The sequence below is a fragment of the Hemicordylus capensis genome, chromosome 7, assembly GCF_027244095.1.
Source record: "Hemicordylus capensis ecotype Gifberg chromosome 7, rHemCap1.1.pri, whole genome shotgun sequence".
In the NCBI taxonomy this organism is placed as follows: Eukaryota; Metazoa; Chordata; class Lepidosauria; order Squamata; family Cordylidae; genus Hemicordylus; species Hemicordylus capensis.
In genome coordinates this window covers 28,637,018-28,746,123 of record NC_069663.1, presented here as the reverse complement: position 1 = coordinate 28,746,123, position 109,106 = coordinate 28,637,018, and the positions used below count along the sequence as shown (strand labels likewise).

Below are 109,106 nucleotides of genomic sequence, written 5' to 3'. Positions count from 1 at the left end.
TCCTGGAAAGGATGTTTAAGACTGCAGGCCAAATATGCAGATAGAGATCCCGAGAGATCGACGACAAGGCAGCTGGATCCTGCCTTGAGTCTTTCAATAGCTCTCCGGTCTCGTTTCTCTGGGCTGCAGGCTTCAAGCCGCTAGCCGTGCAGCCAGAGGGATCCCAGCGCCTCCCCTCGGGGTTGTAGGGAGGAAGCAGAGAGATGACCCTGCGCAGGCAGCGGGGTACGGGAAGCGTGGGGATGCACTCCCAGGCAGGGTGGGAAGTGGCGGTGGTCTCCATGCATTGGCTGCCCCAGGAACTGCCCCTGCGCATGGAAGCTCTACTGCGGGGAAGGGGATAGCCCACCTGAAACTCCCCAGCTGTGCTCGAAGAGCGTCTCCCGTCCTCCTCAGCTGCAATCTGGAGTGTTGGGGGTGATGTTCTCCGACAGCAGCAGCTGGGGAGCTTCGGGCTGGCCGCCGGCTCGACCGGCTTGTGGGGGTGGTATCGGCTCCTGCCCTCCGCCTGCTTTCTTAGCAGCCATCACTATGTGGTGGCAAGGAATCAGGCTGGCCTTGCAGGACCCGACCAGAGGCTCCGGGGCTCCTGCCTGAAGCTCCTTCCTGCTGTTTGCTCCGCTACACCGGGGTACACTGCCCCTGACCATGGCGGCTCCATTGGGTCCCCTACCTTGACGCATCTCGACGGTTGCCTTCCAATGATCCTGCCCCGCAAGACGCGGCTCCTCCTCCTCCTCCAGCCTGGCTTGTGCCTCACCAGTGACTCATCCTCGCGGGCCAGGACAGGAGGGGAGTTCCCGCGTCACTTGTGAGGACGCCCCGAGGGAGGGGGCTGCTGCGGAAAGCCGCGCGTGTCCTCGGGCGGGTTCACGAAGCGTGGGAAACCAGGGGAGGGAGCGCGCCGCGATGTCCGCCAGGAGGAGACTGGGGCAGGCCGGGGAGGGGAGCCGCGGCCCGGCCTGCCTGCCGCTCCTCGGGCGAGCAGAGCGCAGCGGCTATGAATAGCGCGGTTGACGCGCAGCGCGCAAGGGGGACTTGCGCACCGGCCCCCGCGCTATTTTTAGCGTCGGCCGGGCTAAAAATAGCTGCCGGAGCCAGAGGCCTGACCGAGGATGACGCGGGCGTGAGGCGCAGGGGCTGAATCAGCGGCCGGAGGGGCTTGCGCGGGGGGGAGGGGAGCCGGGGGCCCTGCGGAAAATTCCTGACGCGTCCAGCCCTCCGGGGCAGCGGAGGCGCGGCCGCTACCCGGCTCTGCCTGTCGGCATGGTGCTGCTACCGCGGGGGGAGGAGTCGGATCTTCCTGGGTTCTTGCCCGACGTGCCAGGGGGGCTTGCTTGGGTTCCCCACTTGGCGATGGCGAGTCTCTGCGCGCGGGGTTGCCTGCTAGTGCCTCCCCAGCTCTTGAAGGCGAGGGCGGCAGGGAGTGGTGGGGCCCTGCGGTCACAGGGGGGTGCGGGCGGCCCTGACGCTGCCTACTGCTTGCCACAGGTCAGGGGCTGGGAATCACCCCCCCCCCAATCCCACACACACACGTGCCATTCCGCTCGCCTGCTTTGCAAGCAGAAGGTTCAGTCCCAGACGTCTCCAGTGAAGCAACTGGGACAGGAGGTGATGGAGGGCAGGGCCTCGGCAGGAGAACTGCTGCCATCAGAACAGCCCTGCCGGATCAGGCCCAAGAAGGGCCACCCTCCTGTTCCCCACAGTGGCCCACCAGATGCCTCCAAGAAGCCCACAGGCAGAGGTATGTGCATGCCCTCTCTCTTGCTCCCCTGCAGCTGGCATCTTGCCACTGAGGCTGGAGGTGGCCTATATAGCCACCAGACTAGTAGCCGCGGATAGATCTGCCCTCCATGAATTTGTCTATAAGGACATACGCTGACTGTAAGCCCGTCGGAGTAGACCGTGATCGGCACGACAGTCTGACCCTGGGTTCACTTTCAGGGGGGACTGGATTGTAGAAGCCGTGTGGTCAGCTTTAGACAGGGGAACCCGGGTTCGAATCCCCGCCCATCTACGAAACCTGGCCCACCTCACAGGGTTGATGTGAGGATAACGTGAAAACCCCTACTTGCACGCGCTTGTTGCTGCAAGTAATTCCGGCCAAATAGACTCTTGATCTTTTGGGAGACATGAAAGAGGAGAGGCGCAACGTGACCCGGGGCTAGGAAGCAGGGGCCGGTCTGCCGATGGCAGAAAACCTCCCCACAAGAAGCCAGGTCTGGGCATCAGCGGGAATAAGCAGCCTCTGCTCCGTCCAGCTTCATAAGAAGAGGTGCTGCCGTAGTTTCTCCCACCCACGCCAGTGTGGGGCTGAGCGCCCAAGGCTTCTGTCACCCCCAGGGGCGGTGCGTGGCTGGGAACTCAAACTTATGCATGGGTTCCCAACCGGCGGTACTTCAGATGCTGCTGAACAACTCCCATCCTCACCAGCCACAAAAAAGTGTAGCTGGGGGTGACGGGAGTTGTAGTTCAGCAACATCTGGAGGGCCGCCGTTTGGGGCCCCCTCTGTTCTTATGCATTCCAGTGGAACGGTCGCAGGCTGGAGCTGGTCATTTGGCCCCGCCACGGCTGATTCTCCTGCCCCCGCCACGCTTCCTCGGCACCTATAGCGAGAAAAGCCTGCGTCTAACAGCCGGCTGCTGCAGCACTCCACGAAGGCTTTGGCTCTCGTAGCTTTGTTAGCCCTTCCAGTCGCCACCACCGACTCCTGGTTGCTCTCTCGCCCGGTTGCCTCGGACCGGACGCTTCAGTTTCCCCCAGAATTCCGAGCAGCCGCCAGAGGGCGAGAGAGAGCCGCCTGCGCCGTCAGTCCGGGCTCGCTCGCCCGCCCGCCGCCGCTGCCTTTTCTCCATCCAGCAGCAGCAGCCGCCGCCGGGTGACCCCGGGTCAGGCCACTGGCAGCCGGGCGGGCGTGATGAGTGGGGCGGAGGCATCACGCCTGGAGGGTATTGCGCGTCACGGCGTGGGGGGGGGCAGTCACCGGGGCCCCAGTTCGGGGCGCAGCAGAGCGGGACAACCCGCCGTTCCTCCTGCTGCAGAGGTCTAGGGTGGGATGGGGCTCCCTGGGGCTTGTGAGCCGGGCGGTGCGGTGGCCTGCCGCAGCTTGCGGAGCGCCGGGCCGGGGACCGCTCCGGAGGACCCGGTTTGGAGTAGCCCAGGGCAGATTTGGGGGGGGGGGGGGCTGCTCGCCGCTCTCTCCTCCTGGCTGCACCTGCCCCGCACCTCCGGATTAAGGGTCCAAGAGCCACCCTTGCTGGGGGGGTCCAGCCGGAGGGTCCCCCCCGCCCCCGGGCCACCATCCCTCCATCCCCGGGGCCCAGTGGGCTCCTTCCTCGCTCGCCGCCGCATCGTCGGGGGTCCCTGCTCCGGTCCAGCCGCCCCTCCCTCTTCCCAGCGCTGCTGCTCAGCTGAGGCCCGGCTATTTTTACCCGCCGGATGCTATAAATAGCTCCCCCTCACTCGCTTCGCGCTGGAGCCCAAAATAACCGGGCGCCTCTATATGGAGCCGTGTGTCGCGGGCTTCCGGCGGCCACCGCTGCCTGCCTGCCTGCCTGCCTGCCGTGCGCTCCGCTGCGGGGACCGGGGCGGGCGGCGCAATACGCCAAGCCCCCCCACCCGCTTACAAATTCTCCCCCAGACCTCAGTTGCGCTCTGACCTCAGTTGCGATCGTCAGAGGCGGCAGTCAGGAGGTGGGCGGGGGTCCCGCGTAAGGCAGCTGCTTTCAGGGCAGTGATCAGCCAGTTTTTCTATGGGGGAGGAGGGCAGAACTCGTGCTCCATCTGGGGGGTCCCCCCACCCTGGGTTTGTGAACAAGCTGTCCCGAGACAAGAAACCGACAAGAAACCCACAAGACCCACTCCCGGCTGTCTTAGAAACATAGTGACAAAAAGTGAGACTCACTTTTGGACTTGCCTGGATGTTAGCAAACATGGATTGCAAGTATGCATAAAGCAAAACAAAGAAAGAAAGAAACACAAAAACCCAGGTCCTCAAAATGAGCAAGGCAGCTGGGAAGGCTGGCCCCACTCATATCCTGTGGGGACAGTGCCCCCCCCCATCTGCATACCCCTCAGAGACCTGATTAATTTCCTCCTGTGTAAGAGACGGCATTTTGTTACAGGCCTATTGGCATACGCAGAGAGTCACTGTTAATGAAGGAAACAATTTTGAAATGTATTTCGACAGGCGGTTCCAGGTTAGAGTTTTGAAGCAGACAAATAAAGGTCTAAGGGCTCTAACTGGGCTGGACCAAGTCCTATCCCTCACCAAAAAAACCCTGGCCCAGATTCCCGTTCTCCACCCCAACACCACTTTCTAGCCACCTCGGGGACACAACCCTCAAAATAAAAGGGACTTTTACAAAATCATTTGTAAAGGATCCCCAAGCTCAGCCTCAGACCACTCCCACAGCGCCCACCTGCCCAGCCTTCCAAGTGACCAGCTCTCCAGGGCCCACCTGCCCTCGCCCGCCCCGTCTGTACCTTTTTTCTTCAGCTCTTCTTCCCCCAGAGCTCCCCGGCCCACAATCCCTGCGACTCTGTATACTCCACTCCTTGGAATGTGGCCCAGCCAATCCTAGCTCAACTGTCACCTTTGAAAGGGATTCGAAGCCTCCACCTGCAGAGTTCTTTCTGCTGCTTTAATGTCATTGGACAAGACCAGTACCTGTGGGACCTCCTCATTGGGTAGCTTCCGATGCCATCAAAACCCCCTAAGCTTGGACCAAGCTCTTGCCTGAGAACAGCGAAGGAAGAACCAGCCAGCCAAGTCAATATAGCCTCCATGGGTTACCAGGGAACTACCTCTGTGGACCAAGAGGTCATACCTGATTGTAACCAAACACCAACATTATTGCTGAAAACACGTTACCACAGAAGGAGTATTCAGTGCCTTATTAGACAGGTATGATGGGACCTGAGACGCCAATAAACGGTGCTCCCAGTAGTGGCTTGTCCTAACGATCCAGGGAGTCGTCAAAGTAAGTGCAGGGGCCTCTGGTTGCCAGAAGCTCCGGTTGCTCCTCTCTCTTCCACCCCAAATCCCACCTCCGCTGTGACCTCACTGGGTGGCCTTGGAGGGGCTGCTGCCCCTTGGCCTCAGCCCTTCCGTCTGTAACATGGGAATAAATATTGCCTGCCTTGCAAAGCCGTTGTAGGGATGGAAAGAATAAAGCCTGAAAAGCACTGAAGGAGCTTCATGGGAAGTCAGGGTGATAGCAAGACAAGTTCCCCATAAACCTCCGATCTGCACTCGAGAGAGTCATCCCCAGGCAAGAGGAGAGTGGACCGGAAAGGGGTGTGAATGAATTCCTATTTAGAGTTTAGATGAGTTAATCTGGATTAACTGCTGCCCGCTGCTTCTGTACTGAAAGGCACGAGCATAGATCAAAATCTGTTCCACCTCCATTAATTAATTAATTTAATGTAATGTAATTTAATTTAATTTTAATTAATTGGTTCTGGCCCAGTTGCTCTGTCGATCATTTGTGGCCTAGGAGAAATTCTTAAGGGCTGCTGGGTGCTTCCTGAGGGGTCCCCTCTTGACTTGCAGGGCCAAAAACAGTCAAGCAACACTGGAGGAACAAGCGCATGCTGGGACAGGAATCCCCAGTCCTGGGGGCCCAGATGTTGTTGTGGGACTACAACTGCCATCATCCCCAGCCACAATGGCAGGAGTTGTAGCCCAAGAGCCACGGTCTTGGGAAACTCCCTGTCCTAGGCTATCCAGTTAAAGGCGGGGGTGCTTTGAGACCTGGGGGAGGAAGCCCCTGATTCCTGTGCTCGGAGCTCCTTCCTTTCTGAGCCTCTTTGGTTCCCTGCCAGCTGCAGTGCCCACGGTCTCCCCACACACCCCGCTGCGGCAGCTCACTTCCTCCTCGCTCTGTACCCATTCCCAGGACTTCTCAGCCCCTCGTCCCAGACGGGAGGCCCCAGTTTAGCAGGAGCAAAACATCAGTCTCTTAGCAACAAGTTTCAGCTTCCAATTCTGGCTGTTGTTATTTACACAGGCCACAGGCCAAATTCCCCTGGATTGGGGCCAGAACCCACAGCTGAGAAGGGATAGGCTGTGCTGCTGATGCTGGTATGCATTGCGGAGACCGTTCAGCTCAGCTGCAGTCACCTTTCACACACAAACCTTCCCTGGGCTTCAACTCGCTGACACGCCCGCCCAGATAACGGAACCCCATTTTTTGTGAAATGCAGGCACGCACACGCTCACACAGCACCAGATGAGCCAGTGCCTCCCCCCACTTGTGCATTCACAAAACCCCCGAAACCCTGCACATCCAGCTGTGTGCTTACAACCTAGCACAGGGGTTCTCAAACTTGACTCCTCCGATGCTGCTGGACTACAACTCCCATAATCCCCTGCCACAATAGGCAAAGGCGATGGGAGTTGAAGTCCAGTAACATTGGAGGACGCAAGAGGAGAGCTGGTCTGGTAGGAACAAGCATGACTTGCCCCCTAGCTAAGCAGGGTCCACCCTGGTTGCATTTGAATGGGAGACCACATGTGAGCACTGTGAGATCTTCCCCTCAGGTGACGGAGCTGCTCTGAGAAGAGCATCTAGGTTTCAAGATCCCTCCTTGGCATCTCCAAGATAGGGCTGAGAGATTCCTGCCTGCAGCCTTGGAGAAGCCGCTGCCAGTCGACAATACTGAGCTAGATAGACCAAGGGTCTGACTCAGCATACGGCATCTTCATATGTCCCTAGAAGCTCAGCCCTACCGGCTGCATCTATGCTTCTCTACACACACGCACAGACAGATTTACTCACACAACTGCTGACATACTCTTGCACACACTTGCTCACTCACAATAATGAGACACTTGGCCACATCTGTGTGCGCACAGAGCAATTGCGTCTGGAATGAAACACAGGCATACAATGACACCTAAGCCTATGTGCACGATCACACACAAATAGTGACCACTGTGCACGCCGGACACAAATCCTTCGCTAACAAAAGACCTGCAGCCAAATCTTTCACTCAAGTAGAAGCAACTTGGCCCCAATCCAGCCCCCCCCCCGCCCCAGTGCACTCTGCATACATATCATTGCCAGCCACAAGGCAAGGAGAGCCCAGAGGACATGCCCAGAGGGCCCACTTTGCAAGTGGCTGGGAGGGCCTGGCCCGCGACCTCCACCTCTGCTACTCACACGTGGTCATCCAGTCACACTAGACACGGACCTGGGACTTCGCATGCTGTGTTGAAGCTGCGTGACATGGAATTTGGCCTCCTCTCCCACCAGGCTATCCCTGGGCCTTGAACAAGACCCCCCCCCCAACCTTCCTAGTAGCAACAGCAGCACCACTTTCCACATTTCTACAACGGAGTCCTCTAAACTTTCTCGCACTGCAGCCAATGGATGAAATTAAAATCACGTAAGGATGGGGTCGAACTTTATTGATGACATTCATACTCTGCCCTTCCTTCAAGGAGATCAGGGCAGGGTTCTTTAACCTGCCTTTTATTCTCACAACAACCCTGCGAGGTAGATTAGGCCAAGGGAGAGAACAGCCAGTCCAAGGTCCTCCCTGCCACCGTGAGCTTCATGGCTGAACAGGGATTTGAACCCGGGACTCTTGGTCCTAGCCCTAGCCCAACACTCTAACCACAGCACCACACTCCCTCTCATCACTCTTTTTCAAATGAGAAGCGAAGCCTTTGCCATAACCCCTCCGTCCTTTATTGTGTCTCCTGCAACACAAAGGCAAAATTATGCAAAGTTACTCAGTAAAGCAACTTACATATCGGACAGTGTATTAATCATGTTGGGGCTATAGAGAACCTCCATTGTCAGAGGCAGTATACCTCCCAACACCTTTTGCCAGTCACTGTGGGCGATGGCGCTGCTGTGGGCTTCCCAGAAGGCAGCTTCTGTCTGCAAACTCCTTCATTCAGGAGTTCTCAATCTCAGGTACCCGGATGTTGTTGACAACCACACCCATCACCCCCAGCCACAACAGCCTGGGGACTATGGGAGTTGTAGTCCAGCAACATCTGGGGACCCAGGAGTGGAAACCCCACTGAACACTGCAACAGCAGAGGGGTCAAAACAGCTATCTGGAGCTATCTTGCCGCTAGCCACCTTTAGAGGGCTGCATTCGAAGGATGAGGTCCAAATGTTTTAAATACACAAAAATGTCAGAATGTCATTGTGGTAGCCAGCACAACTTGTCCCCTTAGCTAAGCAGGGTGCACCCTGGTTGCATATGAATGGGAGACTAGGTGTGAGCACTGTAAGATATTCCTCCCTGAGGGGATAATGGGGCCGCTCAGGGAAGAGCAGAAGGATGCAGACCAAGCCGGGGGGGGGGGGCTCTTTTCTTGCCGAGCGTCTCCCCGCCCCCTGCCCCGCCAGCGCTTCTCCCCGCTCCAGCCACGAACACCGCGCTCCACCGACCTCTCCTTCCAGAAAACTCTCCCAGTGGCCCCAGACTTAGAGACCCCCCCACTGCGCGCGTGCTCTGACCCCCCCCCCCCGCAGCGCAAGGGCGAGCCCGAGCGAGCGCGCGCCACCCACCCCGGGGCGGCCGCCGCGCGCCGACGGCCAACCGAGCCCACCTCTCCGCCGCCGCAAGGACCGCCTGCGGGAAGCTCCGCCCTCTGCCTCCTCCCTCGCCGTCGTCAGGGCAGCAGCGCCGTTGCCGGGCAACGTCAACAAACCGAACGGCGGCGTGATGACGCGAGCGGGGAATGGAACGCCGTTTCCCAGGCGACGGGCGGGTTGTTTGTTCTCGGCCAGACTGTCAGCCACGTGGTCCGCGGAGCGGCAGAGGAGCCCGGGCAGGAGGCTGCGGGACAGCCCGAGACTGGACCAGAAGGGAAGGACGGCAAAGGAAGCGTGGCCTGCAGCCTGCGGGGAGCTCACCGGGGCGGGGGCGGCGACTTGATTGTCTGCGGTGTCCCAGCCTGGGCTTTCTTCTGCCTGGAGAACCACCCCGAATCACCCATCCTCCCACGCCCTGTCTGTCCTGCGCTCCGTCCCCTTCCAATGCGCCCAGGGCTCTTTCCTCCTCACCTCCTGTCTGTTTGCCTGTTTTGCAGGGTTTCAGGCAGCCCAGGTTTCATAGCCACATGCCACTGAATGCCACTGCCATAGACCAAGGGCAATGCTGTGGTTGGGGATGATGGGGGCTGTAGTCCATCTCAGGGCCCACGTTTGAGAACCCCTGGACCAGGTGGGCCCACCTTCCCTGATCCAGCAGGGCTGGTTCTGATGCTTTCACATGGTGTGGCCTGTCTGTCTGTCCTGGGCTGCCTTTCGAGGTTGGCTCCCTTTGCCCAGTTCTCTTGCACGATGATGAATAAAGCCTATGGCCTCTCCCCCGCCCACAAAAGCCCCCCCCCCACCAGTCCCCTGTCAGTCTCCCTCTGCTGCATCAGCCAGGCTCTCCTCATGAAGCTACAAGTGGACCTCGTGGGTCTCTCATTGATACGGGTGTGATTCTTTCCAGATGGTGAGCCAAGCATTCTCCTTCTCCTTCTCCCACTGCCACCACCACTACCCCCCACTTCCCTCTCTGGGCTGGGACCAGCTGTTTCCTTCCAGCCCATGCGGCAGACCAAAGCCAAAAGGAACATGTGTATGTGTGTGTGTGTATGTCAGCACGGAAGGAAGGGACTCTCTGAGACACAGTGTGCCGCCAACAGACCTGGAGGACAGAGCCTGCACATCGCTCACAAGAGAACCTCCAGCCCAGCCTGGGCCTGCAGGGCAGCAGTGCGTGTGTGAAAGAGAGAAAGATCTGGGCAAGCAGTGCTGGTGGGTTCAGTTGGAGAGGGCACCTGGCAAGGGTTGCATTTCTAAAATGAGAGATGCCAGGGCCTTCCCTCGTTCCAGATGTTTGGAGGCTGGCTGTCATTCCTTCTGAGTTCAAATCAAAGAACGCCATAAAGCTGAGGATCTGCAAAAAAACAAAAACAAAACAACAACAACCCCAACCCCCCCCCCCCACTGCTCTTCATGGTGCATTAAAAGTGCATCTGTGTGTGTGTATTTTAAATGGCCTTCGCTTGGACTGCTTTTGATATAGCTGTTTATATTGTGAGCTTCTAGAAGCCTGTTTTGTTTTTTGTAGCAAAAATCTCTACTTGAACTGGTAACTTTAAATGCTTATAAACATGCTTATAAAAGATGTTGGTGTGTGTATTAAAATAGCTATATGTTGCACTTCAGTGAGCAAACACTCAGAAAGGTTTGCAGAATAAAAAATGGGGGAAATGTGCAGAATGCTACTTTAAAAAAAATCAGAATAACACCATCAAGGCTGGGCAAATAAAAATGTCTAGATTATAAAGAAAATATGTTTAAGACAAACACAGGAACATATGCAGTGCTCTCAGTCGTGGATGAAGTGGGATGTATATGTGTGCCCCTAAGGTGAAAGAAAGCCACTCTGTCAATGCTCAGAGGTACTCTTCAATTGTTCTTGGACTATAGCTACATTCCAATCTATATTTACCCAAGTGAAAGCCCCTTTAAGTGTTGTGGGTTTTGCATAAGGTCCGTAGCACATTTCTCAGCTAACCATTAGACCCTCCTGCTTCCAGAGGATCACTCACTCTCTGAAGAATACACCCCAAGTCCACTTTTTGTCTCTTACCCAGTGAAAGGAAAGAAACCAGGTCTGGCATCTTGTCCATTAAAGCCCAGACATTTCAACACCCCACACCTCTACACCCTGTGAAGGGACAGAGAGAGACTCCCCCCCACCGCAAAAAACAAATCTTGGTTCTTATTTTCCCCTGTAGTGATGTAGCCTCAATGAATGAATAGGCGCATGTGTCAGCAAGCAGCATAACTCCCCAAGCAGGCTCAGCCCCCAAAGTATGACTCAGCACCCTGGAATGTCAGCAGCGTTCTTGGCCAGTGACATCAAAGTGCTCTGTCAGACACGTCGGGGGTTCCACCTCCATCCTGCCCGCCCGCCCTCCCTCCTAGCCAGCCAGCCAGCCAAAAATGTCTCCAGCCGATCCATCTTCAGACCCTGCATCTGAATCACTGACCACTTCAGGAGTCCCAGGACTGGTCTGAACACTTGAGGATTCTCCCACAGTCCAGTTCTAAAGAGGCACACGGCTGCCTGTGCAAAGAACACACACACATGTTCGTTTGTTCTTTCTTTCTCTTGGGTGCATCATCATCAAAGTGAATCAGCATCAAGCGTGGACAGAAATAGGTCGGGCCGATGCAATAGCCCTCCATGCCTCTGCGCCAATTATGAGTGAGCAGGTGGGGAGAGTAAGCATGTCGGCTAAGAGAGGACAAATATTTGTGACTAAGCAAAATATATCCAGGAGGGGGGCAGGCTGGAGGACAAGATGCCTGGGTTCTTCAGGAGCAGACTAAATGCAAATGGGGTGGGGTGGGGGAAGTGCAGGAGCCCAGCAGGCAGGAATTGTGGAGTGTGTTCCAAATGCACACACACCTCTACACATATCACAATGTGCAGAAAGGAAACTTGGGGAAAACCCCAAACAGCAGACACAGAATTAAAAAATCATTTGTAATGCATGAAGCAAGAGACAACCTTGATGACCTTTTGCCTTCACAATAACCCTGCAGTGTAGGTCCCAGTAGGCCTGGCCCATGACACTTTGCTGCCTGAAGCATAGCACCCAATGGTGTCTTTGCACTTCCCTTCCCTTTCTTTTTTCCTGTTACAATCCTCTCCAATTCCTTCCTTCTTTCAACTCTTCCCTTCTCGTGATTCAGCTAGGAAGAACAACATAGCTTCATTCATGGTGGAGGCAGTCCGACTCACCCGGCTTTCTCGTAGGGCCACCCTGGGTCCCACCAGAGGTGAGGAACAGAGGCCAAGAAGCTACTTGTGGGTTGCACAATTAATCCAGGGCAGAAGATTTCAAATTCAGCATTCTCAGTCCTCCCCTTGGACAAGAAAGTTTGGCTCTTCAGACAGTCCTTTTTCACCAAGACACTGAACATTCAAAGGCCTGTCCCCGCTTTCTGTGTGAATCTCTCCAGTCTCCGAGGCCAGTTGTGACCTGGAGGTCTGCAGGGAACAGAGAGCAGTTGCCCCCTGGATTCATGGCCAGATTAGGTTTCTATTTACATATTTCATGGATAGATTTGCATGTTTACAGTAGCGGCTCTTCCTAAGGAGCCAGGGGGATGCCAAATGAGGCGCAGTTGCCTCCGATTCCTGGCAGCTCTGGTTGTTCTTCTCTCTCCCATCCTGCCCTGCCCAATGGGAGCCATGCTGTCTGCAGGCTGGCCATTCATCAGGTGGAGCCGCACAGCCAGGGGTGTGTGTGTGTGTGATTCATTTCTAAAAGCAGGTGCAAAGGTTCAAGCCTGCCCAGAATCCAGATCCTCTCAAATTCACACCCAATCCTGGAGTCTGTGTACCTGACAATTAAATCTAATCAGAGACTGCACCAGAATATCTGTTCCTAGAGTTTACTGACATTTAAAGTTCTCAAATGGATCAGTTTTCTTGCTTGTGGGGAAATGCACCTGTTTTGAAGGGGAAACTGCAAAAATTCCTTGGCCGGATATGCCACCAGGGACCCACAGAAGTAGCTTTGCTGTTTGGCATCACTCTGGTTATGGATTAATTGCAAACCAGAGACACCTCCAGATCCAGTGACCCCAGACATGTCTAGTCACAGCCCTCCTTTGGGCCTCCTGGGGGGCGGAGGGGGCTTAGCTGGAAAGAGAGGACAGCCATTCTGTCTGGCCCACGCCCCTCGGCAGGGGGCAATCTCCTTTCAGCCAGCCATGAGGTGGCAGCAGCAACGGGCAGACAGGGGGCGGCCCAAATGGTGGTGCTGGTGGGGAAACCAGAGACCTAGAATAGCCCAGCCTGGCAGAGTCCTGTCTGATGGCTGGTGGGGCAGGCTGGCGGGGGCTAAATTTGGTGCCCGGTCACACTACCAGCAGGGCAGGCCCCACCTTGTCATTATTCCTGTCTCGCCTGCTGGTCAGTGTCCCCTGGAAGAGGAGCCTCCTGCAGCAGCTGCCAAAAACCCTTCTGCCTTTTGTGGTTATGAGCCGTTCCTTGAGGAATGCAAAAATGGTCAACCAAGATAGAGGGTTGCTTGCCTCTGGGAACAAATGCCACTCATTCCCCAGATCCAGGCAGACCATGGAGCCAGAACACCCTCTCCAACAGGGCCCCCGCTGGTGCTTAGTTTCTAAAACATTGCGGGGGAGGGGGGAGAAGTTGAGAAAAAATGTACTCTGTACATGCTCAGCAAGTGCTGAGTCCTAACTTGCTTGCAACATACCCAAGGAGATCCTGTCTGCAAATCTTAGCAGCAAGGGAATGGCACTCTGCACATGCTCAGAGGCACCTTTTGCTCTTTGTTATGTGCCTTGATACTGAGGCTGCACCACCTGCAAGGCATAAAATGGGCCCAAGTTATCCCTGTCAGGAGGCAAAATGAGAGCAGTCTGCCTTTCCAAGCCTGTGCCAAGCTACTCAGAAGTAGACCCACTGAGTTCAACAGAAATTATTCCACTGATGTGGACTTCCTGTAAATATTAATATTCTGAAAACATTTCTAGTGCCCTAGATCCAGGGGATCTGATTTTGTATGTTTATTTGGCTTCGAGTTAACAAACAAAACTGCAAAAGGTACCACATCAAGCTTAATATGTGCTGCATAAATATCTCAAAGTGTTTTCTTCCAAGAGTAAAAAAAATATGCACTGAAGCACGTGATTAGGAAAACAAAACATATGAATGTGGTTTAAATTTTCTGTTCAAACAAATTCAATGCTTTACTTGGAAATCATTTTTACTGGAATACTTGTAAATATTTTAAGATGTTGGCAATTCAATTGCATTCACTTCCTTTTTATTATTTAAATTTTAAGCAGGGAAGAAGACCCTAACAAATGTTAACATGTATTCTAACATACTCAAAGAACTGTTCATGTTATAGATTTCCTAGATATAATCTTCTGGAAAAAATTCATTACAGCTATTGAAACTGCCCAGTTGGACTGGCATTGCATCAATTCACTATGTTACTAATTAATTAGTAATATAAGCACTAATTGAGTAATTACTGGAGGGGGTTGGGAGCGGGAAGCACTGCTTTGCAGTGGTTCTGCTCCTACCTTTCGAGCAGATTCCAGATGGTGTCGCTTGGAGACTGTTGCTGTCCAAAAGGTGAACTTTTAAATAGTGTCCCACGTGGCTCCGAACAGTCTCCAATGGTCTTTAACATCTACATGAGACCATTGGGAAAGATCATCAGGAGATTTGGTGCAGGGTGTTGATGACACCCAGATCTGTTTCTCCATGTCAGCATCATCAGGAGAAGGCATAACCTCCCTAAACACCTGCCTGGATGAGGGATAACAAACTGGGAATCCATATACAACGGAGGTAATTATTGTGCACAGTTGGAGCCCAGGAGACAATTCTGATCCGCCGGTCCAGATCAAAATTCAGAGAGGGGTCCCACTTCCCCAGAAGGATCAGGGGTGCTTCTGGAATGCAGTATGGGGTGCTTTTCGATCCAATCCTCTCCCTGCTGTCTCAAGTTGAGGAAGTAGCCAGAGATGCTTTCTTTAAATGACCTCAGAACAGTAGTACATATGTTGGTACCCTCCAGACTTGACTACTGCAATGTGCTCTATGTGGGGCTGCCTTTGTCTGTAGTCTGGAAACTGCAGTTGGTACAGAATGCGGCACCCAGGTTGATCAAGTCATCTCACCATATTACTCCTATATTAAAAGAACTACACTGGCTACCAATAAGTTTCCAGGCAAAATACAAGGTGCTGGTTATCTTTCTCTCTCTCTCTCTCTCTCTCTCTCTAAGGCGTTCCCGTTGCTAATCCCATGTGTGGCAGCTCTCGCAAGAGTTTGCGAACGAGTTGCCAACAGTGGGAGAGGAAAGCAGTGCTGCGAGCAAACAGGCTTGCGGGCAAGGTGAAAAAGATGGCAGAGGGGGAAGAAAATGGTGGCGGGGAGGGCAAGGGAAGAAAGTGATGGGAGAACTAAAGACGCAGATGCTCTGTGCCTGGCCCAGCTAGTGACCTATAAAGCCCTAAACAGCACAGGCTCTGGTTATTTAAGAGAATGTATTTTTCACTATGAGTCCCATTGAGATCATCCAGAGAAGTTCGTCTGCAATAGCCACCGGCTCGTCTGGTGGCCACTCAGGGATGGGCCTTCTCTGTTGCTGCCCTGAGACTCTGGAATGTGCTCCTTGCTGAAATAAGAGCCTCCCCATCTCTGACAATTTTTACAAAGTCTCTAAAGATACATTTATTCACCCAAGCTTTTTAACCAGACTGTGGTTTTAAATTTGTTTTAAGGTCTTTATTTCTGCTTTGTTTTATGTTGTTGTAAACCACCTAGAGACAGAAATTTGAGACAGTGTACAAATATAACAAACACATACACACACACACACAGCCAGGGATTCCCAGCCTTGGGTCTCCATATGTTGTTGTTGGATTACAACTCCCACCATCCCAAGCCCCAATGGCTGAAGCGGGGTCATAGGAGGTGTCCCACAACATCCAGAGAAAACCCACGTTTTCAAGAGAGTTCCTCCTCCAGAGAAAAATCAGGGAGAACATCAAGAAATTCTCAAAGTGGTTTATGAACACACAAAAGGATAAGAAGATGGTTCACTGCCTCAAATGGCTCACAGTCTAACAAGAAAGAAACCAGCAACAGTCACTGAGACGGACTCTGTGCTGCTCCAAGGTTGCCAGAACCTAAGGGGTATACTCATGGGTCAAATGGGCCATAAGCCAGAATTTGGCTTTTTAAAAGCCAAATCTGGCCACCTAGTACAGGGGCAGTTGCTCCCCCTTTGCCAAAGAAGAGAAGACAGTCGTCACTTTAAAAGCTGCCTCTTTCTTTAGCTCGCGCTGCGACTTCATTTATGCACATGCAGAGGTCGGAATAAAGTGCAAAATCAGAAACAGAAGAATGGTGAACTATTAACACATCCCTGTTGCTCCAGGGATCAGACTAGGTCATCTGGAATCCTGGAGTCTAGGAGGAAACTTGGGTGGAGAAATCTGTAAATGCCCCTCACCTATTCCAAGTCACATTAAAGGCATACACAGGGGGCATGTGTGGGGAAGCCTCTACTGATGCTTTCCTCAGCAGACTTGCTGGCAGATATATATATATTTTTAAAAAGAAAGACGGCAGCTCCCAACCAGAAACTGAAAGGGTCTTCTTACACACAGGCAAGTAAACCACAGGCAGTAAATGGCAGGGAAGGTTCCCAAGCCCCAGATGCTGGAGTACATCTGGAGTTGATCAGACAGCTTTAGATGTGCAAAAACAAAAAAAGAGCTGGCAAGGCACTGTACAAGGATGACAGAGAGACAGACTGGCACGCAAACACGTCCTTCCCCCTATACCTGCAGGTTACATAAATTTCTCCTTTGGCTGCTGTGTCAGCTGCTTGCTGGGTGGAGAAAAACTGCAAACCCATTAATGTGGGAGTGGCTAGATAAGCCTTACCTGAAACACCTGCTAAATCCTTCCCACAAGCCAGGGAGGGGCTCTGCAAAGGCCTCAGATCAAAAGCAAGCTGTTCCTATGATAGCATCGCTTTCTCCTTTCTAAGGTTCTCCTGGCCGGAATTCATGCTTTCCGCTTTTCTGAGCCTGAGCAAGAGACATTGGATTCCTTTCCTGGGTGGTGGCAGAGCGAGTCCAGTATGTACTATGTTAGTTGTTGAATTTTAAAGAGAAGCAACACCAGTGCTAAATCCTTTCTGGAAGTGAAGCCCAGTAAGACCCCCCCCCGGGGGCCCAGGAACAAAATCTTTGTAGGGCCCCCGCATTGCACGCCCCAAGCCACGGCCCCTGTGTGTGATGTCAGATGGAAGGAGCGGAGAAACAGACATGGGGGGGAAATACAGCCAAGATCTTATTTGGTTCCAACTTTCCTTCTGCAAACTGTAATATGAGCAAGAGGAGTGAGGAGGAGGCCCATTATATTATGTAGCACTGTCCCTTTCAAATGCTTTATTCTAGTGATTGCCAAGTACCCTGGGAACTCTCTGCCTCTAGAATGTGGGTGTTAACCATCACAACTGGAATGCAACCAGAAGCCTTGGGAAGGGTTAGTGTGAACTTTTCACTTTTACATAAGCTGTAGGAAAGGTCAGATAAGGCAGGAAGGGGAAAGGCAGGATCTGGGTTTAACAACACAGAATGTTTTGGCTTTTTCACCTTGGCTCTCCAGGGATCATTGAACGATAACTCCTGTCATCAAATTCTAGAATCCGGGGGTGCCTGAATGCACCTTTCTATTTAGGAATTAAATAGAGAGTACTCAACCCCCTACATAGGGGGTACACTTCTCAATTTAGGAACATAGGAAGCTGCCATATACCAAGTCAGACCATTGGTCTATCTAGCTGAGTACACAGACTGGCAGTGACTTCCCAAGGTTGCAGGCAGGAATATCTCTCAGCCCAATCTTGGAGATGCTGCCAGTGAGGGAGCTTGGAACCTCAGATGCTCTTCCCAGAGTGGCTTGATCCCCTGAGGAGAAGATCTGCCATCTCTGAAATGGGGGTGGGGGGCGCTGCCATCCCTGAAATGGGGGTGGGGGGCGCTGCCATCCCTGAAATGGGGGTGGGGGGCGCTGCCATCCCTGAAATGGGGGTGGGGGGCGCTGCCATCCCTGAAATGGGGGTGGGGGGCGCTGCCATCCCTGAAATGGGGGTGGGGGGCGCTGCCATCCCTGAAATGGGGGTGGGGGGCGCTGCCATCCCTGAAATGGGGGTGGGGGGCGCTGCCATCCCTGAAATGGGGGTGGGGGGGCGCTGCCATCCCTGAAATGGGGGTGGGGGGGCGCTGCCATCCCTGAAATGGGGGTGGGGGGGCGCTGTCTTCCTCGCCCCCCTCCTCCTTGGCCCGCTGCAGGCCTGTCTGAGCTTTCAAGCCATTTCTAGAATGATAGTAAAAGTTTCTATTAATACCAACAAAAGCGGCAGGAGCAGCCGCAGCAGCAGCAGCCAGGGCTGTGAGAAAGGGATTCCCTCTGACGTAATTGCTAGGATACCAATAAACAAGCAAAGACAAGGCCATATATGGGCTAGCTAGCTGCGTCACAGGAAAGCGGGACGGAGCAAGGGATCCCCTGCCTTTCGCCTTGAAAAAGACCCCCTTCCCCGGGCTCGAGCGGGACCATTTTCGGCAGCAGAGGCCCTCGGAGACGGAGGGAGCCGCTGGCCGAGTTGGGGGCCTGGCGACGGCCGGGAAGCCGACTTCCAGGGGGCCGTTTGAGGCTCCTTTTGGTGACGTCAGGAGGGGGACCGACCTCTTTTGTATAAATACGCTTGGCTGCGAGCGTGGTTCATTCATAAGATTGGGGTCCGGGAAGAACGAACGGCAGGGACGGCACAACAGCGGGCTGCGGAGCGCGGGACTTCGGGGCAGCCCCAACTTCTCCTCTCGGCCAATTTAGAATTGCGGCTACACCACTCGCCAAGAACCGGAGTCGCTTCGGATTGCTACTTGGATTTGCTGGGCGCTTTCTTTGCACACTTTTGATTTGGGGGGCTGGTGGCCTGACCGGGGGAACTTCGGCCTGGCGTTTTCCCCTCCCCCCGCCCCCTTGGCAATATGCGGCTACAACTTTGAACGGAAGCGGAGAAGAGGCGGAGGCAGGGGGGCTCCGGACCTCTGGGCGCCTCTCCCCCCAAGCGCAGGCAGCTGAAGGGGGGAAAGGGAAAGAGAGAGAAGCCACCGCCGTTGCCTCGCTTGCATCGGAGTCACCCAGCCGGACAGCCAGCCGCCGGGCGAGGAGAGGGGTGTCTCGGCTTGTCCGCTCTGCCGCTCGCCCCTCATCTTGGCTTCCAGGCGTCCCCCGCGCGGCCGCGGCCTTCCCCCTGCACCCCCGAGGGAGATGTATCAGGGCTTCCCCGGAGACTACGACTCCACCTCGCGGTGCAGCTCGTCCCCTTCGGCCGAGTCCCAGTACCTCTCCTCGGTGGATTCTTTCGGGAGCCCCACGGCCGCCGCTGCCGCCTCCTCGCAGGTAAGGATCCGGGACTGAGGACTTCCTCGCCTGTCCCGCCGAGTCTTGCACGGGATCGGGGCGGGTCGGGGCAGGTGCGGTGGGGTCCGGAAGCGGCTCCCTTCCTCCTCCTCCTCCTCGGTCGGGGGCTGCTCCTCGCCCTGTGGGCGTCCAGCGGTGCTCCCTCCGCTTTGCATGCAGTCAATTATTACCTTTATTTGGTGCACGAGTTAAATGCCGGGACCGGCTGGCTGCAGCGTCTACGTGGAGGAGGAGAAAGTTGGGGTGGCGGCAGCTGTTCCTGGGGGTGGGGGCGCAAGTCTCCGCGCTAGCGGCGCTCAGCCTTCCTAAACTCTTCCCGTATCCCGCCTGTCCGCGGGTATAGAGACGCGCATGCGCACAGGGGAGGCGGTGGCGGGGGAGCGCGGAGGGAAGGGGGGCGGGGTTGTGCGTAACGCATGACGTACTGGAACCCTCCGTACTGACGTGAGGCACGTACGGCGCGTTTTCCTCCCTCCCGCCCCAGGCGCGCGCGGGTTATTTTGGAACGCTGGTCCGCCCCCGTTGCTAAGGGGAGGGGCAGGCGGAGGGGTCGCGTTGATTGGTCGAGCCTGGGAGGAGAGACCCCGCCCCCTCAGCCGCTTCTGCAGCTCTGCTGTTACTTTCTTTGTAGAAAAGGAAATGCTAAAAATAAGTCGCTGATGTGGGGCGGAGTTCGAAATGCACCACACCATATGGATTGCATAAGATTGCACTCTGCTTAGGGTGAGGCTGGAAGGGCCTGCTGCATCCCAGAATAGTTCATCTTGTTGGAGAATGGGGTCCCTTGCAGCAGCCCTCAGATGCACCAGCACTCCCTTTCCTTGCAAGGAGGGATCAGAGCCCCGCAAGAGCTGGGGGTCTCGGGGGTCAGAGGCAGCAGGCATGCTCCCCGCCATGCGCGTGCAAGAGTGCCGAGGGCTCTGTAGTCAAAGAAGCCTCCAGGGAGAGGGAGGGTGGCTGCGAGTACAGCACGCACCCAGTGGCAGCACCCTGCATAGGAAAGAGGCAGAAATGCGGCTCCCTCCAGGTCTTTGCCAGTGGACGGCCCCAAGGCCCCACGGGGAGTAGGGTCAGAAGGTGTGTGACCCCCAAGCAGGCTTGTCTCCCCCCACACACACACACCCCCAATTGAAAGTGCTCTCAGTTCCAGCCCCACGGCGGGAACCACTTTCCTTGCTTTTGTGTGCGAAGGTGCCAATCAGTGAACGAGACTTGTTTGGCGACCTGCCCTCTTCACATGCACACAGGGCTTCTCCACCCACCAGAAGCAACAAGCCGGCGACTTGGCAGTTGTGCCCTGAGCTACCTGGAGCTCTCTGTCAGGGACCCCAGTGAGCGTTTTCTTGCTGGGTTGCCCCCCCCCCCCGGGCCTCTTCTGCTCCTCCAGAGCTTCGGGCAGAGCAACTGTCCTCCTGTTCCATCTTCCACTGGCTTGTGGGCTTTGAGGCTGGGACCTGAGCAAGGACGTAAGCAAACACACAACCCCCTGGTTCCACAGAGGGTCCCTCCTTCCTCGATAATGGGCAGCTGGGTTGTCCCTGGGGGTAGCAGCCATTGGTCGCTCCCCCCTTTCTCTTCAGCAGAGCCCTTCCCAACAGCCCATGCTGCTTGGCATCCAAGCCGTAAGGCCTTGGAAAGGGCTCCTTGAGGCATCTGAGGTTAGCCTCTGGTTCCGACCTGGGCAGGAAATGCATTCCAGACTGAACTAACGCATTGCTAGGCTGACTTCAGCTTGCCTACTTCTTAAGAGGTTCACTACACTTGGGGTCCTTGGATGTCCTGAGAGTACAGCTCTCCCCTCATCCCCAGCCACAGTGGTCAGAGTTGTGTTCGCAACACCCGGAGACTCAAAGGTGGGGAGGAAAAGATGCTCCCCGTTACATTGCAGCGCTTGTCTTCTTGCTTTGAAAGCAATCCAGTTTGGAGAGTCCACGGACCACCTCCTGTCTCCTGCCCCTGGGCTCTGATTGTGGGTGGTGAAGGGATAAGATCCCTTCCAGAGACATCCTAGGGCAGCAGCTCTAGGAATGGAGGAGAGTGGCACCAGCTGTTGCTGAACCCAGTCTTGGAATAGATGGGCTCGCTAGTCATTGCAAACATGCACACGCAGTTGAGTCTTGGGGTGCTGGGGGCCAAAATGGAGGAGAGTTAATTGTTTAGCAGCTTGTCAGAGCAGGCCAATAGCAATCTTCTGCGGGCAGCTCTTGATAGGCAATTGCTGAGAGCTTCTTTGAGCTTTCTAAAAGGAAGTGTGGGATATTTTATTTGTTTGTTCGATTTCTATACCGCCCTTCCAGAAATGGCTCAGGGCGGTTTACACAGAGAAATAATAAGTAAATAAGGTGGCTCCCTGTCCCCAAAGGGCTCACAATCTAAAAGAAACATATGATAGACACCAGCAACAGTCACTGTGCTGGGGGTAGATAGGGCCAGTTACTCTCCCCCTGCTAAATAAAGAGAATCACCACAGTAAAAGGTGCCTCTTTGCCAAGTTAGCAGGGATAGGAGTATAATGGAGCAAATATAGCTTTTTGTCCTCTCAGAGAGTTTAAGGGCTCCCTCTCCCCGAGAGTGGAGTGTCTCAGCCTGCTATGTCTGAATGCCCATGAACAGCCTACGCACAACCTTCTGCCCTCTCCAGCCCCAGCTCCAGCTGCCAAACAGAATTATGCCCACCTTCTCGGTGTGTAGCCCTCTCGCCAAGTACAAGAGGATGAGTCTCTGCCCTGAGGCGATTGCACTCTAGAATGAAACACTGGGAGGGGAGGGGAGGGAAGAAGCGGAAGGAGGTGCATCTATTTCCTGTGCTTGGCTTAAAGTGGGTGTCCCAAAGGCTACCTGGAGGAGCTGGGTATTTTTGAGGAGAGATGTGCACGAAGTCGGAGAAGTGGCGTCATGGAGGCTGCCAGGGAAGCAGTTGGCTGCCTGGGCCCTGGCTGCCCAGCAGAGTGGAGGGGAGTCTGTGTGCGTCCTCCTCGGCCCCTCTCTGAGCTTGCCCTTTCCTTGTGTCTCTCCAGGAGTGCAGTGGCCTTGGGGAAATGCCTGGATCCTTTGTGCCAACAGTGACAGCAATATCCACTAGCCAAGACCTCCAGTGGCTGGTGCAGCCTACCCTGATCTCTTCCATGGCGCAGTCTCAGCAGCCTCCGGGCCAGCAAATGCCGCCACAGCAGCAGCAGCAGCAGCAGCCGCCTCCCGTGGACCCTTATGACCTGCCTGGCACCAGCTACTCCACCCCAGGAATGAGTGCCTACCCTGCCGGCCCCTCCGCAGCCCCCATGGCGGCCACGCCACCCCGCTCCACCAGGGCCCGGGCCCGAAGGACACGCGAGGAAACGGTGAGTGGGCAGGGTGGCAGCAGGGCCCTCCTTCTTCCGTGGCATCCCCAACAAGGTCTCCAACTCAAACTGCTTTGCGCCCCAAATCCCAGCCTGAAACCTGCCCGCCCCCCAGCCCAGCCCATCGGAAACCTCAACCCCACCATTGCTAAACCCGGCAGGCTTGCTGCGTTGAGGGTTAGGGATCCAGGCAGACGGGGCCTGCTTTGCCTTGCTCTTCCACCGAAGATGGTTTGGGCAGGGTTGGTGGGCATAGAAGGGAAAGCATGGGCGGCAGAGTGCCCACAACCACAGGGAGGCCTTTGCCAGTCCTGCCTGGCAGGGGCTTGGTGGGTCCACTTGATGCTCTGAACATGGACTGTTCAGTTGCAGGGTGGGACTGCCCCTCACTAGACAGCCGGCAAGATAGCAATGATCGGGCGTTACAGCTTGTTGTGAGGGATGCTGCATCGAGATAATCCCCGTGAAGCACTCTGCGCAATCGAAAGGTGCCCTGCAAATGCCGCTGCTTCACTCTGCAACACCTGGTCCCTGCTAAAGTGACGGGCAGGTGCTCTAGTCTTCTGCTCCTCTGGCTGGAGGCTGCAGCAAATGGGGTGGGTCAAAGGCTGGCACTTCGCATAAGGCTGTGGGGAACTGGGCATACGGAGAGCCAGAGGTCGAGAGCCATCTTCTGGTCCTTGCACGGCAGTCAGGTTGGAGCAGCCTCTCCCAGCCCAGTTAGGGATGGGTGCAGCTGGGTTGCCTGTTGTGGTTGTCAGACCAGAAAGCCCCTTCCCAGCTAGGGCAGGCATCGTCCCAGGGGAAGCTCCGGGGTCTCCATCCCTTGCCTGACTTCCTGCCTCTTGTCTTTGCAGCTGACACCAGAGGAGGAGGAAAAACGCCGTGTCCGTCGGGAGCGGAACAAGCTCGCAGCGGCAAAATGTCGGAATCGCCGCCGGGAGCTGACTGATCGGCTGCAAGCGGTGAGTGTGTGTGTGTGTGTGTGGGAGCTGTGACTCCCTGGCGAGCAGAAGATTTAAGCTGGGGGTGGAATGACACTGCCCTTGGGACCTCCCCTCAGGTTTCAGAGGGGTGAAGGAGGCCCAGATCTGACTCCCTGGCTAGCCCTGCCACTGTGCAGGGCGAGGGCGCTGTGGAAGGACAGGGACTGGATCCCTCCCCACCAAGGGAGCACCTTCTCCAAGGCCAGCCCCAGGCACCACCCAGCAGTGGTCTGTCTCTGTTCTGGCCGAGTGCCTCCCTAAGCCCATATTCTCGATCTTGGAGATGTGAATGAAACTTCCCTTCTTTCTGCAAGCTTTGGAATAAGGCATCTTATATAGTTCTGGTTTGCTGGTTTAGCGAAGGAAGGGCACAGAAACTTGGATTTGATTTTTGTGCGCAATGGCTTCTCTTCTTGTGACTCATTAAGTCATGTTTAGGTTCCCATGTTTGGGAAAGTAACCACTTTTCTCTATACAAAATATGCAGGCTGGGGAGAGCTCCCTCCCTACTCTCTTAAGTGGGGTTCCATGGCGAGACATTTTTTTGCCAGTTGGATGAAGCTGCTGTCCTTCGACAAAGCTACCATTTTCCCTCCCCCTTTTCCAGACTTCCTGTTGAGAGCCTGTCCTCTCCTCCCACCCTAGTTCAGGTTTATTTCCTCCCACCCTAGCTTGTCCATGCTTTCCCTTTGATCCTCTGCAAGGTGGTTGCCACTCTAGCCTGCCCATCTGGCGGTGAAGTAAGCCACTGAGTCGCTCCTTCCTGGCTGTGTGGCTCTGCTGGGTTTTGCAGCTCCTGTCCTGGAAGAGAGAGAAATGGCTGGCTAGAGTGGGGCAGAAAAGATCCCTAGTTCTCTTTCCCTTGCAGGCCCAAACATTAGGTAGGAGGTCTGTGGGCACACCCCACTGTGGAAGGTTAGTGCCTGCTTGGCTGCTTCCTTCGTTGATCTGGCGCTGGACTGGAGAGAGAAAGTCCAGGTGGAACAAGGCGTGCTAGAGCCCCATGGGGCTGTCGGCTTCCCCCCCAAGCAATGTAGAGATCCTTTGGGAAGAGAGGTGAAGTTGGGCCTGGCCCGGTAGCGGGTTGGAGGGGTGCAGGGAGCCGGCAAGAGAGCCAAGAGGGGAGCCTTGCTTCCCCCTCTCCCCGAAGGAGGCCTGCCCCTCGCCCTGCCCCTGCTCAGCCCGCCAAGTCGCACTGCACCCGGCTTGCATGCCCCTCTGCTGCGCTGCTCCCCATACTGACTCTGGTGCTCCCCCTCCTCCCCAGGAGACAGACCAACTGGAGGAAGAGAAGGCCGAGCTGGAGTCTGAGATAGCTGAACTGCAGAAGGAGAGAGAGCGGCTGGAGTTTGTTCTGGTGGCTCACAAGCCGAGCTGCAAAATCCCCTTCGAGGACGTGCCAGAGCTGAGCGGGCAGCCCAGCACCTCGACTGAGGTGAGCGCTCTAGCCATGCCGGTCAAAGAGGACCCCTTTGGGCCGACGGCGGCCTACTCATCGCTGCCCCTCCACTACCAGCAGACCCTTGGCGGAGTCCAAGCCGTGGGCCCGGCGGAGGTAGCGTTTTGTAGTTCTTACTTTACACATGGTGAACAGGTGACCGCCCCGTACCCGGCTAACCCTTCATATACATCTTCGTTTGTGTTCACCTACCCAGAGGGCGCCACCTGCGGAGCCACCCACCAGCGGAACAGCAGCAGCGACCAGTCCTCGGACTCCCTGAACTCTCCCTCGCTCCTTGCTTTGTGAAACTCAAAACCCAAACTTAGTTGCGCGCTCTCTAACCTCTAAGCCCACCTGTGCAAACCTCTCTGTGAATAAGCGGGGCGAAGAGATGGAAACGCACCCCCTGCCCCAAGCCACCTTGGAGCATCCCATGTACATGATGCCAAAAGACAGACTGAGAAACCTTGGCCAGCAGCGCCACTGCCACCTCTCTAGCCACGTGCCATGTTTAAACTTCGGGAGGGCACAGCCCCGTTCGCAGGCGGATCGTTGCTGATGGTGCCCAGCTTTTAAATTTCTGCCTTGGGGTGGTTTTTTTGCAATGTTCAACTCTGGAGGAACACGGAGGATGCTATTTGGACTGCCATCGTTGGATCCAGCACTTGGAGGGAGGCTGAGCCTAGCTTGCTCTCTGGAATCGCCAGGGGCAGAGGGGGTGCCTCCTCTTTCCATGGAAAAGGGACTCCTGGTTGAGCACGGACTGTCCTGTTTCTCTACTCTGTTGTAAGAAGCTGAGCAAAGGAGATGGCTTGTCAGTGGGGAAAATGAGGATGAATGGGGTTCCCCTCCCTGGCCCAAATCTCTTCCCACCTACTGTGTAGTGTGTTGCATCTTGTGCTGCAGGCCTTCAGTTCTTTGCCTGTTGTCAGCCAACCATCCTTGCACAACCTATACTTTGGGGTCCCCTTAGAAGAAGCTGGAATTTGCCAGTTCTCTCCAGCCTGGGCTACGAAGGGCCACCCTGCTGTAGAAGTGGCGAGTGGCTTCCTCTGGTCCGTTGCCTGGTACTGAGCAGATACCTGCCCAATGCTGTGCCTCAGAAACACAGTTCAGCCTCCCATGATGCAGGCAGGGTGCTTAAAACCCTTTGACTGCTGTGGAGCTTAAGCAGCTGACAGTGCAATCGTAAGCATGTTTACTCAGAAGTAAGTCCCAGTGAGTTCAATGAGATGTTCTAAGTGGGCTCTGGATTTCAGAGAGTATGTACTACTGAGTTTGGTAGGACATACTATTTAGTAAGTGTGCATAGATTGTGACTTTAATCCGTTGTAGAGCTAAAATGTGTTTCTGGGAGAGAACCTTTTAAAAGACACTTTAACTGGCTTTTCCCCCACCCCGCCCCTGCATCTTCTAATCTAATCTATGACTATTTTTAGATGGAGGGTGTTTAGGGACAAAATTCTGTCAGACATTGAATCTGGCTATCTGAATACTTACCAGAGCTGACTTATTGGCAAATGTCCCTCAAACAAAATTCTGAACACATATTCGAGAACATCAGTCCAAAAACCTCAGCTAGAAATACTGAAATTCCGCTGGCTTCTGGGTTTGTGCAAAAATTAGGGGCCTTCCATTCCCACCCCCCAGAAAGCCTTGCTGTCCTCTTCACTGAGAGGTCAAGACATGCCATGTTTGGCTGGTAGTGGGAGGGGGAAAATGTGTGGCTTTTCGCGGTGGCGGATTACCGTCTAGGCAGCCGCCTATGGTGGCAAATCTTGGGGAGCAGCATCTTGGATGGAAACCTTATCTTTCCCCCTCTTAAAAACCTTTATCGATGCTGCTGTGTAGCGGCAGAGGTGCCACCTGCCTCCTAAACCATCCCAGGAGGTGAGGTTGGGCACTGGAGGACAGCGGCAAAAGGGCTCCTCCCTCAAGCCTGGCTCACTCGCAGATGAGACAGAGCGGGCAATTTCGGGCCTCTGCGCACTTGCGTCCAGAAATGTGCGTCCAGAAATGTCTGTGCGCAGAGGCTGGAAATCGCCCGCTCTGTCTCATCTGCGAGAAAGCCAGGCTTGAGGGAGGAGCCCTTTTGCTGCCGTCTGCCCATCCTCCAGTGCCCAACCTCACCTCCTGGGATGGCTTAGGAGGCGGGCAGAGCCTCGGCCGTTACACAGCAGCATCGATAAAGGTAAAAGGCAGAAATGTTTCCCGCCCCAAGCCCCCTTGCTCTTGTCCCTGGGGCGGCAAACCTTTGGCTGGCTATGGGCAGCCCAAAGATTAATCCGCCCCTGGCTTTTTGCTGTGGCACAGTGGACTGACTGGGACCCCACTTCAGTGCCCCCAAGGGGCTGTACTCCCCACCCCCACCCCACCCCACACTGCTTTTAATTGGCTGGTCCTCCCAGTTCCCCCTTCTTATCCCCAGAATGAGTCCTCTTCTCACTGGGGCTTCTTCCTTGCTCAGTTTCCTCTGTGGGTGAGGAGGTAATTTGGAGAGGTTTGCCTGGACTGTATTTGGGGGTGCACCAGCCTTGCTGATATACTGTGAATGGACCTTGCTCTCTCTCTCTCTCTCTCGTATCAACTTGGCATTGTGAGCCTCTGTGTGCATTTTTGCCCTTTGCTAGCTGTGTTGGTTGGTGATTCGAACCCAGCTCCTGCCCCCTACTTTCTCATTCTCTGGTCTTAACCTAGGCCTTGTGGCTGTTTTTGCTCACAGCAGTCTAGGTGTCACCCAAGCCCAGAATGTGGCTTCCCCCCCCCCCGCCCCACTCCCACTCGGCCTTTGGTACTTAGCTGCCCCTCTCCCTCGGGCTCCCTCCTTGACCCTCCATCTCTCCCCCACCTCTGCTCTCCTGCTGCCTTCTGGACAGTGCTTCGGTGCCTCTGAAGCTTCGATCCTGAGCTGCTAAGTATTTGCTTTGTGAAAAGTGCCAAGGTCTACTCCGAGCATAGAGATGCCACCTCTATGACTTCTGGGTGGCTACACACACACACACGTCCACTCTTCCACAAGGTCTCTCCGCTTTGGTTCTCAGCTGCAGCTACAGTGTAGTGTGTGTGTGTGTGTGTGTGCGTGTGTGTGTGTGTGCGCGCACGTGTGCTTCTGCAACAGTGCTGCCTGCTTCGGACACCACACTGCCTCTTAGTAACTCACCACACAAGTGTGTTCATGGACTGGGAAAGCCGTTGTGTTGCTTTTTGGATCTCTAGAGCACGAATGCCACGTTGCTATACAGAATGTTTCCAAGTCCCCCCGCCCCCATGACCAAGCTTTTGATGTATGTTTTTTCTTTTTTTCTTTTCTTTTTTAAAAACAACCTTAAATCTGTGGAGTTTTGTTTTAACTCACATTATTATTATTTTTTTAAGATTGCTTATTATATACCTGCTGGGGGATGGGGAAGTATTTTTAATTTTTTAATTATTATTATAATTATTATTATTATATTATTATTATTAACCCCCCATGCTGTAATTTCTGTGGTATGTGTTGCTGAGCAACGGGGGGGCCAGCCGCGGGAACCGGGGGAGAAACCTTCGATCCTGCCTTGGCCCTCTTGTCCTGCACTTAACTGGTTAGCAAAATGGCAAATAAAGATGTTAAGCTTTGGAAAAAATGCACTTTTTTATTATGGAGATAAGATCTATTTTTTCAAACTCATGTAAAAAAAACAACCCAACCCCATTAAGGTGCAATAAAAGATCTCGATGCCGTAGATCTGTTTGGCTTTCTCTGCACCAAGACCCGATCGCCTCTTTGCGTTCAGGGCAGGGCTGGGGGTGGAAGCGGGGGCGGGGGGGGGGGAAGGTGGGCTTCCGTGCTGCGGAAGGAGTTTCAGCGGGAGGGAGGCTGGCTGGCTTCTGAACTCTGGTCCTGGAGTGCCCTCTGCTGCTGGGCTGGAGGAGCTGGCTGGGGCGAGGCAGCATCAGTCCAAGAACCGGTCGCCAGATTAGGTCCTTTAAATAAAGGTCTGAGGTCTGGGCCCACAGCCCCCACCCTTGATCATTAAACTCAATCAGACCGCCGCCCCCCACCCAGGAATAATTATGGCTTTTTAAAGTATTGTATTACAGCACCTAGAAAAGCTTGATCACAAGCGCTCCACTGTGGTGGTCTTTGATTAAAGAAAGCACACAACTAACTTTAAAAAACATGCACTTAAATTCTGGAATTTGGATGGGAATTGCCCCTTGGCCTGTGAAGCAGCAGCAGCAGCAGCAGCAGCCGGGCTTCTCCACCGGGGTCTCCAGATGTTGGACTACAACTCCCATCATCCTAGAGTGAGCCAAGTGGCCCTGAGCAAACATCCTTCTGAGCCCTTTTAAGCCTGCATCTTGTTGCTGTCTCGGGGCTCAGAGGAGGGCAGAGCGAAAAGGAACCAGGTGCGGGGTCCATTCCGTCCCCAGCTTGAGCAGGGCCTCCCACCCCCTCTCTGGACCTTCTTGGGCTTCTTAGCAGCTCTTGTGTCTTCTGCCTCAGAAGGGGGAGTCGTCTTGGGCTCTTGCTGGGAATGATGTCTGGAAGGCTTTGCTGGCTGTGTGGTACATAGGAAAACGGGGAGCTGCCGTATACTGAGTCAGGCCATTAGTCCATCTAGCTCAGTACTGTCTACACAGACTGGCAGCAGCTTCTCCAAGGCTGCAGGCCGGAGTCTCTCTTGGAGATGCTGCCAGGGAGGGATCTTGGAACCTCCTGCATGCAAGCAGTTAGGTGCTCTTCCCAGAGTGGTCCCTTCCTTGGAAGTGGTCTCTCTCCCATTCAAATGCAAACCGGGGTGGGCCCTGCTTAACAAAGGGGGCAATTCAGGCTTGCTACCACGAGACCAACTGTCCACCCTTTATGTGGTGGTGCTCAAAGTGTGCTGTAGGCTGGAGCAGTGCAAGGAAAGGAGCAAGAACCCTTCCCAGGTGATGCTGCGATAGACATGCCTGTGGTGAGCAGCTCTTCCTGGGCACGTCCTCCTTGTGATATGGCAACTTGGCTTGTCTGGTGCTGAAGGATGCTGCTACTCCAACGTGCCTTCCTAAAGCACTTTCAAGAGGCATGCAGTTTTCTTCCTCTCTTTTGCCGCCACCCCCCCCCCCCATGTTTAGCATCAGAATCAGCATGGCTTCTCCCGGGCTGGTGTTCTTGTATAATGGGATGGGTTAGGGTGTGGTGTCTGGTTAGAACCTCTGGCTGGGAGCAAGAAGACCTGAGTTCACCTCCCTGTGTGGCTGGGAAGCCCATCTGTCTCCTTATCCAGCCTCTTGAAGTGAAATTATTCTTGACTGCTGAATGATGAGCGAGGCTGGGTCCAGGCAGACCTCTCTGGAGGCCATCCCCCCCCCCCAAGATTTTTATACTAGGAGGTATATACATTCAATCAGGATCTCCCTCGTCCACCCGCCACCACCCATGACAAGCCGAACCCCCAAGCAGTCCACAGGTGACTGTGGAAGAGGCAGGAAGGCACAGTTTTGTTTTTCACAACCGTTTTTATTAAAGTGTAAATCCGGGCAAAGTTCAAGAACTGGACGCACAACCCCTGCTGGCTCGGCTGGCCATCGTAGGCAGGCCTGTGAAGGAAGGTGGCAGCGGCGGCGGCGGCTGGGACAGCCCACGGAAAGGTGTGTGCCGGGCATGTTGGGGGTGGGGGGGTGGGGAGGCTCCCAGCCAACCCTGAAACGCTGCCGCTAGGAGAGAAGCGGGGCTCTTGGAGAAGCAGGAGGTGCTTCGAGGTTGGCGGGTGGAGATGGGACGAAGGGGAGCGTGGTGCAATGGTGACAGCTGGAGGCCAGCAAACCCCAGACAGTCCTGGTGGGCTCTTGAGCGGAGTCCTTGAGGATGGGCCTGACAGAGGCGGGGCTGCTCAGGAGGCGGTCCATCCGCCACCCGAGCAGGCCAAGCCACCCGCAAAGGGCTGCATGAACAGCTTGCTGGCAGGGGGAGAGAGAGACCGGCTGCCCGTCTCTGCTTTGGCCAGAGAGACCAACCCCCGCCAGGCCGCAGAGGCTGCTCAGAGCATGCAGGGACAGCTGGCATCTCGGTGTGCGGTTAGCAGAGGGACCATGCGCTGGAGATGCCCAAGAGGGGGCTGCTTTGGGCCCTCCTGGCCAAAAGGGGCAGCTGGGCCTGTGGGGCCCTTTCCAGCCGGGGGAGAGGGGAGCGAAGGCCCTGTTCCTGGGCAGGAGAAGCCAAAAAGAGGGATGGTGTGGGAGCGAGTGGAAAGGGGCAGGGGCGAGGGGCCTGTCTGTCTGGAGGGGGAGGGGGAGAGGGGGGTGTCATTCATTCCGCTTTCGCTTTGGCTGTGGGCAACTTGGCCAGCATCCTAGGAAAAAGGCAGAGAACAGGACAAGAATTACGCAGGCAGTGGCAGGAATGGCTCTTCGGGGCAGGGGTTCCATACTGCTTCCTGGCGGTCATGGCCACCCGCAGTCGGGCTGGTTCTCCGGACCAAAATCAGGTCAAGGGAGTGTCCAGCCGGGCTCCAGGCGGGGAAGTGAGGACGTTGGCGGCCAACCCAGTCGGTGTACCCAGCACTGTGTTGAGGAGGGAGGGAGAGCGCACCCCATGCCGCCTTGCCCCGATCAAGGGGAGCAGCTGGCCACTTCCCCCCCCCCTGCCTCCATTTCTGCCGACCCAGAACTGTTCCTTGGCAGCACGTCCAGGGCTTGGAGCCTGGCTGGGTGATCTGCCGTCCGCACCCTCTGCTGTGGACCTGACCACACGTGCCAAACCCTCTCGGGAGGCGAGGCTGCTACACACAGGCGAACAAGGTGCAGGGCAGAGGCCTGCTGGGGGGGGGGGCGTTCTGCCCAGGCTGCAGGTTTCTTGCTGCCAGAGAGAAGCGGGGGCCCTTTGGTCCCAGCTGGGACAGAGACACACAGAGCGGCCCTTTGTAAGAAGTGTGGGCCGCGCTGTTTGCACATCCATCGGACAGCAACCCCAAAGCAGGATGACGGCACCGGAGGAGGCGGGGACTTTAAGGCCGGCAAGCCTGCTGCACATCCCAGCGTGTGATGCCAACTAGCCACTAACCCTGCATGTCCGCACAGCACTCCTTTCTTGGAGCAGCCTTGCCACACGCACAAGAAACGGGAGCCCTTACTCGGCTGCGAAGGTTAACGTGTGAAGACGCCGAGGAGGCGGGAGACGGCCTTTAAAACTCTGCCGTAATGCAGAGAGGTGGTGCGGAGAACATGCCCCGGCAGAAGCCATATGCCTCCGCATGGTGCTAGAGGGCAGTGCGCTGCTGGAGTGCATGCGCTAAGCGGGGGTGTGTGTGTGTGTGTGTGTGTGTGTGCTCTCGGTTTACATTCCACATGTGACAGGAGACAGCCAGCAGCAGCAGCAGATGCTGCCAAAAACACAGCAGAGTGGTGAGGTTTTTGACCCACCAGCTTTCCTGCCGACCGACCGTCACAAATGTAGCATGTAAGCACGGCAGGGTTTCTATCCAGGTGCTTTCTCCACCCCCGTCAGTGAAGAAGCCAGGCGATAGAGGCGGGCCAAGGGAGGGAGTGTGGGGGAGAGGAGGAAGGGGGCCCTGGCCACTTACTTGGCTCGGAGGTTACTCAGCTGATTCCTCACCAGACCCACGTACTGGTCAATCTGTGCCTGCAGAGAGGAGGAGGAGGAGGAGTGTTCATTGAGGGGTAGACCAGCACGAGGAAATCCAGCCAGTATCTGCGATGGCCCACAAGGCCCTTTTTCCTGCCTATGTGTTCCAAAGCTGGGCTGGACTGCATTTTGATCCTGTCCTTCCTTCATGTTGCTGGTGGCAGCTCCTTTCGTTTGACCCTCAAAACAACCCTGCGAAGAGAGGGCAGCTGGCCCCACAGGCTTCCTGGCTGCGTGGGGCTTTGAACCCAGCTCCATTCTAGCCACTGCAGCACCTCACTGCTCTCTGCACCATGGGCAAAGGGATAGGTAGATGGGGATCTACTAGTCGATCTCTGGGTGATCTGCAGTAGCTCAGCAAGGGTTGTGGACTCCCAATAGTTGAACAGTAAGTAGCAAGTAAAAATGAAAAGTGAAAGAAGAAAGATCTGCAGGGCTAGCCTTGGGATAATTGCTTCTCTCTCAGCCTCCGTTTCCCCCTATAAGACAGGAGTATTAACTGATGACCTTTGAACAGGCCTTTGTGCAGATCTTCTGGCCACTTTTTATTTTAGAGTTTTGTGCTTGAGACCCTGATCCTTTCGTAACTCAGATTTAGGTTTTTGCTTGCAGAGTATCCCAGTAAATGACTCATGGAGTGCAGGAGGTCATTGGCTCCTCCCTGAGTCACCATTTGCATTGAGTTCTGTGTTAAATATATCCTTTTTACAGCATTGCACAGACCACCATGCATTTATCCATTCATTTGGTTGCTGCCTTGATTTTTTAAAAAAGTGTAAAACTCTTCTGGGAATTGGGAGAGAAGTGGCTTAGGGACATAGGCACAAACTGACTAGGCACCTAGGATGAGGAGGGCTTCTGTCTGCAGGACTGCCTTGAGCTGTGGCATCATTCCTTTATTCAGAACGAAAGCACTACTGCCTTGAGGAAAGTCTAGACATTCCGGCTGCACCCTCCCCACATTCAAAATCCTCACCTGATGTTGCTTGTACAGCAGAGGGAAGGTAAATGCACTTATCGCACCTGGAGAAGGAGAAAGAGAGAGAGGTGAGCATAAGGCCAGTTCAGGCCCTCCTCTGGCTTCACTTTCCCAGCACTTACTGGGAACAGTCCCATAAGAACATAAGAACAGCCCTGCTGGATCAGGCCCAAGGCCCATCTAGTCCAGCATCCTGTTTCGCACAGTGGCCCACCAGATGCCGCTGGAAGCCACAGACAGGAGTTGAGGGCGTGCCCTCTTTCCTGCCATTACTCCCTTGCAACTGGTACTCAGAGGCAGTTGTGGTAACTGGAGACCTAGTTGTGGTAACTGCAGACCTCACTCTCTCCAGCCGTTTGTGCTGAGAGACTATCCAAAAGGTTTTTGGACTCAACCTTTGAGTTGAAATACAAGGTTTCCACAAAGAAAAGAAAAATGATTTGCAGAATCCACTTTCCTCTTCACCCTGTCTCTTTCACACAGTCCAGGGGAAACAGAAGCAAACTCAGATCTTCCAGCAGAAGTTTGATGTTAAAATGGCTTCTGGCCAAAGGTGTCAACCTTGCCCATTTGGGGCCATGACAAGGAATAGTTCCAAGAGGACACAGCCAGTGCAAAAAGTGTTTACAAAAATCCTGGCAGGCGTCTGCTTTTAAGAGCAAAACTTCAGCAGACACAGCCTTGGAGGGCATGGCATGGTGCTGCAGCTTTGTTGGGGAAAACATCACCGGCTGGATTTCCGCTTGCAAAATCGCTCTTAAAGGCACAGGGGAATTGTCAGGGGAAAGAGGTGGCAAAATAAAGGGCGATGTGGGGGCAGGGATGATTCTGTCTGGGGGCATCTAGTGTGGGAGGCTCAGAGTTGCGTGCAGAAGGTCCCAGCATCTTGGGTACAGGGGCTGAGGAAGAGATTTCTCTCTGCCCGAGATCTCGGAGAGATGCTGCCAGCCAGACCAGCTGAGTCCCCAGCTAGTCCCAAGATTTTGGGTCCCCCAGCTTACTTTGTGAGCTGCCCAGAGGACAGTTGTTAGGGGGTGGCCAAAACTAAAAGTGACTCTTGTTGCTGCTAGCTCCCACCACCCACAGCCAGAAGGAGAGTTGCCATCCAACAACATTCAGGGACCCCCTGTTGGAAACTCCGCGGCTAGAGGGCCCAGTGGCCCGGCTCACTGGAAGGCAGCTTCAGGGGTCCTGCCCGATTAAGCTGCATTGTGCAGACATGACATGCTCTGTGCCTTACCCAGGATGAGCAAGGTCAGCCCATTGAACACAGCTCCCACGTACGTGAGGATGTAGAACAGGAAAGCAAACTGGAAGGGAACCGAGAAAGAAAAGGCTTGTCAAGGGTCTGGTCTTCCGCTGAGTCCGTTCTCCCAGTGCCAGACCAGATGCAGGGAGGATGGAGGCTCTCTGCAGCCCAAATGGCTGCATTTCCTTGCCTCTCCAGGACCTGAAGGAGAAATTCCATCCGGCTGGGCACCCAGCAAGACTGGCGTGCCATCGGTCTCTCCCCTTTCCCAGGCCCTGGGGGGTGCCACAGGAGGACCCACAGAAGGAAAGCAAGGGGGCAACAAAGGCCTTGGTAGGAGGGGGCCAGTGTTCCCCCTAAGGCATGTGCACTTGTGGGTGCACAAAAGTTTTTTGATGTCCGCTCAGTGAATTTTAGATCCCGCTCAGGCTGAATCAGGAAAGCCACACTCTGAATGCACATGTGCACACACCGCCTTGATACTGCTGACTAGGACAAAACTCATTCTGCACACAGATGGAAAAAATTAGAGGGGCCCTTCGATGATCAATGGCTGCTATCAATGAGCTGGTCCGGGGGTGCCAAAGGAAGCACAGCGACCTCTCCTTCCCAGAGCAACGGATGCTCCTCCCTCCCCCACCCCACCCCGCCCTGCCCCAGGGTTAACAAGAGCCATGCTGCCTGCAGGCTGGCCATTTGTGAACCGTGCAGCTCTACCTGACAAATGACCAGCCTGCAGGCAGCATGGCTGTCGTTAATGCCGGGGCGGGGCAGGATGGGAGAGGAGCAACTGGAGCTCTGGGAAGGAGAGGTCGCTGTGCCCCCTTTGCTCTCCCCCCCACTCCCAAGTAGGTCCTTAGGACCAGCTGCTCCTGCCTTGGAGGCAACTGCTAGAGCATCTTCTCATCCTCTGGAGTACAGCTTGATGGAGCCTCCATAGTCAGAGGCACTTGAGCCTTAGCTCTGCTCCACAATAACTCCTGGGACTGCAAGCCACTCACTCACCTTAATGGACTCCACCAGGTCGTCCACCAGGAAGAGGCGCTGCAGGAACCGGATTTCCGACGTGGCATAGAACACGACCCGCTCGGTCAGGTGCTCCAGCTGCTCCTTCGACAGTCCCAGGTCAGCATCCAGCTGGGCCCTGGCAAAGTGTTGCGGGAGGAAATGTCAGGGGTGGGGGGTCATGCCAAAGACAGCCACCTGCTCTGGGCAGCTCCAACCGGTGATGTCTCTGGCAGTCAGGTGCACATGAGAGGCAGGTGCAAAAGCAGGTCTGAGGCAGCCCTTCCATGAGCAAGTCAGAGAAAAAGCAGCAATTTAAAAAAAAACAACAACCAACCATGGGTATTAATTTCACAGACAGGCAGACAAACTGAGATTGGGAATTCAGGAATGGGCCAAACGTCATCTGGACAGCCAGCAACATTGCCCATAGGAATCAGCACTCGAGACTGAATAAAGTCCTGTCTGGGAAGGCCCCTGGAAGAAACCAAAGACTCTGACTTTGTGATTCTTCCGAGACAGAGGTACAGTCAAAGGAGAGCTCGATAGCTGAGTTGGGTTCTCAAATAATTAAGCGCATGTATTTTAGAATGTTTGACTGACTTATGTCTATACCATAAGTTCTGAAATGTGGGTCCCCAGATGTTGTTGGACTACAACTCTCAGCATCCACAACCACAATGGCTGCAGGATGATGGGAGTTGTAGTCCAACGACGTCTGGGGAGCTATGGTTGAGAATGCCTAGTCTATACCGTATCAGGCAGTTAGACGGGCAGAGCAGGACCAGCGGGAGCGGACTTCAATGCTCCCCTCAGCCATGAAGCTCTTCTCTTTCAACCTAACCTACTTCCCAGGTTTGTTGTGCAGACAGAGTGGTGGAGGCAGGGAGATCCTTGTCTGCAGACCTTAGCAGCTTGGAGAAACAATGGAACTGCACTGTCACGCACAGGCTGTTTGGGATGTGGCTTGGTTAATCCAGGGGACATTTTGTATGCCAACCTTTCCAGAATGATTTTGAAAAACTACAGTTGCTGTTTTGCAGAGAGAGGTTTTCCATGAAGCCGGGCATCAGGTTTCCCTCAGGGTGATGGGTTTGGGGAGACAGACGGAGCTGGCCCCTCCCTGGGGCTCAGCCCAGCAAGATGCTTCTCCTGCACACACTTGGTGGGAGCATCTCTCCCATAGGAGAACTTCTCCGTGCCATTGGCACCCGGCCCCACCTCAGTTCGTCTCATTAACCAACAGTCCCCCTCGTATGCTGTTGGGTTGCCCCTGCCCCCACCTCCACACACAGTCCTGCTTTACTCACTGGAAGGGGTTGGCCCCCTCTCCCCGGTGGATGGCCTGGAGCACTTTGCTGTAAACCCTGAGAGAGATGGTGATGCTGAGGGCAGCCAGGGAAAGGTAAGAGGCCACGCTGATAATGCTGAAGTGCAGCAGGCACAGCAGAGCCACCATCAAGCAGGTGAACACAAACGCCGATCTGCGGGTGTCCCGCCAGTACACCAGGTCTGCCACTGCCAGAACACGAAAAAACAAGAAACAAAAGCACACAACATGATGCTAGTCCTCAAGGTCAGAATCCTTCGGCTGCTATGGCATGGAATCTTGGCTGCAGTGGTAGCTCATCCGAAGGAGTCAGGGGCCGCCAAAGGAGGCAGCTCAGGTTGCTCTGCACTTTCCCTCCTGCCCCGAGAACTGGGCTGCCTGCAGGCTGGCTATTTGTCAGGTAGAGCTGCATGGTGCAGGCAGTGCAGCTCTCAGGCAGGGTGGGAAGAGAGGGAGGAACCGCCTGAGCTGCTTCCTTTGCCCCCCGCCCCGGCCACTACAGAAAGGCCAAGCAGTCATATGAGCCACTACTGCTGGGCCTTTCTCTTCGTTTTAAAAGCATGTCCCATAACATAAGCCAAGATGCTTCCCCCACAGCCCCCTGCACTCAAAGCAGCATGCTTCACCTAGAGCCAGGACCTGCGTCCAAATATTTGGCTAGCTGTTTTGAGCCAAGGTGTGAAATGGCCCCACACAGACAGGGTGGTCTCCATCCCTCAGAGCAGTAGCTTTGCTGATCCTTCTATGCCTGTCCTTTCCCCCCACTCTGCAGTTTGAATGTTTGTGAACATTCTGTGATGTCGCAGCAGCCCTAGGAGAGCGCTGTTTTACCAGTGTGCGTGAAGCAATAGCCAGTTTTAAGTGGCATTTTCTGCCAAGTGTATTCCTGTCCCCAAATGCTGGATGTTCATGAAAGGCAGGATTCCAGGCCTGGGGCTTCCATTTCCCTGGGTCCAGGTGGTCTCTGCTGGAATAAGCCAACTCAGCACCCAGAAAGAGACCCCTTCAGCACACACTCACAAGGTCTGAGGCTGAACCAAGTCCCGCAGGGAACCACAGGAGCAGCCTTGGGAAAGTCGCCAGCATATGGAGGGAGGAAAACATTGCGGCCGTCCGCGCTTGGAGGAAGGGGAAGCTCGCTCTCCTTCCTGGGGCTGCCAAGTCACCTCACTGGCCCTGGCCCAGGCCCAGTCCGGCGGGGGGGCGGCAGCAGCAGATGCCGTGAGCCAGCAAGACACAGAGGTCAGAGTCCTCGGAGCACTCAACCTGCCTCGGGGTGAAGCGTGGCCACACTGGCCGAGGCGCAGCCTGCAGAAACCCCAGCACTCCTCTCCAGCCGAGGCACCCACTTCCTCCTGCTCTGCCCTCCACCCCACCCAGAGCAATGCCAGCATCCAGGCCCTTCATTCCGAAGATCAGAAAGGCCAGGGCTGCCGTCAGCCTGGACATCAGGCCCAGTGACCCGGCCACTGTGGCCTGCTCATCCCAGCTGCGTGCAGTGATGGGAAAGCACTCTGCATGCAGCCAGAAGCACTCCTGGAGGCTTTCATGCCAGGTTGGAACAGGGGCCTTCTTTTTCAGGGCAGCGTGAAGACAGACCCACCCACCAGGCCTCGCCAAGAGTGTGGCTGAGATTTGCAGCGGGACTCGGGGCTTCATAGGCTGCCCAGCACCAGCCGCTGGCTCCCACACCCACTGCTCATTCCCCTGCCCGGACCAACACAGCACCCTTTGCAAACCCCTCCTGGGTGGGCTCCAGCGATCCCGGGGGGGAGAAGGAGGTGGGAAGGCAGGAGAAGCCAGGCGGCCCAAGGGCTGCAGCTGTTCCATGCCTCCCCTCCCCCCCAGCCCCATAACTGACAGGTCCAAATGCCAGGCTGGCGGGTCAGCTAGTCCCTGGAGGCACTAGAAATTAGTGCGTGTGTGTGTGTGTGTGGCAGGGTGGAGTGGAGCAGTGAGCCCCCACCACTCTGACTTGGGGGTTGGTTGGTTCCCAGTCATTGTCTGCTCTGGTGCCCACACCAAGCCCCCAAACTCCTGCCTTGCCTCCCCTAATCTCAGACCCCAATGTGTCATGCACGCACACACACGCCCAGGGAGACCATGCCATTGGGCTCTACGCGTCCTCCCGCAAGAGCCACTTGGAAGCCACCAGTGACCATCCTAAGAACCTCAGAACAGCCCTGCTGGATCAGGCCCAAGAAGGCCCATCCAGTCCAGCAAGGTGTTCCCCCCAGTGGCCCACCAGACGCCTCTGGGGAGCCCACAGGCAAGAGGGGCAGAGGGCAGGCCCCCTCTCCGGCTGTGGCCCCCCTGCCACTGGGCTTGGGAGGCATCGTGCCTTGGAGGCTGGAGGGGGCCTCCATCGGCCTCCCTCCCCCACCCCCGCCATCTCAGACCTCCTTCACGACATGGGCTCTTCCAGCCCCCTGCCCCCCCACCCCGCAATGCCCACCAGGGACAGAATCGCTCTTGTTTCCAAAGGGGTCCCACCTGTGTTAGCCATGGCGCCCCCTTTTCTCACCGCTCCGACGCTCCTTGTCGCTCTGGGGGAAGCTCACCATACGCCGCCGGAGTCTGGCTGGAGGAGGGGTGCCCACTGGGGGGGGGAGGGCGAGGAAGCGCATTCCAGCGGGGGCTATTTTTAGCTGACGAATCCCAGCTGCTGCCTCCCATCAGAGACTCCCCCCCCACCCCCGCCTTTGCTTGCTCTGGAGCAGCCAGAGGAGGCATTGCCAGCTGGGGGCTCTCAGAGAGAGGGAGAGTCCTGACGGGCATCCGGGGCAGTGAGCAGGTTTCTGGGGCAGGTGGGGGGACTCCTGGCCTTTGCCTGCCGGTTAAGGGAGGGGGGAATGTGCAGGCAGGTGGTGGTGGTGGTGGTGGTGATTCTCCTCCTCTTCTTCCTGGTTTGATGCAGAGGCAGCCTGGCTGTAGCCCCAGAAAGCCTGAAGGGCAAGGACAGGGTTCAGCTTGAACTAGGGCTCAGCTCCACAATCTACCTTGAGTGTCACCACTGGAATAAGACAAAGCAAAACTCAGAGGCACCAAGTAGATATAAGCCTGGCTTTCGAAGAACCAACAGGAGGTTATGCAGCTTTCTGAGTTCCACAGAAGTCTTCAACAGAGGCAGAGTTCTGTGAAACTCGTAAGCTTTGGATCCGCTCCTTTGTCAACTGATTGGCAGCTGGTGGGCTACTGTGTGAAACAAGATGCTGGACTAGATAAGCCTTGGGCCTGATCCAGCAGGGCGGTTTTTTTCTTATGTTCTAAAATGTAACTAATAAGAATGAAGAGCATGCCCCCAAGCATGTGCAGAGTGCTTTTCCTTCACTGCTGGTGTGGCATATGGCAATTACTTCCAACAGGAACAGCTGATGGGATAGCTCAGGACACCAATCAATCAATCACAGCACAAGGGGCTGTGCATGGTTCAAGAGCCACCCTTGCGCATCTCTGGTGACATGGCAAGGTGTGCTGAGCGCGCAACCTTTGGATAGGAACATAGGCAGCTGCCATATACTGAGTCAGATTACAGGTCCATCTTGCTCAGTATTGTCTACCCAGACTGGCAGCAGCTTCTCCAGGGTTGCAAGCAAGAATCTCTCTCAGCCCTATTTTGGAGTCTTCTAGTCTCCCATTCATATGCAACCAGGGCGGACCCTGCTTAGCTAAGTGGACAAGTCGGGCTTGCTCCCACCAGACCAGTTCTCTTCCTGATCCTGCATGGGTGCTAAGATGACTCCTGTATGAACATGGCCAGTCTAAATAGCCCCTCGGCATGTGTTTGCACTGGCCCTAGAAATGAATCTGTGAGGAAACAGATGGTCAAATCCATAACTTAAATTCTAAAGAAGCATGCTGGGTTTTTGAAATCTGAGGGTGCCACGAATTAATGGTTAGTGTCATGTTCTAGTAAGAAGTAGCAGCCCTTATAGTGCCGCATTTTGTTGCTGGTTGCGTCTTTGCCATTTTCTGGTCTTGGACCGCCATTACAAATGCACTTAATCTGAGCACCTGCTTCCTTTGCCCTGGCGTTTTCAAAAGGTCCTCAGACAGCAGATTCTTCTTCTTCTTCTTCTTCTTCTTCCTCTTCTTCAGGATCTGAAACTCACTTTTTAAAAAACCAAGTGACAAAGAAGGGTCCATGCTCCAGATTGTAGCCAGATCCTCTTGGACGTCCAGGGAAAGACGTGGTGTTAATTTGCCACTTGAGAAAATAGCTGGGTGGGTGGGGGGAGTCCCAGCGGCATCTCAGGGGGGCCGAGGAAAGCTCAGCTTGGAAGCTCTTGCCAGTGTGTGGTCAGCTCTTGACCTCTTGCCTGTGTGTGTGTGTGTGTGTGTGTGTGGCCTCAAGGAAGAGACGGGGTGGGGGAGGGAGAGGGAGCTACTCCGGCAGGATGACGCAGGTGTTCGTCCTGGGGGCAGCCGGGGGGGGGGAGGAGTCTTTGGGAGGCACATGCAGCCCCCCCGCCCCTGCCACTCCAGTTTGTGCTGCTGTCAGCAGCACCCCGGCTATTTATGCCTGCTGATTTGGCTGGACTGCAATTCTGTGCCAGGCGTGCTGCCAGAGGCCATGAGTGGGGAGGATTCCTGGGTGTGGCGGTCCTTACTAGGCTTGTGCAGTCGGCACTTGGGAGTCCAGAAGCGCAGATGCTCTGGCGGCGGCAGCAGCAAAGGCAAAGGGTGGGGTCTCAGGCATGCCCCCCCACCCCCACAGAGGCATCTCTGAAAGGCTGAAGAATATGTGGGTTGCAGACAGTAGCTGCTTGTCCTAATGAGCTGGGGGTGGGGGTGGGGGCCGTGTGCGCGCCAAGCGAGGCACAGCCGCCACCTCTGGTCCCGTGCAGCAGCAGCAGCTCTACCTGATGAATGGCCACCCTGCAGGCCGTGTGGTTCTCATTAACCAGCCAGGGTGGGAGAGGAGAGAGAGGAGCAGCCAGAGCTGCCGGGAGCCAGAGGCAGCTGCACCCCGTCGGGCGCCCCCTCGGCTCACTAGGACAAGCGGCTACTGGGGGCAGAGCAAGGCCTCTTGCCCAGAAGTCGTGGCCATTTCCATTTGTTTAGTTTTCATACAAGATGGCGACAGTGCCAGGTCCTCAGGGAAGTGGAGCGGGGGTAAAGGAAACCCGTCGACGTGGACCCTTCTCTGCCTTCTGGGCTCCTATGGCCCCTCCCCATCGGAAGCTGCCCTCTGCAAAGGCCCGTGGCCCGTCTAGCCCCACCTCCCGCCTCCCTCTGGGCCCAGGAGGGCCAATAACCCTCTGTCCCCACAGACAGGAGCGCGCTCCACCTCTGCTCCTTGCTCACCTGTGATGCAGATTTCCAAGGCGACCCCTGCCTGGTCCGGCACAGCAGTGGGTTCCTGGCCTGCCTCCCCCTCCTCCTCCTCCTCCTCCTCCTCCATCCCGTCATCCAGTGGCGGGTCCTGGCAGAACTCGGGTGAGGTCAGTGCTTGGAGCGGGGCGGTTTCAGCACCACAAGGGGCGCCCTCGGCAGGGGGGGGCGCTAAGGCCTCGGCTGGCGGGAGGTCCTCTGGCGAGAGATCTGGAGCAGAGGTCACAACTTCACACGCACAAGGTCACAACATTTTTGCCCCGGAACAGTTAACCCGTTTTCCAAGTACGGACCACCCCATCGACGACGTGGGCATTCCCTTCAGACCAAGAAAAAAGTGAGAGATTCCTGTGGTCCTTATTTGTAAAAGGGATGCCCGTGTTTGTGGCTGGCTGTCCAACATCGTAAGTGCCTGAGATTTGGGGGTCTGCTCCATGGAGCTGTGTCTATACCATGAACTGCTGCTCAGTGTGGGGGTGGATTGGGGTCGCCACTGGGAAACTAGCCCTTTACTGCTCCTCAACCACCCAGATTGTGGTATGCTAAGAAATCTGTGTTAAGTGTCACTCTGATGGAGAGAGGAAGATGAGAAGGAGGGATCTGCACCTCCCCGGCTTGTGATCCTAAGGAGAACATAAGAAGGGCTACTTGGATTAGCCCAAATGTCCATAGCGGCTTGCCTTAACCAGTCGGGGGGCTGCCAAAGGAGGTGCAGACACCTCTGCTTCCAGGCAGCAGCTCTGGTTGCTCTGCTCTTTCTCCTGCCTCACCTGAGAGCCATGCTGCCTGCAAGCTGGCATTCAGTTAACCCTGCAGCTCTACCTGACGAATGGCCAGCCTGCAGGCAGGGCAGGAGAGAGAGGGGCAACCTGACAGTTAAGCTGAGCCGCTACTGCCAAACACATCTGCCCAGCGTCCTGCCTCCCACCGGGGCCAGCCAGGGGCCACTCCCACCCCCCCGCCCCAGCTCTCCTCTTGCATGTAGAAGATGCCCTCCAAGCTCTCTCCGTACCTGAGGATGACCCGCTGCTGCTCCGCTCCCCCTCCAGGGCCTCCGCAGTGGGGCTGTGATGGGGAGACACCTCCGCCCCCTCTCCTTCCTCGGGGTCCGGTTCACCAGCACAGCTCGGAGGGGCATCCCAGCTGGAGAAGGGGCCCAGTTCTTGGCCGTGGGCCGGAGGTGGTGCCCCTTCGGCCTCGGGGGACGGGCAGAGGCTGGGGATATTCTCCAGGCTGTCCCCCAGGGCCGGCACGAAGGTCTCGCAGGTCTCCGTGCGGGGCAGCGAGGCCCGCGCCTGGCGGGTCTGAGAGTCCCGTCTGGCCCGGGGGCCGTGCTCCCCAAGGGCCGGGCTGCTGCTGCTGCTGCTGGGGCCCCCCGCAATGGTGATGTAGGAAAAGGTCAGCTCCCGTGGTGTCCCCCATTCCACAGAGGCCTCCTCCTCCTCCTCCTCCTCCTCCTCGGAGAACTCCTGTGCTGTCTGCAGCTCGGGGAAGTCGGACTCATCGTTGCCACCTGTGGCAGGAGTTGGGGGGGAGAGGAAGGCCGCCATGAGTGGGGGGACTTTGGGATAACTCCCACTGGGAAATAAGTGGGCCCCTCCCCTCTGCACTGGAGGACTCACTCAGTGGGAATGGCATGCAGCAAGTGGGTGGGGGGTCCACACTTTCCAACAAGGCCCTTTGGAAGAGCCTGGCTGCTGCTGGGTCAGACTCAAGGGCCATCTATCTAGCCCAGCATCCCGTTTCCAACAGTGGCCACCCAGAGGCCAGGGCAGGAAGGCAACAGCCTTTTCCCGCAGCTCCTCTCCGGCAACTGGTGTTCAGGGGTATACTGCCTCTGGACTTGGAGGTTCCACAGAGCCATCATGACTCATAACTATTGATGGACTTCTCCTCCTCCTTGGCTCTGTCTCCAGAGGCCCTCTTGGAGGGGTTGTTTCACCACGGCTGGTGAGGAATGGGCGTGCAAGTGGGGAAAGCCCTTCAGACTGTCCTTGGAAGCCTGGTCCTCCTGGGGCTCTGATCTGGGCTTCCTGGACTGTGGGTGCCCCCCAGAGTCCTCCCCCTATGGGGACACAGCAGGCCCAGGCCCCAGCTGCTGTACAACCTGCCAGACACTCATACTGGCCAGCGACACTCACCATCCGTGGAGTCAGGTGTAGTGGAGGCAGTAGATGGAGACTCTTCTGCAAGACAGAGAGAGAGAGAGAGAGACCGACTGACCGACCGGCCCTCAGCCACATGCACATGCACTTCTGGACACGCCAAAGAGAAAGGAGGCTACGGACCCCCTGCAGCACTCTTGCCTCTGCCATGAATTCAGCTAACGGTTCCCTCTCTGCCCCAGCTGCTGCTCCAGATGCTGGACCTGCCTGCCAGGAGGACTGGTTTTGTGGTAGCAAGCATGAATTGGCCCCTTAGCCAAGCAGGGTCTGCCCTGGTTTGCATTTGATTGGGAGACTACATGTGTGGGAGTAAGACATTCCTCTTAGGGGATGGGCCCGCACTGGAAAGAAGAGCACCTGCCTGCTTGCATGCAGGAAGTTCTAAATCCCCTCCCTGGCGGCATCTCCATGATCAGGCTGAGAGAGATTCCTGCCTGACACCTTGGAGAAGCTGCTGCCAGTCTGGGTAGACCGTACTGAGCTAGATGGGCCGAGGGCCTGACTCGGTAGCTTTCCACATACTTAAGGGCTTTTAAATGTGTATTATTATCATTATCATCATCTAAATAATTTTTTAAAACCACACACATCACTGGAACAAACAGAACAACTTTAACTATTGTCAAATTAATCCATGATGTGCAGTGGTGGCACAAGAGAAAAATGAGGGAGGGGGGCAGAGAAGGGGCAAAGTGCATTTCTGGGTGGGCAAGCTGCTGGGTCATAGGAACAGAGGAAGCTGCCATATACTGAGTCAGACCATTGGTCTATCTAGCTCAGTATTGTCTTCACAGACTGGCAGCGGCTTCTCCAAGGCTGCAGGCAGGAATCTCAGTCTCAGTCCTGTCTTGGAGATGCAGCCAGGGAGGGGACTTGGGACTGAGATGATCTTCCCAGAGTGGCTCCCTCCCCTGCTAAGGGGAATCTCTTCCAGTGCTCACACTTCTAGTCTCCCATTCATATGCAACCAAGGCAGACCCTGCTTAGCTTAAGGGGACAAATCCTGCTTGCTGCCACAAGACCAGCTCTCTTCTCTGCCTGCTACCTCTCGTCCCACGTGTTAGATTTCTGAAACAGAAGGGGGGGGCATTTGCCCTCCCACCGTGGGAGCCACCCTTGATTTTATGACACTATGAGAAAAGAAGTCTCCCAAAATGCCTGAACATTTATTAACTGGAACACAATTAAGAAGAGCCACAAAGGATAGAAAATACTGGAAAACAGTGGAGGGTTATCCTTCCTTTCTCTCTTTGGCCTTGGTAGGCAGATGTTTCTCTTTGTTTTGCTTCTCATATAAAGAAATCAAAGCAACTCACATACATGATCTCACTTACAAATGGTTGCCTTTTACCCTCCAGGAGGCTGTAAAGAGTTGCTCATTCTTTATTAATGTATTGCACCGTTCCCTACCTTCTCTCGTCCGTATCTGACACGTCAGTTTAGCAAGTACTGCGTAAACATGGGGTTTATTCTTCCACTGAGTAAGGGTTGGAACATTGTCTCCCTCCAATATGCCGCACACACAATTCCGGCAGTGGCACAAACCACATCAGAAAAGTGCGGGGATAAGTCAGAAGAGACTGGCTGGCACTCAAGGTGGTTCTGAGTTTGAAAAGGCTTCTGATCCAAAGGACGCGAAGTTCGCCACACATGAGGCTTCCTAAATCATGATTCAGCATTGACTGCTGGCATGCCTGGTTGGAGCAGGGGCCGTCTCCACTAGCTCTGCCCAGGCACACCAGCAGCAGACACCTTTCCTCATGCACCAGGCATCAGCGTCAGGAAATGACCTCACCCACAGCCAAGGGCCTCTGTGGTATGGAGCCATGGGGCCATTTAAAGCACCGGCTGGCCCTGAGCCAGGCTCTGCCCATTGCCCAGGTAAATAGACGCCATCCTGTGGTGACTCTGACTCTCCCTCTCCTGTTTCCCCATCTCTGCCATCAGCAGCCTGATTATTTATTTATCTGTCTATCGTATTTACATACCGCCTGGCCTGATATATACATCTCTAGGAGGTGTACATAATACAAATTACAATATAAAAACAAAAGCAAACAATCAAAACATCTTCACAGAATTAAAACAACAACAATTAAAAACAATTCACAAAGTGAAACCATTCAAATAATTTCACAGGATAAAAACAATTAAACAATTTAAAATTAATTTAAGGGTCCCTATGTACCAGATTCAAGCCCTATTTTCCGGTACTGGTGAAAGTATACTTCCTTCTGCTCCCTTGGGCCATCCAGTTTAGTACTGTCAACACTGACTGCCAGGGACTCTCCAGAGTTTCGGAGAGGTCCTTCCCAGCCCTACCAGGAGATGCTAGCAAGAACTGAACCTGGCCCCTTCTGCGAGAAAAGCAGATGCTCTTCCACTGAGTGACGCATCCCACCACCCACCACCCATCACCCAATAATAAACATGTGAAGTTGCTTTATACCAAGTCAAACCATGGATTCATCCAGCCCACATGGACAGACCCATCTCTGTCCTTGGGGGGGGGGGGAGGACTCCTTTATAAAATCCTGTCAGTGTAGAGATACAGGCATCCTCATTCATCAGGTTTCCACTCTCTGCCCCATCATGCCCTGGGTCCCTACATGCATTTTGACCCCAACGCATCATGGTCAGCCAATGCTTGTAACTCCACAGAGGAATGTGCTTTGAGGGGCATCCTTCCCTTCCCATCTGTGGCATGAGGCTGGACAGAGGCATAGCAAGGTAATAATAATAATAATAATAATTCAATTTCTATACCGCCTTTCCAAAAATGGTCCAGGGCGGTTTACAAAGAGAAATAACAAATAAGATGGCTCTTGAGGCTGTGCCTCAAGGTAGGCGTGGGCCCAGAGACAAGATTTTAAGAATGCCCCCCCCTCACTGAAGCTCAGCTCATGAAGTAAAGAAATCTTTAATGAGGCTAAACAGTGGTAACAAAAAGCATAGTAAATTTGTGTGTGTGTGTGTGTGTGTGTGTGTGTGTGTGGCTCTATCTATCTATCTATCTATCTATCTATCTATCTATCTATCTATGTGCCCCAATAGAACATCATCCTAAATTATTTTTGAAAAAGTTTTGTAAATTGTGGACGATGCAAGTCATTGAATGGCACTAGAGAAAGACCTGCTGTTCTGGTAGCTCCAGGTCTTAACACTCACATCAATTTCGGAAGATGAATACAACTGCAGGAAGCCCGGGCAGGTGTGCGGTTGGGGGAATCAGTAATGTGACTTGCCTCTGGGGGGCCCCCCCAAGGCAGTGGGCCCCCAGACAACTGTCTCCCCTGGCCCTATTATAATTACGCCCCTGAGGCTGGAGCATGTCCTGTCTAATTCTTAGGACATAGGAAGTCCAGATCAACCATACAGGGCCCGGGATGTGGGCGCACCATGTTGGTGGCATTTGTGAAGAGTTTATTTCTGCACCCTCCTTTGCAAGGGCTTTGGCTCTGGGTTGTTCCAGCGGATCAAGTCCCCACAAGGGCAGATCCCACAATTGTTTGAGCTGGCTCTTTTGGGCAGGCCTGGGTGAGACGTTCTAGTCTTTTATGAGATTCCAGACCTGATCTGGACTGTTTGCAAGAAACCGTTACATGTGTACGAATCCATATAAAAAGTCCACTTGGGCTGTGCCTCAAGGAAAACCAAGGAAATCTGCTCAAAGGAAATCCTTTCTCAAAGAGAAGGAAGAAAAACCGAGAATCTATGCAGAATCAGAGCAGCGTAAAGTGCTTCATGTGAGGCCTTCAGAAAGTCACGGGGAGGTGTAAAAGGTGCAAAATGGGGAGCTCCTGGAGGACTGGCCCATCCCAGAATGCCCTGGGGCTTGTCTCTTTGGCCCCAGAGCATTCTGGGACGGGCGGGCCAGGAATGGCCAACCTGAGGGTCTCCAGCTCAGGTCCTCTGCAACTACAGCATCCACAGCCACAATGGCCTAACACAACAGAAGAGCCCCTGGCTGCTAGATCAGACCAGAGGCCAGCATCCTCTTCCGGGCTGGCCCTGCAGACAACTGTAGTGATCACACACACACACACACAGAGTGCCCTTGAATCTGCAATGAGCCCCAGCGGCTGCTTTTCCGCAACTGGGGCAATATGTGGAAGGGATGATAAAGAAGAACACCCCTCCCCCGCACGTGCAGAGTGCATGCAGCTCCCCCTTAGCCCCCAAATCCTCTTTACACCTGGGATGTCGGCGGCGCCTGTCCTTCGGGAACCCCTGTCCATACACACGCATCTGGGGGCGGGGGGGGGAGCGCTTCCCGTTCCTGCTCCATAGCAGAAGCAGGGAGGGGGCTGGCGGGCTGGGGAGGCGGACAGTCCCTTCGGCACCTTTTGCGTCCAGGCCCTTTGCTGGGGAGTCCCGCCGCCGCCCCGGACACGCTGCAGACCCCCCCCCGCGGGGGAAATCCTCGGAAGCAGGGGCGGGCGGGGCTGGGCGCCCGGGCCGCTCTCAGGGTGGAGGGTCTTGCTTGGCGCAGCCCGGGAGCGCGTCCCAGGTGCTGCGCGGCCGCGCTTCTCAGCGAATGGGAAAGGACCCGTCTGGGAAGGAGGCATGGCGGGGGCGGGGGAGAGAAGGAAGGCCGCTGCCCGCCCCAGCCCCGCCCCGCCCTCTCCCTGCCCCACAGAAAGATACCTACTGCAGTGGGCAAATCCCAGGACTTGCCCCATGGCCCCAGCCGGCCGCCTCGAGGTCCATGCGGGATCCCCACGGGGCGGGGGTGCGCTCTGGCCGCGCTGCCCTCCTCCTCCTCCTCCTGCTCTCCTCCTTCCTCCCCGGCGGCGGCGGCGGCGGCGGGCTCCTGCTCATCTCCCCCGCAGCGCCATCCCGCCCCTGCGGCCCACCAGGCAGGCACGGCGGGGGCGGGCGCAGCCCAGGCTGGCCGGCGCGGCGGCTCCTCCGGCCCGCTTCTCAGCCCCGTAAGGCCGGCGGGGCAGCCTGCAGCGGCCGCAGCAGAGAGGCGGCAGCAGCCGGTGCTCCTCAAAGGCAGGCAGCAGCCGGCGGGTGGGGAGAGGCAGAGGCGGCGGCGGCGGCAGCAGGCAGACAAAGAGGAGGAGACGGAGACGGAGATGGAGATGGAGATGCGGTGGGGCTGCTGCTGCCGCCGCTGCAGACAAAGGGAGGAGCGGGGGGGGGGGTGCAGGGCGTGAGGAGGGGGGAGGAGAACACCTAGGAGAGAGAGGGAGGGAGGGTGGGTGGGGAGGGGGCCACGGGCCTGCAGCGGTGCAGAGGGGGCCCTCCAGGCAGGGTGGGTGGGGTGGCGGTCCCGGCTGCTGGGCGAGGAGAGGCGGTCCCCGGCTCTTGCTTGCCCGAGGAGGGACAAGGACCGCCCAGGATGGAGGGCGAGCGGCCGCTTGCCTGCCACTCCCTCCTCGCCCTGCAAAGGCGGCGATGATGGCACGCGCACGCCAGCCAGCCAGAGCCAGCCCAGCCCACGCTCCGAGTCCCGGGCCGGAGACCCCCGGCCGGGCAGGGCAGACCGGGCAGGAGCTCGGGCCCCTCGGAGGATCCTGCAGCGCCGCCGCCCAAGCGAGCGGCATCCTGCTGCTGCCACCTGCAGAAAGGATCCTGCTGGGCGGGCGGGAGGTGGCGGCGGCCAAAGGGGGCCTCCGGCTTCTGACGGCTCCCGCTGCTGCTCACGGGCAGGCCCTGGAGCCCGGGACCCCTCCCTCAGCAGCAGGCCTGGCCCGCACCCCGTCCAGATCGAAGAACCTCAGCCGAGCCCTGCTGGACGGATCGGGCCCAAGGAAGCCCGTCTCGTCCAGCCTCCTGCTTCTTCGCACCGTGGCCCACCGCAGTGGTCCCAGCACATCCCCACACAGACAGCCATGCTCGGGGCCAGAGAAGCCTGCCTCCACTGACGGTGGTGGAAGCCCCAATGGCCAGCCTTCAGGCAGCCCGGCTCACACCAGGGCAGAGCAGGAGGAGAGGAAGAGGAGCAAGCGGAGGCTGCCTGCCCCTCATTTGGCACCCCCCCACCCCGTCTCATTAGGAGGAGCTGTTCCTTCTGTGTATCTGTGACACACATGCGCCCCGGGATAAGGACCGGAGATGGTCACGGAGGCCCATGCTTGTTTTCCAAACCAGTCCAAAGGAATAAACAACAATTAGCAGTTGAACACCGCGACCCCAGTCCGGCTAGGCAAAAACCAGCCAGGTGGCGGGCCTGAGAGGGTGGGGCGTGGGGGTGCATTCTGGCTGGAGGGCTCTCCGATGGCCCTAGACCGCCTACAGGGGTGAAGGGATTAGGGGGCTTAAAGTCCCATATTTAGCCAGGGGATGAAGAGATTATAGCTTGCGAGCTAATGCTGAGGGGTAAGAGCCAATCAGAGATGGCTTCCTAAAGATGAGGGGTGGGGGTGGGGGTCAGATGGAACCATTTGGGGAGGGGCTTCATGAATGGCCCAGAGAAGATGGGTGGGGGGAGACGGGACCTCTCTCCGGGCTGAAAAGCCAATGCTTCGTGGAAGAAGGAAGGTGTGAGCCACCCAAAAACTGCACAGCAGGAACTGCCTTCCAGCACAACCAGGCTAGCAAAGTGGGCCACTGGGCAACTCCTCACCTCCAGTGAGCCTGGATGCCATCTCCCAATGCTCTTCCTGACTGGTGAGTAATTTCATCTGGGATGGAAGACCAGGTGGACGTGCTTCCCCGGCACTAAAGGATCTATCTGTGGCCCCAGCCAATGGCCACGAGGCTGCTTGGCAGCTCCCCCAAGATGCCATGCGGCAGCAGGGACTGAGTCCCACCACCACCACCACCACCACCAAGGAGAGCAGCACTGATCGATTCCACCAGAAGCAGCTCCTGGAGGGGTTCCGACAACAGCCTCTCCCTCCGGGCTTGGGGGCTTTGTGCCAGAGGGCGCCAGCATGGCAGGCTTTGTGAGGCTCCTGGTGTCCGGAGCGGAGCGGATGGTGTCCCGCTTCTTCAAGACCGAGCAGGAGGAGGCGGTGGAAGCCCCCAGTTTCTTCCTGGAGGCACCCCGGACGGAGAAGCTGCTGGAGCAAGGAGCGCTGGGGGGCTTGAGGTACGGCCTGGGCTCCATGCAGGGCTGGCGGGCCCACATGGAAGATGCCCACACGGCCCAGCTGCAGCTGCCCGGCGCCCTGGCCGGCTGGGCCTTCTTTGCCGTGTACGACGGGCACGCAGGCAGCACGGTGGCCCACTTCTGCGCCCAGCACTTGCTCGGGCACGTGCTGGAGGCCGCGGCCTTGTCGGGCCCCGCGGAGGAGGAGGACCCCCAGGCCGTGAAGGAGGCCCTGCGCCAGGCCTTCCTGGCCCTCGACACGCGCATGCAGGCCCTGTCGCAGGCGGAGGCGTGGGAGCGGGCGGGGTCCACAGCCGTGGCCGTCTTGCTCTCCCCGCGCCACTTCTACTTCGCCAACCTGGGCGACTCCAGGGCGCTGCTGTGCCGCTCGGCCACCGTCGCCTTCTCCACCCAAGACCACAAGCCCAGCAAGCCGCGGGAGCGCGAGCGCATCGAGGACGCGGGCGGCACCGTGACGCTGCAGCGGGTCAACGGCTCCCTGGCCGTCTCCCGCGCCCTGGGCGACTTTGACTACAAGGCCGTGGCCTGGCGGGGCCAAACCGAGCAGCTGGTCTCGCCCGAGCCCGAGGTGGAGCAACTGGCCCGCTGCCCGGCCAACGACGAGTTCTTGGTGCTGGCCTGCGATGGGGTGTGGGACACCTTTGACAACTCGGGGCTGTGTGCGTTCGTGCACTCCCGCCTGTCCCTCTCCGGAGACCCGCAAGATGTGTGTGAGCGTCTGCTTGACGCCTGTCTCTACAAGGTGAGTGCCTCCTGCTGCCCAAGGTGCCCTGGAGAGGGGGAAGGAGTGGAAGGGGAAACCCTTCCGCTTTGGGCACAGCTGGTAGCCAAGTCTCAACAGCACATGCGGAAGAAATACATCCCGGCCTCCTCCACACTCCTGCCTTCCTCTGTTGCTTCTCCCTTGAGCCTATTTCCAGACAGCATCTTCTCCTGCTTGTACAGCACCAGGAGGCTGGGACCTCTGGCAGCCAGGCACACAGCGGTGGGGCTATAAACAAAGAAGCACACAATGTAGGACCCTCCCTCCCTCCCTTTGATGTAGGAGGAGAGCTGGTCTGGTGGTGGCAGCCAGCAGCAGACCAGTTGTTCCCTTAGCTAAGCAGGGTCCACCCTGGTTGCATATGAAGGGGAGACTAGAAGTGTGAGCCCTGCAAGATCTTCCCCTTCGTAGGGGATGAAGCCACTCTGGGAAGGGCAGAAGGTTCCAAGCACAAGCTAGTCGCCTGCGGCTGACTCTCGGTTCTGTCTGCAGGGCAGCCGTGACAATATGACCTGCATCGTGGTGTGCTTCCCAGCTGCCCCTGGAGTCTCCCAAGAGGCCTTGCAAAAGGAGCGTGAGCTGGACGCTTACCTGGAGGAGAGGGTGGCAGGTGAGGATGGCATCCAGGCTCCATCGCCAGGGCAGGCTGAGAGGCCTTACGGGCCGCAGGAAGGTACTGTAGGCTAGGGTTCCTAACCTGGAGTCCCCAGGTGTTGCTGGACTACCACTCCCATCACCCCCAGCCACAACAGCCTTTGGATGATGGGGATTGTAGTCCAACCACATCTGGCGGCCCAGGGTTGGGACCATGCATGGAAGGAGGAAGGGAGGCGGCATCGGGCTGAAAGACAGGCCGTCGACTCAGGCCTCTCTCGCGCCATTTGGTTTGCTTGCAGCACTTTCGGTCTAGCAGCTTTTCTGAGGTAACCCTTGCAAAGGTGCGGAGGACTGGCTGATGCAGCTCAGGTTCTGCACAGCTCCCGCCAAGGGGTCTCAGCTGAGGTCTGCACGGCAGTGGTGGCTGTGCAAGGCTGGTGCCAACTGGCACGCAGAAGGGCTGAGCTCTGTTAGAGGGGGCTCGGTTTTGATCATTCGGACTCAGCTCTTGGGCAGCTCCATTGATAAGAGAATGGTTCTGCAGAGCCAAAGATGAAACTATGAGGGAAACTGGGAGTTGGTGGGGTTTTTTGGGGGGGGGCCGTGGGGCAGCAAGTCCGTTGCGGAATCAGTGGAGGCATGGAAGAGGTCCAGATGCCAGGCGGTGACCAGCCTCCTTTGCTTCCTCGTGCCAGAGATTTACGATGAACTGCTGCAGCAGGAAGAGGGTCCCAGCCTCATTGGCGTGTTCCAGAGTCTGGCCACGGATGTGAACCCCAGCCTTCCTCCTGGGGGAGGCCTGGCTAGCAAGTAAGTGCAAGCCCCTTCTCCCCAGGAGTGAATTCTCCATACACCCACAGGCGGGGCTCTAATTCAGCCCCCGCAATGCATTCCTTAAAAACAAACATACATCGGGGGCAGAGGTGTGTGACTTGATAAGTCCACAGGGCTGGGGGAAGGAAAGCCCCTTGCTTTCCCGGGAATTGGCCCAAACACACAATTAACATATGGAGGAGAGCTGGTCTCCTGGTAGCAGCAAGCCTGACTGGTCCCCTTAGCTAAGCAGGGTCCTCCCTGGTTGCATTTGAATGGGAGACCACATGTGAGCACTGGAAGATATTCCCCCACTCGGGAGATGGAGCCGCTCTGGGAAGAGCAGAAGGTTCCCAGTTCCCTCCCTGGCAGCATCTCCAAGAGAGGCCTGAGAGAGACTCCTGCCCGCCACCTTGGAGAAGCCGCTGCCAATCTGTGCAGACAATACTGAGCTGGATAGACCAATGGTCTGACTCGGTAGAAGGCAGCTTCCTACATTCCTATGTAGCTCTTTCCACCAAATTGCAGTACAGGTCCTGCGCTGCCTGGAAGTCAAACCCCCTAGCCTGACCCTGCCTGCTCCCTAATCCCAGATCTGTTCCTGTGGATGCTCAGTTGTTGTGGGGAAAGCACTCTGCCTATGCTCAAGGCCCTCTCTCCTGGGTTGCCAGCGTGAGGACTAAGAACGGGAAGAGGAGCTTGGCGGAGCACCGGCTGGGTTGCCAACTGCCAATCTTGTTCTCTTTGCAGGAGAGCGGTCATCATGGAGGCCTACGGCCGGGTGAAGCAGAGCCGTGGAGAGCAACAGCCCTCGGTGAGAGAAGCCGCAGCCGCTCCCTCAGCGGGCGTTTGAGGAGGCAGGAAATGTGCAGCCCTTCATCCCTACCTTGCCTCGCATCACTCCTTCTCTCCCAATAACTTTCCATTCCGGACACGCTTGAAAAATCCTGCTGCTTTCTTCTTCTGTTGCAGGCCGCTAGTACTTCTCCCTCTGGTTGAGCACTGGGCAGGTGGAGTCCGTGCCCTCTCCCAGCTCCGGCCGTAGGAGCAGAGCCCCTCGAAATTCCTGGCAGTGAGGTGGTGGAATCCGGACACCTGCCTCCATCCAAAAGGAAAACGGCAAGCCAAGAGCCAGGCCGCATTACAAGGGGGCTGGGCTGCCCCTTTCATTCCGAATGGTCACACTTAGCTGCCTTTTGGTTTGCTTGCTCAACAGTCTGCTCAAGCATAAAGAGACCCCACTGAATGTCGCAAAAGATCCCACGGCAGTAGCGGCTCCTCCTAACCAGCCCGGGGGAGGGGGCAAACGAGGCGGAGCTGCTAGGAAGCAAAGGCAGCTGTGCCTCGTTTGGCCACCCCCCCGGGCTCGTTAGCACAGCTAATGTGTGCAGTACCACCCCCTGGTACAGTTGCAGGGGCTCTACCTGACAAATGGCCAGCCTGCAGGCAGTGCAGCTCTCATTAATGCTGGGGTGGGGCAGGATGGGAGAAAAGGGGCACATCTGGAGCTGCTGGGAACCAGAGGTCGCTGGGCCTCATTTGCCGCCCCCCCCAGCCCCCCCCCCCCGCTCCTTAGGACAAGCCACTACTGTGCCATCACCAAGGGAAATGGTTATGTCCGTTGATGCTTGGATGGTTTCCTGTTTCTTCCACGCAGACCCTTTTGATTTGCAAAGTTCCTTCCCGTCCTGACAAGGATCGAGGCAGGCTCCAGTTATGTCCCTGGCACACAAGTGGCACAGAAACCCGGAGCGGCTTGCCAAAGGCTGCACCAGGAACCCCTGTTCAGAATCAGAGCCAGCGTCACAGAGCTGCTGCAGCCAGGGGGCCCTCAGGGGGCCCCTGAGCCCACCTCTGTGCCCACAGTCTCTGGCTGGCAGCAGCACCCAAGTCTGCGGGGCTGGGGGAGGCTGAAATCTGGAGCCTGCCCTGGTGACTTAGGAAGCTGCCTCAATCAGATCCTTGGTCTGTTTAGCTCAGTCACTGGCTGGCAGCCACTCTCCAAGGCCTCAGGGTCTTTCCCCGGAGGTGCTGCCAGCAGGATCGTCGAACCTGGGACCTTCTGCATGTCAAGTGGGTGCTCCGACATTAGATGCTCCCTCCCTCATGTGTGACTGGTGAGGAGGTGCAACTTCATTTCTGAACTGAAAACCCGCTTGGGAATCACATGGACTCTGAAATGGCTGGGCTTCTCCCTCACTCGGATGTGTGGCAGGCAGCCGATTGTGGCTGCTGCTCCGGGTGGCACAGGAGGAACTCTGCACATGCTCAGAGGTCCATTCCTTATTATTAACTCTTGGGTTCTACTAGAGCAAAGCCGTGGTCTTGTGGAACTGCCCCCTGTTGTGCTCAGCTCTGAGTCTGGGTGCTGGCTACTGCACACCGGTTCAGAAATTAGTTCTCCCAGGATCCCCTTGTAGCTTCCTGATGTTGTCTTCTGCATAACCCTCCTTCCTTGTCTGGGGAAGTTGTTGTTTTTATGAATATACTCAGAACATGCTTCAGTGCAGCTCCGTTCCCTTATATTTAAGTCTCGGGAACACCTGGATTGTCTCTGACCTTCTTCTTCCTCTCTTTCATATAGTCTCTGTCCTCCAGAATTTCCCTTGTGCCTGTGGAGTTTAACCTCTAAATTCTGTGGCTGCGCTGATGGTGTAATCGGCATGAGCCTGTCTTGGTTTTGCATATTTTACTTCAGTGTGATGGTATTCAGATTGCACTGTGCTGTGCCAAGATCTCCACCCGCTTTACTGCTTGGATTTGTTTATCTCAGAAATTGGTCTAGTTCCCCTAATGAAATGATTGTGTCCATACATACACTGCCCAGCAGCATAATAAAATGTGGCTTTTTGTTTGCTTTCTTAATCACCATTTGTTTGGAAATATTAACACGTGGTCACAGAATGGGGGAGAGCAAATAAGGGAAGATGGCGGGGGGGAGGGATCACACGGAGGGCTAGCAGACGTGGCTTCAGTTGCCTAGGTTAGACCTTATTTTATAAACCTAGCTTTATTTTAAGGAAACGGATCTTAGTTCAGAGTCCTGTGAAAACACTCTGCACATGCTCAGAGGTTATTAGTTCCTGGGTCATTAGTTAATTCCACGGCTGAGGGCCAAACCATACATTATGACTCTTTGCACTGAAAATGGGTGTTGGGGGGTGGGTAGGGCTGAAGGCCGTCCTGCCTATTTCTAAATTCCCAGCATATCCTGACCTCTGCACGGCTCCCGGCTGGATGCAGTTGTGCAGGTTGTGTGCAATCCGTGGGGAAACCCCTTTGCCTCCCTCCTTGCAAGGGGATATGCTTCTCACCTTTGTCTCTTGTGAATTGGACTAGCTTTCCTGCATTGCTTTCCAGGTGTTCCTTTAAAGGCTGCTGCTATTTGCACATTAGGGCAGCAGAGAGATCATTGTGGTGATATCACACCCAGGCGTCTGTGACTGCCTGCCCCTCCCATCCACGGGCACAAAGTTAGTTCCTAGTTATGCACAAACTATTTAAGGGTTGGGGAAACCACCAGCTGCTGCTTTTGCTATAAGAAGCTGCTGCCTTATGCCGAATCAGACCCTCCTTGAGCCATCCAGCTCACTATTATCCACACTAAGGCGCTTCCCATGGGGATGACTAGGGCATTCAGGCGCCTCCTGGGGAGCTGCTGAGTGGGTGTGCTCCCGATGCGTGGCCAGCTGTGAGCAGAGGTGCACCTAATGGAACCTGGACCTAAAGGCCACCCCCCCCCCGAAAATTAATCATCATGATGCTTGGTTGGGTGACCACACCACCAGGACAGACTAAAGAGGATTTGGGCGGGGCAGGGGCTTTGGAGGCCCTGGACTTTGGCCCTGAAGTCCAGGACTAAGAGCACCTCTGGCTGTGAGTGTGAAACATGGAGGTGGGAGCTTGTTTGTGTGCTAAGCCCTGGCTGAAGGAATAATCCACATTTTCACTCATTCTTTCCCAAACTAGATGCTAAAGCCCCATCCTTTTCCACAGCTCCACCATAAATGAACATGCAAATTCTTGATCTGGAAGGCCTTCCTTGTCATCTGAAATCGGCGGGCTTAATTAGTGGTTAAGCGAAAGGCACTCTCACTCTGCAGGTGCTCAGAGGTTATACGGCATCACATGTCCAGGACTGTGTGCCTCAGCGGACTCTAGTCCAAGCTGCTTCAGGTGTGGGGATGCTGCTCAGTGCTGGAACTGGCGAGGGTGGGTGGGTGGGTGGGTGGAGAAGGAGGCCTCTCTCTGCTTGTTTTGCTGACTTAACCTTGTCACGGGTCTGCTAATGGTTCACAAGGGGTTGGGAGCTGTCCCCTCTTGCTGGCCCGGCCACTGCTTCCACTTGGTGCAGGAGGCTGGGGACTGGGAGAGGCCTCCCCCTCCCCTGAAGCTGAAGCCTATCCCCCCTCCCTCTCTCACTCGGGCCAGCATCGCCTCCTACCTTCCTGTCTTCAGACCTTTCCAAGCCCCAGAAAGCAAGGTAAGAGCACTATTCTCTCTTATGGAGAACCAAGACTCAAGGTGCCCAGGAACTTCACGTAAAACCGTCTTCCTCATCCCAACAGCCCTGTAAGGTAGGACTGCCACTCCTGGACAGGCCTGCCCATTCTCTGCGTAATCTGGGGAGGCTTTTCTTTAGCCTCCCCGCTGCCATCTACTGAGGTTAGGAGGCAAATGAGTGAGGACTGGAGCACCCTGACTTTGGAACACTCTCCCCAGTCTGTGTGCCGCTGGTGGCACCTTCTCTTACAAATGCCAGGCTGCCGGCAGGCACTACATGGCTTTCTTTGTCCCAGCCTTTTCATGAGGGGTCCCTGGGCTGCCTTTAGCTGCTGTGCCTGCTTCAGTCTTTTAGGGCTGGGTGGCTGCTTTGACAGGTTGTCTCAGTCTTAACCTTGGGATTTCTTTTCACCCCCAAAGTTAACACCTATCTAGTAGGTTTTGTTTAAAAAAATGTTTCATTGGTTTAAAACTGTAATGCACCTTGAAAATTATTTAGTTATTAATTATTGATGATGATGATGATGCCTTTTTACAGTGGGCTTTACTCAGAGCAGCTCACAACATAAGCATGAATCAATGAATAACAAAAATAGCAACCAAGTGAAAACAGCAGCAGTCAGATGATTCAAAAGATGGGAGACCAATGTCTCAGTTAAATAAACCTCCGTATTGCAAATGGAAGATTCAGACCAGCCATTCCCCTGTTCATGCTCAGTCCCTGCCAGGAGCGGCTTGGCCTAATAAGCGGGGCGGGGGGGGGAGCCAAATGAGGCACAGCCCCCTTGTTCCTGGCAGCTCTGGTTGCCCCTCTCTCTCCTGCCCTGGCATTAATTAGAGCTGTGCTGTCTGCAGACTGGCCACTCATCAGGTAGCCTTAAAGTCAGGTAGAGCTGCTTGCAGGCTGGCCATTTGTCAGGTAGAGCGGTGTGAGTTCAGCCCACACCGTTCTACCTGACAAATGAGCAGCCTGCAGACATTGCAGCTCTCATTTATACCAGGGTGGGGCAGAACACAGAGCAACCAGAGCTGCTGGGGACCAGAAGCAGCTGCCCCTCATTTGGCACCCCACTGGCTTGCTAGGACCAGCCACTACTGGCCACTGCTGGTCGCGGGACCTTTTCCTGCCAATGTAGATCCAAATCCCTTCTTTTATGGTTGCCCTTTTCTCATTCTTTGATGAAATTATCGTTTATTGCTGGGGGGAAATCTGCCTCCTGCAGCACTCACACACCCTGACAGCATGCTCATTGGGATACAAGTACTTTTGAGTTTGGCATTTAAATTCACAAAAGCCACTAGTCCACAAGCATTTTTAGATGCCTGCCAGTCCATGCAGGTTAATAATTTGTGTCCAAATATGAAAAAGAAGCTTTTTAAAAAGTTGTGTTGTTTTTCTTTTAAGAAAAGCATGCATCTGCAAGCCTACCCCCAAACCCCACGCCACCTCTGACAATGCCCTGATGTTTGGTGACCCTCTTGTATTTCCTCGGAGGCTGAAGAGTCCTCCTCTCCAGACCTGCAGCAAGCTTGCCCCCCCCCCGCTCACATTTATTTCACAGGGGTGAGCCGGAGTGGCCTGTGGGATTATCCCGCAAAGGTTATCCTGGAGTCAGCAGCAGCAGGGCGTGCACCATGCACTGAATGGACAGGCTCTGAGCTCCTCAGGCCGCGGACGTGAGGCCAGGCACACCGGCTGGCGTAGTCCCTCTGTCCAACTCCGAGCACACGGGAAGATATGGAAGCTCTATCCGTTGTCTCCCCACATGAGTGCCGTGGGGCAGAAGAGCTTGCAGGCCAGAGCATGCCTGGCGTCCAGGCAGGGGTGAGCCCTGGCGGTACCCCTCGTATTAGCAATGTAAGCCTTGGGGGGGGGGGACTATAGCCCCAGCCTCAGCAACCACCCAAGGAATGTCTCAGGCTGGCGGCAGGTCTTGCTGGAATGCCTGCTTTGCAAGAGGGAGTGAGGTCCCCAGAGATCAAGGCTGATTCCCACACAGCTCCCTTCTTGCGCAAGTCCCCACACAAGCAGGCACCCCGGCTGCCGCCGTTGGAAGCAGGCTCTGATCCAGCCCCGAGGTGGTGGCAAAACCCTCACCCTCGCTCCAGCCATGGCTCACCCATGTAGGCGCCTGTTTGTGGAAGTGTCCTGTGTCACTCAAAGGCTTGCTTGCACCTGTGCCATAACAAACTGGCCTGTGTTATCTTCTGGAGCCGGCGTCAGGCCGGAGCGTGGGGTCTGCTCTGGTTTTTACTAGAATAACCTTGAAGGACACCAGCCAGAGGAGCCAGCTGCAAAATGGGGGCTGAGTGGGGGAGCCAATGACCTTCTGCACCCCATGAGCCATAAAGCGGGATGGCCTACACACATAGGAAGCTGCCATAGACTGAGTCAGACCCTTGGACCATCTAGCTTATTGTCTACACAGACTGGCAGCGGCTTCTCCAAGGTTGCATGCAGCAGGAGTCTCTCTCAGCCCTCTCTTGGAGATGCTGCCAGGGAGGGAACTTGGAACCTTCTGCTCTTCCCAGAGCGGCTCCATCCCCTAAGAGGGGAAGATCTTACACACTTCTAGTCTCCCCTTCATATGCAACCAGGGCAGACCCTGCTTAGCTAAAGGGACCAGTCATGCTTGCTACCACCAGACCAGCTCTCCGCTCCATATACAAGGACAAATCCATATCTGAGCAACTATGGATCAGAGGTTCTAATTTGGAGTTGGTGGGGAGAAACCTTTTGATTGCTGGTGATATTGTCCCATGACTGGGAGTCAAAAGCTCTTGCCCTCTCCTGCAAATTGTCACCCAGTGACCCTCCTGCAGATCCTCATCCACCTTCTGAATACTCTGACCCTAAAGTGCGTCCCTGAAGTGTCTGGAGCAGAGATCTTCGGGGGGGGGGTGCAGCCCCTGGCTCCTGCCAGTTTTCAGAGCCTCCTCCAGCCGGGGTCCAGGGGCTGCACCTTCAACTATCTCTTCTCCAGATGCTTCAGGAACGCACTGTAGGGTCAGAGTAATCAGAAGGAGCGACTTTGCTCTCTTAAACATGTCTTTCTTCATGCAGAGGAACATGGAGCAAGACTGACCGGGGGAGGGGGGGGGTTGACCTTGTGCTGATGATACCTTGTTTTGTGCTTATCCAAACACCATGGCTAGTTGGGACCTGTTCCCCACTTCCTCCAGTCTGGAGAGAGAGAGAGAGAGATGGGCACGCCCCCTTCTTCCCTTCCAAAGACAGCAGATTTCGAAAGGCACCCAATCATAGCAACAACGGCTACCAGCAGCAAGGTGGGGCTGGAGTGTTCTTGCAGGGCTCCTGTTCATTCCTGCTGCTGCTGCTGGGTTTGCCCAGGAGAGAAGAGCCCCCCCCTCCCTCGGATTCTTCTGTCCCGTGACTAAGATGTGTCAGTTTCACACTCCATCCCCTTTACAGTCACCCAAAGTCTTGCCACCAGAGGGGCACCAGCGGGGTAATTTCGGAGCCTGGACTTAAAGGCCCTTGGGGGACCCCCCCACACACACCACAAGTTAAGCATCATTTTTTAAACACAGAGGCTCTTCAGGGCACGAACCACACCACCTAGGACAGACTAAAGAGGACTTGGAGGCCCCCGGGGTGTGTGTGGAGCCACCTAATAGCACAGCGGGGAAATGGCTTGACTTAGCCATCCAGAGGTTGCCAGTTCGAATCCCCGCTGGTATGTTCCCCAGACTATGGGAAACACCTCTATCGGGCAGCAGCAGCAACATAGGAAGATGCTGAAAGGCATCATCTCATCCTGCGTGGGAGGAGGCCATGGTCAACCCCTCCTGCGTTCTACCAAAGACAACCACAGGCTCTGTGGGTGCCAGGAGTCGACACTGACTCGACGGCACAACTTTACCTTTACTTAGGGGGTATGGAGGCCCTGGAATTTGGCCCCAAAGTCCAAGGGTAAGAGCACCTCTGCTTGCCACTAACTTGCCCCCCCCATCCCATCCCATCTCATCTCATATTTATAGCCCACTTTCCCACAATAAAATGTAGACTGCTGGGGAGGAGCCATCGCTCAGGGGGGAGCCTGCTTGGCAAGCAGAAGGCCCCCAGGTTCAGTCCCCCCCCCACCACCACCAGCATCTCTCAAGTGACAGCTGGGAGAGCTCCCTGCCTGAAACCCTGGAGAAGTTGCTGCCAGCCAGTGTAGGCAAGACTGAGCTGGGTATAGGGCCTGACTCGGTATAGGGCAGCTTCCTCTGTTCCTAGCCCACTGGGCTGACACCATGCATCTGCTCATGTCGAGTCCAGGGAATGTGCGAAAATGAATGGCAGGCATTTCAGTGGGCATTCCCGGGCATTCATTTTAGCATGTCTGGGTAGGGCCAGGAAAGACTCCTGGCTGAAACCTTGGAGAGCTGCTGCCAGTCAGTGTAGCAGACAGCACTGAGCAAGCTGAAGCACAGCTCTGGACGCAGTATTAGGCCGCTTCATAGGTACTCACAAAAAACAATGCAAACCATACAAAACCCCACAAACAATAACAAAGCAAACACCAGCAGCAGCAGCAGCAAAGGAGGAAGGCAGCATCGATGGCAACAAATGGGAAGAGAAACACAGACGAACGTTGACTCCTCCTGTCCAGGGGTCTTTCTTACGACTCGGAGGAGTCAAGAATCGTGCTCTCTCTCTCTCTCCCCACCCACCCCGCCCCACAGCTCCTCGGGTGTGCAGAGGTGTGAAGGATGGGCAAAGCTGAAGAGGGGGTCACCTCCCAGGAGCTGCTGAGCGAGCGTCTCCCTTTGCTGTGCCAAGAAGCAGCCCCCAGCCCCACCCACCTGAGCCAGGAGGAGGTGGTGCGCCAGGCCAGCATGGCCCCCTGGCCCCGGCTCCGAAGCGCCCTGCTCTGCCTCCTGGTGGGGCTCTTTGCCTGCATGCTGGCCATGGCCGTCCTGCTCCTGGTGAAGATGCTGCAGCTGCGCTCCGCCCTGCCCTGGTGGCAGAAGGCCGCTTTCTACCAGCTGCCAGTCACCTCCTTCCGTGATTCCAATGGCGACGGGAGGGGAGACCTGGAAGGTAAGAGGGACCGGAGGGCAGGAGCAGCCCTGCCGGGGGCCCCTGTCGAGAGCCCTCCAGGGCGCTCTCCAGACTAGGCCCGGCAACGGGGTCACGGCAGATCTTGGAAGTGGGATTCCACACTTCCTGCATCGTGACACCGCAGCCCCTATGCAGACAGCAGGCTGCCGTTCACATTTCTGATGTCTTGTTTCGAATTTAATCGCTGCAGTATAGTGCTATAATGTCCTATATCTGGCGTAAAAAAAGTTGTTTTTTTTTCGGGTTGTTGGCTTCCCCGAGACTGCTCCCTCTGCTGTTTACGTTTCAAATGTGATTTGCCGGAATGGAAGCGTTTTGCTGCTGTTGAGCAGCTAGTCTGGAAAGTGGTGACCTAGAAGATCCTGGGGACCAGGGAGGGGGCTGGGAGGGCACAGTCACAACGTGAAGGAGTTGGTGGCTCAAGAAAGGCTTTGCTTCCCAAGGCATTGCCTCACCTCTGGCCAAACAGGTTTTTGGAACAATACAAAACCTGACACACCTGTTTAGCCAGAGTCAAAAGTGGAATAAATGTACACATGAGCAGTGACACTGAAGACACATTTATTAACCCAGGCTTTTAATTAGATTGATGATTTTTAATTTTAAATTTTGGTTTTAAATGATTTTAGTGTTTAAATGATTTTAATTGCTTAATTGATTCAGTTTTGATTTTAATTATTAATTGATTTTAATTGTTTTTATTTTGATGTAAACCACCCTGAGCCATCTTTGGAAGGGTGGTATATAAATCAAATGAAAATGAAAATGAAATTTCAACCTGTTCTTTTCTTTTCTGCACAGGTGTAAGGCATCAGGTAGACCAGCTGCCGGATTTGTCTATCCAGGCCTTGGTTCTGGGTCCAATTCTGGAGGGTGGCAGAGACAACCTGACCAGGGTTTGCTCTTCCTATGGTTCTCTGGAACAGCTGCAGGCACTGGTGGCCCACGGGCATGAGAAAGGTATGGATGTTTGGGGAGGGCCCATCATGGGTCTGGCTAGAGCACCTGCCTTAAGAACACGAGAACAGCCCTGCTGGATCAGGCCCAAGGAAGCCCAACTAGTACATCCAGCGTGGAAAAGTTGCTGTTTGGGGGGCTTGTTAGTTGCTGCGAGACTGCCCCCACTGCTGTTTACGTCCTGAATGCAACTTGCCTGACCGAAGGCATTTTGCTGCTGTTCCCAGGAACTGGCGTTTAGAGAGTGATCTTATTGCAACAGGGAACCATCTTCTGTGCAGATTTGAGTTGAAAAGCGATATGAGCCCCTTTCCTTATGGGCATCTTACATTCCTGGGCTGAGCCCCCTAGGGCTGGGCTTCTCAAACCTGGGACAGCTCCCATCATCTTCAGCCACAATGGCCTTCTTCGGCCATTCCAAACACACACACACACTCTGCAAGTAGCCCCTGCAAATACACGCACCATCTTCCTCCCACGTGTATTCCCAGCATCCTCCCCCAGGACCACACTCCACAGCTGTGAAATCCAGTCTCTCTGTGATGCTGCAGCAATACGATACGTGTTTTCATCAAAACAGACAGCAGTTTCATCCAATGGGATGCAGTTGCATATTATCCTCTGGCTTTATCTACCTCCATGAACATTACTATTATTTTCACTTCAAATGGCTGATGTCACGGGTTTCTGCAGGCTCCCCTCTTTTCTAGTTTTGAAGGCTGGCCTTTTCCTCGCAGCGAGTATATGCAGAAGATGCTGCTCAACAGAAGTTTTCTTCTACCAGTTGAAATGTAGCTTTCTAGCAAGTGGGGGATGATGGGAGTGGTAGTCCAGCAACATGGTGGGGGGCAAGTTGGAGAACTCCTGTCCTCTAGCAAATGCTGGGTGGGGCTGATCTCCCGTGAGATTTGGCTCAAATCGAGCCGGATTTCCCCCTTTCCCTCCCACTTCCAACCCGCCACTTGACTCCACACAGGGATCCACATCCTTCTTGAACTCCCAGCTTGGGAAGAGGGGCCAGATCCAGCCACGGATGACCACAACAGGACGGCCCAAGCCTTCCAGGTAGGCAGGCCCGTGTCTCCCGCTCCTCCTTCCTCAGAGCCTGCTCTCAGTTCAGCCCCTACTTTGTGACAGCGCACAGGGATGTTAGTGAGCTGCTGGCGGGCAGTGTATTCTCATGCATGTTTACTTGGGAGTAAGTCCTACTGTGTTCAACGAGGCTTTATGGCCAGGTAGGGATGCACAGGCCCGCTGCCGTCATTTAAACCTCCTTGGGAGTCACAGCCTCTGGCCCCCAAACCATCCCTAATTCCAGATGCGCAGAGGCTGGCTGTGGGGGGAGTTTATTCTGTGCCTGCTCAGAGGCATGCTTCTGGGGCTGAGCTCTGCTGTGCCCTCTTTCAAATTAAGTCTCTGCTTCCTCTGCCTGAGCTCCCTTTCTGGCCCACACACCACAGGGGGTGATGCAGTTCTGGCAGGAGCAAGGCGTGGACGGATTCCTGGTGGCCAAGGACCCTGCCTGGCGCCTGGATGTGGTAAGCGTCCTCCCACTGGGGAAGACTGGGAGAGAACACGCCAGCATGCCCTTGGCCTCTGCCCTCTGCATCCCAAAGACGAACTGAGGTTTCGGAGCGGGGGAGATCGATGGACTGGGATGCACTTTGCTCTTCTCAAACAGTCTGACAATATCTGTGAAGGTTCTCCTGACACCCTCACTGCCCCTTATGCCTGGAACTGTTTGCCAGAAGAACACCCACATTTCCGTGAAGTGATACAACTTCTTCTTTGCCATTCCATCATATAATTGATGGCGCATACACATGCAATATTAATTACTGTACTATTACAATGTTGTAATATTATTCATACTATAATAATTATGTACGGTTAAATCTCTTTAGCACCATCAATATACATGGCCCTTTAGACCATCAGAGGGATAAGGAACAACAGGAAACAAATGTGAATGAAGGGCCCCAGTTTGAATTTCAGCTGCTGTAGAGAAATCCTCTGTGAAGAACTTAGGGTGTGTGGGTACCCTTTGGCGGTAAAGAGGTCCATCTGCTGAGTCCTTTTGCTATTGGGCTGTGTGTTTGTGCAGGTTATGGAATGGGAAAGGAGAACCAGCAGGTGTTCGTTATACGGGATTCATCCAGGGCTTTCAACCTTGGTTCCCTAGATATTGTTGGACTACAACTCCCATTATCCTGAAGGGGATAACGACAGTTGTAGTTAAACAACATCTGGCAGTCCAAGGTTGAGAACCTCTGGATTAATTAATACCAGATAGCAAGAGGATATGACTGTGTATGTGTGTGTAATATGATTACAGGTGTTGAATGCCTGGAGTGAACTGGACCAACAGACACAGAGAGATCACAGAGAGGCCAGGTAAATGCCTGTGTATTTTCCCCCCAAATATTCCCATTGCTCATCCTGGCCTGAAGCCTGCGGGGACCCCTGGTGGCTACACTGGAGAATGCAGGCTGCTCCAGGGTATGGAGATCATATGACACTTCTACTGAGTCAAACCCTTGGTCTATCTATCTACTCTGACTGGCAGCAGCTTTCTGGGAATTAGAACATAATAATAGCCCAAGGCCCATGTAGTCCATGTTTGTGAACCACCCTGAGCTATTCTGTAAGGGCGGTCTAAAAATCAAACAAAATAATAATAATTAATTAATACATAGATACATACATACATAATAGTCCAGCATCCGGTTTCCCACAGTGGCCCACTAGATGCCTCTGGGAAGCTCACAGACAAGAGCGGAGGGCAGGCCCTCTCTCCTGCTGCTGCTCCCCTGCAACTGGCATTCAGAGGCATCATGCCTGTGAGCCTAGAGGTAGTCGATAGCCATCACAACCAGTAGCCCTTGATAGACCTGACCTCTACAAATTTGTCTAAGCCCCACTTAAAGCCATCCAAGCTGCTGGCCATCACCACATCCCATGGCAGAGTTCCACAGTTTAACTAGATGTTGCTGTGTGGGGAAAGTACTTCCTTTTGTTGGTCCTATATTTCCTGACAATCAGTTTAATGGGATGACTCCTGGTTCTCGTGTTGTGAGAGAGGGAGAAAACCCTCTATCAATTCTCTTCATACCATGCTTAATTTTATACACCTCTACCATGTCTCCCCTTAGTCGCCTCTTTTCCAAATTAAAGAGCCCCAGATGCTGTAGCCTTGCCTCCTAAGGAAGGTGCTCCAGGCCCCTGGTCATCTTGGTCATCCTCTTCTGCACCTCTTCCGGTTCTATTATGTCCTTCTTTGGGATATGATGACCAGTGCTCCAAATGTGGCCGCACTATAGATCTGTGTATAATCTATACTAGCATCATAATACTAGCATTCTAGAAATTATTTTCAACCCCCTTCCTAATGATCCCTAGCATGGAATGTGCCCTTTTCACAGCTGCCACACACTGAGTCAACACTTTCCATGGGCTGTCCACCATGACCACAAGGTCCCTCTCCTAGTCTTACTTGGGTTGTTGTGCTGTCGGGTCAGTGTCAACTCCTGACAACCACAGAGCCCTGTGGCTGTCTCTGGTAGAATACAGGAGGGGTTTCCCATTGCCATCTTCCTCGTAGTATGAGATAATGCCTTTCAGCATCTCCCTATCTTGCTACTGCCCAATATAGGTGTTTCCCGTAGTCTGAGAAACATACCAGTGGAGATTCGAACCAGCAACCTCTTGCTCCCTAGGCAAGTGGCAGTGCTGAAAAGGTTGAAAGCAGTTTCCTTCCCATGGAGATGCCAGGGGTTGAAGCTAGGACTTTCTCCTCCCCACCTCCCTCCCCCCTGAAATGAACTCAGGAGGTGTAGAGAGGTGTCAGAGAGGCTACAGAGTTTAAAGGAGCCCAAGGCTGGATGCTAACCTGAATCATGCCACATGACGTCTCTTCCAGGGTCCTGATGATCTGGGACCAGAGTGGAACCTGCAATGTGTCTCACTGGATGTCTAGACAGGTCATTTTCGCCTGCCACCTGCTGGGAGCTGAGAAGAACCTAACTGCCCAGGATCTGGCCCAGCGGGTGGATGGGGCCGTGCGGCACGCAAGGGGGCCATGGCCCAGCTGGACGGTGAGGAGGGCCTTCCTTCTGTGCTAGGCATAATTCTTGCAGCCCTGGAATCTTCGCTGATTCTGGTGCTAGCTGGTTTGTACCCTGTGACCAGACTTTGGTGGTGGTGTGTGTGGGGAAGCTATTTGTGCAAACTGAGACCCACAAGGAGGAGGGGGGCCAGAAAGGAGGTGTGTGCCCTGTTTCCTCCCATCCATAGCAGGGGCAGTTCAGGTCAGACCAGTCTTCAGGCCTGTGGCCATGGGGCAGATGGTTGCAATCTTGAGGAACCACCAGCTTTTGCAGAACGTAGTTCATTTCCACTGCTTAATCGATCACTTAAGTAGGCAGGGATGTGTATTGCTTCTGCATCCACATCTCCTCTCTTCTTTCTCCTTCAGGTGCCCAAGGGGCTCCCATCGATTGCTGATTTGGGGCAGATACTTGGGGTTCTCCTGTTCACCCTTCCAGGGGTGCCGCTGTTGCAAGGCGGAGAGGGATCCCCCATTCCACTGGACAAGGAGATGATGGTGAGACCAGAAGCCGCTCAGTCTGTCTGTATCTCCCCGCCCAGCACCAGGTCCCATCCTAGCCTCTGGCCTGCCTCACCCTTTGCACTTTTATAGCTTGCAGTCCAGCCAGGCAGAAAATGTGGAGCGGTCGAAAGCAGGATTCCCTAGCCTTGAGTCCCTGGATATGGCTGGGACTACAATTCCTGCCATCATCCCCAGCCATTGTGGTCAAAAGGAGCTCCAGTCCAAGACCACCTGGCGGGGACTCAGTAGATCTCCTGATGAGGGTCTTTCTTTTGCAGGAAAATGGCAGCAGCGGGCACCCGCAAGCCAAGCTGTACCGCTCCCTGCTGGCTCTGCGGGCCAAGTCGTCCCCCTTGCAGGGCAGGGACTTTGCCCCTCTGCCCCTGGCTGACCACTGCCAGGAGGACACCTTTGCCTTCCTGCGCCCCGGCTCCTGCGCTGGCCACCTGGTGATCCTGAACCTGGGCTCACAACCCTGCCTGCTCGACCTGAGATACCGCGGCTTCCCAAGCCGTGCCCAGGTGCTGTTCAGCACCCACCCCGAGCCGCCGCAGAGTGACATCGACATGGAGAGAGTCCAGCTGGTGCCCCGCCAGGCCATCCTTCTGAGGGTGCCCAGAGGCTATAGGCAGTGATTGGCTGCACCCAGCGCCGGCAGCCAATGGCACGAGAAGAGGACTCTCATTGGTCCCTCGGGTGGCTCCATTCTTGGCCAGCGGAAGAGATGCCCTGGCCTCCTTGGTGGCTGTACTGGTGGTTCGTCCAACACGCCAATATAGTTGAAAAGTTGCCTAGCATGACTCGTTCTGAAGAATCACAGCAAACGTAAAAGGAATCTGCCAGGGTAAGAGGGTGGGGATGGAGGCCACTGAGTGGGGGGTCCCACAGCCACAGGGTGCCATCCAGGCCAGGTGGCATCCAGCCCATCCCCCAGCTTCACGAGCAATGCAGGAGGAAGACAGGAGAGCTGGTCTTGTGGTAGTGAGCATGGATGGTCTCCTTTGCTAAGCAGGGCCCATGGTGGTCTGCGTTTGGATGGGTGACTATATGTGAGCGCAGTACGACATTCCTCTTAAGGGATGGGGCCGTAGCTCAGTGGAAGGTCATCTGCATGCTTGTCCCAGGTTCACTCCATGGTGGCACCTCCAGGTTGGAGTGGGAGAAACCCCTGCCTATAACCCTGGAGAAGCTGCTGCCAGTCTGTGTAGACAATACTGAGCATGATGGTCCAATGGTCTGATTCGGTATATGGCAGCCTCCTATATTCCTCCTTCCAAATGGCCATGGAATGCATTGCATTTCCCATTGCACTGAAGGAATCAGTGCATTTTAATGGGCAATGCATTCATTTTAGTACATTCCCTAGAGAGCACCTGCTTTGCATGCAAAAGATCCTAGGTTCCCTCCATGGTGGGTGACATCTCCTTGGGGGTGGGAGAGACTCCTGGAACCTTGGAAAGCCGCTGCTAGTCAGTGTAGGCAATGCTGAGCTAGATGGACCGAGGGTCTGACTCAATGTAAGGCAGCTTCCTATGTTCCCAATGCAACTGGTTTTCCAGCTGGCCCTGAGAGGCAGAAGCCAAGATTATCACCAACCCAAGCAGCAAACACACTCTCCTGCCAAAGGTGATAACGCCGCCTTCCCTCCCACAACCCAAACAGGGGAGGAAGGCAAGCCAGGTGGGGGCTTTCCAAGCAGAGCTTAACAGGGGCAGAGGTTACGTTGGTGTTCTGCACCCTGGGGGGTGGGTTGTAACTTGCATTTCCTTGCTGTCCAGCAGGAGAAAAAATTTAAGCAAGGTTGACAAACGAAGAATATTTATGTACAAGTTTTTCAACAAAAAAAGTTCTTGAAACAGGAGAGGAGAGCTGGTCTTGTGGTAGCAAGCATGACTTGTCCCCTTAGCTAAGCAGGGTCCACCCTGGTTGCATATGAAGGGGAGACTAGAAGTGTGAGCCCTGGAAGAGATTCCCCCTTAAGGGATGGAGCCGCTCTGGGAAGGTTCCAAGTTCCCTCCCTGACAGCATTTCCAAGATAGGGCTGAGAGAGATCCCTGCCTGCACACTTGGAAGAAGCCGCTGCCAGTCTGTGAAGACAATACTGAGCTAGACCAATGGTCTGACTCAGTATCTGGCAGCTTCCTATATTCCTATGTTCATTGCAAAAGGAAGAAGAAGATGGTTCCCTGTGGCAAAGCAGCTCACAGTTTAAGAGGCAATGCAAGGGAGCTGCCAGCAACAGCCACTGGGGAAAGAGGAACAACCCTGTGCAGAGTCTCTCTTGGCACAGAGGAAGCCAGGAGGCAAGAGGCGTGTGCATGGGGGTCCTGGTTAAGCAAGGCCGCCTGACCCAGGAGGTTGGAGAGGTGGGACTGTGGGAAGCAAGCAGCCTTGCGGAAGGGTTTCTCTCTCCTCCTTGGCTGAGCCTCTCTCAAAGCTTGCTCCAAGGGCAAGGCAGGCCCCACAGGAGTGCCCATGACCCCTCTAGTTTTTGCCACCTATGTGCAGACTGAGCTTTGCTCCAGGCAGCAGCATCAAGGCGCACCCCCCCCGGGGCATTCCGAGTGGGGCCTTCCTGATTCCAGCTGAGCGGGAGCTGAGCAGGCATCAAAAGCCTGCTTGGAGGGAACCCTGGTCCTTACAGGGAAGGACAGAGGTGAAGCCTCCCTCTTCCAGGACAGGCACTTCTATGGCATATTCACATTAGCAAACCTGTCCTCCCTAAGCTGCTCTGGCGGGGGTGAGAAGGCAACCAGAAGCGTCTGCTCAGCAAGGAGGAGGAGAACCAAGAGGCACCTGCCTGCCTTGCCTCTTGCCAGGGGGGCAGTCAGTCCCACAGCTCAGGGGGTGCGGGGACCCAGTTCTACTCTTGCCCTGCACCTGCCCCCCTGAGCTGCTCTGCGGGGTTGACACCCCCCCCGCCCGCTGCCGGGCACTCTTTGGAGTCATGAAGCCCTCTCCGTGAGGGAGCTTCTTTCTCACTCACCCAATAAGGGACGGGTGCAAGTGTGGAGAACAAGCCCGTGGCCGAGGCAGAAGGAGGTGCACCTGTCACAAGCCAGCTGCTGGAGTCCTCTGCATGTTGGCCCCACACCACACCCCAGAGTGCCAGGCTGCATGCTTCCTCAATGCACGCACTGCCATGTATTACTTGCATCCCATTGGAAAGGAAACTTCTCTGCATCTTACGGGGGTGCATTGTGAGCAGAAGGCAAGCGACAGGCTCTTTAGCTGGCCCCATGTTCTGGAGCTCAAAAAATGTGGATGCATACATCTGAATGCACCCTATTGCCACCAGAGGTGCCCCTAGGGAATTTTGGAGCCTGGACCTAAAGGCCCTTGGAGGACTCCCCCCCCCCGCCCCTGCAAATTTAGCATCATCATGCTCCACTGGGCAACCACGTCACCCAGGACAGACTAAAAAAGGATTTGGGGGTCCCCAGGGCTGTGGAGGCCCTGGATTTTGCACCTAGCAGCAACACATCTGGATGCTGTCAGCAACATCTGGGAACCTGTGCTGCAGGGAACCCTGGTGGGGCAGGGAATTCCCAGCTCTCGTGGGGTGGAAGAGTGGAGGTGGCCCCCAGTAGGGAGAGGAAAATTTAAAAATGCACCCCAGTGGTGTGAGGAAGGGTGGTGGGGCAGCCCCAGTCCCCCTCCTTGTGCCTGAGGCGACTGCCTCATGGAAGGGCTGCCCTGGCCCAAAGTGCTCCGACCGAGCCCTCAAATTGCAGCCAGAACTGGCTGATGCGGGCAGAACTGGGCAGCCCCATGGCTTCTCCCTCCTGCATCCCTGGGTTCCACAGAAGCATGGGAGGCTGCCTTATACCGAGTCAGCCTGGGACCTGCGGCATGCAAAGCAGAGGAGGAGCCCCCCCCACGCCCCGCGGAGCTAAGGCCCCCATCCCCGAAGCGCACTGCTGGTGGCCTTCCCAGAAGCCCCTGGTGAAGGAGGCCGGGCAGGCAGGCAAGGCGGCTCCTGACGGGCTTCGGGGTCAGCCAGTGGGCCCCTCCCATCCACCCGGGTGCCCCCACCCAGGGACCAGCAGCACGTGCGGGTGACTCCCTGTCGCCCTTTTAAGGCGCCTGTCGCGCCGCGCCCCTTTTAAGAAGGGCCGGAGCGGTGCATTGTGGAATTTGGGATCGAAATGTAGCAGTGGCCGGGAAGGAGGCGAGGCGCGCGGCGGCAACATTGTAGCCGGATCAAAGGCGGAGCGGCCGGTGGCGGGCGCGCCGGATCGGGACCATGCGCCTGCGGGGCCGCGCCGGGCCGGGCCCCAGGTAGCCGCGGGCGGAGAGGAGGCGCGGATGGGCGGCCTGAAGAGAAGCTGCTGCTGCTGAGGCTGCCGGTGACGCCGCCCGCGCCGCGGTGGGGAGCAGCCCCGGATTGCCGGCCCGGCCTCCCGACCCCACCCCCGTCCCCACCCAGCCAGGTCTGGGCTGCAGCCGGAGGAGGCGGAGCGGCGGCGGCAGCGGCTGCAGCGCCGCGCACAAAGGCAGCAGACATGAGGTCAGTACCTGCCGGCCGGCCAGCCTTTGTCTCTGGGCCGGGGGTGGCCGCGGGGTGGGGGGGGGCTGGAGTCGGCGAGCGAGCCCCCGCCCCGAGGTGACTCCAGGCGCGAGCGCTGACTGTGCAGACTGAGGGGGGGGGCCCTCTGGGTCCCTCGGCCGTTCTCTTTCCGGAAGGGGGGGTGATGCCGGGCAAGCGGGGGCCGCTCTCGCTTCCTCCTCGCCTCCTGAAGTGGCAGAGCCAGGGGGCTCCTCCCCCCCGATTCGTGCCCCCCTGGGCACACCCCAGAAAGTTGCGGAAGGAGACTCCGCTGTGGCCCCCATGCCCGGCCAGTGGGCACTAGTTGGCCTGCCGCTGGGGGGGAGGAGGAGGCGGCGGCTTCACGTGGCAACGGCCTCTCCCCGCTCCCGGAAACTCAGGGCGCCATCCTGAGCTGCGGGTCTCCCCGGAAAGCAGCCCCCCCCCAGCGGGGCTTGCTTCCGAGGCAGAAGCGCGGGCCCGGGCTGCTGCAGCCGGAAAGGGCAGCTCCGCGCCCGCCTCTGCTTGGCTTCCTGGCCCCGCTCCCCGCAGTAGGGCAATTCTGGGCGGCTGCAGCGGGAATGAGCCTCCTTCGCTCCGTTTCTCCAGGAGGTGGTGGAGAAGTAGTGGGATCCCTCCCCCCCCCCATGAGAGGTGGGGAAGATGATCTGCCCCTTTGCAGCCCCACCCGAGGAGAGGCACCGAGTGGCCACTCTAACTCCCCTTCCCTCTGGGAGGTACAGCACGGGAGGGGCTGACTGGCTAGCCGTGCCCCCCTCCAAAGGGATCTTTTCGGCCGGGGGGGGTCTCATTGGCGGGGGGCGTTCAAGATGGCAACAGTTTGTGGGAGTTGCACAAAGGCAGGAAAGCGACTGTCGAGGAGGGGAGGGGACCCGATCCGTGGAAGGGGACCTAAAAGACCAGGCTTGGAGCTTCCTCCGCCCCTGCCTGGGGGGTGGGGGTATGTGAAGCATTTTCTGTGGGGCTGGGAGGCGTCGTCCCTTCTTGCGTGGTTCTGAAATAGGGGAAGTTTAGTGAAGACTCGTGGGAGGGAAGGCAGCCCTCTGGGAGGGGCTGAGGGGAAGGGGCTGGTTGCCAGCTGCCAGGGCCCGCTACCCAGGATGTGCAGGACTCCCGTGTCCGCTGTGCAGCTAAACTGGGGTTCAGGCAGGCCCCTCAGCACAGTCTGGGGATACCAACCCCCCCCCCCATGCCTGCTGTGCCATTGGACCAGCTTTGCCACTCCAAGAGCTGACCCTGCCCAAGGGAGGGCAGAGCTGGTCCCATTGCCATTGGCTGGCCTGCACCCTGGTGCTCCTGCAGTATCTGCTACGGCTGGGGTGGGGGGACTTCTGTGCCCCACCTTCCTTCTTCCTTGTTCCGCAAAATAGAGAATTGCAGTCTAATCTGGATTCCTCCTAGTAGGTTTGGGTGAGCCTTGGCCACCTAAAGAACGAACGCCCCGGGGTCAAATATGGAAACCTTCAGGGCTGACTTAATGGGAACTGAAGTGTCTTCAGCATCCTGGAACATGTAAAGTAGGAAGCATGCCTCTGGACATGTACAGAGTGCTTCTATTTCTTCATGGGCCCATCACAAGAGTATGACTCCAAAGCAAGCAGACTCCCACACCTCTCTCATTTAGAAACTTCAGTTCAGTGTGTTGAGACCAACTAGGTCAGGAGGTGATCAGCCTGAGGCAGCAGTTTCTGGTGACTTGGCCCTCCTAACCCACTCCCTTAGTCATCAGATACACCCCCACCTCTTTACAGCTCTGTCTTACCATTCCCACCCCCATCTTGTGGATTCCCCTGAATGCTGAAAAGTCTGAGCTGTCCCTGATCCCCAGAAATCCAAAGTAGTAATCTGCAGATGGACGCTGGATTTAGGTTAAACATTGGGGGGTTGGAACTTAGACCTGGATTTTAAATTAATAAATCATAAATAATATTGATAAAGCAATTCAACACTGGGCACTGTATCACAATTGAGTTTGAAAGGAACTTGCCTGCCTGTAGGCTTATGATGGAGGACATAGGGGACATTGTGTTCTAGGCTCAGCACTAGAAAGAGTTGCTGTGTTTGTCATCTCTGCTGCAGGAGACAAAGAGTGCTGTGACACCTAAAAGGCTGACACATTGCTTGCAGCCTTGGCTTTCATGAGCAAGAGCCGACTTCATCAGATGACTTTTTTGGGTCATGCTGCAATAAATTAGGCAGTCTTTAAAGTGCCTCAGGGTTCTTTGTCTTGGGAAAAGGGTGGATGTCGAATTTCCTTACTTGGAATTCTCAAATAAAAGTTTGGTCAGGTATCTGCAGGGGATTGTAGAGAGGATAACTATCTGGCCTACTAGATGATATTCAGCCTTCTGTTCAGTTTTGTGTAAGGGTGCTTCTGAATGGGGAGGAACTGAGTGCCCACTTGGGTGGGAAGTTTTAGCCGGTAACTCCAGAAAGGAGTTTAGCTTGCTGAATTCACCATTTTAGGTCTGCAGGCTCCATGGGGCAGGGACCTATATGCAGTTATGTTTGTGTATGCTGCAAAGCATCATGTGTGTTGGTGGTGCTGCATAAACCAGGAGTTCCCGTCCTTGGCCACTGCTGGGAGTTGTATCCCAACAACTTTTGGGGACCCAAGGTGGTGAGCCCTGGCATGAACTCATAATCATGAGAGGGATCTATGTCCTGCAGAAATTGGAACTCTAGTGGTGGGGATCCCAGAATAGTTGAGGGGGCTTGTGCATGCTCTTATAGATTGCCTATCTCAAAAAAGTGGGGATACTCCTGGCTGTGTTGACGACGATCCTGGTTATCTTAAGAACGTGAGAGCCAGGCTGGATCAAGCCAAAGATCCATCTGGCCCAGCATCCCATTCTGACCATGGACAGTCGGATGCCTCTGGAAAGCCCACCAGCAGGGATTCACCATCCGTGTGTTGTCCTTAGCTGGTGTTCAGAGACAGACTTCCTCTGAACATGGAGGTTCCACTTAACTGTCATGGCTGATAACCACTGATGGACCCGTTTTCCCTTTCATGAACTTGTCCAGTTCCCCAAACCGTCCAGGCGTGTGTCCTAAATACATGATGCTTGTGTGAAGGACTTCCTTTGTACATCTTGGCCCTACAGCCCATCCATTTCATCGATGACTCCACCTTCTAGTGTTATGAGACAGGTCCGAGTCATAAGAGGACTTGTCGGTTTTCTGAGACTGCTGTATTTGCTCATAGCTTTTGGTGAGGGACTGTTGAAAGTTTTGTGGAAGTTCAAGTATATGATGTCGTCTCCTGGATCACCTCTATCCACATGCTTTCTGACTCGCTCAAAGAACTACAAAAGGTTGGTGAGGCAGGTCTTCCCTTTGCAGAAGCCAGGCTGGTTCTCCCTCAGCAAGGCCTGTTCTTCATCCTTGCTTTTTTCAAGCATTCTTCCAGTTTGCTTTGGACGCAAGTTAGGCTAATAGGTCTGCAATTTATTGGATTTCCTTCTGGATTCCTCTTTAAAAATGGGTGTTACATTGGCTACCTTCCAGGCCTCTAAGGATGCTGACTGTAATAAGCTGCATATTTTTAAATTCTGCGATTTCACGTTTGAGTTTAAATCTTGGGTATTCTTTTTTTTAAAAAAAGATGTGAATGGTGTTAGCCAGGAGAAGGAAACTTTACGTCTGACAACTGTGGCTTGCATAATTTTGCTGCACCTCTCAAAATGTTTGACTAGTACACTATTTAGAGATAAAGGCAAGGTTGACCAATGGGAATTACGGATGGCATTTAAGATGGGAGCAGGGGAGATTCTGGTGGTTTTGAGGCCTGTGTATTAAGTGACTTGGAAGTCGGATCCACTTCAGATCTTTGATCATGATTATTTCCATCCTTACAACCCCACTGAGAGACGGGTAGGACTTTATCATTCCTGTCCTGCAGATGAGATTACTGAGAGCAACATTCCGTTTGACTTCGGTGGCATTGAAGACTTATGCCCGGCCCCAGGGGAATAACTTTGGTCTTGTGTTGCTATACACCCAGGGCTGGAACCCAGGAGTTCTGCTACTTGGTTTATCTGCACGCCTCTCCCCCCCCCCCGCCCCACTAAACTTCACTCCCCTGCTAGATGAAATAGCAGAAGCAAGGACTCCTTGTGACATCTGTCTCAACCACCCACCAAATGGAGGTGCTCTGTTGTCTAGTGGTGCAGTGCGTGCTGTGTGTGCAGACAGCCCCCGATTCAATCCCTGGCAGCATTTCCAGTTCAAAGGATCTCGGGGATCAGTTGATGGGAAACACCCCATCTGAAACCCAGAATCTGCCAGTCAGTGCAGATGATACTGAGCTAGCTGGACCAAGGGTCGGATTCAGTAGAAGGCAACTTCTTTGTAGATTTGTTTCTCTCCCTGGACTTCAGACAGTGATGAATGGTCAAGCATTTTTGTGTACTGAAAAGCTATGAATAATAGAGCCCAGGAATCCTGACTGTTAGGACACACGCACACTCCGTTTTTCCATTGGTTCAGGATCATGGCGACGGGGAGGGAGGGCGGTGTTGAAGCTGTGGCAACCCCCTGCAGCCCTCCTCCTGACGAGAGGCAGACTCCTGACACCTCACTTGTGTGTTTGCACCAGTAACGGGGCTGCTGCGTGGCCAGTTGATATGTGGCCAGCTGCTCCTGTTCCTTTCCTGTCTTGCATCAATACCTAGTGGTCAAAGCTGGGTTGAGGGGGAGGGAGGGCAGGTGTGGTTTCTGCAGGGTGTGTGTGTGTGTGTGTGTGTGTGTGTGTGTGTGTGTGTGTGTATGTATGTGTGTGTGTATATATATATATATATATATATATAAGAATGACAGAGAGATTTGATTTCTGTCTGCCACTTGGGGTCTCTCTCAACAGCTGTGAGTGCTTCAGCTGTCTGGCGCTAGGTGGGGGTTGGGGATGTAGCGGAAGCTGCCTGTTCCCGAGTCAGACCCTCGGTCCTCCATCTAGCTCAGTATTGTCTGCACTGCCTGGCAGCAGAATCGGCTCGCCAAGGTTCCAGGCAGGAGTCTTTCCCAGCCCGGCCTGGAGATGCTGCCAGGGATTGAACCGGGGACCTCCTGCTTGCAAAGCGGATGTTCTGCCCCTGAGCAACGGCCTTCCTGCCCCGTCTCTCATGGTTTCACTGCTGTTAGTTTGGGGTGCCCAAGGAAGTGAGACAGTTTGCTCTGCCTTGCGGCTGCTGTTAAGACCAAGATTGTGGGTGTAGGAAGTGGAGGGGCACATCTAGCCAGAGGGGGTGGCTCTGCAGGGGTGTTGGCTACCTTGTCCTAAACCTGGCACCATTGGTGGGGCAGGGTCGGGTGAGATCTTCCTGATCTCGCCTTGGGCCCTGCAGGATTTCATACCCAGTGGCTGTTTCCCTGAAATTCCCGTGGGTCTCCGTCTGTCGTCTTCTTTTGCAAAACCTTGACTTAAGGAGGCAGCCTCATGCCTCAGTTTCCCTGTCTGTAAAAGCGGAATGGGGGCAGTATTGCCCAGGCCGGGGGGCGGGGGGTTGCCAGCTGCTTAACTTTTGCAGACCTTCCAGAGGAGTGGGTGCCGGAGCTTCCCTAGATTCTACTGATTATCCAAATAGCCGGAAACAGCCGAGTGAATGTCCTCAACTTCCCTTTTCCACTGTGTACATGGGAGGGAGGGGAGGGAGAGAGAATGAACCAACTCCTGAGCTGCCCGGACCACCTTCTGCTGCCTGGGCCCAGGTGCCACATCTTCAGGTTGCTGTATAAAGAACACACTCACTCTAAGATGTTGAGCTAATGCTGTTTTTTTTGAAAGGCTAATTCCCATTTGTTTGTTTATTTTACATATTTTTATACCGCCCAAAACTTACATCCCTGGGTGGTTTACAAGAAGATAAAAACAAAAGTAAAACATTAGTTAAAAACAAAAACAAGAAATTTAAAACACAACAATTTAAAATTTTTAAAACAATATTCTAAAACAACATTAAAAACAATCAAAACAGTATCAGTTAAAAGCCTGGGTGAACAGATGCATCTTTAAAGACTTTTAAAAAGTTGTCAGAGATGGGGAGGCTCTTATTTCAGCAGGGAGCGTGTTCCAAAGCCCCCGGTCCCTGAGCAGCCACCAGACCAGCTGGTGGCAAATGCAGATGGACCTCTCCTGATGATCTCAATGGGCAGTTCGAAAGCTGCTTGGTGTTGACCACTGTGCTTTAGCTCAGAGAGAAATACTTTGAAATCTTTATGGAAAAGACACTGATGTTCTCCCTTGGGGGATGGGAGAGAATTCGGTAACTGTGAGAAAGTTTGTCAATGAACTGGTGATTTTCTTAAAAAACAAACAATTAGACACGTTCATGGGAGAGGATAGGTCTGTCAACAGCGAGTGCCTCTGAGGGCTCCGTGGAACCTCCACATTCAGAGGCAGTCTACCTTTGAGTGCCTGTTGCTGGGAACAGGCGGCAGAGAGTGCTATTGACTTCATCCCTTCCTTGTGAACTTCCAGGGACATCTGAGTTGGTTGCTCTTTGGAAAAGGATGCTGGGCTGGAGGGTCTGTCACCTGTGGTCCAGTGTGGCAGTCTGGGATGCCCCAGTGATGTTAGGACCCGCCTGCCCTGTGCACGCCGAGAAGGGGAGCCCCCATTTCCCCACGGGGCTCAGCTCCCGTGTCGGGGTGGCTTGGAGAGGGGCAGCCATGGCACCTCTTGTTCTGTACACGCAGCCCCAGGGAGCTTTGCCTTGGCAGAGGGAGGCAGCCCTGACCACCTCGGCCAGGTGCCGTGGAGGCCCCCGTGGCATTCTGGGAGCCCGGCCACTTCTTGTCCGCTGTACTGCAAAGTGGGGGCTGGCTGGGAAAGTTCCTGCCGCATTGTGACATCACACTGGGTGGTGTGAGGCCGGGCACATCTCGAGGGGTGGGGGGGGTGGGGGTGGGGGGGTTGGCCTGCACTCAGCCGGGCTGTTCGCATTGCCTGGTGGCTCTTCCCTGACGTGGGGCTCTGCCACACAACATGGTCAAAACGGGACGCTCTGAAAGGTGGTGGTGGTTGTGGGGTGGGGGGCCCTGTGAGCCTCTCCCCAGTTGGACCGGGACGCCCTTCGGCCCCAGCCCTCGGCTGGGGAAGCGCGCTCTCCTTCCCACTAACCTGGTGAATTGGGAGAGAAGGCCCCCCCTGGGGGGGGAGGGGGGTCCCCTTGGGTGCTTTGCAGCCTTCCCTGGCAGGGGGAGTTGGGAAGGTCCCTCACCCCCGAGCTGGCTTGTGTCCTCCCTGTCCGGGCCCCCTGGAGGCCGGGCTCTCCCTCCCCAGGTCACCAGCAGTCCCTTTGCCTGTCCGGCTTCCCACCAGTCCAACCAGTTTATTTTGACGCCTCGCGTCGCTTTTCTGCCCTTTCGCTTTGCAGAGCTGGGTGCAGCTCAGACTTGCACGCATGGATCCGTGCCCTGCGGGGAAGGGGGCGCCTTCCTTTTTCTTGCCCTGGGGGGGGGGAGTGCCAGGCCGCTTGTCCTCCCTTCCCCCTCCCCTCTTCCCAAAGTGTCCTGAGCTGGAGCAGCAGGAAGAGTGCCTCTCAGGAAGTGACTCAGCGTCTCAACTGCAGCCTGCCCAGGGGAGTGTGCCGAGGAGGAGGAGGAGGAGGAGGAGGAGGAGGAGGAGAGGCAGTCCTGGGAGTCCGACCGCGGATCCAGTGCGCCCCCCTCCCCCCCCCGGTCTCTCTTCTGGCCCTCAGTACAGTAATGCATCTGATCAGGATCAAGGAGGTTTCTCCCTCAAGGTCGGATTCTCCCCACACAAATGCACTCCCAGCATGAGGCAACCTCTGGTCTCCTCCTCCCCGCCCCACTGCCAGGCCTTTTCCAGCCTTTACCCCATGGGACCCCTGAAGGGTGCCCCCCCACTTAGCAGATCCTGGATTAATATGGGCCTTTTGCTTAGTGTCCCAGGGTCACGGACACTAAACTCAGTTCTGTACCCCTCCCCACTTGCAATTCTTGCTTTTTTTAAAAGGCCCCATTTGTGAAGCTTGAGGCCAGCCTGCAGAGGGGGCCTATGGGGGCTCCTGGCTGTGCACAACGGGGGTCCTTGTGCACTGTGTGCATTCCTAAGAGGTGCGCCTGGAAGATGAGGAGAAGTGTGTGGGGTGGGGATGCGCAAGCAGTCGGGCATGAACCTGACATGCACTCCCCCTTCTGTTTGCTGGAGACGATCAAAATCGGGTGGGTGGGTGTGTGACCCCCTGGAGCTGGGCACCTTTCCTTTCCCTTGGGAGAGCAGGTTCTTTTCCCTCTGGCAGATCTTGGACTGGTCGCAGCATCCCGGCCCCCGACCCTCCGAAAGGCAAAGAGGGAAAGCATGCAACCAAGCTCAGGTGTGGATGGATGAGGAGGGGGATGTTGGGAGAAGCCGCCTGGGCTGGGATGCAGCCATTTGAAGTGCTCAAGGGGCTCGGCTGCTTGGGGCTCGGGCCTAAACCCCCACCCCGGTTTCTGGAGATGGAGGTGAAGCTCTTTCTCTGGCCCTGACATCTTGGATCAGGGGAGGGGGCTGCAGAGGACCCCCCCCCATGAGCCATTATGCTTCCCTCCGCACAACCCCTGGAGGCCCAGCTTGGAGGTGGATCAAAGGGGTGAGTGTATGCATGGGGCATGCAAGCTGGGTGTGGACCTGAGCTCTGCCCCCCCCCCCCGTATGAACCCCTGCCGCCGCCGCTGGGGGCAGTCAGCACCCCGTCCCTGCCTCCTAGTCTAGAACTCCAGAGATCGCCCCCTCGGCCCCCTCCCTGGTGCTTCTTCTTGGGGGGACCTGAACTTCTTTCCTTGGCAGGATCACGTTTGGAAAGCCCTCTGCTCCTGCCCCACCTAAGGCAAAGGAAGAGAAACATTCCAGGTGCGGCTGAATTGGGAGTCGAGGGTGGGGGGGGATGTAGCTTCTGCTGCCACTGCTGCTTTGCTTGCCCCTTGTCACACCCGGAAGGAGTCTGGCTGTTCAGAACCCTTGGCCTGTGGGCCTCCCCCAGAGCTGGCTGCATTTCTGATATGGGGTGTGTCTGTGCGCATGCACCACATACCTCTATCCCTGAAGCCTTTATGTAAGGGCAGGGCATTGGCAAGAGCCCCCCCCCCGGTACCAGTAAACTTTGGGGGTGCTTTTTGTGTTGGGTTTTCCTGTGCTGCTGGTTGCGCTTGGAAATAATGGAACCTGCTTCTTTGGGCAGGCACGTCTCCACTGACAGTCTTAAACCGCTTTGGAGGCCAGTCAAAATGTGTGTGGGACCCCCCCCCCACACCATCTCATATTCATTCCCCCCCCTGCTGTCTTGTGCAGGGCAGGCCTCTGCAGACACGGTCCCAGGGCCTCCTCCAGCCCCGAAATAGCTTCCCAAGCCCAGGTCTCCGGTCTCTCTTTGCAGAAAACAAAAGCCCTTCAGCGCTGCCAAATCCTCCCTCCCCTACATCCATTTTTTTTGTTTGTTTTTAAAGAAACTGAACAGGAAAAAGTAATGTGGAAACGGGCCCTGAGTCACCAGCGGCCTACCTGTTTGTCCACTCCCTGCTCGGGCCCTTTCCAGGGAAACCTCTTTCCCCCCTACCCGCCGCTGCCCCCCCGCCCCAGTTCAGCAGCACCCCAGTCTGGAGTTTGGGGTGAGGAGGGGAGGGGGAGTGCTCCTTTGCACACTCCTGGCTCTGAAGGCTTGGCTGGGGGCGGCAGTGGCGGTGGTGGAGGGGAATGGGAAGCTGGGGGCGGGGGCCGGGGGGGGGGGGCTTTTGCCCTCCTTGGTCTGGGGCTGGGGTGGCAGCGGCAGGGTGTCTCTGGGGCCTTCCCAGGAGCTGCCCGGCGTTCCTGTGCAGATCCCGTCTGTCCTTCGGCTCTACCCTTATATGGGCACAGGCAGCTGTTTTCTCGCTCTTCCCGCCCCCCCCTTCTCCTTTCCTGCTGCTTCCGGAGGTTGAGCTCACTCCTCAGCCCTTCCAGGTGCCAGTCCCTCTGTGCAGCCCCAGCCCCAGCCGAGCCCCCTGAGTCCCAGCTGCAGGGGAGTCACCGCAGGAGAGAGGATGGCCTGCCCTCAACGCCTGCCTGTGGGCTCCCAGCGGCATCTGGCGGGCCACTGTGTGGAACAGGATGCTGGACTAGCTGGGCCTCCTTGGGGGGCCTGATCCCACAGCAGGGCTGCTCTTATGTCCTTATGACAGCACAAGAGGAGGGTGGGGTGGGGGTTCCCCCACTTAGGACCCCTCCTCACCTGTTCCTCAGAGACTGGCCTGCTCTGGTGCTGCCCCGTCTAGCTGAGGTTCAGGGATTGGGGCTCTGGGGGGGGGGGGGGCTTCCTGGTTTGCTCTCCCTTGGCCTCTGGCCCTTGCTGTCCCAGGAGCCCCCTCTCTCCTCCTCCCTCTATATCCGGACACTGCCTGGCAGCAGCCTTGCCACTCAAAGGACTTGTCGGGCCCCCTCACGGGCATCCCTTTGCAACTGGTGCCTTCCCCGGGAGGACCTCGCCTCCTTTTTTGTCCGAAGGGCTTTTGTAAGAAGCGTTTAGTCCTGTGCTGCAGAAGAGAAACTGAGGCACAGGAAGTAGAGGGGCTTATCTAAAGTGAGCAGTGGAACCCAGGGATCCTCGTGTGCCCCTCTCTTATCTCTCCCCAAATAAAATTCTGAAAGGGGGTGGTGGTTTTTGCTGTCACTGTGGATTCTGGGTAAATGCTTTCCAAATTGCATGCAGCCTTCTCCTCCCAACTGCACAGACCACTCCCCTTGGAGGGTTCTCAGAGTGTGTGTGTGTGTGTGTGAGAGAGAGAGAGAGAGAGAGAGACAGAGAGAGACCAACTGACCTTTGATCCAGGGCTTGCAGAATTTCTTCTGTGTTTCCAAAGTGCAAACAAACTTTTGCAAGCAAGGGAGATGGTAGGAAACCCAGAGACAGTTTAAGGGGGGTGGAGAGAGTGGGGTGGGAGCCACTTGAGGTATCTTAGGAAGTTTCACAAGACTGTGGGTAGCTTCAGCCTTGGCTGGATGTGTCTCAAAGGATTCTGGGGAACCCAGAAGGGGCACACGCCAGTTTCCAAAGCACCTTGTGGGTCATGTGCCCTGAGCAACCCCGGCTGGATTTGCATTTATGCAGAGCTCAGTTGGTGCTCAGCCCCAGAATTGCTTTCACATTTGACAAAGCCGGATGACGGGCCGTCTCAGTAGGACTGCTCTTTGAAACTGGCTCAGGGGTTCTCAGTCTTGGGTCCCCAGATGTTGTGGACAACAACTCCCATCATCCATAGCCTCAGCGGCTTTGGGAACTTCTGAACTAGATAACTGCCTCCCTCGGGCCTCGGCGACTTTAAAATGTTGGGGCGTTTCCCCTCGGTGGGCGATGCAGCAGTGTGAAGCCAGAGATCTGGCCTGCATTTTTGTGCAATCTCCTGGGTATTGTGCTCAAGTTTCCTGCCTTGTGTCATGGCAGTCGTGGTTAGGTTGTGAAGTCTTAAGTCCGGGATGTGCAAGAGGAATGACATGCAGAGTTGTGGTGGTGTGTTGTGGTTGCTCAACTGGGCTGCGGTGGATTGACCTACCTCAGGACTTGCCTCCAGAGGGAGGGTTAGTGGCCTGTCGTATTTCTATTGATGCACATGGGCCCTTTACAAAACACACCCCAAGAGTTAGGTTTTACCATTTCAAGTAAAGTAGAGAGGAGAGCTGGTCTTGTGGTAGCCAGCATGACTTGTCTCCTTAGCTAAGCCGCGTCCGCCCTGGCTGCAGTTGAATGGGAGACTAGATGTGTGAGCACCCTAAGATCTTCCCCCTCAGGGGATGGAGCCGCTCTGGGAAGAGCATCTAGGTTCCAAGTCCCCTCCCAGGCGGCATCTCCAAGAGAGGGCTGAGAGAGACTCCTGCCTGCAGCCTTTGAGAAGCTGCTGCCAGTCTGTGAAGACAATGCTGAGCTAGATAGACCAATCTTCTGACTCAGTATATGGCAGCTTCCTAGGTTCCTATGTAAGTTTAACAGTATGGAAAGACAGCAGGGGAAGCGAGTGGGTGGGATCCATAGCTCAGTGGCGGAACAAGTGCAGTGCAGAAAATCTCAGGTTCAACAGACACTTGGATGTCTCCAGTTAAGGGTTTGCAATTGACAGTCAGAGAATCCTGGCTGGACTGCTGTGGGCTGGCCTGGGCCTTCACACAACATCTTTGGGTCTATGTGGCAGCCCAAAAATTTAGGAGCCAGACAAGAGACCCTTGACCAATTTCCAGACTTGGTGAAGAATATTGTGCAGCTGAAAGGCTTCTTTTTATGCCCTTTTCGAAGAACAGAAACAGAGCTGCCTGGGACAAATAAAGATTGTATTAAATAACTCTATCTCTGCCTATAGCCTAGCCTAGGCATCCTGGTTGAATTTTTAGGCGCCATGGCTCCCTGGTGCCTGGGATTTATCAGCAGTGTTCCTTCTAACAGGGATTCCCAGATGTTGTGGAGTACAACTCCCAGCATCCCCAGCTGAAATAGCTTTTGCTTGGGGATTGTGGGAGTTGTAGTCCACAACATCTGGGAATCCCTGTTAGAGGGAACACTGTTTATCGGCTCTGGTCAGATTCACTATAAGGCAGTTTCATATCAGAGGCGAGAATAGTGAGGGATGAACAGAAGTCAGCATGGTGGATGGAAGGCTTGGCATAATTGATAAAGATTTTTCAAACCAACCCTTGTGTGGAATTTGGGTAATATCTTGGCGGTCTTCATCTTGGCAACATCCCAGTGCAGTGGGTGGTTACTGCGCTGCTTTTTGCTGATGGGGTTGAGAGAGAGGCAAATGAAGAAGCCCAAGGCTGTGCAATGAGCCAGTGGCAAAGGTGAGGTGTGAGCCCAGGTCTCTCCGATTTACTGATCGTCGTTGCTCATAACTCTCCGTGCTGATCTGAGTTCCGTTGCAGTCCTATGTGAACAAGCCATTTTACCGCCATTTTACCCAGCTTCCCTTCTTGTGCATAGCTCATTCTGTAGGCTGGTTGTATGTGGTTTTAAAAATGATGTTGCCTAATTTATTCAAGTTCTGCTAGTCATGGGGACGGGCACCGCAGCCTGGCCTCGGAGGTTTTCAGCAGGCGTTGCTTGCATGCTATCCAACCTCTCTCTGTAGCCATTGAGGGCTAGAAAGGACCCGTCTGCCCCTGGTGCCTCTTGGCTCCGAGAGGACCCTTCTGTGCTTTCTCCAGCTCTCTTGCTCAATTTCTGAAGTGCTGTTTGAGAAGCTTGTCTCGGAGTTGGTGCTTGGTGTCTGTGAGGAGGGGCTGGCTCCTTGGGCGAGGTTTCCCCCTCTCCCCACACTCTCCCTCCTCCTGCCCGGCAGCTGTTAGCAGCTGGGCTGGGCTGTGTCCCAACCTGCCTGCCTGCAACCCCAACAGGAATTGCCAGCCCGGCACTCCCTGCTCAGACCGAGGGAGCGGCTCCGACTTCCGCTTCACCCTGCTGCCGGGAGGGCACCTGAGCTGCCTGTGGGGCACAAGGGCAGGGCCAGCTTGCCGGAGGAGGGGGGGCCCTGTGTTGGGGGCAGAATGGAAAGGCTGTGGGGAGAGGGGGCCTGTCCAGGCGGCTCAGGACCCGAGGCGGCTGGTGCAAAGGCAGCAGCAGGGTCCTCCTGCCTGGCTGGGCCAGCGCTGCTGAGCCGAGCCAGGCCTGACGTCAGGTTGCTCCTGGCCAGCCGCCAGCTTTGCTTGCCGGAGCTGCAGGCGTCTGGGTGGCAGCCAGGGCTCACCTCCTCCCTCTGGAAACGAAGGGCTGGAGGCACCCCCGTTGGTACCCCGGCCCTGCATGTGTGCACAGACCCCAGCCCAGGAGTGCCCTCGGCCTCTTTGCTTTTCCGGTTCCTCCAGTTCCCATAATTGTACACTGGTGTCCTTGGAGAGGGTAACTGCAAAGAATTTAGGAAGAACTGGCTGGGCAGCTTTTGGAGTGGTGGTGGGGGGCCCAGTGGTGGGAATGGGGCAGGCTCCATAGTGTTCCACGTGTCCACGGCCACGTCCCAGTGCTGATCCGCAAGCTAACACCGTGCGTGTTCTTGAGAGACCGTTTGTCACATTTGTTCTTAAAGCAAGTTTCTAGTCCTTCATGTCGTGGGACAAAATCCTCAGAAATGGATGCGCCTCCATTTCCCAGCAGAACCGCTTCATTTCTCAAAATTACCAATGAACTGGTAGCCCCTGAACATGTGAGCAGGCTATCGTGTGCAAGGCCATGCAAATGCTCTGTTCGTGTCGTTTGACCTGGTCGTAATGTTAGCGCTTCCTGGTTGCAGATCTTCAGCAGATAAAATGGTATGCTTTTGCATAAAACACAGAGAGTTCTTGGTGTGCATGTTCCTCCTCCTCAAATGCAGTATCTCGGGTTTAATGGTATCCCTGCAGCTTCCTACCGTATGTTCTGGTTTGGTTTGCAAAGTGTGTTTCAGCTACTGCTGCATCTTCTCCTGCGAATGAGCTCTGTACAGAAGAAACAGGTTGAGTGAGCGCTTCTCCATGGCCAATCAGGGCATCCCCTAGCTAAAGTGGGGCTTGGGCAGTGGGGCTACTGGGTCTTTCCGATCCGGCTCTAGCTACCCACGGACCACAGGCCTCCCTCCCTGAGGTGCAGCCAAGTTGGGCGCCCTGGTGGTGTTGAGAGTCAGCCCGGCTGGGTTCCTGTGTGCTGTGGTTTCCGTGTGCCTTGACTTCCTCTTGCGGAAACCCCTAGCCTAAGCGATAGCCATGCGGTTGCTGACAAGCAATGAGCTGTCGTGTCCCCAACTGGTGCTGGTGAGGGTGGAGGAGGTCAGAGGCAACTCCGTCCTCCTCTTGAGTTGCCGTCCGTGTGAATGGTCCTCCACATGATTCTGCTCTGACTTCCTAGGTTCCTGCCGCCCACCCCATGGGGCAATGATGGTTCAGTTATCTGGAGAGGAGGATTCTGGGGCGGTCCTGGTGTGGTGGGCGCTGCACGTGAGCCTGCTTGCATTGTGGACAAAAATGGGGCCCTCACCTCTTGGACATAACGGCAGTTGAGAAGGGAAGGGTGGTAGTGTGCAGGGAGCTTCTCCACAAGGACCTGAACTGTTTCCCCTTCATCAGGGTCATGCCCTGGGGGTGAACTCAACCCCAAGGCCCAGGCCAAGGTGGCAAGTGCCAGGTCTGGTCTCAGTTTCGGACAGGAGGAACTGAAAGGTGTCAAATGGAAGCCATTCTCTGCTCCTGCTTAAATGTAGTACAGTTGAACCTACCCTTCCTGCAAGGAGCTCAGGGGAGTGCTTTCCTCCCCCCACCCACCACACACACCCCACTCACAATCCCCACCTGGTGAGGCAGGTTAAATAACTTGCCAGAGTGACTGGCCCCAAGTCACCGGTGAGCTTCATGGCTGAGTGGGAATTCTAAGCTGATCTAAGTGGGGTCTCTGCCCCCTACACTGAACCGGCTCGATAGAAGCTTAATTGCCGTGGCTTCCCCGCAGGATTCTTGGGGGCTCTTCCTCTGCGGGTGGCACTGAGAACTCTGGCCGAGGCCCAGAGACACCCTTCCCCTCCCCAAAGCTACTGTTCCGTAAGGAGAGGCGAGAGGCCTGTTAAAACCAGTCGAAGCTGGTAGTCTAGACATGTTCCTGGTATGGCATCTCTGGCTTCAAGCATCGGCGAGCCTGCTTAGGACTGAAACCGTGCAGTGGGGGAACCTGGGACACAAACCTGCCCCTGAGCTTGGTCTAAGCTTTGGGCCGGGCTGGGGGCACTGAGAGGGCGGTGGAATGTATGTGGGGAGGGCGACGGTGGGAGTGTTCACTGCTCCCAAGTGCGGCAGGGCGCAGGGGTGCCCCGTGGGTGGGGCGCACCGGGAATATCCCCTGTTGCCCGGTGGGCCAGTCTGAGCCTGCCCAAATCTTGTCCTCACCGGCTTATATGCAAAAATGTTTCACAGGCATCCTGCTGGGTTTTCCTGATAGTCTTGCCTCTTACCATGCTGCCCTTCTTTTTCCTGGCGGAATCTCTATGCTTGTATGAGGTGCAAATCCAGTACATGCATCTGTTCCAATAACTTCATATCTGTGACGGGAAGATCTGTACCTGTTGAGTTCTGGAAGAGTATAGGAAGAGCTATACTTGTGGAATTTCTGCCTGTGTGGTGGCTTCCCTCCGAGCCTGAGGGAAGGCTCCAGACAAGGAAGCTGGAGTCCCATTTCCCCCCCAGTTGATCTCCCCTGGGGACCCATATAAGGCCTGGCCTCTGGGGAATCCAGGCAGGGGGCTGGGAAAGCACTCCCTTTTGCCAAAAACACACTCCTGGTGCGGCTTGTTTAGGCTTCTGTGAGCTGATATTTTGCAGAAGTTTCCATTCAGATGGAGTCCATATGTCAGGGGTGGTATCGGTGCGCCTGCAGGAGGATGTGACGGGAATCCTGGGCTTGGGGCTGAAAGCCATGAAGGCAGCAAGACCTAGAGTGAGGCTGCCAACTCTCTCTGGCCCTGCTCCTCTGCCTGTAGCAGCAGCCTGGCACACAGCATGTCAGCAAGGGGGTTCCCCCACCCCTCACCCCCCAGCATGATGGGGAAAGCTTCACCTGCCAGATGGCTGCATGTCAGCCTGCTCTTAAAGGCAGAGAAGCCGGTCCAGAACCCACAAACCGGGACTGTCAGGAAGTGGTTGTGTGGCCTCCTGTCCCCCTGCACCCGGCCATGTTTTCTGAGCCTCGGTGTTTATTTGCCTGTGTGTGTCTGACTGTAAGGAGAAAAATCGCAAATTCCATGTCAAGGCAGAAGGGTGGGGGCATTATGCAAATCTGCATAAAAGACCAATATAATTTGCATGATACCAGTAGAGCACAGACTTTGTTTCCTCCCTTCCCTCCCTTCCCACCAGCATACGGGAAGGAACTCCTGAACTGGAGAGGCCGACTCTGCCTTCTAGTGACTCTGCGATGTGTTAGAAATGGATTTGGGGTGTGGGGGTGTGTGCGCCCCCTCACCCTCTTCCGGGCAAGGTGTCTGTTTGACTCTCCCGCCCCACCTTTTCACGCCTGCCCCCTTCTTTCTCCCCTTTGTGCCCTCCAATCCAGCGAGTCAGTCATTTGCAGCACTCGAGCGACTGTGATGCTCTACGATGATGCCAACAAGAAGTGGCTACCCGCGGGGAGCGGGCCCCCAGCCTTCAGCCGCATCCAGATCTACCACAGCCCTGCCAACAACACATTCCGGGTGGTGGGCCGCAAGATGCAGGCCGACCAACAGGTAAGGCACACCCTGCAGCCGCACATGCATGGTGCAGCAGGAGCAAAGGAAGGGCTGAGGCCTGACCAGAGGGGGTGGCATCTCCGTGGTGCAACCAGCTAGTCCCATCCGGCGCTGGACGCCCAGAGCCACGTTTTCAGAAGAGCAGTCGTGAGACCTGCAATTCTGTGGCAGAGGGCGGGGCTTCTGGAGAGCTGGTCCAGTGGTAGCAAGGCTCACTTGTCCCCTTAGCTAAGCAGGGTCCGCCCGGGTTGCATTTGAATGGGAGACTCATTCTCCGATTCTGCTGCCTGTCTGTGTAGATAATACTGAGCTAGATGGACCCACGGTCTGACTCAGTATATGGCAGCTTCCTATGTTCTTCATATATGGTGTTGAAGTGGAGGGGGCGCATGTGAAGACCCCGCCACCAGCAACGCCACTCATCAGGCATTCTTCACTAGTCCTCTATTTACTTACTTTAAAAACATTTACTATCCTGCCCTTCGGTGGGTTTAGAAACTTCTTGGGCAGTTTTCCTATTTAAGGAGCGACTGGAACAGCCTTATAAACCACAACAGCCCGAAGGAGAACAAAAATTACCGTCTTCCTTCCTTGATCAGTTTTTAAAAGAATCTGAAAACCCTCTTTAAAGAAACATTTTAAAATTGGTTTTAATTGGGTTTCTGGTTTCACTTCAGTTTTAGTTGTCTGCTGTTTTCTTTTGCTGTTAGAAATGTTTTCAATAAATTAAAGCACCACAGCAACACTCTAGGGATGGTGCTAGAACCCTTGTTCTGTGCCCAGAGGGCTCTGGGTGGGATCTCCAGTTGGACAGCTCCCCGGTAGGCCTCTCCCTGCAGAGACCCTGGAGAAGCAGCTGGCAATCATGCAGACAGTCCTGATCCAGATGGACTCATGGCCTGACGTGGGATACAAGGCTCCATACAAGGCCTGGGCAAATAAGAAAGTATTTGCCTGAAAAGACCTTTCTGGAAAGAAGTATGTGTTGGTGGAACATAGGAAGCTGCCAGATACCGAGTCAGATCCTTGGTCTATCGAGCTCAGTATTGTCTACACAGACTGGCAGCAGCTTCTCCAAGGTTGCAAGCAGGAATCTCTCTCGGCCCTGTCTTGGAGATGCTGCCAGGGAGGGAACTTGGAACCTCAGATGCTCTTCCCAGAGCGGCTCCATCCCCTGAGGGGAAGATCTTAGCAGGAGAGCTCCACAGATGAGGCAGTGCCACAGGGAAGACCTCTCCCTGCTCAGCCCCTGCCTCTCCTCTGAAGGTGAGGGTGACCTCGGCAGATGCCCAGCCCTCCTAGGTGGGCGCTCTGCACCTGTTGTCCTGGTCTGCCTGACATCTGCTCTTGTCTCCCCTTTCTCTCTCCTCCAAAGGTGGTCATTAACAGTGCAATCCTGAAAGGGCTGAAATACAACCAGGCCACGCCCAATTTTCACCAGTGGCGCGATGCCCGCCAGGTTTGGGGGCTGAACTTTGGCACCAAAGAGGAAGCCAGCCAGTTTGCCTCTGGCATGTTGCATGTCCTGGAGATGCTGGAGTCGGGTGAGGAGGGCTGCGTGTGTGTGTGATGGCAGGGCTGGGAGCTTCAGGATGCCTGCGTGTGTGCCATAGCAGCGGGGTATCTTCTGCATGAGTTACTGTTCCGGGCATGCCTCTTGGTGGGAAGGAGGGGCAAGGCCAGCCTCCCCAAAGAGCTAGTCATTCTGCTTTTGTGTTTTTGCCTTGGGAGAGGGCGGAATCACCCAGCCCCACACAATGTGGAGATGCAGCAGCATTGACAGTCCTTCCCCACCAAGGGAGGGCCATTTGGATGGAAGTGGGCCACAGAAATTGGGCAGAGACCAGTGGGCACCTGCCTCTGTGGGTGGGCAGTCTGGGTTCACAGGTGCTTTTGGTGGCTGCTGCTTAAATGGCCACATTCTCTGGTGCCACACAGTCAGCCCTGCTGGGCTGTGCCTGAAGTGGGCTGCATAGAACTGGCGTCCCAATCTGCAAATATCGCAGTGTTCTCCTAAAAAGGGAAAGAACTCCAGGAGTGCAGCCGTTGACACGGGCACCCCAAAGTTGCTAATAGCACCGCATGGCGCACTCCTTGTGGTACCTGTTTAAAATAATAATTTTGGAAACCCTTGCTTGGACTTGTTGCGGGTTAGACCCAGAAGGCAGCTCTTGTGTACGTTCTTGGCTGGGGTGGGAGAAGCCCTGGCTGGGCCGAGGCAGAGATGTCCTGCCAAGGATGAAAAGTGGGGGCTGGAGGAGGGCTGGCCTCTGGTTTTGAGAGTCTGCTTTCTCCCCCAAGGGAACGCTGCACTGCCCCGGCCTGTTCAGAATGGCCCCTCCCCAGATGAGGTGGTGGAACTGCAGAAAAGGTACGGGCTGCTGGGGCGCTGTGTGTGTGTGTGTGTGTGTCTGTCCTGGGGAAATTCCCTGGCTTCCTCTCTGAAATCCTGCCTCTGCGCTGGAGCAGGGCTTCCTGTTTGGCCTCGGCTTCCCCTAAGCCGCCTTCCGTGGGCCTTGGGCGTCTCCTCCTCCGTGCCAAGTGCACACTTGGGGCTGTATGCACAGAAATGAACCCATGCCAAGAAGACCCTCGGCAGACCCAGGACCTCTGGGGGCACTTGCTGTGCTCTTCCTGCTTCACGGATGGGGGCCCAGGGAGACTTTTCTGCAAGAGTGGTGTGTCCAGGGCCACCCAGCGAGTCGGTTTCTGAGGTGGCGTTTGAATCCAGGTCTCTCAGAGTCCAGTAGCATCTCTCTGCTGGGCCACACGGGCTCTTGCTGTGCTCTCCGTTCCTCCCTTGGTCCCTAGTGCGAATTATGCCTTGTCTTTGCCGCCAATTAATTTAAAGGTAGCTTGATTGGAGTGAAACAAGGTGGGCGGGGGAGGCTTGTTTAGGTGTCATCCGCTGCCTCCCTGAGCGGCTGAAGGAGGGAGCTGCCAGCTTAGCTGCTAATCGGCTTGTGGGGCCCTAGGGGTCAGGTGTAGCCCTCCCTCCCTCCCTCTTTGCTGCCTCTGATCCAGAGGCATTCCCGGGACTCTTGGAGAGACACATTCATCTCAAGCTCGGCTTCTCCCCTTCTGGCATGTGTGGCTTTGCTGTTTCTGGGATCCTGGGCCCCCTTTTGCCAGAGCCTCCGCCCTACAAGTGAGTGATGGGACAGAGCACTCGCTGCGGACGGGGTGGGTGGGACGGATCCTGTCCAGCCCCCTGGGCTCCGTCCCGGAGGTGCAGCTGACCCCTCTCCCCCTTCTCCCCTTGCCACCTCCTCCAACCAGGCAGCAGCTGGAGAGGGAGCAGCAGGAGCAAGCGGAGCGAGAACGGCGAGTGGCGATCTCAGGTGGGTCCAGAGGGGAGGGCGGCGCAAAGCCGAGGGGGGGCCGCCTTGTCCCAAGGTCCTCTGATTCTCCATTTCAGCACCTGGGCGGGACGGGGGCAGGCTGGGGTTCCCGGTATGGCCCTCGGCCTAGCCTGACAGGCTACCTCTTCAGCATTGGCCAGGCCATCTGTCTCCAGAAGCAATGGGCAGGATGAGGCCGGTCCACCTGTGAGCGTGTATATCTGGAGCGTAAACGAGTGGTTTACTGGGGATTAACACTGCCAGGCTGGGGGGGGGGGGTGGAGCAGAGGGCATTTTGCTAAACACTAAGGCGTATTCTGGGATGTGGAAGAGGTTCAGGGTCCCTGCCCTTCGGTGTGGGGCTAGGGTGACCCCCCACATCCTCCCTCCCAAGGAAATTCTGCTGATCCTGCCTTATCCCCACCTGATCTCTCTTGCCACAGCCCCTCCAGTGACCCCTTCGGCAGGAGGCCCTCCGGTGCCATCAGGACCGCCCTCAGCGCCACCATGCCCACCCCCTGGCCCCCCGCCAGGACTTCCAGGGCCACCCCCAGGAGTGCCAAGCGGACCGCCGCCTCCTCCCGGGCCTCCCCCGCCGCCAGGCCCACCCCCAGGCCCTCCCCCTGCCGGAGGGGGGCCACCCCCAGCGCCACCTCTCCCTCCGCCGGGCCCTGCTGGAGCTGGGGGGCCACCCACTGGCTTGGCGGCTGCTCTTGCAGGGGCGAAGCTCAAGAAGACTGGCAAGGTGAGCTCCTGGGGGGTGGGGGGGGTCGCGAGGGGGCCTCTTGAGCTCCTCAGAAGGGGACCCTGGCAGAACGTCACTTCCTGGAGTCGCCATGGCCCCGCCCTGCAGGAAATGATGGAGGCCGGAGAGGAGGGAACTCCCCTCCTGTGGCAGCTGGGGCAGGATTGGCGCTCAGCCTGCCCCTCCTCTCCTCCATGGGGGAGAGAGGCAGGAGGATTTTGCCCCTGGCGAGCGGGCTGTGAAGGAGATGGGCTGGGCTCAGGCTGCAGGACATGGCAGGTGGGGACAGGGGCTGCTGGCTTGCACCCCTTCCACCTGCCGTCTCTCTCACTGCCCTCCTGCAGCCATCTCCTTGGCCTGGATGAAAGTGAACAGAATCCAGAGTGGTGGGGCTTCCCCAAGCCTTGTGCCCGCGGAGGCAGGATATTGGGGGAGGGTGGGGGTTGAGATGGGGAATCCCGAAAACCCTGAAGGTGGGTCCTCTCCTGGGCTTAAAGCGGCGAGTGGGGGGAACCGGCGTGCCGTCTTGGCCTTCACCCCTCCCTTCTCCCACTCCACAGGACGAGGGACCAAAGCCCAGTTCCGGAGGCGGGGCCCCACCGGTTGGGCCGAGTGGGGGTGGGCTCATGGAGGAAATGAGCGCGATGTTGGCGCGACGGTGAGTGGGGCTGGATCCCAGGGGTGGGGCTTGGGAGGCGAGCTCTGCTCAGCCCCACCACTCAAGGGGGAGGGATATGCCTCCCTCCATCGGAACTTGGATTCCCTTTTGCACCCTGACGATGGCTTGATGATTTTTCTTCCTGGGCCTGCTGTTGCTCCACCTTGGGATGTCCTTTGCATATTGCTTCTCCTCCTCCTCCCCCCCTTTTAAGCCATCTCTTTGCTTTTCCTGCCACTTCCCCCCGACACACACACACCCCCGCTGCTCCTTTTTATAAACCAGTCCAGGATATCCTGGTAAGAGTAGCCCCAGGCTGGCCTTGGAGATGGGTCAAGAGTCAGCTCAGGGCCTGGGTTGTGCTTGCCTCCCTTGGACCCAGCTGCTTCGAGAGGGTGCTTAACGCCTGCCTGCCTGCCTCTCTTCTTTCCCTGCCCCTGCAGGAGGAAGGTGACGGAACAAGGCGAGAAGCCCATTCCAAAGAAAGAGGAAGGCCCAACACACGTAAGGAAACGGGGGCCCTCTGTGCCCAGCACCCCCCCACCCCGGCCCTGTTTGAACCACACGTCCTCCCAAAGGGCTGTGAGGGCGTTGGTTGGCTTGGCTGAGCCTAAACCCACAGGGTGTGGGGATTGGGGGGTGGCGCTGCTTGTCGCCTGTCAGCTCACGGACCCCTCTCCTTCTCCCATCTCTCTTCTGCAGCAAGATGACATGGAAGCCGTTGGCGCCAAGACCACAGGTGAGCGAAAGGGAGCAGTGGAGTAGGCTGACTTGGGCACCAGGTTATATGAGCTGGCTAAGACTACAACTCCCATCATCCCCAGCTGCAATCAATTGCACGGCATGTAAGCCGCCTTGAGGCTTCTAAATGGTGATGCAGCCGCGGTAGCTCCCACCCCTTCCATTGCTCCCATTGAACCTGCTGGGCACCCCTCTTGAAGGCAGGGTGTGTGGGTGTCTGTCATTCCCACCTCCCATGGGATCTCTCTCCCTCAGAACTCATTCCACTGACAGTCTCTTTCAAAGAACGAGCTTCTAGTCCATATGGTTGCTGAGAGGATCCTAGAATAGAAAGCTGCTTCCCCCACCCCCACCCAACAAAAAGGGCCCTTCGCCATCCACCTCCTCATCACTCGTTGGCCTGTGCAGTGTTTCATGAGAGAGCAGGGGCTCTGTCGCCTGGGTGCATGCAGAGGAAACGGTCCCAGGTGACTCAGGCAAGTGAGCCAAGCTGCGTGGTGAAGCTCAGTGAGCGGTATGTGCTGAAATGGCAGAGGCCAGGAGGAGCTGGACTCAGCATTCAGAGGTGGTGAGGCTGCCAACCTTTTGCACGCCTCCCTAAGGCTAGCAGAGGCAGAAAGAAATCCTGCAGGTATCTGTGTGGGGAGTTCCCGGTTTTTAGGCTATTGGGCATGAAGTCTGGATTTGAGAGCTGCAGGTGCCCACGGTGTCCACTCCAACCGCTCTACCTTGTTTTCTGCAGACTCCTTCCGGAGGCCTTGGGAGAAGACCAGCACGACGCTACCCAGGTAAGCCCTGCCTGTCGGTCAGCTTGAGTCCCCTGAAGTAGCGGGAGGAGAACTCGCGCTTCCCCACCCCGCTGTCCTAGGGCAGGATGGCCAGACAGGAGAGTCCCCGCAGGACGGCCAGGCTCTCTCCAGGACCTGCACGCGTGCCTGAGAGCAGCCGGGGTGGTCTGGGGCTTCTCTGCCTCCCCGCCACAGCCAGGTCTCAGTCTCTGTCTTCCCCCATCAGGAAAACGGTGACCCCAAGAAGCACCACGACCCAAGCCCCAGCCCGGCCTCCAGTTCAATTTAGGTATCAGGCAGGAGAGCCGGATAAACTAGTTGGCTAAGTACTCTATAGATTGTAGCTATCTAGAACGTCTCAGCGAGTAAAGTGTGACTAAAACATTCACCAGAGTGTTTTTTAGAAAAAGGTGGTGGTGGGGAGCCAGCCAATATGGCCAGGCCCTTCTCCCAGTCTATGGTGCAGCCCCATTTGGCGTGAACTGGCAGAGAAGGTTAGGCAGAATGCCTGGGGGGCCGGAGGACCTTCGCTGGGGCTCTTTGGTTCAGAAAAAACTTGGCAGCGTTATACGTGAGGGGATTCACCTCTGCAGTCTAGACTCTAGAGCACTGATGTGTGGCCCATAGAGGAAAGACGCCCACCTTCCAAGAAAGTGGGTAGAGGTCCACCCTGGTTGCATATGAATGGGAGAATACATGCATGAGCACTGGAAGATAGTCCCCTCAGGGGATAGAGCCGCCATTCTGGGAAGAGCATCTATGTTCCCTCCCTGGCAACATCTTCAATGTTGGGCTGAGAGAGATTCCTGCCTGCAACCTTGGAGAAGCTGCTGCCAGTCTGTGTAGACAGTACTGAGCTAGATGGACCAAGGGTCTGACTCAGTATATGGCAGCTTCCTATGTTCCTAAGTGGTATCCTTCCCTGGCTGTTTAAATGGAGCTGTTAACCGTTGAACCTAATGGCTCAAATTACAGGTGACACTGTGGAATGCATGGTCTTGTGGTAGTAAGCATGACTTGTCCCCTTAGCTAAGCAGGGTCCACTCTGGTTGCACTTGAATGGGAGGCTCGAAGTGTGAGCATTGCAAGAGATTCCCCTCAGGGGAGGGAGCCACTTTGGGAAGAACATGGACGTTCCAGGTTCCCTCCCTGGCAGCAGGATCTCCAGGACAGGGCTGAGAGAGATTCCTGTCTTCAACCTTGGAGAAGCCGCTGCCAGTCTGTGTAGACAATACTGAGCTAGATGGACCAAGGGTCTGACTCAGTATATGGAAACTTCCTATGTTCCATGAAGCTGTCACGGGTGCAAAACGGCTTCCCCTGCCCACCCCCGAGCAGTAGACCACTGCATAAGGAAAGCGCAGAAGTTGGGGAGAAGGGTAGTCACCTGCAAGTCTCTGCCCCAGTCACACACACCCATCCTGGTGATCCCTTCCTGTACGAGGACTAGCCTAGGCCCGCCACCCCAAACATCTGAACTGGCTTCAGGGCAAAAGGCCCACCAGGATTGTGCTCACAGTTGGAGTACCGTGGGGTTGCATTTGCTCGTAAATTGTCTCTGTGTGTCCCTGATGAATAAGGGACTTGGAACGCCCTGTGTGTGTGTGTTTCGTGGTCCCATCTCTGTGTATGGGCCTTCTCATCTAATCCAGTAAGCCAGTTCTCATCTTAATGCCTTCTCACCACCCCAGGATGAAATCCGCTGGAGCAATTACTGGCTCGGAACCTGCCGGTGGCGGAGGGGACGAGTCTGAGTTGGAACGGGTGAAACAGGTAACCATGACCCAACTTCTCAGTTGATTCTGATCCCCATCTGTTTCTTTAAGCCAGGCGTTCTCAAAGTTGGGTCCCCAGATGATGTAGTATTACATCATCCCTGACCAGACGATGGGAGTTGTAGTCCAACATCAACAATTCCCATCCTCCTTGCCACACTGGCCTTTGACTGAGGGTAGTGGGTAGGTATAGAACTTCCATATTCAGGAACAGTATACCTTTGGTTAGCAGAAGCTGGGAATGCACAGCAAGGAACGATCTCCGTGGTGCCTGTTGTGAGCTGTCCTGGGGCATCTGGCTGGCCAGCAGTGAAAACAGAAGTGATGGTGGGAAAGTCCTTTGCTCTCAGCCAGCCGGTCAGGCTACCTTTCCCAACCCCCTCTGGCTGGGAGCTCCGGATGGGATGCATGTCTGAGTGTCTGCTCTTGTGTGGCTTGATGAGCGAGCAGTGATGTGTGTCTCCCCCACTGATGCATGTCCCCTCTCTAGGAACTACTGCAGGAGGTCCGGCGGGAGCTACAGAAAGTGAAAGAAGAGATCATACAGGGTGAGTGAGCTGGGGGGGGAGAGAAGGGCTGGGCAAAGAGGAATTCTGCTTGGTTGCCCAGGACCGGAGCTGGCATCCAAGGATGTCCCTTAATGCCCATTTAGACTTGAGATGCCACTGAGACTTAAAGGGTGGCCTTTCCCAACTCCTCTCTGTGCTTGCTTAGGGCTGAAGCGCATCAGCAACACAGCCCCTATTTTCTGCTAGATAAAGTAAAGTGTGCCCTCTGGTCAGTGTCGACTCCTGGCAACCACAGAGCCGTGTGGTTCTCTTTGGTAGAATACAGGAGGGGTTTCCCATTGCCTGATGCTGCTGCTGATGCCTTTCAGCACCTTCCTATATCACTGCTGCACGATACAGGCATTTCCCATAGTCTGGGAAACAGACCAGCGGCGATTCGAACCGGCAACCTCTGGCTTGCTAATCAAGTCATTTCCCTGCTCTGCCATTAGGTGGCTTCTGTTTTCTGGTAGGCCTTTGTTATTCTTGTCCTTGGAGTCCATCTGGATCGCTCTTGCCTCCAGCAACCGGCAGAGGCTCTCCAGGGTCTGCTGCAACCCTGGCTGGAAGCATCCAGGATTGAGCCTGGGGAGCCGTGTGCAAGAGGGAGCTTTTGGAGAAAGCACCTTCACCTTTTGGGAAGGTGCTTTCCACAAATGTTGTTGGTCTGAGACCCTGGAGTTGTCTTCCGGGATGTAGTTCCCCTCGCAGGGGTCTCTAGAAGTTAGACTTCCGGGGGGCAGATGCATCTTGTCGCTGGTGCGACTCCACACTCCGCTGAGGAGGTGTGCAGCTGAACGACTGGCAACCCGCTGCAGGGAGCGGATGTTGCAGCTTTAATCATGAGCACAATCCGAGCAGACTCCTCGTGGCTTCACATCAGTGGAGGGCAGCCTCTTGCAAAGCAAAGGGGCACATATACAGGAAGCCCCTATTGCCAGGTGGGAGGGTGGCGAGGGGGCCTCCCTTAGGGAAGTGGGTCCTGGAGGCATAGCCCTGTTCTCCCTCCGTGGAATGATGGTGTGAAGGTGGAGTCCCCGGGGGTGTGTGTGTGTGATGCCAGGTTTATTTATTTTTCGTTTGTTTATTTGATGTCTATACCGCCCCTCCAAAGACGGCTCAGGGTGGTTTACAGAGAGAACATGAGCAGCGTGGTAGTTTGTGAGGTGGTGGGGACTGGAGGTGGCAGGGGCACTTCACCACCCTGGAGGCCAGAATAAGAGGGCTGTTGCAAAGGACTGAGAAATAACAGAACGGTGTGAAGGGATTGAGGGGGAGAGGCTACCCTGCGTCCCCTTTTGGTAACTGACTCTCTCTCTCTCTCTCTCTCCCTCTCCCCACAGCATTCATAACGGAGCTGCGGAAGCGGGGTTCCCCTTAGCCCCCTCCACAACCGCCTGCTATCTGGAGTCAGCAATTTAACTTTCCCCAAAGTGTAGAAATGAATAAAAAACGAGAGAAGCCACCCCTAACCCTCACACCCCCTTCCCTGTCAGCTCCCCGGCCTCTGGCCCCCACTGTGCAATTTCAGGGTGGGGGGAGAGAGACTATCTGTGGTGGGCCCCCCACCCCAGGAAGGGCAGGACCCCCGCCTGTGCCTTACCCAGAGCAATAGCAGCGCCCTTTTCCTTCCACTCCCCCGCCACGAGAGGCTGTTTCCACGGGAGGTGAGGGGGCTGTTTCCCTGGAGGAACTGGCCCCTGCCCCCCTACACTGTGCCATTCCCAGAGAGGGCCAGCCCCTCAGGCCCCGCCCCACCTCCACCCCACCCCACCCCACCCCACCCGTCATCAGTCTATGAGACTTTGTTTTTTTTGTGTTTGGTTTTCTGGGGGTGGGTGGGGTGTAGGCAGCCCACCTAGAGCCTGGGGCCTCAGAGCGGGGAAGAGGTGGAGGGAGCATCTCATTCACAAGGAGGCGGCTTCCGGAGCTCCCACTCACCAAACTGCAGAAGTTTGCTTTCCTTTAAGGCGCTGGTTGGCAATGTAGCAGCCCTCCTGGGAGCGTGGGCCGGCTCCCTTCTGTGCCCCCTTCTTGTCTTGTGGCCTCCCTGACTAATCCAGGAGCTGAGGGGTTGGGGTGGCGGGGAAGGAGTCCTCAGGCCTTTCCTCCTGCAGAAGAGGCGGCTGCTGGGATAGTTGCCGCAGCGGCGCATCCCGGAGCGAGTGGAGCAGCAGTCTGAGGCCAGCGCTTTAGCTGGCCGAAATCTAGTCTTGACCTGCTGGTTGCCAACCACCACTTTTAAGGACATCCCTACCTACACCACACGCCCCCAGCCACCCATGCATGCAGCACGCCCCAGAAGATGGAACTCTGCCCAGCCGCAAGGAAGGGCCCCAAGCCCCCCACCGCACACGTTCCAGGACCCTTCCTCATTTTACGCACTGTGCTCATTCCTCTTGTTTTTTTGTTTTTAAACACACTGTGATGGTGGCGTTCTTTAGAATATTTTATCTGATACCCCTTCTCCCTGCCCCCACCTCTCTGGGTAACTTATTTTTATTTTTACCCCTCTACCTCTTTCAGAGGCAGTGGAGGGGAAACAGGGCAGGATCTTGGCTTTTCTACCAAGCTGTAATTTTTGACTTTGTTTTATTATTTTTGTTGAGCTGGATGGAATATTATATTTTGATTTTTTAATTATTATTATTACTGATTGCTAGGTCTTTCTGCCTGATTTCTACCCACTCTCCTGACACAAGGCACCCACTCACCTGCAGATGGGCACTAGGACCTCGAGCACGTACACCAAACTTCTCTAGGAATAAATCTTTTCCTTTTTGTAAATTGCAAAACGTGTGTGTGTGTCTTCACTGGGTAGTTGGGAAATCAGTTTGCATACGAGCTTGTGGGGTTACCAGGACTCGCCCTGATTTGAAACCTCACATTTATAATCTTAATGTTGCTATGCTGAAATAAAGGTTGGTCTTATATACCGCTTTTTGGTTGGAAACCGGCATACAAATATGTGTAGCAGTAGAGGTCTGAGTTGGGTGCAAAGGAGTGAAAGACTGTCTGTACACTGGTAGATATTGAATTACTTGCTGGCTCAAAGATTCAACTTTTTTTTTGAACCCCTGGCTCCAGTTTGGATGGCTGGATAGGGTATACCTTTGTTCCTATTCAAAGATTTAGCATTTGGCGCATAACCCCATACAGGCTGGGTAGGATTATTAATACTCTTATATAGCTGCTCTGTAACAAATGGCTCAGGACCACACTGGCAATTTAGGGGAAGGGCCTCTGCTGCCTGCTCAGTGGTTTTGGCTGCGACTGGAATACAGGTTATGATTATTGAACATAAGAAGAGCCTTGCTTGGTCAGGCACAAGGCCCATCTAGTCCAGCATCCTGTTTCACACAGTGGCCCACCAGATGCCTCTAGGAAGCCCACTGGCAAGAGCCAAGGGCATGCCTTCTCACCTGCAACTGGAATTTGGAGGCATCGTGCCTCTAAGGCTGGAGATAGCCCACAGCCACTAGACTAGTAGCCACTGATAGAGCTGCCCTCCATTAATCTAAGCCCCTTTTAAAGTCATCCAAGCTGGTGGCCATCACCACATTCCATGGCAAGGAATTCCATAGATTCATTATGCACTGTGTGAAAAAGTACTTGTCAGTCCTAAATTTCCCAAACTTCAGTTTCTTCGGGTGACTCCTGGTTCTAGTGTTGTGAAAGTTCGAAAAATTGCTGTGTCTACCCTCTCCACTCCATGCATAATTTTATACACCTCCCTTTAGTTGCCTCTTTTCCAAACTAAAAAGCCCCAGATGCTGTAGCCTAGCCTCACAAGGAAGGTGCTCCAGGCCCCTGATACATTTTGGTTGCCCTCTTCTGCACCTTTTCCAGTTCTACAATATTCTCCTTAAGGTACAGTGACCAAAGCTGTATGCAGTACTCCAGATGTGGATGCAGCTGGATTTATTATATTTTTATACCACCCCATCCAAAAGGCTCTGGTCGGTACACAGGAACAAAATCTGTGACTCAATCATTTAAAAACAATCAATACAAAACCAAGAAACTCACTGGGTGACTCTGGGCCAGTCACGCCTCTCTCAGCCTAACCTACCTCACAGGGTTGTTGTGAGGATAACCTTAACCATGTACCCCACTCTGGGCTCCTTGGGAGGAAGAGAGGGATATAAAATGTTACAACTACTACTACTACAACTACACAGTTTAAAACCATTAAACCTTTTAAAAACAATTTTAAAACCCTGAAAGGCCAGACCAAACAAACAGGTTTTGAGGGCTCTCTTGAAGACCAGCAATGAACCCAAGCTGGATTTCTGCTGGGAGTGCAGGTTGAAGGGGAGGTGTAAATTTGTCTCCTAAAGCAACAGTACCATCTGCTGGCCACTGGATTTAAAGAGTGCAGCAGTATGCGAAACCTTTGAGAGCTGCCTTAAAAAGCAGTAGCTATGTTGGTCCAAATGGGGTGGGGAATCCAAGCCCCACATTCTGAATAATACCTTTATTACAAGCAACTCCAATGTTGCAACATGGTGTGAATGCCTGAATGTTAAGTAGGAAAGCACTGGACATGATGGAAGAACCCAAAGGCCTGCTATACAGTAGTCTTAAAATGGGATGCCAAAGGTGTGAGATGCTTAGATACTGCTGGGCAGAAAAGATCTTGGGTAGTACTGAGACAGTAATAGATCCCCTCCCTCTGTACTTAAACAAAAAATATCGTGAAAAGATGGCATGTGTCTGTTTTTTGTGGGGTGGGAAGGAGAATATTTTGGCACATGTAGCTTGAAGAGGCAGTAAGTGAGTCAGTATTCTGATGGTGTGAGCAGAGAGCAGGATCAACAGCTAGGGAAACCTGCAACTACCCCGGGGCTGGATACCTCTCAGGGCAGAGGGAGGACTAAGCTGCCTCCTACCCTTAAGATCAGCTGCGGCCTTTGGCTGGAACCTTTTGTGGTTTTTTACTCCTGATTCCACTTGCCCTAGAAGAGGAACCATTAGAAGAGGAACTCTTGGCCTACAATTACTCCCCCACCAAAGAAAAGGTTAGAAATGTCTCTGCTTCAGAATTCAAGAGGGGCATCAGTCTGCTACACAAGCCATGCACAATGAGCTTTTCTCAGCCTCACTGGCCCAGGTAGTCGTAATCTAAAAATAGGGATTACGAGGCAGCTTTGAGAAGATTGAGTGATCTTGAGTATAGTGGTGACTCAAATTGGAATGGGAGAGGGACAAAGGGCTGATAATCTTTATTAGCACAGTTTTGCCCTGCTATGCAGGCTTTTTTTTTTGTCCTCTGTCAGGACAAAGACAAAGCCAGTGCTTTTAAAGAAGTTATTTATTCAAGTAATTCAGAAGAGTACTAAGGCCTATGGAACACCAAGTCCTGGGAAATACAGTGCATGTACAAAGATTTTCATTAAAGGGATGCAGGACAGCTTTGGTTTTGGCTTCTGATCTTTAACCAGTAGAGCAAATTGCCTGCTCTATTTTTGGATGGTGCACACTGATTGATGCAGCTCATGATTATTCTGTTAAGAGTTGGTCTCCTATGGTATGGGATTCCCAAACCTGATAATGGATTACAGGTCTCATCCCCAACCATGATGGTCAAAGGGGTTGTAGTCCAGCAACAGCTGGGACTCAAGTTTCAAAACCCCCTCTCCTGTGGGATCACGAAGAACCCCTGCCCTGCTGATAATGAACATTTTCACCTCCCCCCAGGACATTATAGAATGGGAGGGGTAGCATAAGGCTTTGCCACCAACTGATGTCCTTTCGGGGAGACTCTGGATAGATTTGCTCATGCCCCAACTGGCCAAACTCCACACTTGGGCACATGTTGTGCTGTTCAAGAGTGAACCAGAAAGGATTCCTTAAGCCAGTGCAAACTCAGAATGGATTTCAGAACCAAAAGGAACTTTAAAGGCTATCTAGTCTTAAACCCACACAAAGAAGTAGGACTGCCATATTCAATTGGATAGAGATAGGGTTAGGATATTCAACTGAATTGGATACTCCCTAACTCATATTTTCAAGCCTCTGGATTCAAAACTCTCCTCTCTCTACCTACAGGATTATAGAGCCACTTAAACATTGCAGGACAAATGCCAGAAAGAAATTTGCTTCACCCGCCTCTGTACAGGTCCCACGGCTAAATCCTGTGCCCCTTGGAATGACAACATGCACCTGGGCATGTTCTAACGCCTCCCCATAATCACCAAAGTAAGAATATCTTTCTTTCTTTAATTGGTTCAGTATTTACACTCTAGGAAGAAGCCAGGCAATTCAGCAGGTGAGGGCGGGGGAGCAGGAATTGCCACCTCCCAAATCCTGCTGTGTATGCAGTGCTCTCCACAGCTATCCTTGCTGGTTCACATCCAGGGGTGTGTGGAGTGACCCATACATACAGAGCATAGTTTCAAGACCATCTCCCTGACAGGCCTGTTATTTCTTGGCTGAGACATCCACGAGGAACCGGTTCACCTCACGCAACCGGGCGTCCAAAGTTTCCACAGTCAAGTTCAGTTCTGCCACCTGTTCCTGCAGGCCCTGGAGGGTGCTGTTGAGCTCGTCCTCTTTTTTCTTGCTGTTGGTGGCCTGGCGGGAGTACTCCAAGAAGATGCACAGCCCCCCCACCCCAAAGATGATGGCTTCACCCAGCAGTTCTGCACCAAGCTCAGCGGCCACGTCCTCATTCAGCGGCTTGATGGCAGCACCACGGAAGCCCATAATCCGCATCTTGGCCCGCATCTCAATCCAGTGATAAACTGCAGGAGAGAAGGAAAGAGTAGGGTTTGACTGAACGAGGCCATTTCAGAACATTCCTTATTATGAGCACATTTGTCCCTGTGACTGGGGTGGGAGTGGGGTGCAGTGTTCTCTCTAATTCCTTTCTTGTGTGCAGAATGAGTTTTGTTCTGGGTGTCAGTATCAGGGCAGTGTGTGCACAAGGTATTCAGACTGGGATCTTCCTGATTCAACCTGAGTGGGATCTAAAATTAACTGAGCGAACAACAAAAAACTGAAGGCAAGCACATATGTATGCGCTCACCTTAGAGGGAGCACTGCTTGTGGGGTGGGGGGTGGAAACTGTGGATCATGTCCTTTCGTATTGCTCCATTTTCCAAGACATTCATTCTTGTTTTCATCACTTCCGTTTTACTAAAAATGACAGGTAGGTCTGATGAGTTGTATCTTTCTCTTCTTTCGGATCAGAATTCATTCATTACCGACAGAGCTCCTGAGCTTTGTTCTGCTGCTTGCACCTGTCGCTGTAAACTGATTAAGTAACATGATCGTGTGGTTTAGTATTGCTCTTTAATGAGGTTAAATTTTACTTACGATTACCTATGGTGGCTGTGAATGCAATTCTGTGATACCTAAGGTATCACTGCTGCGGTGCTGTGTTTTTAGCCTGCTTTCCAGTCTGTCTATTTAAAAAACAGGGTAATCGCTACCAATTGCAGTAGTGATTAGCCGGGGTCAGATCCAGCCTCAGCACAGCATCTTTCCAGTGGCGGTTGATGATGTCTAAAGGTAAAGTGTGCCCTCTAGTCAGTGTCAACTCCTGGCGCCCACAGACTAGCCCTGTGGTTGTCCTTGGCAGAATACAGGAGGGATTTACCATTGCCTCCTCCCGCACAGTGTGAGATGTTGCCTTTCAGCACCTTCCTAGATCGCTGCTGCTGCCGCCCAATATAGGTGTTTCCCATGGTCTGGGAAACACACCAGCGGGGATTCGAACCGGCAATCTCGGGCTTGCTAGTCAAGTCATTTCCCTGCTGTACCATCACCAAGCAGGCTGATTAGTTCTTACTAGAACAACTTGCTTCTAATTCCGGCTGCTCTGTGACCATAACGACAACCCCTCCCTCCCTTCCATCCATGGGCCAGGACCTGGGAGCCCTCGGGCCAAGTTCTGCCCCAGGAAGGCTCCTGGCTGGGGGTCCAGTCCCCGAGCAGGTGGAACACTTCTTTGCACCACGGAGGCCGGGCAGGGCCAAGAGGGCTGCTGCCCAGGGGGAAGAGACCCCTCAAGGTCACCTCCCCAGCGGCTGCCCCTGAAGCTCCGCCCCTCGCGCCTCCCGACTGGCCACTTCCCTCCTAAGCCCCAGCCTTCCCTACCGCCCTATTGGCCGGCAGCTCCCCCATGCCCCGTCTCCTCACATTGCCATTGGCCCTTCCCTCAAGGCTGACGGGCTGCTCCCCCTATCGGCGGAGACGCAAGTCGGCAGCATCGGCAGCAGCACACTCCCTCCCTTCCTCACTTACTTTGAGCGGGGGGTCCGCAGATGTACTGGCGGAAGAAGGGGCTGGCCCGCGCCCCCTCCTTCATGCGCGCGGCCAACGGCTTGGAGAGCTGCCGAACGCCCAGGGTGATCAGCTTGGCCAGCGGGAAGGCGCCGACCACCATCCTCGCGCTCCCAGCGGCCCCTGCGCGGAGAGCCCACGCCGTCCCGGACGTCAGCGCGCACGTTACGTCGCTCACCACGCCGCCCCAGACGTCAGCGCGCAGGCATGGACAGGCCACGCCCCAGTAAATACTTCCGCCGCCTCTTTCGGCGCTCATGTCTATATGATCATAGATCCTAGGAACATGCAGAGAGAGGCCTGTGACGCCCAAGGCTCGGTAGCGTGTGGGCGGGGCATGCTAATGAGCAACGTTTTCTCTCATGAATATGTAATTATTTCACTCCAAGCGTGAGGGCGGATCGACGTCCTATCTTTTTTCCCGGTTTGGCTTTGCTGTAAAGGCTTAAGCCCACAAAAGGGACGCCACTCAAATCTTGCCTTAGAAGCAGCGCTTATAATGTAGCTCAGAAGACCACTTCCGGTGTGGAGCGGAACTGGGCGGTACAGGCCCTTCTAGCCCCGGAAGTGTGGACTGCGGAGGGCAGCAGCTGCTCTAGCCCAGACCCCTCGGTGTCTCTCAGGCGCCGCAGCCAATCCCAGTCTTCTCCCCTTTCGGAGGGAAAACGGTGCGTGGCTGCTGCACGTGCATATAGTAGTAGTGGCTGGGCTGGTGGTCCTGAGGAGCTGGGGCGGGGCGCCCAAGGAGGCAGCTCGGCTGGCTGCTCTCTTTCCTGCTCTGCTGCCTATTCATCAGGTGGAGCTGGAGAGCTACTACTACTACTACTACTACTATTATACATTTTTTATCCCTCTATTCCTCCACTGAGGAGCCCAGAGCAGGTGTACTACATACCTGAGTTTCTCCTCACACAACCCTGTGAAGTAGGCTAGGCTGAGAGAGACGTGACTGGCCCAGAGTCTTATGGCTAGTTTCATGGCTGAATGGGGATTTGAACTCGGGTCTCCCCGGTCCCAGTCCAGCACTCTCACCACTACGCCACGCTCTGACAAATTTAATGTCAGATTAAATCCCCCCAGCTCTTTCTCTGCCCTCCCATGTGATTGGATCCAGAGTGCAATCCGAGCAGCATGTTTGAAATCCATGTAAATCTGGGTGGAATTTAGCAGCGGGGTGGAGGAGCAAAAATCCAGGGGCTACCCTAAATTCTAAAGGACATGGCAACCCTACTAGGCTGAGACCTCTTTAATTTCTTTCCTTTCTTGGCTCTGCTGCTTTGCCTTTTCCAGCAGGCTCTTCATAGAAGTAGCTTTTCCTAACATGGAGACGCCCTGGCGGGGAAGCTTCTCACCTGCTGAACTTCTGCCTGATAGGCAGCTGGGTGTGGAAGCTTCTGCATCCCCTGCCGCGACAGTCCTCCTGACGGGTAGGATGGCTAGCCACAGAACTACCCCCTGCTTACAACAGCATGCCCTGAACACCTAGGCTGTGGGGGGTGTTTGGGAATTGGACAGTCAAACACAGACCAGCCATGATCAACTCCAAGGCTGTTTGTTTTAGCAAAGGAGTAAGGCCCTGGGTTTGAAAAGCAAGGGGTGAAGTTACAACATCTCACACTATA

General features: G+C 55.2%; 6 protein-coding genes across 15 annotated transcripts; 4 read left to right on the top strand and 2 right to left on the bottom strand.

Annotated features, from left to right (window-relative positions):
• Positions 1 to 18,066: 18,066 nt before the first annotated feature.
• On the top strand, positions 18,067 to 25,658 carry FOSB (FosB proto-oncogene, AP-1 transcription factor subunit). Of its 2 annotated transcripts, XM_053266775.1 has the most exons (5): positions 18,067 to 19,015; positions 22,054 to 22,374; positions 23,232 to 23,339; positions 24,628 to 24,915; positions 25,016 to 25,658. In XM_053266775.1, the coding sequence occupies exons 1-5, from the start codon at positions 18,884 to 18,886 to the stop codon at positions 25,079 to 25,081; spliced, it is 915 nt and encodes a 304-aa protein (XP_053122750.1). In that variant the 5' UTR covers positions 18,067 to 18,883; the 3' UTR covers positions 25,082 to 25,658. The 2 variants fall into 2 exon arrangements, with proteins under 2 accessions (XP_053122750.1, XP_053122749.1); XM_053266774.1 differs by having other exon boundaries at positions 18,068 to 19,015; positions 24,628 to 25,658.
• A 4,607-nt stretch (positions 25,659 to 30,265) lies between these two features.
• RTN2 (reticulon 2) lies at positions 30,266 to 49,595 on the bottom strand. 2 transcript variants are annotated; one of them, XM_053268091.1, is made up of 10 exons: positions 49,124 to 49,592; positions 44,449 to 44,493; positions 43,320 to 43,820; positions 42,281 to 42,517; positions 36,954 to 37,161; positions 35,644 to 35,782; positions 34,630 to 34,699; positions 33,387 to 33,433; positions 32,349 to 32,407; positions 30,266 to 31,118 (listed from the first exon to the last, which is right to left on the bottom strand). In XM_053268091.1, exons 1-10 carry the CDS (start codon positions 49,152 to 49,154, stop codon positions 31,076 to 31,078), a joined length of 1,380 nt encoding a protein of 459 aa, XP_053124066.1. In that variant the 5' UTR covers positions 49,155 to 49,592; the 3' UTR covers positions 30,266 to 31,075. The 2 variants fall into 2 exon arrangements, with proteins under 2 accessions (XP_053124066.1, XP_053124067.1); XM_053268092.1 differs by lacking the exon at positions 30,266 to 31,118 and having other exon boundaries at positions 32,345 to 32,407; positions 49,124 to 49,595.
• A 1,282-nt stretch (positions 49,596 to 50,877) lies between these two features.
• PPM1N (protein phosphatase, Mg2+/Mn2+ dependent 1N (putative)) lies at positions 50,878 to 56,573 on the top strand. Of its 2 annotated transcripts, XM_053268094.1 has the most exons (5): positions 50,878 to 52,277; positions 52,791 to 52,908; positions 53,591 to 53,705; positions 54,459 to 54,522; positions 54,681 to 56,573. In XM_053268094.1, exons 1-5 carry the CDS (start codon positions 51,357 to 51,359, stop codon positions 54,705 to 54,707), a joined length of 1,245 nt encoding a protein of 414 aa, XP_053124069.1. In that variant the 5' UTR covers positions 50,878 to 51,356; the 3' UTR covers positions 54,708 to 56,573. The 2 variants fall into 2 exon arrangements, with proteins under 2 accessions (XP_053124069.1, XP_053124068.1); XM_053268093.1 differs by having other exon boundaries at positions 50,879 to 52,277; positions 54,459 to 56,573.
• A 6,357-nt stretch (positions 56,574 to 62,930) lies between these two features.
• Positions 62,931 to 69,483, top strand: LOC128332895 (4F2 cell-surface antigen heavy chain-like). Its single transcript, XM_053267669.1, has 8 exons — positions 62,931 to 63,261; positions 64,084 to 64,242; positions 65,216 to 65,304; positions 65,700 to 65,777; positions 66,575 to 66,633; positions 68,159 to 68,333; positions 68,714 to 68,842; positions 69,127 to 69,483. Exons 1-8 carry the CDS (start codon positions 62,931 to 62,933, stop codon positions 69,481 to 69,483), a joined length of 1,377 nt encoding a protein of 458 aa, XP_053123644.1.
• Positions 69,484 to 72,851: 3,368 nt separating this feature from the next.
• VASP (vasodilator stimulated phosphoprotein) lies at positions 72,852 to 101,990 on the top strand. 7 transcript variants are annotated; one of them, XM_053268585.1, is made up of 17 exons: positions 80,309 to 80,408; positions 81,662 to 81,736; positions 82,192 to 82,254; positions 90,425 to 90,596; positions 91,975 to 92,143; positions 92,901 to 92,970; positions 93,879 to 93,940; positions 94,384 to 94,685; positions 95,246 to 95,343; positions 95,787 to 95,847; positions 96,046 to 96,082; positions 96,827 to 96,872; positions 97,099 to 97,161; positions 98,564 to 98,645; positions 99,138 to 99,195; positions 100,539 to 100,604; positions 101,859 to 101,990. In XM_053268585.1, the coding sequence occupies exons 1-16, from the start codon at positions 80,383 to 80,385 to the stop codon at positions 100,574 to 100,576; spliced, it is 1,422 nt and encodes a 473-aa protein (XP_053124560.1). In that variant the 5' UTR covers positions 80,309 to 80,382; the 3' UTR covers positions 100,577 to 100,604; positions 101,859 to 101,990. The 7 variants fall into 7 exon arrangements, with proteins under 7 accessions (XP_053124564.1, XP_053124565.1, XP_053124560.1 ...); XM_053268586.1 differs by lacking the exon at positions 100,539 to 100,604; XM_053268584.1 differs by having other exon boundaries at positions 100,539 to 101,990.
• A 1,109-nt stretch (positions 101,991 to 103,099) lies between these two features.
• On the bottom strand, positions 103,100 to 107,956 carry OPA3 (outer mitochondrial membrane lipid metabolism regulator OPA3). The gene is made up of 2 exons (XM_053268475.1): positions 107,446 to 107,956; positions 103,100 to 105,941 (listed from the first exon to the last, which is right to left on the bottom strand). The coding sequence occupies exons 1-2, from the start codon at positions 107,741 to 107,743 to the stop codon at positions 105,619 to 105,621; spliced, it is 621 nt and encodes a 206-aa protein (XP_053124450.1). The 5' UTR covers positions 107,744 to 107,956; the 3' UTR covers positions 103,100 to 105,618.
• Between the last annotated feature and the right edge of the window lie 1,150 nt (positions 107,957 to 109,106).

Coding starts and splice junctions, on each gene's coding strand:
- FOSB (XM_053266774.1), top strand. CDS start 18,884: ATGTATCAGGGCTTCCCCGGAGACTACGACTCCACCTCGCGGTGCAGC. Junction 22,375..23,231: donor GAAGGACACGCGAGGAAACG/GTGAGTGGGCAG, acceptor TTGTCTTTGCAG/CTGACACCAGAGGAGGAGGA. Junction 23,340..24,627: donor TGACTGATCGGCTGCAAGCG/GTGAGTGTGTGT, acceptor CCTCCTCCCCAG/GAGACAGACCAACTGGAGGA.
- RTN2 (XM_053268091.1), bottom strand. CDS start 49,154: ATGGGGCAAGTCCTGGGATTTGCCCACTGCA. Junction 42,518..43,319: donor CAGCAGCGGGTCATCCTCAG/GTACGGAGAGAG, acceptor CCTCTGCTCCAG/ATCTCTCGCCAGAGGACCTC. Junction 33,434..34,629: donor GCTGACCTTGCTCATCCTGG/GTAAGGCACAGA, acceptor CTCCTTCTCCAG/GTGCGATAAGTGCATTTACC.
- PPM1N (XM_053268093.1), top strand. CDS start 51,357: ATGGCAGGCTTTGTGAGGCTCCTGGTGTCCGGAGCGGAGCGGATGGTG. Junction 52,278..52,790: donor TTGACGCCTGTCTCTACAAG/GTGAGTGCCTCC, acceptor TTCTGTCTGCAG/GGCAGCCGTGACAATATGAC. Junction 53,706..54,458: donor GGGGGAGGCCTGGCTAGCAA/GTAAGTGCAAGC, acceptor TTCTCTTTGCAG/GAGAGCGGTCATCATGGAGG.
- LOC128332895 (XM_053267669.1), top strand. CDS start 62,931: ATGGGCAAAGCTGAAGAGGGGGTCACCTCCCAGGAGCTGCTGAGCGAG. Junction 65,305..65,699: donor GGACGGCCCAAGCCTTCCAG/GTAGGCAGGCCC, acceptor CACACACCACAG/GGGGTGATGCAGTTCTGGCA. Junction 66,634..68,158: donor AGAGATCACAGAGAGGCCAG/GTAAATGCCTGT, acceptor CGTCTCTTCCAG/GGTCCTGATGATCTGGGACC.
- VASP (XM_053268585.1), top strand. CDS start 80,383: ATGGTCAAAACGGGACGCTCTGAAAG. Junction 96,873..97,098: donor ACCAGCACGACGCTACCCAG/GTAAGCCCTGCC, acceptor TTCCCCCATCAG/GAAAACGGTGACCCCAAGAA. Junction 98,646..99,137: donor AGTTGGAACGGGTGAAACAG/GTAACCATGACC, acceptor TCCCCTCTCTAG/GAACTACTGCAGGAGGTCCG.
- OPA3 (XM_053268475.1), bottom strand. CDS start 107,743: ATGAGCGCCGAAAGAGGCGGCGGAAGTATTTACTGGGGCGTGGCCTGT. Junction 105,942..107,445: donor CTGCGGACCCCCCGCTCAAA/GTAAGTGAGGAA, acceptor TCTCTCCTGCAG/TTTATCACTGGATTGAGATG.